At 42.3% G+C, this 144,179-nt stretch overlaps 1 protein-coding gene across 1 annotated transcript; it reads right to left on the bottom strand.

The window, feature by feature from the left end:
- Positions 1–56,936: 56,936 nt before the first annotated feature.
- On the bottom strand, positions 56,937–112,022 carry LOC126234532 (brachyurin-like). The gene is made up of 7 exons (XM_049943228.1): positions 111,916–112,022; positions 90,302–90,395; positions 77,334–77,496; positions 71,487–71,659; positions 67,186–67,278; positions 64,357–64,496; positions 56,937–57,177 (listed from the first exon to the last, which is right to left on the bottom strand). The coding sequence occupies exons 1-7, from the start codon at positions 111,961–111,963 to the stop codon at positions 57,004–57,006; spliced, it is 885 nt and encodes a 294-aa protein (XP_049799185.1). The 5' UTR covers positions 111,964–112,022; the 3' UTR covers positions 56,937–57,003.
- Between the last annotated feature and the right edge of the window lie 32,157 nt (positions 112,023–144,179).

Raw genomic sequence — 144,179 nt, 5'->3', positions numbered from 1 at the left:
ACAATGAATGAAATAAGTTGTGAAAACGATGATATTGCCACCTAGCGACCAGCTGTCAAACTCGAGAGAGCAGCACTGACTCGAGAGGGAGGCAAGGTAACCTTCACCTCCGAATCATGGGGAGATTCGCCAGAAACGAAACTTGGCCCGGATTCCATGTTACAGTGTAGCTCTCCTGTCTCCGGTTGGTTAACTGGTTAGGGACACGTAAGTCACCTAAGTGGCATCCAATTGATTTCAGCCGTTTCAGAACAACTGCATGGCGAAAAAAACATGCGAATCCGAAACCTGTGGTTTTCAGTTCTTTATGCGTAACGTAAAATCTGCTCCAGCATGTGATGCAGCTTTGTTTAGTTTATATGAAGAAAGTTTTTCAGCAGTGCATCAGATGACTCAACTTTCAGCTTTCTGCTTCCCTAGAGTCAAACATGCTTGCGAACACGAATCTTTGTGTGGTGGGGTGAAAGATATTTGTATATTTTATTGTTAAATAAATAATTTTGATTACAAATCTGTTTGCAATGTCGTGTGAGATATCCTATGTCGATATTTTACGGAAATATGACCTTTAAAAACGGAAAACCTCAAGAGATTTATGAAAACTCTCGGGCGGTCGGCCGACCGCCCGCGCGAGCGCTCGCGTGACAATTTCTAGAGCGAGCGCATGAAGGTTAAAATGGTCCAGTGGATAGTTCGTCAAAAACGAATTGCAAGGATAATGACATCGTTGTTGTGTGGTCACGGTGGTGAACTGCAAAGCGGCAGATCCGTGCTCAAATCCCCCTGGTGCCCTTTTCTTTCGCAAAATTATGAACTTTCTGTCAGGTCATTGACGTGTCTGTTCTTCTGTAGTCTTATCAATTGTCATACTATACACTGATTATTGAATATGAGTCATGTGGTAAGAACACACAAGTATTACCGTCACAAGTAAATGTGACGAATAGGGGAGGAGGCGAGAAGCCTCATACACTCTCACAGAAATGAAGACAACGAATAAACGGGTGTGAACTATATTACAACAAAGGAATTCAAGAGTCAAAACCAGTGGCGTAGCTTGCCAAGATGGGCCCTGTATCAAAATTTATCGCGGGGCCCTTTCACGCGACTGTGACGAAGCTCAAATGGATGGTAAAGATTTTTTACAAAAGAAACAAAAACTCATACTTTGAATAAAATAAATAGTTATTGGTTAAGTATAGGTTACATAGGTAATAATTATTTACAATTAATGCTCCTAGGAGCCAAGTTAGTCAAACAATTAAAATATATACTTTTCTCGCCTTTTTTCGGCAACCTTATCACCCATAGTTGAAGACGATTTTAATTTTTCGAGATGTTCTGCCTCTAAAGACAGCACTGACAAGTCTGAAAGCCGTTCTTGGCTCAGAGAATTCCTAAGATAGTTTTTAATCAGTTTTAATCTCGAAAAACTTCTTTCAGCTTTTGCAGTAAGGATTAAAAATAGGAAACATGCTGTTATTACCCCCGGAAAACTGGATGCAAGACTACTGAATTTAATCAGTAATAATTCCGTTAATTCCTTAATGGAATGGATTTTCTGAATTTCAGTTTTATAGCACATTTTCAAAGAAATTAATTGTTCATATAGATGAAATGACATGTCTTTCTGTATTTAGCAGTCAGTTTTTCCACTTCTTCTTTATTATTTCATTTGAAAATAACAGTTTCTCCGGCTGTAACACTTCGAATGTATTACTAAGTTCTAAGCATCACGGGCGAGATTCCTTCAGAACATAGGGGGATCGTTCAAATATGAGTGAAATAGTAGAGTACAGGGCTTAATTTGGGCGGGAACACGCCAGAACGGCGTTTTGGAACGAGTGGACCAAATCCGCACCGGAGATTGAAAGTAGCACACTTATTTTAAAACGTAATGTAAAGTAGAATTCTCCGCTGCGCAGGCATCGGTGAACGTAACAGTGATTGGACTATGTGTAACGAAAGAGTGTTAGCGATTTATTTGCAAAAAACATTCCACACGAATATCAGTTTGCAATAGTTGCAAAACTGCAATGCGTGTCGACTGTCTCTATTTGTGCTCTTCCTATTTGTAATACTCTGTGAGTTTGGTGTATATCGAGAGATATTTCTATTCGTTCATGTTACACTTTTACAGAGTGTTACTTATGTACGTATACTGCAATGTTTCTGTTCTATTTCGATATAAAATGTGCCTTTCTTTTCTTTTGTAAGCTATTTTTTCATACTCTCCATTCGTGGCAGATGAATGTTGTAATAAATACTATGTAAGCATATCGACGTATGATGTTTTCCAAGGCGCATCAAGATTAGAAACAAATATTTGTAGCAGCTCTAAGACGAAATTAATGGTCTTGGGGAATACGTAACCAGCATCGAACATACCAACCTGGGATTCATATCGCTGATTCAGACGTTTTCGTCTAACCTATAATCGATAAATTCATCTATCTTTCTAGAAAAATTTGATTATCGTCTTTAGTTATAACGAATTTTCCATCGGGTCAGTTCTTCCAAGGAACTAGTTTTTTGCTATTGGAGGTATCAGCTCTTACTTGGTTTACATTACGCGAGACCAAGCGCAAATATCTGTAAACCATACTTTTATAATCTTTGGTTCAATGCACCGTACACGCTAATAATCGCGATTGCCGAACTACAATACGTTAGAAACGAGTCAGTAACGGTTAGTTAGCTCTGTAGTTACATTTCATGCATTAATTTCGGAAAAAATTACTGTAGCTTTGGAAGTTTGCGTTCAAATGAAATTTAATGAAGCTTGGGACTGAGAAGGAGTTCGTAATTCGCCTTAAACGAAATTCGTGTTAAACGATAAAATTTACTATTAGAACTGATGTATTCCTGTCAGGACCAAACTTTTTTCGCGTTAACCATGAGTTCGTCATGAGCGATATCGTGCTCACGAGGTTAATCAGTAATTCAATGTTATATTGATTAAAACTTTATTTTATTAAATGTGTACTTAATAAAATCTACATTGACTGATTTTATTTTTCAACATCCTTTCTACACCAGATGTGTTGGCTGGAAGAGATACATTAAATTTGTTTATATCACCGTCTTGTTACTTGTACACAATAAAAACTTTATTTATTTATGCACTCTGCACGAAGCGCGTAAAATTAAACATCCATGTACATACACCTAATGTGGTCAAACTTGTGTACATAAAATTATGGAATGTATTTTCTTATAAAGGTGCGTATTGCATGTGTACAAATCTAGCTAACGCGCTGTTCGCATGTATTTACCTAGTGCAGTTCGTACGATTAGACGATAGACTTAGATGCAATTTTCACACATCGCTGCTCTCGAGCGACATGCATCACATGCGCACCCTTTATCTAACCCTATGGTTTGTGACCTTAATTCAAATAAAATTTTGTATGTTGTACATTTCCGCGACGACGTATAATGATACTTACGAGTCCTACGTTACACAGCGTAGACCGCTGCATAATGTGACCTAAATTATAAACAAGAAGTATTTTTTCCGTGGAGATAGATAAGTGCTTAGTACTTACCATCGCAAAGTAAATCACTCACAGAATCTGATTGGAAGGAATTTTGGACAATTTCTTTATAACTTCCTCCTTCTTCTGTTTATTTCTTCTTTCCGTAGCTTCACTGGGGTAATCTCTCTTTCTTTTACTCATTTCTTTCACAATTAAACATATTAATGAACAAATACCAGATTTACAACGTTTGAACGTCATGAACCGCGTGCACAAATTGAAATAAAAGCGTGTAGATTCTTCTCATTCAACTTGAAAAGGAGAAATACCGTAGTCATTGTTGTCTGCTGACGTGCGCCGCGGGAAATCTGAGACGTTCAGTGTTGTCAACATTTGGCCGCCCGGTTAATTAAGCGCTTAGGGTACTGCCTAAGACTTAAGCGTTCACCTTGCGTCAGATTGTGGAAAACATTTTAGGAATTTTTGCTAATACAGTGTCGGAGCCCTGTAGCTCGGTGGCCCCGTATCATTGATAGGACTGATAACGGCGATAGTTACGCCCCTGGTCAAAACTTCCAAAATGGAACACAAGAGTCATAACATGTGGTATCTATGTAGGAGAAATAGGAGGTATGTATGTGTAAAGGTCTCTTCCTTACACTTCGCTGTTGCACACAGACCTTACACCAAGAGACAGACACAAATTTAAATACAGTGAACAGAAACGTCAGTGACCGATCGGACAGTTCATAATTTCGTGGAAAAAAAAAACGCGTTACGATGGATATTTGAACACGGATCTCCCTTCGCAGTCCGACAGCGTGACCACATAACCATGATGCCATCGGTACTCAGATGTGCTCGATGTCGTACGTCTTGAGCTTAGACTACTCACTGTTTCGATTTTGCTTCTTTTTTTCGCAGTTCAGTACACCTTTCTGTTTTCATGCAGTCTTCAGTTTCTGACGGGCTATCCTCTGTGCAATCATACTGTTCAATCTGCGAAGCTGGGCCGAGTCGCTAGCAAAGGATAAATACATCATAGGTTTCAGATTACGTATAAAGAAAAAGGAGTAGGACGGATAAGTCGTGCTGAAGTCTTCATTGAAAGAAATTAGCGGTTTAAGATTGGAAATTCAAAGAGGTAATTGCAACGTCTAACCAATACCTGGATCTTTGTACTGGTTATACATTAGCGAGACGCTGAATTGCGTAAGGTTACATATACGTACATAATCGAAACGAGTGCTGGAAAGCGTCACTTAGGATCGATACCATCATGGCTTTTACTCACCATTTATGCACGTAATCGTTGATTATTTGCCGCAGTACTCCAGGCAGTAATATATACTGGAGGTATTCACTTCCTGACTTTTCGATCGTGAATTGGCCAGGATTGCTTTGATACATATACCGCTTCACGTTCACTCAGTGCATGAAGTGGCACTTATATTGTTAACATTGTCAGGAGTATCTTATAGACAGATTGCCTGTACGAGTACCACTCTATGTTCACTTGAAATACATGAACTATCCGCCACAGTACACATGGCACTTCACTGGGAAATGGAATTCAGAGCGTTTGCCGAGAAGTCTTGGTAGCTTTGTCAAAATGCAGTCGCAAGTGTTGGGTGTTACTGGATTTGAGGGTTCAGTGCTCCAGTGAGAATACCTGTGGATGAGAAACCAGTTAAGCGTTCTTCAGTAATAGCGCTGTTTGGCTGAGAAGCCGAAACGCTTAACAAATATAGGGATTTTCTCCAAACTTGTTAAGTCGGGGAATCGATCGTCCACCCTCTTCGAGGGAACAGGGCAGGCGTAGAGAGACCTGGACGCAGAGTGCTATCAGCGATTTCGAGTTTTATAGACGGACTACATCATTTTAACGCACGCAGTTCTGATTCTCGAAGTTGAGTGTACAGCGATGTCACCCAAGCTGGCATTGTTAATGAATGGAACTTTTCTACCAGGTCAAGGATCTAGTAGATGGAGGAAGTGCTGTTTGAAGAAATGTACGTGCCAATACTAGCAAGGAAGCACCATCGTCAGATGGTGGTTTAACGGCAATTGTCAGCGTTGTTAATCCGCAGCTCTTCTGCAGGATCTCAGAATTTGCCAGAATGCAATCGCAATGCTGCAGCGATACTAGTATTGTAATAAATCCCATTAGACAGAAAGCCACGGAAGATACTTTTAATGATGTTTTTCAATTATTAATGTGTCTGAAAATGCGTTCTCCCTTAATTCTGAAAGAACACACTATATTTAGTTTTGCACAACAAATAGTCATACCAACAACTGAGGTATCACAGAACAGGAGTCAGTAGGTAAGGTGAAATGCTTCAAATTTTTGTGGGTACATCTTGATGAACACTTGAACTGGAAAAAGCATATTACTGAGCTCCTGAAAGAATTAATTTCAGCTACGTTAACTCTTCGTATATGATACGTTCGTATCGATATTTTGACAAACAGGTGGCGGTGTCTTGACGCCGGGTGTTGGGGTTTCTTTGACATCCCGCCAGAGGATGCGACTTCAGCATTCGCCAATATGAAGACCGTGCTAAATGCGGTGCGGGGGTGGGACGTGAGCAGTACATTAGACAGGCAGTCTGCTAGGAGCGGCGAGCACGTCGAGATTGCCTAGGACAGTGAACGAATACCAACTTCCAAAAGCATCTGGTTTTCCTGTTTGGAGGTAGCTATGTGATATGGAGCCACATACAGAGTCGTCGCTTCCTTCGTGGAATTTACACTGTTGGTTTGGAGCCTTTCCCTGCGCGGAAACCAGGGTTTAATTCAACCACGATAGTACTTCACAGAGTTGTACATGTTACGAGAGCGTTATGGTAATCACTGTCATCATACTTTGGAAGTTAATCCAATCTGCTGTACTACATCTTGCTAGGGCTTTGTCGTATCAAGGGTGAGAGACATATGACCCGCGCGAACCAATGTTGATAGTGCTCGCAAGAGCTTGGCTGCCCTGTCATTGTTTCTGCTCCTGTATCAGGTATCAATCCTCGGGGTGCAAAGTGACAGATTTATGTGTTCTTTTTATTTAAGATTTTAGAGGGAGTACCAGTGACAACTTGTGTGTGTGATTTAAATTTATACGTAAACGTTATACGTTCTTACCGCAAACCACCTTGTGCTGAACTGCCTGAGCTGGCACTTGGTTTCAGTATGTGCGATTCAGCCAAAGGGTCCGTGTACTTAGCTGAGTACTGGAATGTAGATCTGATAAATCTATTTATACTCTGCAATTTTGGGAAAAGCGCTAAACTGATACCTTCTTTTAAATTATGTGTGTTTTAAGACACTCTACTATATGTGGTGATATTGTGCTTTCTTCTGTTTCCAGATTTAAAATCTGATTTATTATTGTACCTGTAGCTGGGGGGTCGAATTGTTCTATGTAAGTATGTTCACAGCAGCTCTGAATGAAGCTTTTCAGGATGAGCTCTTAGGGCTCTTCGTCTGTTACTCGCTTGTTTTTCGGTATCGTAAAGAAATTGTGTGTCATAATCGACATCTTGTTATTCGAACTCTGTCAGTTGTTAAGTTTACTGATTGCTCAGCCGCACCTACAACCATTTGACTGGTTTTCTATTGGCTCTTTTAAGTAAAATTTTGAAATATCTGCACTTTGAAGGCTGCTGACTAATCATTGGTGCTTTTAAGTAATTTTGCTGGATTTACCTTGTTGACACCTTTAAATAACCTTGATATTTGTTATGTTTAAATTAATTATTAGCACTCAAAGACAATTTCTTAACTACTTTACAAGTGCTGAACTGAATAATTAATTATACTCAGATTACCAGCGTATGCCTTATGTAAACTGATTAAGTTAAGTAAAGTTGTGAAATTTTTCTGCTGAGACTGGGTTCAGTTCCTTACCACTCCTGGATCCCCACATCCTCAAACCATTTGAGTATATTTGCTAGTCTTCGAAACAAATGAATTAATCCACTGACATATTTTACGTATTTCGGCTCAATAATGTTTCACGCAAAAATTTTCTGGGGTGACTCATCTCTTAAGTAGTGATGGCACAAAAGCGAGCAGTAAGTTTAATGTGTGGTTTTTTATCTGCAGTCGTCACGTAGCTAACTCTTCAATGTTTGAGGTATATTAACTACACCATCTCAATACATGTATTCGCTAATGAAATTCATCATAAATAATCCATCACAATTTTAGGAAAGCAGTGATATTCATATCTAAAATACTAGATGAAAAATGACCTTTTCACGCATTATTAATCACGTGCCCAATAATATAAAATATCTTATAGGTAGCACAGCATGTTTTAAATCAAATCTAAACTACAATACTTCCTTCTGCACATCGATTCCATGGACGAATTTCTATTTAAAAGCTGGTAGTCTGAAAAAGCTTTGATTCTGAGAGTAATTCCACGAACAAGATTTAAAAATATGTTCATTGATGTTAACACTAGTCACGTATACTTAAAGTCCGTGCGCAATACCATGGCTGGTAGATGCACCGACGGCAGAGGCCGAATGGGGAGAGCAGTAGTGGTGAAGATTGCGGGCAGACGCTGTAGGGGAAATGCAGAGCGCTGGAGGGGAAGTGCCCACATGTTTTTGTAAATATTAAATAATCCACTCCATGTCCATCCTTGCACGGTGTCACCTCCTCATTGGCTAGTATCTTAAAAGAATTCCACTGGAAATGCAGCGATTTCCAGAGAAGCGTGATGAGTGGCGAATTTTGAGTAAAACCTACACAATTCTCTTTTCGCCATGTTAAAGTTGGCTTCTTTTGTCGAAACACAGAGGATCTTTGACAGTGTCACCTTGCTAACATGTTGTGCAGAAGCAATTGCGAGAGGATTCTGAAACAGTGATTCATTAAATTTACTACGTGAGAAACTGAGGGGAAAGTTAAGTCAGTATCATATGAAAATGCACATCCTCCGTAGAAAATCAACGTCTAATGTCTTCACCTATATTGTTCCAAGACCCATGGCATTTCTAATTTCACCAGCTATCGACGGCCCTTAAAAATTACATTCTTTCATCGAAGACGTCTGTAGTTAATGGAACAACGTGGTAGATAATAAAGTGTTGCATGATAACCGAATGGCGAAATATTCTACTATTTGCTTGCTATCATTTGTCAAAATCTTATTTCCATATACCAAACGTCTATGGAATAGGAGTAATGTTACGGACATTTTTGTCTGGCTTTGTCACCGGCGTTGAGCGATAGCTAATGAGTGTGCTACGTCAGATCAGTTTTCTCGAGATTGGTGACAACAGAGAACCATCAAAGTCTAAAGAAAATGTCAATATGTTAGCTACATTTCATTCGCAGCAACCTATTATGTAATATGCACCGAACGCAAACTCATAGCAACCCCTATTTTGCATTGTAAATTTTTTTCAAAATTCAGGCAGTGTCTTTCTTCAATGTAAATATCACAATAACTATGAGCATTAATGAAATCATGGGCACATCATCATGAACCAGGCATATGAAGCTGCAAGTGAAGCAAAAATGATTTTTTTTAGCTAATTGTTTGTGTAAAATCATACAAGACAGATTGAAGGGCATACGCGAAGTTTCTGCCGTCGCCAACCGGCCGTAAAGCCTCCCCTTCTGAGCAAACGAATGAACTCGCCTAGCGCTTGGGACGAAAAATGGTCGCTGTGCATCAGACACTGTATTCTGTGAGGTCTCTGTCTTGTAAACTGACTCGTTCCACACCATTTCGATAAAAGAATGGTTCAAATTACCAATGGAACATGTAACAAACTAACTGCGTGAAAAACAGTTTCACTGTTGTGGCTGTACAAAGAGTTGATCTGAGTCCGTGGATTAGCAGTTCTTCTACTTATAGTGATGTACTTACATGATGGAGTGAACAGTATATGCGCAAAGATCTCGACTGCAGGAACTATGGCACGGACATGTTTGCCCCATTGCATGCAACTAACAAAGAGTAGAATTGTTAAGACGAACATAAAAAAAGGGAATGAAAATAGCTTGTGTTCTCTTGGCTCTGCAATTGCTGACTTTTGAACAAAATTCTATGTGATAGAAAATTTTAACGAGAAATATTGCGAACAGTAATCAAAATGACAAACAAATACTCGTGAAAATCCACCTATGGATGCGACAGACCTTACACCACCTGGTTAATGCCATTTTTTTTTTTTTTTTTTTTTTTTTTTTTGGTTGTCGTGATACATTACCAGGACAAAACCAGAACTGGGCTTACGTTGCAGTGGCAAATTGAATGAAACGGAAATTACCTGAAAATGACCATGACTAAAAAGTTTATTCATGGAACATTACTTTAGCCAGCACAGCAGAGCCACAATGACGAAGGTACTTCCCTTTGGGGTTCAAATATTGGTCCTAACTCTACCGCTTTTGCCGCAAACGACTTTATTCTATTTCCTAATTTTGAAAATTTGATTCATAGAATAAATTTTAAAGTAATGATTAAATGATTGCTTCCATAACCAAATATTTTGAAAGAAAAACTTGGAACACGGTATACCAAGAGTGTATAACTCAAAGAGAAGTAAGAGTCTTCTCAAATATATTCCTTTTTCATCAGACTCTTCAATTTATCTTTCCACGTCGGTATTTTCATAGTTACGCAAGTGAACTACCTTGCACCGATGTTCTTCTTACATTCACGTTGTACTCTGCTTTGACATGCGCAGTTACAGGTCTGTGATGGGCTTTTTCCTTTGCTGCAAACATGATCATCTCTTGTGTTCTCTGAACCTGTGAAAAGAAATTTCGGGTGTTATTACCTCACTAATTTTGAAGTATCTTCTGTTGTACATCTTCATTTCGTAATATACCTTACGGTAGGTGATTGAGGATATACCATACACCTCAGTTATCACTCACCACATTTCCCATTCCACTCACGAATAATGTGCAGGAAGAAAGATTGTTGGTAGGACTTGTGATGTGGCTTAAACTACTGAGAACGTAAACCACGATAGTCTCATGTAAACTTTTAAGTATTATGAAGTAGTAAATACGAAAAATTCATGGTTTTTATCTCGTTTGTATGACAAAAAACAATGTATGTGTATAATGTCGACAACACACACACAATACACTCGAAATTTGAGATACGGTATACCACACGCTTTCTATTTTGGGTCCTCTGTTGTTTCTGATATAGAGAAATGATGTTGAACTTAGGTTGTCAGAAAAAAGCAAATTTTGTTCTTTTTCAGAAGGTACGTGAATAAAGTATAGTACTAACGAACTTACAGGAAAAGCACATAATGATATATTTGTAAACAGGTGGATCAACACAATCTGACAAGTCTTTAAGTTCAGTTCTTCTCCTGAAAATCCATAAATCACTAAAATAGTATACTCTGACAATAAAATGTAAGAAGCTGTTAAGCTTTTGGGGCTACTGGTAGACCACAACCTGTAATGAGACCATGTAAGCAATAGCCATGTTCTGAAATTTCTCCTGTGTAAGTGGTGTTTTTTAATTGGATAGTCAGAATGTTTCAGGTTAGCTGTCGTATAACCGCAATGTAAGTTAGCGCTTTCATTCTGTCAGCAAAAATTTAACTAATTTTCAATTTAGTAACCGCTAGAAGAGGGAATCTCATCGTACAACTTGATCTGATAGCTTGGCTCTTCATAACAAGTACTGAAGGAATGTGGCGTAACGTATTGCAGTGTGAGGGATGAATAGGGCTATGCAGGACGTCGAGGAACCGTGATATGGGAGCTCCTGGAACGCTTTTCCGAATGAATACTCTAGCTGAGACGAAGGCACTGGGCAGTCCATCTACAGATCTGTTATTTCTGCTTACAAGGACCTGTGTTTTCAGCGGTCTTTTTACTGGCTCTGTTTGGTTGTTAGTAATGAGTAGTACTCAACTTAGGCAGGTCTTAACAAATACCGTGAAAGGTAAATTTTCTAGAAGAAAATGTTTTGAACAGACAAGTAAACCAATTCACACAATGAAAAAGGCTCCACATAAAGACGGTAATGTTGGCATTAATTTACCTCTTTTGAGCATTCAGGGTACTCTGGGGGGGGGGGGGGGGGGCATCGTAATACTGGTGCAAGAAAATAAGAAAGTGAGTGCTAGGTTCAGCTGAACATAGTTTGTGTATGACAAGTCTTTCTGAACAGCAAACTCAGTTTCATTTTCATCTCTAGTGGTCATATGTGATACTAAGATCTGTAACGTCTTATTTTCTTTACGAGCACAGTGTTACTAATTAGGCCTGTACTGTGTACGGTCGATAAATCATGCGGTAACTTTGAATACACAGAACAATTTAATGTAACTGTCAATAAGAACTTTTATCATAGGCTTTGGACAATGCATATAAGGAACAGATACATGTCATTGCGTAACTCTGGCATGTGCAAGAATTATGTTGATTTTGATGTGACAAGAAAACGATTCAGACGAAGATCGTTTGGTTTCCAAAGTCATATCTACGCTACCGAAAATAAATTTGATGACAAATTCTAAAAAAAATTGTTACTCATTTAAAAAAAATGGAATTTAGTGGTAAACACTTAATCTGAGCCATGTGCTAGGCCTTTTTTTCTTACTAGACTTGACAAATGTTCGTTGTGTGAAATTAATCATTACGTCTACTTTTGCTCTGAGTCTCTTTCTCCTTCTTCGTCTATTATAATCAGAGTAGAAGGGAACTTAATGCTTAATCGCATACCATCTTGTTTGTAAGTACCTATGCTAAAATAAAATTGTGTCTCAGTCATTAAGTCCAGTGTTACGCCCTGTAAAGAGCCATGATTGTTCCTTCCAGTCTTAACACACTGAAATCCACGGAATGAGTCTCGCTGAGAGTCTGAAAATTTGTTTCAGGCAAAAACTTTCCATTCTTACAGTTTCAGGAACGGGCCCGCGCCCTTCGAAATAAAACCATTAGTAAAAGTCACTGCTTTTATCTTGGATGTGTTCCATTTCTTGAGTCAGACCTCTGGGTCATGTACACACTCACTTGATCGTAAGAAGTAATGTTGCACGATATCTATATGATATTAATCAAGAGTAGTCCTCTTCATGCCGGCTTGATGCGTAATGAAACGATGGGAGAAACCCCATATCAGTGTTGGCTATTAAGCCGAGTGGAGACGATTTCTGGTTTTTCCCTTCTACGACTGTGTCATCGGTATGAACGGAGATTAGGATGCGCTATGACAACACTTATAACACTTGTTTCACAGACATAAAACAAAATACCGTTCCCACAAAATGTACTCCACGTTCGCAACAGACATGTTTTTATGAAACATCATAAAGCTGGAGCAGATTCATCTTCTAAACCAGGCAGTTCACTCATTCTGTGGTAAGAAAATTGTTCTTAAAAATTACTAACAGATTGATACTGTGTGCCGGACTGCGTTTCGGGGATAAATGCTCTACCGACTGAGCTACCCAAGCACACCACAAGATCCTTCCTCGCAGATGAAGTACTGTTAGAAGTGAAGCTACGAGGGTAATGAACACAAATCATTGCTCACATTAGAAATAACAGGCTATTAATTTGATTGCTGCGCTAACCTCAGCACAAAAAATTGAATTCCCTCGTACAAGGAAGCTAACCGTGCTGCACACAACAAACTCTCTCAACAAAACAATGGACTGAAACCACGTATGCACACCAGCTAAATATTATTTTGTCATGAATAGCGGAATCCGAAAGTTCCTAGGGGGACGAAATTAGGAACAGGGACGATATTAGAGCGCCTTACTTTATTTTCAGAAGAAGAAACAGAGCACACCAGGCAAAAAAGTAGTAACCCCAAGAAGATAGAACGCTAGTCCTGTGTAACACCTTCTCTAGCCTTAACAATCACCTTGACACCTCGAGGAAGAGAGTTCAAAAGTTTTTTCTGCGGGGCAATATTCAGCTGAAGCTAATAATTGATATTTAGATCCCACAGAGCTACAAAATTGCGGTGACGTTAATTGCTACGTTTCTGTGATGTAGATCATGTGATTGGGCTGACCAGTATAGATGCGGCAGGATGCTCCAGTGTTTGCACCAGGAATATGTGCGTGTTATCCTGTGGACACTGCTGTTGTTATGTAAGCAAACTGGAATGTCCACTCGAATATTTAGAAGAAAGGGCTACACTTCGGCAGCAACGGTAAAAAAAAGTCACGGTTCATGCTCACAGTACCTTAATGAGACGGCGGAACTTATGGTATGTCTAAATTGTCACAGAAACACTTCCAACCAGAACCACCGAAACATTTGTGTCTGCACCAACATTATACTCTGTTGTCAGAGCTGCTACGGAACGCCGCCTGTCCTACTTTGTAGAGCGGACAACCCCACGACCTACAGGTTATGGGATAAGCCATAGATCAGCAGCAACTTATTGCGTATTCGTCGTTGCACCGTCCTTGGACTACTTTCCATAGATGCTCATGACTGCACAAAGCGTAACAGTTGGCGATCTTCGCCACGTCCGACATGTTCGTTCCTATGCACCGGGATACAACCATCAGCCCTTTGTTAAAGTCACTCATGCAAATGGATTTTCCTATTTACAAGCCGTATCATCATTAGAATGGTTTCCCATTCGTCTGTGCTCCATTTGTATACTTTCCTTATTGCCTCGCTTCCCCGAAACAACACCAAGATGCATTCAGTCCCGTGCTAGCCATCAACCATAATATCTTGTCCCATGACCATAAGTCTGCACGTCTTCAGTGAGCCGAACAACACAGAAACTGGCTGGAGGTGTGTAGTACGTAGTGTACCCCGACGAGTAGCCTCTTGTCATGTAGTGCCCCCTGTGGGGGCAGTTTTATATTCTACAGGACATTATCCTGGCCTTTCATGATTAGATTAGGAAATGAGGCGCTTAAAGTAGTAAAGAAGTTTTGCGATTTGGGCAGAAAAATAACTGATGTTGGTCGAAGTAGAGAGGATATAAAATGTAGACTGGCAATGGCAAGGAAAGCCTTTCTGAAGAAGAGAAATTTGTTAACATCGAGTATAGATTTAACTGACTGGAAGTCGTTTCTGAAAGTATTTGTATGGAGTGTAGCCATGTCTGGAAGTGAAACGTGGACGATAAATAGTTTAGACAAGAAGAGAATAGAGGCTTTCGAAATGCAGTGCTACAGAAGAATGCTGAAGATTGGTTGGGTAGATAACATAACTAATGAGGTATTGAATAGAGTTGGAGAGAAGGGAAATTTGTGGCACAACTTGACTAGAAGAAGAGATCGGTATATCCTGAGGCATCAAGGGATCACCAATTTAGTACTGGAGGTCAGCGTGGAGGGTAAAAATCGTAGAGGGAGACCAAGAGATGAATAAACTAAACAGATTCAGAAGAATATAGGTTGCAGTAAATACTATGAAATGAAGAAGCTTGCACAGGATAGAGTAGCATGGAGAGCTGCATCAAACCAGTCAGAGGATTGAAGACCACAACAACAACATCCGCGGAACGCCAATTTTGTTTCTCCTGATGACGACATCTTGCTGAGTAGTCCCCTCCCGGAGATCTGAAGGAGGGGCTATTTTACCTCTGGGCTATTTTTACCTAAGAGGATGCCATCATCACATAACCACGCAGTAGAGCTTCCCTCGGGAAAATTTATGTCTGTAGGTCTCCTTGGTTTCAGCCGCTCTTATAATGCTACTATTTTGCTCTGTGACTTTGCTAGTAGTAATGCAACTTGTTTCCACAATTCGACAACAGTCTTCAAAAGTCTGATAAAATTTAACAGATATACTTTCTGAAACATTTCTGGAGGGTACAAAAACCTATAGTTTCATCTTTATTTGGCCTAAACGGGCTCGACAATATGATCTAGTAGAAATTATACAAACCGTGGAAAAAATGCAGTGACAATTTTCGCGCTCAATTTAGTAAATATGACGACACGCTTACACATACACCAGTTTAAAACATGTTCATGATCACATGCTAATGTGATCGTGAAGACGTATTTATATGGCTCTGAGCACTATGCGACTTAACTTCTGAGGTCATCAGTCGCCTAGAACTTAGAACTAATTAAACCTAACTAACCTAAGGACATCACACACATCCATGCCCGAGGCAGGATTCGAACCTGCGACCGTAGCGGTCGTTCGGCTCCAGACTGTAGCGCCTAGAACCGCACGGCCACTCCGGCCGGCCGTATTTATATGACTAATAATAATGGAATTTAAAAAATGTGACACAGATACACACGCGCATGTATGTGATAGTTGGGTAGAAGTGAATATAAGAGATGGATGCATTTTGTACAGAATCGTGAACAGTGTTGCTACATTTCATACATCGTAATGGCAAAGACAGTTTGGCGGTGGGTCTTGGTCTCAGTACTTTGGGTCTCTGGAGACATTTGTATATCAGCCAGGATGTTACTGCAGAATCTGATGGACAATCATTATGAGGTAAAATTAAGTGCATACTTGTTTTGTTTTTCAGCAGAGAACTATGAAAATAATGTTTACGGTTTTCTGCGGAGCTACAGAACCAAATTTGTGAAGCAATCGCTTAATGCTTAGTTTGTTTGTGAGCTGTGTCGGTGGTATATCGAGGGATGATGCACAGTTTTTGTTTCTTAAACAAATTTTTGCATGGCATAACAATATAAAATTTCACCAGAGGTCTTATTATTGTTCTACTTTTTCATCATCGACACAGAAAGTCATGTTACATCAAACATAAAAATATTAAGAACTGCTGAGCAGATTTATGCAATTCAAAGGTGTAATGGAATTATGGAATGCTCGAAATGATTAGTTTAAAAATCATATAAGCGAATTATTTCTGCAGATCATCCTCGTCAGAAATTTTACTCAACTTTTTGCAGTAATACACATCTAAAAACTGCTTTTTCCCTTCTTTTTCACTGTGAAAGTAGTTACTGAGCTGAGGTCCTCTCTTGAAAGTCCGCCATGAATATTTAGCTACGAAAGACACGAATATTGAGAATAATATACTGAGGAACAAACGCTGTGTTCCAGGGAAGATCAGCACTGTGTTTCCTGTTGTCGTCCGTCTCTTGGTTGGGAAAAGTGACACGTACGTTGAGACTATGAACTCGCGACCCGGAAGGGCTGCATTTATGACTCACGTTCCCTGTGATTTTCCTAAATAATTGGAGATAAAAACTGTAATGTTTCTTTCAAAACTATGAAGAATGTCTCCTATGTCAAGTACTGGAAAAATTCGTTACCAAAGATATTGCCATCGAAAAATAATCTCAGAATTTTCCTAAGCTGGTACTGCTTCATGCGGTTATGTATAAATCTATGTCTTCTTCGACTTTTCGTATACAATGAACAAAACTCTGTGACACTTTAGCCACAGCTCGAACGATTATACCCTTATCATCATTTATTATTTCGTTTGGCCTCTTCAAGGGCACTTAGGGGCTACTGTTAACTTTAAACTTATTTTTCAAAAACGTACGTCCTCTCACTATGGGTCTGCCCATACCTTCTTATGTTTCAGGCTTCTTTCTGTTAGTTGTTTGGAAGATTTCTTCCAAGAGCCGCTCTTCCCCCTATATATGATTCGTGTATTTGTCAATGGGTCCAGAGCAACTTCCGTTAGATCATTCTTGATGTCGACAGACCATCGTACTTTCGGTTTTCGGATCGTGTTAATAATATGTGGAAGATTTTCTCCATTAATCGTGAGTCGCACATTTATGGTATGTATCAATACAATTTCAGACATATTTTCTGTACATAAAACAAAATCGTTCCGTCAAAGTATGCGGTTCAAATGAACTTTTCCTCATCGAGAAACCGTCTTGTATCTTGGGACCGAAAATTAACAGTAATATCTGTCGTTCCATTTTCTAGATGATGATGATGATGATGATGAATGATGGTCAATGAAGTTGTCTCAAGTGCTTATAGCGTTTCCAGGAGGAAGATGTCTGGTAGAGGCAAATTTTGTCTTTGATGCAATCATATTCCAGCTGATTAAGTAGGCTTACCATATTCCAAATGATTGTGTAAGCTTTCCGCATTATTTACATCCGGGTCTTAAAGCTTTCCGCAATATTTACATCCGGGTCTTATTGGTCACTCTGTCATTACCATTGTTACTGATGTTTTGACCTAAGGACTTGATGTGTGTGTAACTCACTAATGTAGCAATGTCTCGTCGAGAGGAATTCCTCTCTGCTTGCTTGGAGTCAGCGTGCTGTGTTTCACTGTGAGATACTTGTAGGCCAGTTTTGTCTGCGATTTCATGATCATTCTGTAGTAGGTGTCTAGATTCAGTGGTAATCACGGTATTTATTGAAATGTCATCAGCTAAGAGAGACATTTGATGTTGATTCCCTTACTTTTGTTCCCATATTTGTTCCATCAATTTTTTCCATCCACGTTTCAGTAAGCCCTCGAGTATCAACTGAAGGGGAGTGGCATGGTCATACGAGTCATAGGATTCTATTACAATCTACAATCTTGATCACCGTGCGAATCCTTTACTATTGCGGTAATATGTAAATCAGTTCTTAACAAGATCTGCTTTGTCAAAAGCCTTCCTGATATTCACCTGTCTTCCATTTCTTCTGTTGCTGTGACACAGTAAGAGCGGCACTTTGTAGGCGCCTGGCAGAAGATAATTGTCTCGGTGGTTGTATTTTTTTCTGAGCTGGTGAATAACACAATTTTTCCAGTATGCGGGGTTAACTTTGCTCTCCCTTGTATTTACAACCATTGCAGACTTTCCGTCTGTAGCTCAAAGGACTTGGGTGGTGTGTAGTTTGGGCTGTGGCTGATGAAGACATGGGCTTGTTTTATAAAAGCATTTATTAGCAACGTAGGTATACCGCCGGAAAAAGAAATTGTACACCCTTTTAGAGGTTTTAAATTCACTCAAGATTTATTGTTTCAACAGTGCGTACAGAGCACATGGAATGACTACATTTAAAGATTAGTAGCATTCACCGGCAGCAATGCAGGCGCTGACTCTGGCATTCAGTCGATCATATAGATGGTGAATACCGTCCTGCGTTACATTATGCCACGCCTGATGGATCAGTTGGTTGACGAGTCGCACGAGTCGCTTCTCATCCCATAATATCCCGCACTTGCTCGACTGGAGACAAGTCAGGAGATCGTGCTGGCCACGGAAGTCACTGCATGTCTTGCACAGCACGATGAGTTTCACGGACAATGTGTGGACGAGCGTTATCCTGTTGGAACAATACATCAACATCCTGTTGCACCAACAGCTAAAGAGCGGGTGTAACAAAATTCTGCAGCTATTGAGCATTGGATATCGTCCCCTCCGGAAACACCAAAGGTGAACGAGAGTCGCAGCTTATCGCATTCCAGACCATAACTTCTGGGGTGCGGCTGACGTGTCTTGGACGAATGCACTCCACGGGATAGCGCTCAACGGGTCTATGCCGTACACTCAAACGACCATCACTTGCGTGCAGGCGTGAGTGGAAGATGGGCTAGAGGTGTGCGTGTCCATAGCCCTACTGTTAATAATCGGTTGGCAGCAGTTCCTGTTGACACGCCTGGGCTCACAAGCTCTCTCATCTGTGCTGTGGTAGCTGTACGACCTGCCACTGCTGCCCTGTTAGGCGCCTGTCCTGCATGGGTGTGAGAACGTCCACGTGACCACTGGCACCAGCATCCAGCTTGTGTGGCAATTCTCCGAAAGCATCATGCCGCCTCTGAGAGGCCCACTATTCAACCTCTTTCAGACTGGCTCAGTTGGCTGTAGGATGTGCGAGTGCTCCTCTGTGGTATCATTGCCTGCTTGCTTCACACGTTTCCTCCACACTGAGCCTTCTGGCTATGACTATTCATTATTAAAGGGTAGACACCGATGATACTTTGGTAGTTATGCTACTACGATATTTATTTTCGAACGACGTTGAAATCATTGTCAGTACATCTAGTATCCCCCAGGTGACATATGCCATCATCGGATCAAAATCGACATTGTCTTCCCAGGTGTATTATTTTTTCGTGACATTGTATTTTCACACAACCACAGATGCATCAGTAAAATGTTAGAGAGTTAATGATAAATCAACAATATTCTGCTCAGGGATAATGCTTCTGTAAAAATGAAATAAGACAATAATAAAATAATTTGAAAACTTCTCAAGTATATATATATATATATATATATATATATATATATATATATATATATATATATATATATATAAAGGTACGGCCAACTTTCAGGAAACATTCCTCACACACAAGTAAAGAAAAGATGTTCTGTGGACATGTGTTCGGAAACGCTTAATTTCCATGTTAGAGCTCATTTTAGTTTCGTACACCTACGCTCAATGGAGCACGTTATCATGATTTCATACGGGATACTCTACCTGTGCTGCTAGAACATGTGCCTTTACAAGTACGACACAACATGTGGTTCATGCACGATGGAGCTCCTGCACATTTCAGTCGAAATGTTCGTACGCTTCTCAACAACAGATTCGGTGACCGATGGATTGGTAGAGGCGGACCAATTCCATGGCCTCCACGCTCTCCTGACCTCAACCCTCTTGACTTCCATTTGTGGGGGCATTTGAAAGCTCGTGTCTACGCAACCCCGGTACCAAATGTAGAGACTCTTCGTGCTCGTATTGTAGACGGCTGTGATACAATACGCCATTCTCCAGGGCTGCATCAGCACATCAGGGATTCCATGCGACGGAGAGTGGATGCATGTATCCTCGCTAACGGAGGACATTTAGAACATTTCCTGTGACAAAGTGTTTGAAGTCACGCTGGTACGTTCTGTTGCTGTGTGTTTCCATTCCATGATTAATGTGAAGAGAAGTAATAAAATGAGCTCTAACGTGGAAAGTAAGCGTTTTCGGACACATGTTCACATAACATATTTTCTTTCTTTGTGTGTGAGGAATGTTTTCTGAAAGTTTGGCCGTTCCTTTTTGTAACACCATGTATATACAGAGTGAGTCACCTAACGTTACCGCTGGATGTATTTCGTAAACCACATCAAATACTGACGAACCGATTCCACAGATCGAACATGAGGAGAGGGGCTAGTGTAATTGTTTAATACAAACCATACAAAAATGCACGGAAGTATGTTCAAAATGGTTCAAATGGCTCTGAGCACTATGGGACTTAACATCTATGGTCATCAGTCCCCTAGAACTTAGAACTACTTAAACCTAACTAACCTAAGGACATCACACAACACCCAGCCATCACGAGGCAGAGAAAATCCCTGACCCCACCGGGAATCGAACCCGGGAACCCGGGTGTGGGAAGCGAGAACGCTACCGCACGACCACGAGATGCGGGCGGAAGTATGTTTTTTAACACAAACCTAGGTTTTTTTTAAATGGAACCACGCTAGTTTTGTTAGCACATCTGAACATATAAAAAAAACGTAATCAGTGCCGTTTGCTGCATTGTAAAATGTTAATTACATCCGGAGATATTGTAACCTAAAGTTGACGCTTGAAATCTCCGACGTTCAGTTGCGTGTTGTAACAAAGACGGGCCACGGTCGGCGAGCAGCATCTGCAGGGACATGTTTACGATGACGACCGTGTTTACGAGTGTGGCTGTAGTGCACTGTTGTGGTTTGGTCTAGCTGTCGCAGTGTCCGCATGTAGCGCTTGCTGCTATTGTTATTCTGCATTCGTCTCCGCACGCAGACCAACTGTAGTACACCGTGTTACCAGACGTCTGTGATAGAGTAGTGTTGTAGGAACTGTGATCATGGTGTATTCGAACTCTGAAAAGGCGGAGATGATACTCATCTATGGCGAGTGTCGACAAAATGCAGCTGAAGCCTGCAGGGTGTATGCAGAACGGTACCTGGACAGAGAGCATCCAACGTGCCGCACATTTCAAAACATCTACCGCCAACTGTATGCAACAGGTATGGTCGTAGCACGCAAACGGGTCCGTAACAGGCCCGTCACAGGAGAAGCGGGTGCAGTTGGTGTGTTAGCTGCTGTTGCCATGAACCCCCACATGAGTACACGGACATTGCGAGAGCCGGTGGACTGAGTCAAAGTAGTGTCAAGCGCATACTGCATCGTCACCGCTTTCACCCGTTTCATGTGTCGCTACATCAGCAATTACATGGTGATGACTTTAATCATCGAGTGCAATTCTGTTAATGGGCATTAACAGAGAATGCGTTGCAGTTCTACCTGTTTGCCGATGAAGCGGGTTTCACAAACCACGGGGCAGTGAATCTACGGAACATGCATTACTGGTCCGTGGACATTCCTCGCTGGCTCAGACAGGTAGAGCGACAGCGACCGTGGACTGTAAATGTATGGTGCGGAATCATTGGCGACCACCTCATTGGTCCTCACTTCATTGCAGGGGCCCAAACAGCTGCAACATACATCGCGTTTCTGCAGAATGATCTGCCAACGTTGCTCGAAAATGTCCCACTGGAAACGCGTCGACGTATGTGGTATCAGAATGATGGTGCACCTGCACATTTCGCATTTAACACTAGGCTGACCCTTGACAAGATGTTCGACGGGCGTTTCATAGGACGTGGAGGACGCATAAATTGGCCAGCCCATTCTCCTGATCTTACACCTCTGGACTTCTTTCTGTGGGGTACGTTAAAGGAGAATGTGTACCGTGATGTGCCTACAACCCCAGAGGATATGAAACAACGTATTGTGGCAGCCTGCGGCGACATTACACCAGATGTACTGCGGCGTGTACGACACTCATTACGCCAGAGATTGCAATTGTGTGCAGCAAATGATGGCCACCACATTGAACATCTATTGGCCTGACATGTCGGGACACACTCTATTCCACTCCGTAATTGAAAAGGGAAACCACTTGTGTACGTGTACCTCACCCTTCACGGTAATGTACATGTGCGTCAGTGAAAAAGACCAATAAAAAGGTGTTAGCATGTGGACGTAATGTGCTGTTCCAGTCTCTTCTGTACCTAAGGCCCATCACCGTTCTCTTTGGATCCCTACGTAATTCGGTGTTCTCCGATACACACGATCGAACAGCGGAGGAGTGGTACTCAAACGTCAACTTTAGGTTACAATATCTCCGGATGTAATTAACATTTTACAATGCAACAAACGGCACTGATTACGTATTTGTTTATATGTTCAGATGTGCTAACAAAACTAACAGGGTTCCACTTAAAAGACGTAGGTTTGTGTTAAAAAACATACTTCCGTGCATTTTTTATGGTTTGTATTAACCAATTACACTAGCCCCTCTCCTCACGTTCTGTCTGTGGAATCGATTCGTCAGTATTTGATGTGGTTTACGAAATATATCCAGCAGTAATGTTAGGTGACTCACCCTGTATATGCAACTCAGTTGTGTTTCAGCTGCAGTAATACACACTTGGGCACCAACCACAAACAGGAAAGCACAATATTTACATTCCTCGCCCATTGTATACGATTGTATTGTATTGAACTAGGGACCTAGAAACGACAGAGAGGGTTCGTCCCCGCCGTAGCCCTCAGTGGTACTCAACCCCACAACAGGCTACAGCAGTCCACTCACCCACCGCCGCCCCACCCCAAACCCAGTGTTATTGTGCGGTTCGGCCCCCAGTGGACCAACCCGGAAACGTCTTACACCAAACGAGTGTAACCCCAATGTTTTCGTGTTAGAGAAATTATGGTGTACGCATGCGTGGAGACAGTGTTTGCGCAGCAATCGCCGACATAGTGTAACTGAGGCAGAATAAGGGGAACCAGCACGCATTCGCCGAGGCAGATAGAAAACCGCCTTAGCCTACATACAGCAGCAATATAAAAATCAGAAAACTTACAGCTATGTACAATTGTTGAATATACAATCAGAGTGACTGCAACAGAATACAGGTCTCTCTTTTTTCTAGTAGTCCAACACGCCATTACTGTGATCAGGCACAATATAAGAAGCACAATCTAGGATCGCCACAGTCACGCCCATGTAATATCGAAACTTATAAGGAAGATTTCCTGTTCAGAATACACGCATCAGCCACTGGCTGCCTTCACTGTACACAAGACCTGCTGTACAATAACAGTGAGTGAGGTGACGTAGTAGTTAGCACACTGGACTCACATTTGGGAGGACGATGGTTCAAACCCGTGTCCAGCCATCTAGATTTAGGTTTTCCGTACTTTCCCTACACCGCTCCAGGAAAATACCATGATTGTTCCTTTGAAAGGGCATGGCTGATTTCCTTCCCTATCCTTGACACAATCCATCTTGTGCTCCATCTCTTATGACCTCGTTGTCGACAGTACGTTAAATCCAGTCTTCCTTCCTTTTGAAACTTTTTAATTTATTTCTGAAACTGCTGAATGAAATTGAGAGCACGTGAACCTGCTTAAATTGCTGAGTGAAATTAAGCGCAGTGTCTCATTGCTTGTCTTATCATTTCATAACTGATCTACAGAATTATTCCTGATAAATACAACACAAACGCAATCTGACTGCTCAAATAATTAACACAAAAGAATGGCCCTGAATTAAAAACAAATCCTATCAATAACCTATACATTTCATAAGACACTTACCTCACAAAAAATTTTCATTACACGAAGTACAGCGATACAGGAAGCACCAATACAGCCAGATAAATAAAAGAAAGGCATATGGTTAGCAAAGGAAAGATTTTGTTGCAGAGCATCAATGTATGTAGCAAATTTTACCTTAATAATGTGACATCCGGTTCAACAAATTATATAATCGTCCATGACATCCAGTTCCAAAAAAATTATATAATCATCAACAATCTTACATTCCCATGACGGACACACGTCCAGACCGTCCACTCGCGCTGACACTCAAAGCTCTAACCTCCATCACTGCTAACTATTAACTTTCAACCTCCATCACTGCTAGCTGTTCACCTCCAACTGCCATCACTGTTGGCTATTAACTTATAACTTCCATCCCTGCTGGCTGTTCACCTTTAACTGCGAGTCTGACCAGCCACAGAGTCTCATACAGAGGGCGCACAGTGCTCTCAGAGTTATTAATGCATTCTATCGCGCTGCCAACATATAAACAGGCTACTTACACTTCCTTCTGTAAAATAATCTTTCCGACAACTTGTTACCAAACATTGCAAGCCATTAAATCACACTCCTCAGGCCCCATATACCACAACAATAATAAAAACACTGTTCTCCATTTCTGTCTGTGGTCTTCTTTGGCCATTGGGTTAAGACAAGTCTACCCTGTAGGTGGACTATGTCCGCGACAGTTTAGCCACGCCCCATGTTGATCATTGACTGTACGGGCTGCCCAGCTCCTTGGCACATCACGTTCCAGCTGAACTTCCACCTTGTTTGCTGGCCACCAACAAACACTCTGCCATACCTGAAACAAGCTTGCACAGCGTCCCATACCAAGGGCAGCGCCAGACTATCATTTGTCCCCAGCTAATCACCGTAGCTTCCGGCCAGACATCTCTCGGCCCAACATGGTTCCACTGAGAACCTCGGTCATCATCCGAGGCCCGAACATGGCGAAACGCAACAGCCTCAGCTCTAATCTCCAGGAGACATTCACAATTCTAAGTGGTGTAGCTCCCCGGTTTCCATCACGCAGTGTCACCCCAAGTGGAATGGCCCCACTACAGCACAAAATGCCGGCAATTGTGCTTTCTGGCCAAACTATGGGTGCCAGAGTTGTGGTGCCGCAGCCATCTGGGGAGGTAGGAAGAAAAGCTTACCGCAAAATTCAAAATCACGGCACACTCTTCCCTCACGAAACTGGCCACCGCTCTCTACCAGCAGGTGAAGAAAGACAAGTACTGAAAATCTCACAGTGAATACACTACCAAGTCAATCACAACAAACACGACAAGCCATAGCAGTGAAATGCCACAGAAACACACACTTAAAAGACATAGACAATATGATGACAAAAAACTGACACTAGGACTGATTTTCAAGTCGAGGAGATCGTCCTAGCAATACTCGTGCCACCTCCAACTGATAAAAGAATTTTCCACCCATTCAAGAGTCAAACAGCGTTCCACAACAAGATACCAATGCATCATATTATCCTGCAGGGATGACCCAGGCAATAAATCACTATTTACAACTTCCACCCACACTATCCTATTCTGTACTTTACTCAGACAAACATATTTCACATAGAGAACCATGTCCGCGTCCGTTAGCGTATGCCGTTGAATAGCTAGCGCGCCGCCAAGAAGGTAAACATAGAACATGCCATCCGAGCTGTCATGGTATCAGGTGTGAAGGGCAACGATTTCAATGTATTTGTAACATAAAGGTAAAGGAAACGGCGAGTTGAAGTTTTATGATCTTTGTTTATAAATGCTTTATTTGACATACAGGTATTTGCGGATATTCCAGGCGGCACAACACTACGGGTTTCCCGCCTCTTACTCGGACCTGAACGCGTTACTTTTGGCTGTGAAACTGCCAGTTCGATAGGTGTTGCATCGAGGGCAGTACCTGTGCACACTGCGGAGACTGGTTCACCCTGCTTCAGTTTGTCATCAAACGGGGACATTCGTGTCTTTGTAATTGTGTGGAGTGTACTGGAAATGGAGCGCTATTCTTGGAACGAAAGTAAAAATGGCTCTGAGCACTATGGGACTTAACATCTATGGTCATCAGTCCCCTAGAACTTAGAACTACTTAAACCTAACTAACCTAAGGACATCACACAACACCCAGTCATCACGAGGCAGAGAAAATCCCTGACCCCGCCGGGAATCGAACCCAGGAACCCGGGCGCGGGAAGCGAGAACGCTACCGCACGACCACGAGCTGCGGACGGGACGAAAGGACAGGCATGCACTGTGCTTATGGGGATGCGGATGGAAATGGTCATTCTGCCTAACGTTTGTACGTTCGGCGGTTTCCTAATCCTCGACTGCCAGATCCACGAGTATTTACTGCCATTCACAGGTCCCTACCACAGGCAGATTCACTTGAGGCACGTTCTCCACTCGTACGTTCTCGTAATGGCACATGTGCATTGAATGTTTCGAAGCCCGCTGTATTCATTCTGTGTTAGAGACGCGGAGGCCTGACGGACGCGGTCGTCAACGTCAACGTATAGAGCGTACGCCAGGGCTTGAAGAAGAGGTGTTGGTACTGTGGGTAAACACACCCTGAACAATCTGCTGCGTGTTGTACGGGAAATGGGCGTAAGGCCGTCCACAATTTTTGCGTATGTGACATGAAGATGATTTGCACCCTCAACACCTTTCGAAGTTTCACGCCCTTAACCCAGACGATTTTCCACGTCGAATTGAATTCTGCCAGTGGTTTTTGCAAAGATGTGCCATTCAACCGGACTTCGCGAACCGCGTACTTTTACGGATGAGGTATCCTTTACAGAAGAGGGTATGTTCAACAGCCTTACTCAGCACATGTGGGCACGCTGCCCGCACACTGTCCTTGTTCGTGGTCACCAAGATCGCTTCCCTGGTTCAAATGGTTCAAATGGCTCTGAGCACTATGGGACTCAACTGCTGAGGTCATTAGTCCCCTAGAACTTAGAACTAGTTAAACTTAACTAACCTAAGGACATCACAAACATCCATGCCCGAGGCAGGATTCAAACCTGCGACCGTAGCGGTCTTGCGGTTCCAGACTGCAGCGCCTTTAACCGCACGGCCACTTCGGCCGGCTTCGCTTCCCTGTCAACACTTTTGCCGGCTTGGTAGACGGTAGTTTGGTCGGTCCATACATGTTCCCCTGGCGACTGAACGCAAACAGGTAATTAATCTTTTTACGAGAAACTCTGTCAGAGTTGTTGAATGCGTTCCAGTCAACGTGGGACAGCGAATATGATACTACGACGATGGTGTAGCTGGGCACTTCACACATGCTGTGTGAATACATTTGGGTGAAGCCTTTGGTGAGGACTGCATGGATAGCAGTGGGTCGGTGGCATGGACTGTACTTTCATCCTAATTGCCACCCACTGCTTTTTCGTTCTAGGGCCACCTGAAATATGTTGTCTATGGAACACTCAATTAGACTGATGAAAAGCTGATAGTGCGCATGATGGCATCCTCCGAAGTAATTTACACTTTGCCAGGAGTGTTCGAAACTGTGCGACAGTCACTCCAGTGTCGTTGGACGGCGTGCAACCAAGCAGGAGGTCGTAATTTCGAGGCATTTTTGCAACTGTTTTCAAATAAAGCTTATAAAACTTCAGCCCGGCTTCTCATTTACCTTGATGCCACAAAAAAGAAAACATTGCGCTTGAGGTCTGCTACCATGACGGCTCGGATGGGACATTGTCTGCCTGCCCTCTTGCCTTCTTGCCATACGCTAAGGAATGCGAACATAGTTTGCTATGTAACATGACGAACTATTTTCTATATTCAGTTCAGATACACCATAGGTATGTTTATAAAGTCGTGTTTCAGTCCCGATGACACATAAGCGGGAACCAAACACAAACAATAGAAAAGAATGCAAAACACAATATTCACACTTCCCATCTGTACAATCGAGTAATCATATAAATACAATACAATGATTAAATGAACTCACTACAGAGTCTATACTTACTACCAAGGACCTTTACTAGCAACTTACTACTGCTACATACCATAGGGCAGCCAAGGCTACCTTATCTATGGACAACAGCAGCAACATAAGATTCAGAAAACTAATAGCTATATACAGTGGCTGAACATGCCTTCAGTGTGATTACAATAGAAAACAGAATCTCTTGTACAACAGCGATGAGATAAGACACGATACAAAAAGTACACTCTTGGGCCCCCTCAACCATGTCTTGTAACATTGGAACTGGTAACACGTACTTTGTATTCAAAACATGTACAGCAGCCACTGGCCGTCTTCACTGTACATGATACCTGCTGTACAATAATCTCAGTCCGATAACTTGTGAGCCACACACTAAGCACTGTGAACATCCAAAGACCACTCTAGTGCTCTGTATATTACAACAATAACAAAATCACTCTTCTCTGTATTTGGCTGTGGCTGGTTACCGAGTAAAGACATGTCCGCTCTCCATATAGACAATATTGAAAACAGCTTCGCACATTCCGGATTGACCATTGACTGCACAATGTGCCCAGGCTCCTCAGCGCACCACATTCCAGATGAGCTGTTGTCTCGGTTGCTGGCCATCAACAACCTCCCTCTGTCTCCTCCAACTGCTGCCTGCAACCATAACGTGGGCTTGCAACACCACACCCAAAATAAGTGCACACAGTAGCCCATACAAGGGCTCGTGCCATCTAATCACTTACCCATCGCTAGCCACACCGGTACTGGCTGTAGTTGCCTCAGCTCTATGCCCTGCTCATTGGCCTGCCATCGCTCAAGGCCTGAACAGAGGCGATGCGTTGCAGGATGGGAGGCCTCTCCACTGCTGCCTGCTGCTTGGCACTGCCCTCCAGAAGATTCTGACAACTCCAAGCAGTGCAGCTCCATGGTTTAGGTTGTGCCTTGCCACCCCAGGTAGACACGGAACGCCGGTGCTGCTGAACAAAACACCGCCAACTGTGCTCTCCGGTCACACTGACAGTGCCAGAGTAGCCCCATCGTGGGCGAGCAGGAAGAACAACATGCCGCGATTTTCAAATTCATGCCCCTCCCCCCCCTCCTCCCTTCGTATCTTGAGAATCACAGCAATTATACCATATTACCACAATATTTTGTTGTTTTTGCTGTGCAGTATGATTCTACTTGTCACATTGTGTGTTGATGGAACTGAGTCTTTGTGTGGAGTGGATCTGTCGACTTGTAATTTTTCTCAAGGAAATTCACAGTTGTGTATCTTCTGGAAAAATGCACCATGATTTCACGATTACGTTCTGAGTCTGTCCGAATGTTCAACGTGGATAACGAAAACAAATAATCGGTGGCAGAGATGGCCCTAGCCTATACGTGTCAGGGGTGCGAGCACTACGTTGACACTCCTAGCTTCGTAGCTAAATCAGCCCGATTTTCTTTTAGGAGTTACACAAACAAATATTGTGCAGAATTTAGAAGTTGCGAAATGGCCGCGGATTAATCAGTAGTCCAGGAAGTGCAGAATGAATTTCTTTCATTTCCGCCAGTGATCACAAGACTTTTGGTCTTTAGGTTACCGGTTATCTAAAGACCAAAATTTTGCGATCAGTGGCGGAACTAAAAGAAATGCATTTGTTATCCCTCATACAATACTAAAATATTATTGATTATTAAGTCTATAAGAAAAAAAAATACGGGAAATCTATATATTTAACTTTAGGACTCGTAAAATCCTTGACAACTGTGATTAATTTCAGGTCAGCTTAAAGAAAGGCCCAGTTAAACATGTGAGTCACCACTCTTTGGAAGATTTAAACGTAAATAAAATGGATGAGTTTCCCGGTTTATACGTAAAATAAAGTTAGTAACACAGTAGCTGCGGAGACAAGGCACTAATAATCTTACTGATAGATCCTGCCATTAAACTTCGGAGCCCACCTGGGAGAAGTGCACCAGATGAAACCCCTACTGAGGTCGCCTCTGCTTCGTTAGTACTTACCTAAAATTTCTGTAGAAATTGGAATGTTATTCTCTCTGAAGACACTATTGATTTCCTTCAATCTGTTTAAGTTATTTTTGGTTACTTCTTCTGTTTCGGATTTTTTTCTGCATTTCTAAAAAGTACTACCAATTATTTGGACTTTTGTGGTTATTCCACATTTCCCCAGCTTCGTATATTTTGGTTTGTGAGAAATTGTGCTCTAACTCCCACATATTCGTACTCATTCATTCATAATTTACGGAGATAATTATGTATTGCTTGGTACATGGTCGATCTGATGATCCCCAGGTGGCCGTTTTCCGTGGCTTTTTCTGAAAGTGTATGGACGTTTGCAGCAGACTGGCAATCATACATGCATTTGAGAAGTGCTGACCATTGGCGTTTGTCTTCTGGTTTGTTGAACAAATTCCAGAAAATGTGTCAGTGTTCTCTTTCTCTGATGATTTGTGGATTAAAATCTCTAGGTAGAACCTTAGCATGTCGATGAAGGAACAAGCAGAGTGTTCTAATTGTGACTAGGACGTCTCTACTTTGCTGTAGTCATTGATTGCATTGTTATATACCTGAGCATCAAAACTGAAGACGCCAAAGGAACTGAGACACGTGGGCTGTTTTCGACACTATACACTGAGATGGCAGAAGTCACGGAATAGCAATACGCACGTATAAAGATGGCAATAGTATCGCGTACACAAGGTATAAAAAGGCAGTGCACTAACGGAGCTGTCGTTCATATGAAAAGGCTTCCGACGTGATTATGGCCGCAAGGCGGGAGTTAACAGACTCCGAACGCGGAATGGTTGTTGGGGCTAGATGCATGGCCAATTCCACTTCGGATATCGTTAAGGAATTCAGTATTTGGAGAGCCATAGTGTCAAGAGCGTTCAGAGAATGTCAGATTTCAGGCATTATCTCTCTCATCATGGACGATGTAATGGCCGACGGCCTTCACTTAACGACCGAGAGCAGCAGCGTTTAAGTAGAGTAGTCAGTGCTAAAACACAAGCAACACTGCTTGAAATAATCACAGAAATCAATGTGGGAATATGCGACAAACGTATTCTTTGGGACAAATTTGGCGTTAGTGAACTATGGTACCAGACGACCAACATGAGTGCCTTTGCTAACAGCCGATGTCGCCTGCATTGTCTCCTGGGCTCGAAATCAAATCGGCTGGATACTCGATTGGAAAACCGTTGCTTGGTCAGCTGAGTCCCGATTTGAGACGGTAAAGGACTGAGTGTGGGCAGACACCACGAAGCCATGGACGCAGGTTGTCAACAAGCTATTGTGCAAGCTGGTGCTGCCTCTAAATGGTGCTAACTTTGTTTAAATGGAATAGACTCGGTCCTCTGGTAAAACTGAACCGATCATTAATTCGAAACGCTTGTGTTCGGCTACTCTGAGATCATTTTCAGCCATTCACAGACTTCATGTTCCCATGACAATGCGCCGTGTCACTGCATTACAGTTGCTTGCGACTGGTTTGAGGAACATTGTGGACAATTCTAGCGAATGGTTTGGCCTCCCAGATCACGCACCATGAATTACTCGAAAGATTTATGGGACATAATCGAGGGCTCAGTTCGTGCGAAAAATCCTGCACCGACAACACTTTCCCATATGGGCAGCATTGCTCAGTAAATCGTCAGGGGACTTCCAACGCATGTTGCGTCCATGCTACGTCGATTTGCATTAGGCCGGGCAAAAGTAGGTCCGCCACAATATTGGGAGCTACCCCGTGACATTTCTAATCTCAGTGTATGTGCCTTTAAGATTAAACCTAGAACTTACAGCCTTAATGATGAGGCAAAGAGATATACCTCAAGGCACAATTAAAAGTGAGAAAAATTATGCTATCTGTGATACAGTGAATGAAACACTGAGGAGTAACTGTAACGTTGATTCACGCTTAAATATAAGTTTATCGAAAGAAAATTAAAGTCTGCAAAAATTACATTATTTTTTTTGTGCATTACTTTCTCCAACGTATAATTTTCTTATAACTAACAGACAGCTACGGTTCTTTCCTCCTTTCCTTTCTTCTTTTTTTCATTTTTCTTCACTCTTTCTTTCAGTTTTCTTTCTGCTTAACGTATGGAATAAAGCCGGAAGATTTTATCACCACAAAACGATAGGAAGTCACGAGCAGGGGAACAAGGGTGGCATTCTAGAGCCGTTCTTCGGTATGAATTACTTAACGGTAATACGGGATGACAGGACATCAGTATGAAGAAAAAAACGAACATTTTATTTCTCGGCGGTGACAGTCTGCTTGTAATAAATTGTCACAGTACAGTTCAAGTCATCTTAGAGAAGTTCTCTGCGTAGTGTAGATGAAATAACAAAGAAAAGCTGTAGCAAAGAGAACCTGTATTTTGCTCTCATTCATACAGCCTCACCATTTTATGGTCCATTTTCTTATATAGTAGCAAGAAGCGATGATTAAAACGGACCCCATCCATTCAGATTTAGGCTTATGGTCATTTTTCCAAATTACATCAGGCGAAAGCCGGTATGATTCCTTTGAACGGGCCACGGTCAGTTTCTTTTTCCATCCTTGTCTAAGTAAGATAATGCCCTATCTGTAATGCCACTGATTTTGACAGACTGTTAAACTCCGAACATCCGTCTTTACTTCCCTCACAAATAATCAACTCGATTTCTACAGAGGGAATCAGCCCCCTCTTCTTCTTAGCGAATTAATGCAGGCAAAGAATTCCAAGTTTTGTGTTCTTCTGTTTTTAAGTAACGAATCGAGGAAACCGTTCCTCAAGAATTCTTTTGAATTAATCTCATCTGTAATGAAGGCCGATGGGCTTCTAGACGACTGCAAACTTAAGAAAGTTTGCTCTAGTTAGAAACTGTTGGAGTAGCGATCATATTGAACATTTTTGATCCTCTTTTCAGTAAAACTCTTTCTTTGGATAGACTCATAGGTCTGGAAATGAATTTCATTAGCGAATTGTGCTGGAAATTTATGGAATGTATACCTTCACTCACCAAAAACTTCATTACGATTCGCTGTCCAACCAGAAGTATTATCTTTTGCCCATTTGATTTTGTGAAAGTCAGACCAGGGATGAGAAGGGGAAGGGTATACGATATTTGTACGTTCCCACTATTCAGTCATACAATCAGCAACTCCGTCGTCAATTAAAAAAGTGATTCAGTTTCAAATTGAAAAATATTTCGAAATCACGTCAGCAGGCACTCAAAAGTGAATAAATATCACCTGTTATACAACAAAAAGATTGAATCTGAAAGTTTTGTTCTTATCTGATTTGTTTGGAGAGAGTCACGTCGCTAATAGAAAGCTTTAGATAGCAAATAATTGAACTCAGATATTAGTGACATTACAGAGATGTAAAAAATCTTAAGTGATAATTCTTGATCAATGACACTTATAAATTTAATCACAAAGTCTCTCACACGTACGTTGCTTTTCTACTTAATGAGTGTTTGATCTACTGGACACAAACAGCAAAGAACTGAGAGATATTATTAAATTAGCGATGTGTAAATACTTTATTAATGTTGTGCACCATACATTAACACTGTACATAGCTACAGAAAACATATTATGAAGCAAGTCTGATTCGAAGGAGGGTTAGCATACACATTAGACTGCTTAGTGATCGTGCACCAGCTTAGCTGAATAAACCGGGGCAGATGAGGAAATCTGTCGAGGCCGACTGAAGAGTCCATGCAGAAATCCACATCAAGTGATTTACGGAAAATATTGAGATCTTGTATGTCGATGGTTGCTCGAAGATACTTCGGAATGTGTTTCACCACCAATTTGTCCTAGACAGACTGAAGTGTTGAGGGTTGAAGCTTGTACACAACAGTGAGGATTCAGATAACGTTGTGGACGACACGCCAGTTCAAGGCTGCGTGTCATGTCACAAAATTTAAAACTTACAAAGACAGAACAATTTACAGTACAGTAGTTAGCTTAGTGACCACTTTTAATAAACAACAGCACAGTTTATAGTTAACGTGGCTGATCAGTAGCAGACATAATAATTTAATTCATACGAAATTGAGGCCACTTGTTGACGTATTGCCTATTGGTTTTCGTTTTTGGGTATTTGGCTGACGTCTCTTTATCGATTTTTTCTAGCGTTTCGCGAGCGTAAGTGGCTGGCATTGTCAAGGATTCATTTTCCACTACTGGGGCGGGCTAGACTCGAGCCCGCGAACGGAGTTTGTGTGTACCTGCCGAGCCAACGTCTGGGGACAATCTCTGGTCATTACCGACGTGGTTCTCTCCTGTTATCTGCAACAGCCATTCTCTGCAGCACAGGAATCCAGGATCCGTTCACCCTAAGTACTTCTCATTTCTTGTTAAAACTACTGTCATGCTTATGTATTTCAATGGATCCCCAAAATAAACTGGCGCGATAATTCTCCACAGAGAGAACCTGCACGGCGAATTCGCTCTCTCACAGCGCGTGTTCTACCACGGCCGTCTTCTTCGCCTGTCCCATCCTATGATACTGTTTACAAACCAAACCGGTAATGACCAAGGAAAGGCTCCAAAAAAGACTATCAGGAAAGGCCTTTAGTAATAGCTGCTTAGCCATTTTGATCTTCCTGTCAATTCCAGTTTAGGTCCAAGACATTGACTGTTGCCAATCAGAGACCTTCTCACTAACAACTGGGTGGAAATAAATGATGGTATAGATAAGTCTAGCCTGATACAGCAAACAGTTGGAGTGTTGCAAGGTGATCCTCTGAGCCCCTTACTCTTCATCTTAGCTATGGCAGACATCATTGAGACAATAAAACCCGACAACGTAAAACTACTCATGTATGCAGACGACATGGTATTAACCTCAGTTTCTGACGATAATCTGCAGAAAACCTTCAACCAGGTAGTGTACTGGGAACGAAAAAACGACCTATCCTTGAATGGAGAGAAGATAGTCTTCATGACCTTCAGAAGAGGAGGAAGACCGGCACTTTCTACGTTAGAGAGACACCACTGAAGTCAGTCACTAGTACCCAGGAGTTACCCTTCAGTCACAGGGAACAGTATTGACACGCAACATAAACTGCAGAGCCAGAGCAGAAACGAGAGCTATGAATGATATCAAGTCGATAGGCAAACTCTCCCTGGAAACAGCCCTACGACTGTTTGAACTCAAAGTTGAAACTGTTGCAATTTACGGATTGGAAGACACATGGATTCATCTGAAGAAAACAGATCTCGAAAAAATAGAGAAGCTGAAGGGCACTCACTTAAAAAGGGTGCTATGTCTCTCCAAATACACACTCTCGCGGCTTGCGTATGAATTGGCCAGAGAGCCCTTCTTCATAGAAGAACTGCGACTGAAGCGACAGCCTACCAGGACTCATTGGCGGAACTACATGAGAAGAAACGCAAGATATGGAAGGATATGTTACAGACGCCATGACAAACTGTGAATTGACGCAGGGAGGATACGAACTCCGCCACATAGTGACAAGACTGTCCGTGCATGGATTTCAGCGCAAACTGTGCAACACCCAGAGGTGCGGTGACCAGTGTGGGGGACATCATGTGTTAATCTCTAGGATGAGAACAGAATCTCTGGTGAAATTCTATAGTGAGGGTTGGGGTGTTTGGGGAAGGAGACCAGACAGCGAGGTCATCGGTCTCATCGGATTAGGGAAGGATGGGGAAGGAAGTCGGCCGTGCCCTTTCAGAGGAACCATCCCGGCATTTGCCTGGAGTGATTTAGGGAAATCACGGAAAACCTAAATCAGGATGGCCGGGCGCGGGATTGAACCGTCGTCCTCCCGAATGCGAGTCCAGTGTCTAACCACTGCGCCACCTCGCTCGGTCTTCTATAGTGACTAAGGATAATAATAGTGAATAGAGAATAACTCCTGCACTTCACGCACTAAATGGCCAGTTTTTCTGCAGTAAATCTATCATTATAATTGCAGTTTTTACACGTTCTATTTCCTTTCGACTACTTCACTTTTATGTTTTCTCCTTTCATCAAATAAACTTTTCTGCGTTATCCATTAATTCCTTCCCCCAGTTCAAGTCAGCAGTTGCATAACGCAGTCTTGCAAACGCTCGACAACCTCTTGTTCTTTCTACTTCTGAAGGTCTCATGTCCTTAGTTTCTTACCTTCATCTAATTTATTCAGTTTTTGTGTCCAATTTATGACGAATAAATCATGATCAGGATTCACATCACAAGGTGGAAATGTTTTTCAAGTTAAAATCAGTTTCTCTATCTCTTATTATTATATAATATATCTGCAACCCTACGATGACTCAACGATTCTTCCACATATAGAACATTTTTTTCATCTTTCTTAAACCAAATGTTAGCAACGACACTGTGGGTTTATCGATATTGACTCCGAGCGGGCGTTGATTTAAATCAATGGGGGAAAATCGAATATTTTTACTGAACCAAGATTCGAACCCAGGTCTTCTGCTTACTAGGCAAATACCCTGACCGCTCCGCCAACTTCATGGACTATCCTAACCCGCCTCTCATCTCTCCCACATTCTCAATTTACCCACACACTACTAATGTAGTGCCCCTGGCCCATTATCTTCAATACTCACGGCCTTTCGCCGATTCCCGTTGAAATTTATGCCAGACCAGAATTAGAATCGCTTTCTCCTCTTTACTAGACAGCTGCGCTGAGCACTGCGGCATGCTCTGGCGACTTGTCCTTCTGCCAGCCCATATCCTCATACTATTTTCCTTCTCTTTCTGTTCCTGCTATCGAATTTCAGTTCCAAATGCAATTAAGATTTCGTATCCCTTAACCATCTGAACAATTTATTTTACCTCATCATACGAGTGTGGTCTTTCAAACTCTTTATTAGCTTCCCTGCTAATAGGCATATAAACTGTTCTTACTACTGTGGGTGTGGCCTTCATCTCTATCTTGTCTACGACAGTTCGTTCACTATACTCGTACTGATCATAACAACTTACTCTCACTCAGAAATTTTCTTATTCAGTTTCAGGCCTACTTCTGTGTTTCCTCTTTGATTTTGTATTTATAATCCTGTACTCAGCTAACCAGAAAATTCCGTTCTTTCTCCTACGGCGCTTCATTAATATATATACACTCCTGGAAATTGAAATAAGAACACCGTGAATTCATTGTCCCAGGAAGGGGAAACTTTATTGACACATTCCTGGGGTCAGATACATCACATGATCACACTGACAGAACCACAGGCACATAGACACAAGCAACAGAGCATGCACAATGTCGGCACTAGTACAGAGTATATCCACCTTTCGCAGCAATGCAGGCTGCTATTCTCCCATGGAGACGATCGTAGAGATGCTGGATGTAGTCCTGTGGAACGGCTTGCCATGCCATTTCCACCTGGCGCCTCAGTTGGACCAGCGTTCGTGCTGGACGTGCAGACCGCGTGAGACGACGCTTCATCCAGTCCCAAACATGCTCAATGGGGGACAGATCCGGAGATCTTGCTGGCCAGGGTAGTTGACTTACACCTTCTAGAGCACGTTGGGTGGCACGGGATACATGCGGACGTGCATTGTCCTGTTGGAACAGCAAGTCCCCTTGCCGGTCTAGGAATGGTAGAACGATGGGTTCGATGACGGTTTGGATGTACCGTGCACTATTCAGTGTCCCCTCGACGATCACCAGTGGTGTACGGCCAGTGTAGGAGATTGCTCCCCACACCATGATGCCGGGTGTTGGCCCTGTGTGCCTCGGTCGTATGCAGTCCTGATTGTGGCGCTCACCTGCACGGCGCCAAACACGCATACGACCATCATTGGCACCAAGGCAGAAGCGACTCTCATCGCTGAAGACGACACGTCTCCATTCGTCCCTCCATTCACGCCTGTCGCGACACCACTGGATGCGGGCTGCACGATGTTGAGGCGTGAGCGGAAGACGGCCTAACGGTGTGCGGGACCGTAGCCCAGCTTCATGGAGACGGTTGCGAATGGTCCTCGCCGATACCCCAGGAGCAACAGTGTCCCTAATTTGCTGGGAAGTGGCGGTGCGGTCCCCTACGGCTCTGCGTAGGATCCTACGGTCTTGGCGTGCATCCGTGCGTCGCTGCGGTCCGGTCCCAGGTCGACGGGCACGTGCACCTTCCGCCGACCACTGGCGACAACATCGATGTACTGTGGAGACCTCACGCCCCACGTGTTGAGCAATTCGGCGGTACGTCCACCCGGCCTCCCGCATGCCCACTATACGCCCTCGCTCAAAGTCCGTCAACTGCACATACGGTTCACGTCCACGCTGTCGCGGCATGCTACCAGTGTTAAAGACTGCGATGGAGCTCCGTATGCCACGGCAAACTGGCTGACACTGACGGCGGCGGTGCACAAATGCTGCGCAGCTAGCGCCATTCGACGGCCAACACCGCGGTTCCTGGTGTGTCCGCTGTGCCGTGCGTGTGATCATTGCTTGTACAGCCCTCTCGCAGTGTCGGGAGCAAGTATGGTGGGTCTGACACACCGGTGTCAATGTGTTCTTTTTTCCATTTCCAGGAGTGTATAACATTAATCTCTCTATTTCCCTTTTTAAATTCTCTAATCTGGCTACACGATTAAGGGATGTAATATACCCCGCTCTGACCCGTAGATGGCCAATTTAGTTTTTCTGATGACAACACCCTCCTGTGCATTCCCTGCTGGGACATGAGCTACTGTTTAACCTCCGGAATATTTCACTTCAGGCCATCATCATCAAACCATAAGGTATAGCCAAATATCTCGAGGAAATTTTACGGTTGTAATTTCCCCCTGCTTTTAGGTGTTAGCAGCGTCAACATGGCAAAGTCGTGTTGGCAAATGTTACGAGCATGTCAGTCAATAGTCCAGACTTTTGTAAATGTTGCCCTCTTCAGGTACCGCACGTTAATTTGTCCTCTCTACGAACACTTTCCGACATGGTTTCACCTACGGTACTACACTACCTCTATCTTTGAGGCACACAAACCACTCCATCTACATAACATACATTGTCATGGAGGAATTAACTTCTATGCTCTGGAACCAATACAGAAGGGCACATAAGTAGTCTTTAGATTCTCCAGTAAGCTTCAAATTTTGTGAGTGTGGTTTACTAAGCGGTGTGTGTTTCTACTATCATTTGTGACTAATTGTTGAATATGTAAGGCAAAACGGGTTAGGGACGCCTTTCCTCCACATAACAATTTTGTTTAAATTGGCTCTGAGCACCATGGGACTCAACTGCTGTGGTCATCAGTCCCCTAGAACTTAGAACTACTTAAACCTAACTAACCTAAGGACATCACACACATCCATGCCCGAGGCAGGATTCGAACCTGCGACCGTAGCAGTCGCACGGTTCCGGACTGCGCGCCTAGAACCGCGAGACCACCGCGGCCGGCCAGTTTTGTTTAAACGCTGGGGTTGTTTTGTTAAATAATGTCATCTGATGATGAGTTTCAACGTTTTAAACGCAAAGGCCACAGACTTGGAAAAATACACCGAAAGATGTAAGAAAATATTGGCCGAAACTTTGCGTGGAGTGATAGAAATAGCTGTGCAAAATCATGACAGTTCTGCGCAACACGTTTTAAAAGCTGATGATTCTCCCTATAAAGAATATATTTGTAAGCAAGTTTGCGAAAAGAGCATTGGTAATCCATACGTTCAATGTACCGAGGGCAGCAGGCGTTGCCAATTCCATGGTAGGCACTGATTCTCTTCACATTTTTTCTTGTAGTATTAGACCCTTTTACCGACGCTGCCACCAGAAGTCTTGTGTGGTTTTGTTGAGTAAGAATGTGCATTTTATTTAAGTACATTACAATGAAATCAAGTAACACGAAGCATGTAATTAAATATATTACTACGATGAATTTTTATGAAGATGCTCTTCAATGGAGTAGGAGGGGTCGCCTAAAAATTACTTACCTTTTTTGTAAATTGCACTACATTACTCACAAAACATTTAACATCGTCTGTCAAGTTGCTGAGTACATCTGTAGACATGTACCTGATTGTTTTATAATACTAATATTTGCCCTTCAGAAGTTGTTTTTGTCCATAATGTTGTGTTTATGTTCACCCTTTTTTTGAGAAAACATACAAAGAGCTTTATTCAATAATGCGTTGTGAACAGTTGACAATATATCTAGTTTTTGAAGGTTTCATCAAGATGCTTTAGAACTGGCAGCAAACATACATACTATGGTAAATGTCTGCTTTTTGAAATTATTATTACTGTATGCTGATTTTTCCATAACTTATTAGTGAAATGAAATATTTGGAATTAAGTTGTTTCTTTACTTTTAATTCCTATTTTGCAGGCAGCAATGATGCACACAGAACATACAGGGGAACGAAGGTGATTTATTAATTCTACGATGTGGGTTGGCCCCCCCCCCCCCCCCCCATGAACCATGGACCTTGCCGTTGGTGGGGAGGCTTGCGTGCCTCAGCGATACAGATAGCCGTACCGTAGGTACAACCACAACGGAGGGGTATCTGTTGAGAGGCCAGACAAACGTGTGGTTCCTGAAGAGGGGCAGCAGCCTTTTCAGTAGTTGCAAGGGCAACAGTCTGGATGATTGACTGATCTGGCCTTGTAACAATAACCAAAACAGCCTTGCTGTGCTGGTACTGCGAACGGCTGAAAGCAAGGGGAAACTACGGCCGTAATTTTTCCCGAGGGCATGCAGCTTTACTGTATGATTAAATGTAGGTTTTCTCATTAAGGTTATGGTCTTGCTGTAGTTCTAAAACTTTTTAACCTCTCCTTCGCGTTGTACAGTTTTTAATGTTGTAATGAGAAAGGGCAGGTTACAGTTGACTGATGGGGAGGGCGGAAAATCGGTATAACTGGTGGTAGTCAGTTTATCGTTAATAAGGTGATGCATGACCGTGAGACGACAATTAAGAGCGTGGAATGTCAGGTCCCTTAATCGAGCAGGTAGGTTAGAAAATTTAAAAAGGGAAATGGATAGGTTAAAGTTAGATATAGTGGGAATTAGTGAAGTTCGGTGGCAGGAGGAACAAGACTTCTGGTCAGGTGACTACAGGGTTATAAACACAAAGTCAAATAGGGGTAATGCAGGAGTAGGTTTAATAATGAATAGGAAAATAGGAAGGCGGGTAAGCTACTACAAACAGCTTAGTGAACACATTATTGTGGCCAAGATAGATACGAAGCCCACACCTACTACAGTAGTACAAGTTTATATGCCAACTAGCTCTGCAGATGACGAAGAAATTGAAGAAATGTATGATGAAATAAAAGAAATTATTCAGATAGTGAAGGGAGACGAAAATTTATTAGTCATGGGTGACTGGAATTCGAGTGTAGGAAAAGGGAGAGAAGGAAACGTAGTAGGTGAATATGGATTGGGGCTAAGAAATGAAAGAGGAAGCCGCCTGGTAGAATTTTGCACAGAGCACAACTTAATCATAGCTAACACTTGGTTTAAGAATCATGATAGAAGGTTGTATACATGGAAGAACCCAGGAGATACTAAAAGGTATCAGATAGATTATACAGGGTGATTCAAACAGAATACCACAACTTTAGGAATTTAAAACTCTGCAACGACAAAAGGCACAGCTAAGCACTATCTGTTGGCGAAGTAAGGGAGCTATAAAGTTTCATTTAGTTGTACATTTGTTCGCTTGAGGCGCTGTTGACTAGGCGTCAGCGTCAGTTGATGCTAAGATGGCGACCGCTCAACAGAAAGCTTTTTGTGTTATTGAGTACGGCAGAAGTGAATCGACGACAGTTGTTCAGCGTGCATTTCGAACGAAGTATGGTGTTAAACCTCCTGATAGGTGGTGTATTAAACGTTGGTATAAACAGTTTACAGAGGATGGGTGTTTGTGCAAAGGGAAAAGTTCTGGACGGCCGAGAACGAGTGATGAAAATGTAGCACGCCTCCAAGAAGCCCTGATCTTACCCCCTGCGATTTTTTTCTTAAGGGGGTATGTTAAGGATATGGTGTTTCGGCCACCTCTCCCAGCCACCATTGATGATTTGAAACGAGAAATAACAGCAGCTATCCAAACTGTTACGCCTGATATGCTACAGAGAGTGTGGAACGAGTTGGAGTATCGGGTTGATATTGCTCGAGTGTCTGGAGGGGGCCGTATTGAACATCTCTGAACTTGTTTTTGAGTGAAAAAAAAACCTTTTTAAATACTCTTTGTAATGAGGTATAACAGAAGGTTATATTATGTTTCTTTCATTAAATACACATTTTTAAAGTTGTGGTATTCTTTTTGAATCACCCTGTATAATGGTAAGACAGAGATTTAGGAACCAGGTTTTAAATTGTAAGACATTTCCAGGGGCAGATGTGAACTCTGACCACAATCTATTGGTTATGATCTGTTGATTAAAACTGAAGAAACTGCAAAAAGGTGGGAATTTAAGGAGATGGGACCTGGATAAACTGAAAGAACCAGAGGTTGTACAGAGTTTCAGGGAGAGCATAAGGGAACAATTGACAGGAATGGGGGAAAGAACTACAGTAGAAGAAGAATGGGTAGCTTTGAGGGATGAAGTAGTGAAGGCAGCAGAGGATCAAGTAGGTAAAAAGACGAGGGCTAGTAGAAATCCTTGGGTAACAGAAGAAATATTGAATTTAATTGATGAAAGGAGTAAATATAAAAATGCAGTAAATGAAGCAGGCAAAAAGGAATACAAACGTCTCAAAAATGAGATCGACAGGAAGTGCAAAATGGCTAATCAGGGATGGCTAGAGGACAAATGTAAGGATGTAGAGGCTTATCTCACTAGGGGTAAGATAGATACTGCCTACAGGAAAATTAAAGAGACCTTTGGAGATAAGAGAACCACTTGTATGAACATCAAGAGCTCAGATGGAAACCCAGTTCTAAGCAAAGAAGGGAAAACAGAAAGGTGGAAGGAGTATACAGAGGGTCTATACAAGGGCGATGTACTTGAGGACAATATTATGGAAATGGAAGAGTATGTAGATGAAGATGAAATGGGAGATACGATACTGCGTGAAGAGTTTGACAGAGCACTGAAAGACCTGAGTCGAAACAAGGCCCCCGGAGTAGACAACATTCCATTGGAACTACTGACGGCCTTGGGAGAGCCAGTCCTAACAAAACTCTACCATCTGGTGAGCAAGATGTTTGAAACAGGCGAAATACCCTCAGACTTCAAGAAGAATATAATAATTCCAATCCCAAAGAAAGCAGGTGTTGACAGATGTGAGAATTACCGAACAATCAGTTTAATAAGCCACAGCTGCAAAATACTAACACGAATTCTTTACAGACGAATGGAAAAACTAGTAGATGCCGACCTCGGGGAAGATCAGTTTGGATTCCGTAGAAATACTGGAACACGTGAGGCAATACTGACCTTACGACTTATCTTAGAAGAAAGATTAAGGAAAGGCAAACCTACGTTTCTAGCATTTGTAGATTTAGAGAAATCTTTTGACAATGTTAACTGGAATACTCTCTTTCAAATTCTAAAGGTGGCTGGGGTAAAATACAGGGAGCGAAAGGCTATTTACAATTTGTACAGAAACCAGATGGGAGTTATAAGAGTCGAGGGGCACGAAAGGGAAGCAGTGGTTGGGAAGGGAGTAAGACAGGGTTGTAGCCTCTCCCCGATGTTAGTCAATCTGTATATTGAGCAAGCAGTAAAGGAAACAAAAGAAAAATTCGGAATAGGTGTTAAAATCCATGGAGAAGAAATAAAAACCTTGAGGTTCGCCGATGACATTGTAATTCTGTCAGAGACAGCAAAGGACTTGGAAGAGCAGTTGAACGGAATGGATGGTGTCTTGAAGGGAGGATATAAGATGAACATCAACAAAAGCAAAACGAGGATAATGGAATGTAGTCGAATTAAGTCGGGTGATGTTGAGGGTATTAGATTAGGAAATGAGACACTTAAAGTAGTAAAGGAGTTTTGCTATTTGGGGAGCAAAATAACTGATGATGGTAGAAGTAGAGAGGATATAAAATGTAGACTGGCAATGGCAAGGAAAGCGTTTCTGAAGAAGAGAAATTTGTTAACATCGAGTATTGATTTAAGTGTCAGGAAGTCATTTCTGAAAGTATTTGTACGAAGTGTAGCCATGTATGGAAGTGAAACATGGACGGTAAATAGTTTGGACAAGAAGAGAATAGAAGCTTTCGAAATGTGGTGCTACAGAAGAATGCTGAAGATTAGATGGGTAGATCACATAACCAATGAGGAGGTACTGAATAGGATTGGGGAGAAGAGGAGTTTGTGGCACAACTTGACCAGAAGGGATCGGTTGGTAGGACATGTTCTGAGGCATCAAGGGATCACGAATTTAGTATTTGAGGGTAGCGTGGAGGGTAAAAATCGTAGGGGGAGACCAAGAGATGAATACACTAAGCAGATTCAGAAGGATGTAGGTTGCAGTAGGTACTGGGAGATGAAGAAGCTTGCACAGGATAGAGTAGCATGGAGAGCTGCATCAAACCAGTCTCAGGACTGAAGACCACAACAGCAAACAACATGTAGGTTTTTTCATTAAGGTTATGGTCTTGCTGTAGTTCTAAAACTTTTTAACCTCTCCTTCGCGTTGTACAGTTTTGAATGTTGTAATGAGAAAGGGCAGGTTACAGTTGACTGATGGGGAGGGCGGAAAATCGGTATAACTGGTGGTAGTCAGTTTATCGTTAATAAGGTGATGCATGACCGTGAGACGACAATTAAGAATTTCAGTGCGACTACTTGCTTTATAGAAAAAATGATCCTTCAAAGTAATATCTAACTTCATAATGACAACATAAAGTGAAGGCACAAGTTGCAATGCGCAATTAAATCTGCTATAATGGCGGCTGATCAGTGTCATCACCGTATTAAGACGACATACTTGCGCTCTCCAACGATCTTCGCTGTAAAAATATTTATAAAACAAGTCAGAACAAGTAAATGTTTAAGCAATAAGTAATGAGCAGATGTTCCTCATTAAACTTACAATTATCATAAAATATATAACGAGGAATGAAATCACCTCCCGCCTAACGAGCTGTCCGGAGGAGACGCAAGAAGAAAAAGGACAGAAGCAGATGCTGTACCACTAGAATTTTTTCTCTAATTAAAATAAAAACCAAAAGTTGAGACAGAATAGTTTTAAGCTACGTATATATTCAATCTTATCTTCTTTGGGTTGAGAAGCTGTCAGTATTACTCGGAAATATAGTAATAATATTATAATATTATAATAATTAATATGTATTAATTAATGATATATATTTCAATAACATTGTTATATTATTATAACTTGAGGTCTGTTTCATGTGTTCCACTGACTAAACAACCTTTTTTAAAGTATGTTAGTACCTTAAATATGTTATTATATTGCATGTAGTGAGTCTTGCCAATATATGATAACAAATCACTTGCCTTAGGACAATACGTTAAGGTTTTCAAATATTTGTCTAGGTGGGAGTTTTCGATATGAGAACGCAGTACAATTATTTTTCAAAGAGGTCACCTCATTTAGCTAGTGGGCCTACATATGATGCGGCGAAAACACTCTCAGAAAACTACACTGAAGCGCCAAAGAAACTGGTATAAGCATGAGTATTCAAGCCGCGCAGGATTAGCCGAGCGTTCTGGGGCGCTACAGTCATGGACTGAGCGGCTGATACCGGTGGAGGTTCGAGTCCTCCCTCGGGCATGGATGTGTGTCTTTGTTCTTAGGATAATTTAGGTTAAGTAGAGTGTAAGCTTAGGGACTGATGACCTTAGCAGTTAAGTCCCATAAGACTTCACACACACACACATACACACACACATGAGTATTCAAATACAAAGACATGTAAACAAGCAGAATACGTCGTTGCGGTCGGCAACGCCTACATAAGACAAGTGTCGGTCGCAGTTGTTAGATAGGTTACTGCTGCTGCAATTGCGAGTTATCAAGATTTAAGTGAGTTTGAACATTGTGTTATAGTCGGTCCGCGAGCGACAGGACACAGCATCTCCGAGGTAGCGATGAAGTGGGGATTTTCCCATACCACAATTTCACGAGTGTACCGTGAATATCGGGAATACCAGAAAATTTCTGACCTCGCTGCAGCCGTAAAAAGATTTTGCAAGAACGGGACTAACGACAACCGAAGAGAACCGGTCAACTTGACAGAAGTGCAATCCTTCCGCAAATTGCTGCAGATTTCAATGCTGGGCCATCGACAAGTGTCACCGTGCAAATCATTCAACGAAACATCTTCGATATGGGCTTTCGGAGCCGCAGGCTCACTCATGTACGCTTGATGACCGCACGACACAAAGCTTTACGTCTCGCCTGGGCCCGTCCACATCGAAATTGGACTGTTGATGACTGGAAACATGTTGCCTGATCAGGTGAGTTGGTTTCAAATTGTATTGAGCGGATGGACGAGTACAGGTATAGACACAACCTCATGAGTCCATGGATCCCGCATGTCAGCAGGGGACTGTTAAAACTGGTGGAGGCGCTGTAATGGTGTGGGTCGTGTGCATCTGAAGTGATATGGGACCGCTGCCACGTCTAGATACTACTCTGATAGGTGACACGCACGTAAGCATCCGGTCTGATCACCTGCATGCGTTCATGTTCACTGTGCGTTCCGACGGACTTGGGCAATTCCAGCAGGACAACACGACACCCCACAAGTCTGGAATTGGTACAGAGTGGCTCCAGGAACATTCTTCTGAGTTTAAACACTTCCGCTGGCCACAAAATTCCCCAGACATGAACATTATTGAGCATATCTGGGATGCTTTGCAACGCACTGTTTAGAAGAGATCTCCACCACCTCGTATTCTTACTGATTTATAGACAGCCCTGCTGGATTCATGGTGTCAGTTCCTTACAGTATTACTTCAGACATTAGTCGAGTCTATGCCATGTCGTGTTGCGGCAATTCTGCGCGCTCGCAGCGGATCTACACGGTATTAGGCTGGTGTACAAGTTTCTTTGTCTCTTCAGTGTATCATACAACGTTAGATAGTTTAGAACGATCTCCAATAGAGTCAGCTTCCTATGGTTTTTCTTGACTGAGTTACATTGTTGATTTTCCTGGAGCAGTGAGCGGATTTATAGATTTTGCTGATGTAAGTGAGCACAGGTACAGGAAACACTGAGCAAAACCTCGCTGCAGCAACGTGTTCACTTCATAACAAAAATTAACGGAGTACTGCCTATGGCCGCTGCTTTGCTCACTAGCTTTGACACTCGCATCGCCTTCGATTTCATCAGTGTCCAGTCCAGTTCATTGCAGTTGATGCGATGCGCAGCTTCTTATAACAGCACTTGGGTTTGCCGTTCGCCCTCAAGTGTAGTATAAAGTTACTGGATATCATTGTAGAACAATGATTTGAGCAAATACTTCTTGACTGGCAGAACCCATTCAAAGCCCAGACCCCTATCCGGTCATTTATGCGTAGCGGGCAGTGTGAGGAACCCTTGTCGCTGCCCTGGAAAACGTCGAAGTGCCTGCGACGTCTTTTTTTGACCTGTTAGACGTTCCAAGCGCGTCTGCATAACTGCAACGAGTCCTTTTGCTGTGTACGATAACGTTGCGTTTACATAGTTTCGCATAGATGTGGAATGCTGAAAAGGGATTAGCTCCTCTCGAGCAGAACGAATGCAGCTCACATGCTTATCTGTCTTATCCGTCGCCCCGTTCTTCAAAAGCAGTCTCATGGAGAGTGGTTTGAAATTTAATTCAAAAGTTGGCACACCCTTTCTTATCCTCCTCCCCGGCAAGTACTGAGAATGAATATTGCCGCAGTAGAAGCTGAGTAGCACCGTGGGGTACTGGTTATGACACTGAACTATTGCATGTAGGGTCATGAGTTCAAAACTCACCTGGACTGTAGGATTTTAATTTCTATATTCGTTTCGAGTACATTCTAGAAGTATCCACAATTGTCAAGAATCATTGTACTGGAATGTTCTGTAGCTGTACGGCATATATATTGTATGTGTTCTGGCTCGCGCCCTTGAATGAACAAGTGCTGAATAAACCTTCGTTAAGTGAAGTTAGTCATTCATCTAATTACACCTTCTTCTACGTGAAGTTATTCTGGTAGAGACGCTGGGTATTGGAAATTGTGATAGCGCACATTACAGATGACACAGTGACTCCCATCAGGCCACGACAGAGCCGCCGTTTACGTGTGCGGAAACCCGATTTCGAGCCATATTCAACAGATCGCAATCTATCGGAGACAGAAGAAGAAGAGGACGTTACGATGACAGCAACTGTGAGCCACCACATGAGACATCCTTCCGGGTTCTTCGATGACGCTGACCAAGATCCAAACAAGTGGCTGAAGGTATATGAGCGTAAAGCCAAATTTAACAAATGGGATGACACCGTGTGTTTGGCTAACGTATTTTTCTACTTGGAGGGCACAATGAGGAGAAGTTCACAAGCTGGGAAGTAATCCAGGCGGAACTGCGCAAGTGTTTTGGCGACACACAACGACAGAAGTGCAAGGCTGAAGATAAATTAAAGTGCATGGCACAGCGTCCAGGAGAAACTACAGCATCCTACATTCAAGACGTCTTGGAGCTGTGTAAAATAGTGGATCCTAGAATGAAGGAGGAAGATACGGTTGCACATCTCATGAAGAGTGTTGCTGAGGACATGTATCCTGAAGGAGGTTTCGACAGCAGGTGACTTCATAAAAATGGTGCCAGTATATCGAGACAATGCATCAAGAAAGAATTACACACAAGATGTTTGAACGGCTTCCAAACGTCGTATCGATGTCTGTGATGGAGGAAGCAACTGATTTCACAAGTGTTCTTCGTCAGTTACTGAGAGAGGAAGTTCAGAAGGCACTTGGATTACACGGCGAACAAAAAACCGAGACGCTTCAAGAGGTCATAAGGGAGCAAGTGGAACAGACATTGAACCCAATCTCTCGTCCTTCATTTCCCTTTAAAACGGTTAAAAAGTCGAGAACGAAGCAGAGTTACGTTCCTACAGTGCCACATGAGGAACTTGTTTGGGCACCAAGGAAGACTGACGTCTGGAGGACCCAGGAAAACCAACCAGTATGTTTCCACTGTGGACGACCGGGACATGTGGTGCACTATTGTCGAGAAAGGCGGTCGATATTTGATGACGCCCGCGCCAGAAGACAGCAGACCGATCTTAGCCGACGTCAACTCCGGGACGACGAAGATAAACAAGAAGATGTGGGTGCAGGACGACGTAGGTCACCATCGCCACAAGCTAGTCGCTGGAGAGGACGCTCCCCAACACGCCGATCAAGGTCTCCATCGCCGTTTAGAAGCTCCAGCCGATCACCTAGCCATCCCAGCCCGGAAAACTAAAGGGTGCGACCTTTCTTGGAGGTGAGGCCGCCGAAGAGAAGAATCCTCCGCCGCCGATCACTACAAAAATGATAGGAAACTACGTCGATATCTTCATGGATGGCGAACCAGCCCAAGCTCTTGTGCACTCTGGAGCATCATATTCAGTCATTTCGGAGGAGTACCGTCGCCAGTTGCAGAAAACCGTATCTGTCGACAACGAAACATCTCTGCTGAAGGTGGCTAGTGGGAAATATGTAAAACCTACAGGAGGATGTACCATTAGTGTGGGTATATTCGTAGTCTTACATGAGTGTAGTCATGACATCATTCTAGGATGGAACTTTTTGAAACCTTCTGAGGCAATTATAGATTAAGGTCGCTCAAAGATTATGCTAGACGAGATGAGATACTGTGGACAGGAAGATGTGCATCCGAGTGTGTGGAGAGTATGTGTGCTAGATGAAGTGATCATTCCTGCAGTCAGCGCTAGAATGGTAACTGTCACATGCCATGCATCAACCCATCGATTTTCTAGTGGATGTAAGAGAAGCATACCACCGAAGAATAACTTGGTCATCCCAGCCTCGTTTAAGAACGGATTCGGTGAATTGTGGATAGTTAACTGTCGCCGAGAACCTCAGATCCTTCCAAGACGCATGTGCGTAGCAAACGCTGAGCCGTTAATTGAAGAACAGCTGAACGTCATAGAAACCTCCCGTGCCGAGTCTGTGGGCGAAATTAGTGCCACCACTACGAGACAAGATCTTCTAGCTCGACTATCACCAGATCTCACTAAGGAACAACAGAAGAAGCTACTTGCCATTCTTACAGAGTTCTCTGAATACTTCAGTCCACAGGTGAAGAGCAAATTAGTCAAATCGACGGTGAAGCACTGGATTAGCACTGGAGACCATCAACCAATAAGCCAGAGAGCATACCCTGTGTCAGCAACAGAACGTCGAATAATTCGCGACGAGGTAGAGAAAATAATGAAGAATGACATCATTCAGCCTTTGCAGAGCCCATGGTCGTCACCATAGCTCCTCATCAGGAAGAAGGATGGTAGTTGGCGCATTTGTGTTGATCACAGAAAGCTTAATAAGATAACTAAAAAGGACGTTTACCCTCTTCCACGAATTGACGATACACTAGATTGTCTAAGGGGGGCTAAGTTTTTCTCAGCTATGGACATGTATTCGGGATACTGGCAAATCGAAGTAGATGAGGCTGATCGTGAGAAAACTGCATTCATCGCCGCTGAGGGCCTGTATGAGTTTAAGGTAATGCCGTTTGGTTTGGGTAATGCACCAGAAACTTCTGAACGAATATTCTAAGGTGCCTGAAGTAACGATGTGTCTTTGTCATTTAGATGGCATTATAATGTTCTCAAAGACATTTGATGAACATATAAAAAGACTGAGGGCCGTTCTTAAGTGTCTCCAATAAGGCGGCCTGAAACGTAATCTAAGAAAGTATCTCTTTGGAGCAAAAGAAATCAAAATACTTGGACACCTTATGTCGAACGAAGGTGTGCGGCCAGACCCAGAGAAGGTGAGATCCATAAAGGAATTCCCTATTCCTAAAAGTATTATACATGTGAGAAGCTTACTCGGATTATGTTCTTGTTACCGTCGTTTTATCAAAGACTTTTGTATCAAAGCCAGGCCACTCCAAGAGCTGTTATAAGCTGATGCTAAATTTATCTGGGGTGGTACTCAACAAGTTTCTTTCGATGTACTGCGGGAAGCTCTGGCGACTGACCCTGTAACTGGTCTGTATGATGAGAGAGCGCCTACAGAACTACACACAGACAGATGCCAGCGGGTATGGGATCGGTGTTGCTCTGGTGCAAATTTCGGATGGAAAAGAGAAGGTTATAGCCTATGCTTGGAGGACACTTACAAAAGCCGAGAGAAACTATCCAACTACAGAAAGAGAATGTCTTGATGTGATCTGGGCCATGTGCAAAGTTCGACAGTATCTTTATGGAGGGCCATTCACAGTTGTTACAGACCATCATTCACTTCATTGGTTGACAGGTCTTAAGGATCCAACAGGACGACTCGTCAGGTGGGCACTACGTCTTCAAGAGTATTATATTACCATAGTGTACAAAAGCGGAAGAAAACACCAAGATGCCGACTGTTTCTCAAGAAACCCTGTGCAAGAGCATCAAGGTTTTGATGAATATAGTGACTATCTCGCTGCACCCCAGTATCTCTCTGCTGAGCAGAAGGAGGACGCCAAGATATCTCAGGTTATGCTTGCCTTAAATCGGTCAGAGGATGTGAAAGGACAATTTAAGGTAGTTAATGGATTACTTTGCAAGAAAAACTTCGATCCGTTTGGAAAGAAGTGGCTACCAGTGATTCCTAAACACATGCGCTTAGATGTTCTACAGAAATTCCATGACACACCTGAGGACAGACATTTAGGTTTTATTAAGACATACGATAGAATCCGCAAGAGATTTTTCTGGCCAGTTTTATTTACGAGCGTCCGTCACTATGTGTCGCATTGTTTAGAGTGCCAGAGGAGAAAGGCGGTTCCTCAGAAGCCACCTGGCCGACTCATACCAATTCCACCAGCCCAACGCCTTTCCAGCGTGTTGGGATTGACCTCCTCGGACGATTTCCAACGTCTGCTAGTGGCAATAGATGGATTATTGTTTGCACTGATTATCTGCTATTACAAAAGCCGTGAAAACAGCCGACGTGTCCGAGGTAGCCAAATTAACCGTGGAAGACATTGTATTAAAACACGGTGCCCCAAGGTCGTTAATTAAGGATCGAGGGAATGTTTTCCAATCGAATCTTGTGACAGAGATAAACCGTTGGTGCAACATTGTTCATCACGTGACGATTGCCTACCACCCGCAAACTATCGGGCTTACAGGACGCCTTAATAAGACCTTGGCCGACGTGCTTTCAATGTTCGTCAATTTTGAGTAGAACAACTGGGATGAGGTGCTACCTTTCGTGACGTTTGCCTACAACACCACCAAACAAGACACCACAGGACTTACACCATTTCTCCTGGTGCATGGGCGTGAGGCGACTACGACGTTGGACACTGTGTTTCCGTTACATCCTGATGACGTGGACGACGACTACATCGTCCAGGTGTTAACCAGAGCTGAGGAAGCTTGGCAGTTAGCTCGACTCCCCACGCTGCAGGCTCAAGGAAACGATCGCCGAAGGTATGACGCGAGCCACCCCACTGGTGTCTACCAGCCTGGTGACCTCGTCTGGATCTTCACTCCTGTTCGGAAGATTTGTCTCTCTGAGAAGATCCTCAGGAGCTGTTTGGACCTTACAAGGTTGTAGGACAGTTGTCTGATGTTACTTATGAAGTTGAAGATTTCGATCCCGACACAAGACGAAGAAAGATCAGAGATACGGTGTACATCCTTCGAATGAAGCCCTATAAGGATCCTGCAACCCAGGGTAAATTCGAAGATCCAGGGACAGGCAACAAGCGGAAAGGTGACGAAGAGCGTAACGGCAAAAGAAGTTCTAAGAAGATTACCACCAGGGCGAGAATCAGTCATCAGGTGTCGGAGTATGCAGGACCGATGATTCGTTCCCGGACTAGGACGACGTAACACCGAGACGCTGTTCACTTAAGCAGCGAGCAATGTGGCAGCAGAAGCTGAGTAGCACCGTGGTGTAGTGGTTATGATACTAAACTGTAGGATGGAGGGACTTGATTTCAAAACTCACCTGGACTGTACAATTTTAATTTCTATGTTCGTTTCGAGTACATTCTAGAAGTATCCAGAGGTATCCACAAATGTCAAGAATCATTGTACTGGAATGTTCTGTAGCTGTATATGTACTGTATGTGTTCTGGCCGGAGGCAGTTCACTCCTCGCTCTTGTATGTTTAAGTGCTGAATAAACCTTCATTAAGTGAAGTTAGTCATTCATCTAATTATACCTTCTTCTACGTGACAATATTCTTCCAATACCAGGATCCAAAATGCCTCATTTGTTATGAAAAACTACTACACTAACATCAGTTAGCGACATGATTTATAAAGACGGGAGACCTTTGTAATTCATTAAAAAAAGAGAAAGATTAATTGTGTCTTGAGGAGTAGGAAGAACGCTTAATGTAGGGTGACGAACCCTCCCGTATTCGATTGCAGAATGACGGTTCATTATTAAATACGTATAGATAGCGACATTTTCTCCCCGCTTTATTGAAACATTACTGCACTCATCAAACCAGACAAAATGTCTGGTGAGAAACATGTGCAGTGATGGATAAAAACGATTCGCACATAAAATCAGTCGAACAGAAAGCTTGTAACAGACTGGGACAATTGTAAGAACTTTAAAACAGGTTAGTAGGAATCTGTAGCAGAATCTAAATGAAGCCAGTCTAATTACTTGATTTTCGCGTAAGCTCACAAAATTATAGAAATCCATAAAGTTAAGCAAATGTCCCTTGTTTTACTGTAGACATACTGAATAAGGTTTTCTTCTCAAAAATGATTTCAGGTGTAACATTTGCAGCTGATATTCAGTATAGTGTATAAAAATGGTTCAAATGGCTCTGAGCACTATGGGACAACATCGGAGGTCATCAGTCCCCTAGAACTTAGAACTACTTAACTAACCTAAGGACATCACACACATCCATGCCCGAGGCAGGATTCGAACCTGCGACCGTAGCAGTCACGCGGCTCCGTACTGAAGCGCCTAGAACCGCTCGGCCAGTATAGTGTATAGAATGAGTAACAGATAATCGATCGCACGTTGAATGATACAGACTCATAATTGCCGCTTGCGGCATTCATTACTGAAGAAATAGAAGGGGTATGGATAGAGTTTTCGGTTCCTTCGATTTGAAAGTAATCGTAAAATGGAGTACTAATTCATATTCGAAGAGTTCGAGGAAGAAATACGTGGCGGATCTTTTTAAGAAACCGACTCAGCGTTCGCTTAAAGTCATTCAGAAAAATGAGGGAGTAGTAGTGAAGATTGTGGACATGAAAACTAAGCTAGCCTGGAAGGACTGTTTTAACTGCTGCTCTACATCATGCGATGCATTCTTGAATGACACAGAAAATAGAGCAGGTAACAGCCATACTATTATCCGCCATGAATGACTTGTGTGTCACGAATATGGATGTATGAGGACGTGCTGAAAAGTAATTCTTCGGAATTTTTTATGTGAAAACTCCAAAGACCCTTTAAATCAAACAAACTTTATTAACATTCATGTCTACATATTTATTTCTCAGCATAGTCACCCTGCGACAAACACATTTCTCCCAAAGAGAGATCAATTTGTTGATACCGTCACTGTAGAATGTTTGTTGACAGAGTGAGAATCTCCTCTCTGTTATCACTGCTTTTAATTTTTCTGCGGTTAGAAACTCGATTGCAGTACTCTGTTTCTCACGCACCGACATACACAATTCCTCTAACGGCAGAGGAAAGTCGACCGAGTGAATTACATGATACTTCATACCACAACCGATATTGAGAACAGAATAAAAAAATCGGAGGCATCACTTTTCAGCGCGAGGCCCATGCGGAATTTTCTGTGATACTTAGCCGAGATAGGTTTCTTCACTGCACTCTCGAGCTACTCGTCTCGTGATAAAAATGTATAGCGCCGGTCGTTCTCATAACTAGAGGCATGTTTACGTTGGAGCAACAACAAACGACAAGAAAATGGTTCAAATGGCTCTGAGCACTATGGGACTCAACATCTTAGGTCATAAGTCCCCTAGAACTTAGAACTACTTAAACCTAACTAACCGAAGGACATCACACACACCCATGCCCGAGGCAGGATTCGAACCTGCGACCGTAGCAGCCCCGCAGTTCCGGAGTGCAGCGCCAGAACCGCACGGCCACCGCGGCCGGCCAAACGACAAGAGCGATACTAGAAGTAGCGTAGCAGCGAAAATCGTACATGGCATTGCCGTAGCAGTGTTTATGTTGGAGCAGCGCTCTGGACTACGTTTAGAAGCTGAACAGTCGTAAGACCATCGATAACTACTGCTTTAAGTTTTTTCGCTAGTGCCGAAAATCTATGCCGGAAGTTTTACTGCTGATGTGTCTGAGAGGCTTGCATCGCAGGAACGGAAAGGGTATAACCATCACAATTATATTCGTTGTAGATAAGTATTGAACGGAAGTAACAGTTTAACTGAAAGCAACATGTATGCGAAAAAGTTTTCCTTTTCACAATAATAACTGTAATAAATAACATTAGACTGCGGCAAAGATAAGTTCCGAAGAGGTCGCAAACATTTACAGCCTGTTAATTTGGCAAAAGAAATGTATTCTTAGTTACGAATACATTGAGACTACAGTTGTACAAGTTATTGCCGACATATGAAAATTTGTGAAATTCCTGAGCGGTCGCCTTACCACTTCAGCTATCTGATCGTGCTTCCAGAATCGACCCAAACCTCTATATGTCACCCTGTGTCCACATTATGCACTTCCACAATCATTGGATTCCCGCACAGGAGGGGAGTTACTTATTATTGTGGTAGCCTTTGCCGAGGACCGAGCGAGGTGGCGCAGTGGTTAGACACTGGACTCGCATTCGGGAGGACGACGGTTCAATCCCACGTTCGAGCATCCTGATTTAGGTTTTCCGTGATTTCCCTAAATCACTCCAGGCAAATGCCGGGATGGTTCCTCTGAAAGGGCACGGCCGACTTCCTTCCCCATCCTTCCCTAATCCGATGAGACCGATGACCACGCTGTCTGGTCTCCTTCCCCAAAACCAACCAACCAACCTTTGCCGAGGCGCGTAAATACTATTTTCAGTGTCTAACCGTCTACTAAACAATGTCCTCCAACTGGTTTCCCAGTTGAAAGTAGAATGAGAGATACGTTTACTAGTTTGAAGTTGTTTTCACTGTAGTACAATGTTCCACATTTTCTCCACCACATATTAAATTCTGCAGTGAGCAAGGTTATTTCACTGTGTCGTCAGTCACATCTAAATATTTTTTTTCTCTTTTGACCAATATTATTCATACAACACGTTATGGCAAACACAAATTCATCAAATCTTCTTGATCATGACATCCTAATTTGAAATTTTTTTGTCGTACGTAACTGATGCCTTCCGTTAATTAATTTATTATTTATCTAATTACATTTGGCATCAACCATTTCCAGTAACACAATCGAACATTATGTCTGTAGGATCTGAACATAGAGCCATAACGGGAAGGGCAAATAATTCTAACTTGTTTTCCGTCTACATTTCCCAAGCAATGTGGAAAATTTCAGTGCAGCAGTTATCTGTTACTTTTCTGGAACCGTCGACGCCTAAATGTTCACTTTTGACAATCTGACGACCTTCCCATTTATCTCTTTTGTAATACAGTGTGGAATAGGTGGATAAGGTTACGTGAGAAATTTAGGACTACCTTGGCTTCTAGTCCCAAGGCAGAACAAACGCACTGGTCAACACTCGACTCGATGCTGTCGCTCGATGCTGTCGCTGAAACTCCGTTATGAATGCCTTATATAAAGCCGACAACCACACTTTGTTTGAGTCGCTGCTCTCATGGACGCTCTTACCTTTATTACAGCTCGAACATACCCGAACACTAGGAAGGCTCGACAAAGGACGAGGTTAAATGAAATGGCAACTATGAACTTCTTTTACCAGCGTTGTTTATTGTCTTGGTGTACAAAGTGGATCTACTTGCTCATCTGCAGCGAGCTCAGCGCCCACCGTGGACTGAGTTCTCGTTGATCCAGTCGATGTAGGTGGTGACGCGCGCGTAGGCTCCTGGGTACCCAAGTGAACAGCCGTAGTCAGACCCAAAAGACACCACGCCCACTTGCGTGATTTCGCCGTCTTCCTCTAGTACTACCAGAGGGCCGCCGCTGTCGCCCTAAGACACACAGAAAACATTATGTCGCCTGCCTTACACAAATACAGATGTTACATAAACGCCACAAGTAGTGGGACTGTGAAAAGATCATGTTCACAAATGAAGTATCCTAGCTCGAATGGGTAATACCAAATAAAAGTTATTTTAAAATGCGGAAACGTGACTGATGAGCAACTCGTTAAGACAATTTACATTTAAAGCTCTGAATTTGTGTACGATAGATGCTTGAATTTCAACGAATGTAAATATTGCAGTATGATGGCTCGAACTCTGATTGGAAAGGATAAATCTGACAGAAGTCGACTTCATGAGAACTCTGAGACGTGCAGAACATAGATAAATGTCAGTGGATAGAGCACCTCTCAAGTTTCTACTCACATTATAGGTGCTCGAATGGGCACTGCTTATGACGCAGCAAACGTCAATACGTGAGCGTTACTCAGTCGCAGTTGCTGTTGACGCCGCCCGGGAAGGGTAAAATACTACAGACTACTTTGGAAATCTGTTCACTGATTTGCCTGCCTCCAGTCGCAAACTAATGCAATGCGGCAATACCAGCGTGGTAACTTTTCTATATTAGCGGTCGCACCTGCGCTCTACAACTACATCACTACGCCTAGTACAAAACACCACCTGAACAGATGCTCTATCCACTGATATGTGTCCGTTTCCTTATGTCTCGCATTTTTCAGGCAGTCATCTGAAACCTCAGAGGTCCTTATAAATAACCCTGCATACTTTTAGAACGAACATGCGAGGAATTTTGCTCATTGGTAGAAGTATGTCAAGAGTTCTGCGTGGCAGTATGTCCAAGGCATGTAAGCACAGTGCTACATTCCCCAGATTAGTTTTTCGTGTTACAATTGCGGATGTGACAGCGAGAAATGTTATATCTACATCTATATCTTCATAGGTACTCCGCAGGCCACCGTACGGTGCGTGGCGTACCCTTGTACCACTACTTGTCATTTCCTTTCCTGTTCCGCACGCAAATAGAGCGAGGGGAAAACGACTGTCTACATGCCTCAGTATGAGTCCTAATTCCTCGTATCTTCTTTTCGTGGTCCTCATGTGCAATGTATATTGGCGGCAGTAGAATCGTTCGGCAGTCAGCTTCAAATGCCAGTTCTCTAAATTTTCTCTATAGAGTTCTGCGAAAAAAATGTCTTCCCTCCAGGGATTCCCATTTGAGTTCCTGAAGCATTACGGTACCACTTACCGGTAAGAAATCTAGCAGTCCGCCTCTGAATTGCTTCGGTGTCTTCCTTCAATCCGACCTGGTACGGATCCCTAACACTCGGGATTCTCTCCGGACCTGCTTTAAAATATTTCGGTTGTGTCCCTACGCCAGGTATGCTTATTACTATGTCGTCCATACGGGAGTCTGTCCTATGGTCAAATGGCGGTATGTGTGTACGATACGCCTGTGTGAACGATTTCTTGAACATGAAATGTAAAACTTCGGCTTTCGTTTTGCTATCTTCAACTGCTACACCAGACTAGTTAACAAGGAATTGAATGGAAGCCTTAGACCCGCTTAGCGATTTTACGTAAGACCAGAATTTTCTGGCGTTCTCTGTCAGAACTTTTTGCAGCGTGTGACTGCGGTAGATGTTGTATGCTTGGCGCATAGATCTTTTCACAGACACACGAATCTCTACTAACCTTCACCTGTCGCCATTTCTGCGCTCCCCACTGATACGTCATATTTCATGAACTGTGTTTCTATAGTCTACAGAAGCATCTAATATAATAAGCAAAGGATCAAAATTGAGTGAAACAAGAAGACATAAGCAAGGTCGTTGCAAAACGATTCACTACTGTAACTGAAGATCTTAACACAGATACAGTAAGGAGACTGGGTAGCTATATTTACTGACAACGGCTGCAGCACTAGAATTTTGTTCAAACTGCTTTAAGATATGCATTCACCATGAACAATACAATGTAGTTTGATCGATGACTTGAACGAAGACGAAGAGTGACAGCATATGCATTCCAAGGCTTGTTACAAAATAGTTGATGTAATTTCGTTTAATCCACCTTATAATCATGAAGGAAATGCCATAATATCTGTCATACTGCTTCTCACATTTGTTTGTCTCCAAATGATGAAATGCCTTAGAGGTTCCGACGTCAAGAGAATACAGAGGAAGTCCCACGCCGGGGTAGTTTAGTGACACATTCAGAACAAGGGTACATAGGCTCAGTTGAGCACTGTCGTCTGTATCCTAGTATGTCAGGTTATATAGCATCTGTAACGGTAACTTTACGGTACATTGCAGCACATTAAAACTGTGTGCTGGAGCGCTAGATGAACCGGCCTCACTCTCCTTGTGTATCTGTGTTAAGATCTTCTGTCACGGTGCTTACTTTTTGGTAGTGAATCTCACGCCAACGGTCTCGCTTTTGTTTCTTTCTTTTACAGTCAACTTTGATGCTTTTCTTATGATATTTGATGTTGCCGCACAGTCCAAGCAATAGGGCATAATTATCTCATGTCTCACTACGTCACCCACAGTTTTTAACATCGATCAACCAATACAAGTCTTAAATAATAAGATATCGCACAGTTGATATTTTATGTTTCAAAGACGTTTGATTGTGTAGAGCATATTACTCTCTTAGAAAGGTCGAGTTTTAAGGAACTGATAGCTTTACAGCCGAATTAGAACTTTTTTGCAAACGATACTTGTGTTATAATTAAATTCTTCCAGAGACATTTAAGTCTCATCTTTATCTGCCATAATGACAGAAGCTGAAGAAATGAATTAAAACTTCAGCCGGGGCCGTGGCTCGAATTCGCGTCTTTTGCTTATTAGGCAGAAATGCTGACCCTTAAGACTACCGCAACTCTTTGGTTAACAGTCCTGCACAAACTACCCACGTGTAATGCCCTACCCAACACTCACTTCAATTTATACCTTCAGCTTATTTTCTCCCTAAATTGTCACTATTGCCAGGGCTCTCCGGCATTGGAATAGCATCGCAGCGTCGAGCGTACCTGCACTACAGGTGATCTTATACAGGACTTCCCCATTACGTCCAACGCTGGAGTGTTATTCCAATGCCGGGTAGCCCTGGCAAAAGTGACGATTGAGAGGAAAAATAGGCTGAAGATATGAACTGAATTTTGTGTTGGGGAGGGCGTTCTACTGGGGGTAGTTCGTGCAGCACTATTGACCATCTAGTTACTATGGCGCAACGGTCACCGATGGTGTAATGGTCAGCATTTCTGTGAACTAAGCATGGAGGTACAGGTTCGAGTCCTGGCCGTGACACAAATTTTAATTCATTTGTCTTCAGCTTATATCATTATCGTAGATACTAGCGTTGCTTAAACAAATTTCGCATTGCAGCCACTCGCCGTACAATGCATTCCACGATATTTCAGCTGGGTGCCAGGTGAGCCATCGAAGACTGATGAAGAAGTCCTCCCTCCCGCAATATACAGTATAGAACACCGTGAGTTTTCGCAAATGTGCCAAAATCATGTTGACGGACTACATAACCCGGCGGGAGCGCCCTCTCTGGTGGAACCACGGAACTCAGCAGTCCTCTCCATTGCCACTCTGTCATTGCAGACTTTGTGGGATCAGTGAAGAACGATTTGTTATTGCGGAAGGCTTGAATCAACAAAATATCAATGTGGTATGTCTTACGTACGCTAGACCACATGCACCGTGAAAGAACGCTCCGCTGAACATCAACGCTGCAGTCGCTGTTTGTAACCAAGCAAGTCCGCTTTGCTGAACATCGTATTTCCATTGGACATCCAGTGGAGTAAAAATAGTGATGCTGACCACTGTAACATCTTTTTGGGACTCCATTATTAAAATACCCGTGGAAATTCGCCCGAAGGAAAAGCTGATGAACCGTGATAGCGGCTGCCAATTGGACAGCGCATGGAACCCTGTCATCTGCAAGATCTGCTCTAATCCAAGACGACAGAGTGTGGCGACGGTCGCGGCGCTCGTTTGTCTGTCAGTTTGATTTGACGCATGCGCGGAATACTCACAGTGCGCTATACTGAACGAGGGCGTGCTGAAAAGTAATGCTTCCGAATTTTTTATGTGGGAACCCTTAAAGCTTTTTAAATAAAACTAACTTAATTAACATTCTACGTCTCTATTTTTCTTGTCTACGTATATAATTCTGAGTACAGCCACTCCGCTGACGAACAAAATTTCTCCAGCGAGAGACCTGCTTGTTGATACTGTAGGATGTTTGACTTTGTTGATGGAGTCACAACCTCACCTCTGCTTGCATCAGTTGATCACTATCAAAGTGAAGTCCTCGAAGGTGTTCTTTAAGCTTTGGAACCAAATGGAAATCAGATGCGGTCAGGTCTGGACTGTATGGAGGATGGTCGATGACAGTGAACACAAGGCACGGGATTGTTGCAGTGCTCATGTGTGGTCTTCATTGTAATGCTGAAGGAGAGAGTGTTCCATGTCTGAACGAACTCTTCGAATTCGAAACTTGATAACAGCATGCTGTTTCTCACACGCCGACATAGTTACGTCACACACCGCCGCGTTGCACGCTAAGATTCGGAACCCTCTACCGTCAGAGGGTTGAAACTTGCGTCAGTGAAGAGGTAAGTCGAGCTACTAATTAATGTGAGTGAAATGTAATAGCTCAAACGATTTTGAGAACAGAATAAAAACTTCGGAGGTATTAGTTTTCAGCACGCCCTCGTACGTTGGTGGACGAAGGACGTCTTCGCTAGTCTTCGATGGCTCACCTGAAGATGACTGGTAGGTGCGCAGTGGAAATATCGTGGAATATATTTTACGACGACCTGTTGAAATTCACAATATTTGTTTGATCTTTTAATTCTCCGGCAAAATTTTAAAATTCACATCGATATTAGCCTTAAAAATAGTCCCATTAGCGAGAAAGCGACAGAAGAAATTTTAAATGATGTTTTGAAAAGAATGATTAAATGTTTCTCAGAAAACGGACTCTCCTCATGTTTGGAAAAGACACGCTTTATTCAGTTCTGTACAACAAATAGAGCCATACCAACAACTCACGTAGCACATGAGCAGGAGTCAATAAGTGGGTAAAATGCTTCAAATATTGAGTGCACATATTGATGAAAACTTGAAATAAAAGAAGCATGTTACTGAGCTTCGCAAAGTGCAGCTACTTTCGCTCTTTGTATAATTGCTGATCTTGGACACAAACGAGTTAACCTGTGATATATTTTGCATACAGCCACTCAATAATGTCTTAAGAAATAATTATCTGGGGTAACTCACCACTTGGAAAGGAAATACTGACAGCATAAAAGCGAGCAGTAAGAATAATGTGGTCTTCAGCCCCGGCCGTCATGTATGTGCCTCTTCAATTCAAGGGGCTAGGCGTTACCTGTGCCGTTACTATAAATATATTCTCTAATGAAATTCCCCATAAATAACCCATCACAATTTCAGAACAGTAACCTACAGCATTAGAGGGAAAATGATGTTTATTACCCATTATTAAAGCTGTTAGTTGCTCAGAAATTAGTTCAATATGCAGCAACGAAAACCTTTGATCATTTGTCGAATAACATAAAAGGTATCTCTGTTAGGCACTACTTCTCTTCTGCGTCCCAAATAATACAGGCGCTTTCCTGCTTGCCTTGTCGGACTGTCCGTCCATGAAGAAAGCGTACTGTAGAGAAAAGGCTTAGCCGAAGTCTATTGGATTAGTTCCACAATGAATCTTTCATTCTCTAGCAGAGTGCATGCTGTTTGGCAAATTGAAACTTTGTGCGACGATTCCTTCCGGTGGTTGTGATAAGTTCCTGTGGAACCAAATTTCTGACGTCATTGGTCCCTAGGCTTACACACTACTTAATCTAACCCAAACTAACTTACGCAAAGGACAACAAACACATCCGTGCCCGAGAGAGGACTCGAACCTTCGACGGGGAAAGCCGTGCGAACCGTGGCAAGGCGCCTCCTTCCGGGACACCCTGTATACACAGCAACCTCCCGATTATTCAGGTGAGGGGTATTTGTGCATAGTTAGGCAATTTTTGAAAAGGTAAGAAAACGTAGGCTGTCGTTTTCTGTTATAACTAGAATGAAGATTTTCTTTCAGGCTGCACCATTAGGCATGAGATTCACGTTTTACCACTGCAAGATATGCGGACCTATCGCCGGTCATCCTTGAAATGTTTTACCGTTGTTTCCCGTATGTCAGACAAAACACGAAGACTCTACTGTTGCCACACTCCAGTGACCGATTTGCCTACCTTATTCCCTAGGAGCTAAGGTTCGATAACTTCCAACCGATTGTCTTCTGCTAATAATGCAAGCAGTGCAATGGGCTTTCATATATGATATGTAGCATGTTTTATAAATAATGATAAACGTCAGATTTTGATCCGATGTGTATTTTGGGTGATCTGTGCTCGGTTGCAGTGCTCATATCCTTGTATGTTTCTCCGATCACTATGTACTCCACTTTAAACGAAGCTATCGTTTTGATGCTTGTGGGCAGTCTGTGGTACAATTCTAGTACCTATGAACAGAGAGCATCGCCAGAGGTTTGTATCAAACTTTGAAGGTCACATGAAGAAGTGCTCAGTCGAAATGAGTTTGTTCGAGGGTCATTCAAGTATAGGTTAGTTAGAATGTACTTCGATTCAGAACTTATATTAAAAAGATAACTACCACTCAAAATGGTTCAAATGGCTCTGAGCACTATGGGACTTAACATCTGAGGTCATGAGTTCCCTAGAACTTAGAACTACTTAAACCTAAGTAACCTAAGGACATCACACATATCCGTGCCCGAGGCAGGATTGGAGCCTGCGACCGTAGCGGTCGCACGGTTCCAGCCTGAAGCGCCTAGAACCGCTCAGCCACAGCGGCCGACTAACTACCACTTATTCCATTTCCTCTGGGGCAGACCTGTGAGGCGCGCTAGTGAGGGTCAGTCGTGTTGGCACTGCCTCAGTTCTCTCAGTTTGACTCCTAGCCCGACACAGATACGAACAACACGAGAGTAAAAGAATTTTATCATCAAACATTTTCTGTCTTTAAGTGTGTATTGTGCGAGGCGAGTACGATGGTGCAACGTACTAGCTACGTGTGATTGTGCGGAAAGGGGATATAATCAGGAAAATGAGGTGTTACTATGCCTGCATTATGTTGCGTCTTCCATAGAGACGATACTTACATTACAAGGACTTTCATTTGTGGCACCCCTTGTGCAAATGTGGTCGATGCTGATGGCTCCTGGAAAGGCCTCTTCACAGTCTTCATTGGGGATGACGACCAGGTCTACGTACAGCAGCGTAGGGCTCACGGTTTGTGACTCTGAAACATCGTTCGTAGAACGTTTTAACGTCTTTTGCAAGACGTGAATTACAACTAGTTTGTAATTCAGCAAACTTTCTTTGGTGCGTTTTCTTAACTTATCAATTTAACTTTGCAAGGAATGTATTCGTATTTGCGAATAAGACCAGACTCCAGCTGGGCAATCTACTGAGGGCAATGAAAATTTGTGCCGGACCGGGACTCGAATCCGGATTTGCCGCATAACGCGATCGGTCGCCGTAGCCGCCTCTGCCATCCGAGCACACTTCCCGGACTGACCCAAAACTTCCATATGTTGCCGTGTGTCTTCGTCCAATATTCGCACAATTGCTGTGATTCCCACACAGGGATGGACTTAACGATTGTTGTCGCTGCCTTGTCTTGGCATGAAATACTTATATCACAGTGCCTTTTTTACGATGTACTCCGCAATGTCCTTCAGAGATGCATGTCCACATTTCAAAAAAAAGTTTTGCATCACCCCAGTTAAAAGAACTTCTGGAGATAGACATTGAGTGTGGATATTGTATCACAGAGACAGTCCCTTTGTTCAGGGATGTCACTAAACCCGTCGAAAGATGTAAACAACCAAGCACGAACAGAGCCTAATAGACGGAGCGGATCCGACAGCCGATCAGTTCAAGTCCTTCCACCAGGAAGGACGTTTACACCTCGTGTTGTCTGTAGTTCAACCATGCCTAGACGATAAATACCGCAGTTCGATCGTGTCCGCATTGTTACTTTGTGTCAGGAAGGGCTCTCAACAAGGGAACTGTCCAGGCGTCTCGGGGTGAACCAAAGCGATGTTGTTCGGACATGGAGGAGATACAGACAGGAACTGTCGATGACATGCCTCGCTCAGGCCGCCCAAGGGCTACTACTGCAGTGGATGACTTCTACCTACGGACTATGGGTCGGAGGAACCCTGACAGCAAGGCAACCATGTTGAATAATGCTTTTCGTGCAGCCACAGGACGTCGTGTTACGACTCAAACTGTGCGCAATAGGCTGCATGATGCGGAACTTCACTCCCGACGTCTATGGCGATCTTTGCAACCACGGCACCATGCAGCGCGGTACAGGACACCATGCAGCGCGGTATAGATGGGCCCAACAACAGCCGAATGGACCGCTCGGGATTGGCATCACGTTCTCTTCACCGATGAGTGTCGCATATGCCTTCAACCAGACAATCGTCGGAGACATGTTTGGAGGCAACCCGGTCAGGCTGAACGCCTTAAACACACTGTCCAGCGAGTGCAGCAAGGTGGAGGTTCCCTGCTGTTTTGGGGTGGCATTATGTGGGGCCGACGTACGCCGCTGCTGGTCATGGAAGGCGCCGTAACCACTGTACGATACGTGAATGCCACCCTCCGACCGATAGTGCAACCATATCGGCAGCATATTGGCGAGGCATTCGTCTTCATGGACGACAATTCGCGACCCCATCGTGCACATCTTGTGAATGACTTCTTTCGGAATAACGACATCACTCGACTAGAGTGACCTGCATATTCTCCAGACATGAACCCTGTCGAACATGCCTGCGATAGACTGAAAGGGCCATTTATGAACGACGTGACCCACCAACCACTCTGAACGATCTGTTCCGAATCGCCGTGGAGGAGTGGGACAATCTGGTCCAACAGTGCCTTCATGACCTTGTGGATGGTATGCCACGACGAATACAGGCATGCATCAATGCAAGAGGACGTGATACTGGGTATTAGAGGTACCGGTGTGTACAGCAGTCTGGACCACCACCTCTGAATGTATCGCTGTATAGTGGTACAACATGCAATGTGTTGTTGTCATGAGCAATAAAAAGGGCGGAAATGATGTTTATGTTGATCTCTGTTCCAATTTTCTGTACAGGTTCCGGGCGAAACCGAGGTGATGCAAAACTGTTTTTGATGTGTGCATTTCCTGTATTTCATACAATTGTCTACCGCAGCAGGGGCTCTTCCTTCGGACGTGCATGCATGTCTGAAGCACATTGCAAAATAAATCGTAAAAACTCAGGCACTGCAATCTAATATAGTAATTGTAGGTTTCACCTTTCAGTGAATCACAGCTTTAACCTAAGACTGTCCAATCACAACCATGCGCTTTTACCCCAAGTCTTGCAAATATCTATATTTGTGATTTGAAAGCAATGTCCATTGAATTACTGTAAACCACTGTTCATTTATTCCAGCAATAATCATTTCGGCTTTATGGGCATTCTGAAGTGGATGTCGAAATGCTAAACTATATATGACCGACGTTTGATGTTATAGTCGAAGAAACATATTTATGATCTCATAAAACAGTTATCATGTTACAGGATATGAGTTTCTAACAGCTGGTTTATAACACGTCAACTTGTTTCTAAGACCAGAAATATGTTTTTTCCACGCTGACATATCACGTAGACAGGTCAGATTTATTGTAACATTTCAGCATCTCCATGAGAAAGGCTCTAAATGCGAAAACATAATTGTGTGAAATAAATTAGCAGTAATTTACAGTTACATGACGGAACTTTTTTTAAGGAGATACGGAAAGAGAGAGAGAGAGAGAGAGAGAGAAAATTTCATGTTCGTTGTCCGTAGTACTTTAATTCAGCGATACATTTAGGGCAGTATTATGGTTGACAAAAGACTTTTTGGAGGCGCCGCACACGACGCGACGCCCCCTCACTTCTTACCGTCAGACACCTTGCCCCAGCCGCTAAGGGTTGCTGTCCAGTCATTGTAAGTCTTGTCCACCTGCGACGCCAGCCTCACAGTCTTGATTGTGTCTGCGAACAAACAACGGAAGGTGTCGAGTTCGTAACATAGAGTGAGAACGTTCACATGCTCATGACTGATGCGACAGGCTCTACGCATGCTGTTACGTTCACCTGTAGCTAGAAATTAGAACTGCACTACGCGTCGTACTGTCAGCAGCAAATCTAAATAAGAAAAGACAGTAAAAAATATCCTCTAGTGTACAGGGGTTACTTGTAATTGAAGAACCTTTTTGAGAAACCATATCGATTAAATTAACCAAAATTTTATGAACATAATAAGTTGAAAACACCAATAATTATTTGAATGACACCGTCTTCCCAGTTACTTCGTAGCTGCACAAATATTTTGAGCATTAATCAACACATCCACACTCAGACCTGTCATAGAATGAGTATGCTCTAATGAAAACCACTTTTAGAACATTACAAATGAAGTCAGAAACACAATTCTAGTACTGAACACATAAGTCAAAATGTAGAGAATTAATCATTTTTACTCACAGATATAACGGTGGAAGCCTTTCTTAATTGTCGTTCAGTGAAAACTGAAGGGATGCTCAAGTTAACTTTACAATAAACATGAAAGTGCCTAAAATGAAATGTAAATAAGAATACTGTTAATATTTGCAACCAGTTTCTTCAGTTGCTATCTTCAGTTACGTTTCATCACTGTAGATAATAAAAATTCAGTATTTTGCAAGTGAATTTATTTGCCCGTATGGAACATGTTTCGCCTGTACATGCAAGGCATCTTCAGTGGTCTATAACACACAGAAAAGTATATAATTAACCTGTTTTGATGTGAAATGTATAGTGATTCTTTGGCAGCTTATTTCCATCTAGCTTTTTCTGTTTACATCTTTATGAATACGTTTTTTATTTACATTCATTTTTTGTTCTTTTTATGCAGCCGTTTGATTCTCTATATGTGATAAATGAATAATGATATAGTTGCAAATAGAATTAGCTCAATTTAAATATGCTGCCAAAGAATCACTACGAATCTCCTGTCAAAACAAGTATAGCAATATAATTTTCTTTGTATTGTAGAGCACTGAAGATGTATAGCACGTATAGGCAAAGCATGTCTCGTACAAAAACATAAATTCTGTTGCAAAAGAGGATATTTTTATTATCTATGTTGATAAAACGTAATTAAATAAGAATAGCTATGTATGAGTCGCAGACCAGCGAAAAAATCGGTTCAGTGAAGATTTCAGTAACAAGTTTGAATGCCATCTGTAACAGGCATCTTTCATGAAATTATTATTTGTAATGATTAACGGTGCTTAAACTGATTCAGCAGGTTGCTTTTCTGCCTTTTGCGTATCATATGGCCATGTCTTGGAGAAGGATTGCGCGGAGAACCAAGTATATTGTTTTTATTTCCTTTCTTTTGCGTATCAGCATCGCGTATTGCTCATAACCTCAGTTAGTTATGTGATTTATGTATGTGTGTTTGATTGGGAACGGATGTGTGACTGTAAGACCAGTCTAGCTTTCTTGGTTTTCGTCGTAGAACATCTATTGAATTAAATGAAACTGCATGGTTTCAAAGATCTTTTTGAGTCTCAGACGTCTATGATACACATATACAGACTGTAAGTAGGCTGTTTAGATTTTTATGTTGGTAACACCACGTAGCGCTCTATATGAAAATCACTGACTGTGCTGTGTGAAGTCTGTGGCTGGTTTGCATTGTTGGAACATTTGATGACTTTTGAACATTATTAAGGTAAATACATTTTTTGTCCTCTATAAAAATCTTTCATTTGCTAACTATGCCTATCAGTAGTTACTGCCTTCAGTAGTTAGAATCTTTTATTTAGCTGGCAGTATTGGCGCTCTCTGTATTGCGGTAGTTCGAGTAACGAAGATTTTTGTGAAGTAAGTGATTCATGAAAGGTGTAGGTAATTGTTAGTCAGGGCCATTCTTTTGTAGGGATTGTTGAAAGCCAGATTGTGTTGCGCTAAAAATATTGTGTGTCAGTTTAGTGTTGATCAAAATAAGTAAAGAGAGAAATGTCTAAGTACGTTCAGTTCTGCCCAGCTGTTTGAAAATCAAATAACCTAAGAGGTTTATCAGCACAGTAATTCATTAATTTTTCTAAGGGGACGTTTCAAGACTAAAGTGACGAATGAAAATTTGTACCGAGGCCAGGATTCGCAGCCGGGCCTCCTGCTCGCTTAGCAGAGGCGCCGAGTCTGGCACGGCTTTGCACAATTGCACGGACTACCTAGCACGCCACCCTACCCATTCCAAATTTCCATTCACGCCGCTTCTGACTTGGTATTCCTCCTAAAGTAGATCAGCACTGCAAAGACTCTCCAACTGTATTGGCGTAGCACCTCAGCATCGAAGGAAGCGGAGTATCCTGCCTGAAATGCAGGCGTAGTCAAATGAAACAGTATTGTTATAGAGACCTTTTCAAGTCTCAGACATCTATGATGCAGATTGAAATGACGAATGGAAGTTGTACCAAGGCTGGGATTCTAACCCCTGTCTCCTGCTCACTAGGCAGGTGCGCCAACCACTACGCCACACTGGCACAGTGGCTTTGCACAACTGCACGGACTACCTTAGCATGTCTCCCTCCTCAATCCAAACTCCCATTCACGCCTCAGCCCACTTGGTATTAAAGCACTTGGTGTTAACGTAACAAAACTCAATCCCTGAACAGTCATTCTGAAGTAGCTATAGTCGGATTGCAGTGCGCATTGCAGGTTAATCAATGCTACAAATTCGTTTAAATTCTCTTAATGGCTTAAGATGAGATTGCACTGAGTGGAACCTGTGAATAGAGAGGCACTGCCTGCTCAAGATAAGAAGCACGTCGACTTCATCAAGTCCATACGATATGGCAAAAAGAAGGACTGGTACTTCAAGGAAATTCAGTTACAGAATCAGTCAGTAATCAAGCAGTAGGTAACATCATTACATTATGTAAATAAAAAAATACAAGCAACTGGAATCTTTTAAGTTACATCTGTTCCACTTAAAAATTAGTAAAATGCTACACTACTGGCCATTAAAGTTGCTACACCACGAAGATGACGTGCTACAGACTCGAAATTTAACCAACAGGAATAAGATGCTGTGATACGCAAATGATTAGCTTTTCAGAGCATTCACACAAGGTTGGCGCCCGTGGCGACACTTACAACGTGCTGACATGAGAAAAGTTTCCAACTGATTTTTCGTACACAAACAGCAGTTGACCGGCGTTGCCTGGTGAAACGTTGTCGTGATGCCTCGTGTACCATCACGTTTCCGACTTTGATAAAGGTCGGATTGTAGCCTATCGCGATTGCGGTTTATAGTATCGCGACATTGCTGCTCGCGTTGGTCGAGATCAAATGACTGTTAGCAGAATATGGAATCGGTGGGTTCAGGAGGGTAATACGGAACGCCGTGCTGGATCCCAACGGCCTCGTATTACTAGCAGTCGAGATGACAGGCATCTTATCATGGCTGTAACGGATCGTGCAGCCACGTCTCGATCCCTGAGTCAACAGATGGGGACGTTTGCAAGACAACAACCATCTGAACGAACAGTTCGACGTTTGCAGCAGCATGGACTATCAGCTCGGAGACCATGGCTGCGGTTACCCTCGACGCTGCACCACAGACAGGAGCGCCTGCGATGGTGTACTCAACGACGAACCTGGGTGCACGAATGGCAAAACGTCATTTTTTCGGATGAATCCAGGTTCTGTTTACAGCATCATGATGGTCGCATGCGTGTTTTCGCGACATCGCGGTGAACGCACATTGGAAGCGTTTATTCTTCATCGCCATACTGGCGTATCACCCGGCGTGACGGTATGGGGTGCCATTGGTTACACGTCTCGGTCACCTCTTGTTCGCATTGACGGCACTTTGAACAGTGGACGGTAGATTTGAGATGTGTTACGACCCGTGGCTCTATCCTTCATTCGATCCCTGCGAAACCCTAAATTTGAGCAGGATAATGCACGACCGCATGTTGCAGGTCCTGTACGGGCCTTTCTGGATACAGAAAATGTTCGACTGCTGCCGTGGCCAACTGAAAACGTCTGGTCAATGGTGGCCGAGCAACTGGCTCGTCACAATAGGCCAGTCACTATTTTTGATGAACAGTGGTATCGTGTTGAAGCTGCATGGGCAGCTGTATCTGTACACGCCATCCAAGCTCTGTTTGACTCAATTCTTTGTAATTGACGACGTTTTGTCTTACCAGTAAGCGTAACCATTTCCGAGAGGTGAACGACCGCGACGTCGTTGTCCGTGGTGCTGCCGTCCGTCCAGTAGTCCTGGTGGACGACTGCGTCCGTCGACGTCTGCGTCAGCGCCCCCTCCGGGTTTTCAGCGGACGACAATGTGCCCAGGCTTATCGTGAACGACGTTGTCCTATAGGCAGGAAACAATTACCGAAGAGCATTTCATACAGCGGAATAAAAAGAGAAGTTTTTCTTCTGTTTCTTGTTTTACATCAGTTACACAGCTCTAACGAAGTTCGCTTTCGGGAATGAACAGGTCTAATAGAGGAGTTCTGAAAATGAGATGTAGATCAATTGCCATGACCAACTGAATAATATAATGAAGGTAATGGGTAATATTAGTCTACAAAAGGTATAGAGGTACTTGTAATGAAGACGAAGGCAAGTTTCTTTAAAAGCACACACAGGAAGATGAATTAAAGAAACTAAAAGGCATTACCACAAAACGGAAAACGACCTACGCTTTGATGGATAACACTTCTTTGGCCATTGTGCTGAAGGGTGTAGACTACTGTGCAGATTTCGTTTTCGATAGGCAAATAATATAATTGAGAAATTTCGGTGATAAACCGTATTATCCAAGTTGAAATGCTGTTTTGTAACATTTTACTTTTGTACTGTAGAGGGGTTCCTCACAGTAGTTCATTCCCTTCCGCTACAGCGCAGTATTTATTATGTATACTACTGTATACTGCTGCTATTGTACATATATTTGTGTTAATTTAAGTTTCTTAAAAACTTAGTAGCCCTTTTCTTAATTTTAAGTTTTAACATTATGTATTGACTCGTTCCATGACCACTTTGCTTGGACTCGCCTAATCTTTCGGAACCTGATGAATAAAAATTAAAGTAAACTACTTTAGATGTAGAATAAGGAATGAATTGAGGAGCACAAAACTGTGCAGCTTGTGCAGTCTTAATCAATTCTGTTAATACCTTTTCAGCTTTAATGGCATGATGTGCGAGTCTAGTGACTACCTTGTCAGACGAATACTGGTTAGCGAAATAAATTAATACTGTATAACATCCACAATTTTGTGTCTATCACTCATAATTGAATCAGTGAGCTGGAATAACTGTCATATCTCAGAAAACAAATTTTTCAGGAGACAAAAAACTGTTTTACTACACAATGGGTTTAAGTATGGTATCGTGGAGTTGCTATGTAGCAATAGGCTCCAGGATGACACAACACACCGTACTTAAGCTATCGACTGTGGTCAGTTATCCAGTTTGAACGTACTGGAATGAAGCTTTTTCGAAAATGATAATTACTGACGCAACAAGTGTTCTGTCTGCAGCAGAAGAATTGTGTTACGCAATTTTATATTATTCATATTTGTTGTAGCAATAAAAGAGTGTGTTATCAGCGCTTAGGTCTATTCATAATGTATGAAAAAAAAAAACCACAATCAAAATGTGGCAAAGTATGCAATGGGTGGTATCCTTCGATCATCTTTATCCTGTCCATCTTTCGGTGGCCTCTGGCAGATGCTGTTATAAAATAGTTTCCGCTCGTCAAGCATGTAGTGTACGATTTTCTTTATATCATCTCGTTTTCTCTCTTTTTTTATTGGAACGGATCCAATCTATGCTTGTTAATATGGAAGACGTGCCTGACATCCTCCTTTGAGCCGTGGAAACTGGAAAGCAGTGAGTCCATAAATGAAGTGGCTGTACGTAAATATCTGAAACTTCAGTTTGTTTTGCAGTCATAAGAGCGCATGGAAATAACATCGATTTTGTACTGGTTAGGCCACCAGGCCTTAAGTCCAGACTATCGTCCGTTTCCACGTTTACGATGTGAAAGTTCTGGTTCTGAGGAGACGAACATATCAATGTTTCACACTCCTCACGATTCATCTCCAGACATAGCCCCTTCTCTGACCCAATACCAATCCAGCGACCACTTATGTTGATCGGACATGACCCCTTCTTACACGAAACGACGCATACAGATATAAAGGTCAGTTATCTGTGGATAACACAGTTTGAAGAAAAGTGGACATGCCCCTTTTGGGTTTGGACATGCCTCTTTTTTCATGTCACCGATTCAGTTATGAAGTTGTTCACCAAGAAGTGACTGAACATTCACCTAATATAAAACTGTATAAGTGCGATGAAGGAATAAAAACACATGTAACAAGAACAAACCAAAGTTTTTATATGAGAGAGAAAATGTTCTCTGCTCTCATGGAGAAGTAGCTGAAGAAAACATTTGTATGGTGGAGTGTAAAGTACATGGTGGTCTTCTCTCTTCAGAGAAGTGAAGGGCAGTTTTCAGGTGTTTCATCGTATAAAATAGACTTTCACGTCCGGTATTGGCGTATGAGTTTTGTTTTATAGGCGTCACAGAGTGCTCCAAGACGTATTTCTGTGACAACGTTTCCGTCTCCTAGTTTGTGAACTAAGTGAAAAAAATTAACTGAAACACAATGCTGAAGTACATTATGAAAGTTGCGTGACATGAAGTGCAATTTCTGACTGGAAATGTCCACAACAATAAAATAATGTTCTACTCGAAACGCTTCATCGTCAATCAGTCTGCTTGCTTAGCACAACACCTGATAATTCTGGCTACGAACTGTTTCCTCATAAAAATGCAAAGTGTGGTCTGCCCTGAAATAAAAGTAACTTATCGCATGCTCAGCATGTTGTTAGGAAGAACTCCGCTTACAGTTGGTAAAATCGTTGTTTATTGAAACACAACCGGTTTCGCGACTTAAAGCCGCATCATCAGGTGCAACCTACACGGTAGGAAGTAAAGTACAGTCTCACCACAGTTTGTGGATATTAAAATTAATAATGGAACGACTAAAATATACTCACAACGTTAAAAGATCATAGGCATATCCATCACTCCTAGTCAAAATTTACTGTTCAGAGAATATCGTCAATACTAAGTCGAGCGTAAGGTATAGACGAGCTCCATTCTTTAAAATTTGCCAGCATCTAAAAAGAAAAAAAGAAAATATTTTATAGCGAGCGGACGCTATGCAAATAGTGCTGCGACAAATCTTGTTAGCAGTGACAATTTTTTTATCAGTGTTCCTTTTCTCGTCGAGTCTACGGAGAACCTCCTCATTCCTTACCTTACAAGTCCACCTGATTTTCAACTTTCTTCTGTAGCACTACACTTCGAATACTTCGATTCTCTGCTGTTCCTATTTTCCCACAGTCCATGTGTAACACTATACAATGCTGTGCTCCAAACGTACACTCTCAGAAATTTCTTATTCAAATTAAGACCTATGTTTGATATTAGTAGACTTCTCCTGGCCAGGATTTCCTTTTTTGCCAGTGGTAGTGTGCTTTTTAAGTCCTCTTTGCACCGTCGGTCATGGGGTTTTATGCTGCCTAGATAGCAGAATTCCTTAACTTTGTAATCACCAATTACGATGTTAAGTTTGTCGCTGTTCTCATTTCTGCTACTTCTCATTACTTTCGTGTTACTTCCATTTACTCTCAATCCACATTCTGTACTCATTAGACTATTCATTCCATTTAACTGATCCTGTAATTCTACTTCACTTTCACTGAAGATAGCAATATCATCAGGAAATGTTAACATTGATATCCCTTCACCTTGAATTTTAACCTCTCTCTTGAACCCAACGTCGGAACAGGTAGCTACGCTTTCTAAAAGCAAAGAGCTTTCTATCCTTAGTATGGTCCTGTCCGTCCCTTGTCATGTTGGTATAGGAAGCTGCCTCTCTGGTCACTTCCGTTTTGTATACGGAAGCACCCTTGGTAGGAGCTCAGGTCAGTCTGTCCGCGGCGAGCGTCTGAAGTGGTAAGATCTCCGGCTAAGCGCGTGTCTGCTAAGTCCGTAGGACAATGGATTTCTTAAGTTCAGCCTAACTGAAAATTTAATCACCTTTATTTCAGGTTTAGCTCTAAAATATCTAATGTTATCTTAAATTGCAACGCAGTGTAATTCGCGTGTGAAGTTTAGAATATCTTCCGGTAGTTGCTTTGTCACTACTTTGTGAGTAAAGTGGAACCACGTGTTGATCAGTAACTCTAACTAAGATCATCAATCTTAAATGCGAATGCTCGTGTGATTATAACATCTCGTCTTGACAATATTTTTCAATATAGCAACTTTTCTTTATGTTCAAACCACGTGGGATGTACTTTGTGAGACCAGTACCACGTGCTTATACAACTGTTTGACCCATCTGGTTAATAGTAAGACGATAGTAACCAGTTCGAGGTTTTTCTTTAGTAAATTGCGTTTCGATGTAATTTATTTTAACTATCAAAATTATTGTGGAGTTACACTCTTTGTGTAAACCAAGTTGACCACGTGAAGCATGTGGTGAAAGGATCAAAGTAGCCCTCAGCTATTCTTTTCGGGAAGATTTCACAGAGAGTTAGTATGAATTTAGTATACCAGTGTGTGGTAATTTCATGACGGACAGGATTGCACTACGAACGTAACTTCTTTGGGTGAAAATTGAATCGGTTGGTTGTGGTTAATTTCCTCTTGCATATGTTTCAACGTTCTTTGTGTGTTATTTTATGAATGCAGTGTTGTATGCAGTCTCCCAATCTTGGCTCCATATTTGATGTGTTCTGTAAGATTACAAACTCACATTTTCACAGTCCTAAATAAGGCACCAGTTTAGTTATGAATCAAGTTTAATATGCTGAAATTTCAATGATCAATGTTAAAATAAATTTCCAAATATAAACTGATTTATTCCTTTTTATTTAAATTGTCTTATATATATATCACCGGTTGTCGTATGACTATTAAAAGATTATAATTAATGTTACTCTGGTTGGGAATTAGGTAAGCTAGACTGGATACACAGGTGAAACAGTTGCGCAGTAATGCAAGGTTAACTTCCCCAGACAGCTCACAGCTTTTAACCCGCTTTTATTGAATATCAGCACCGTAATCAGAACAAATTAAAGCAACAACATTACAATCGGACCCCTCATATGTCTAGATACGACTCTGACAGGTGGCACTTATGTAAGCGTCCTGTCTGATCACCCGCATCCATTAATGTCCGTTGTGCATTGCGACTGACTTGGGCAATTCCAGCAGGACAATGCGACGCCCTACACATCCAGAACTGCTACGCATGGCTCCAGAAACACTCTTCCGTGTTTAAATACTTCCGCTGGTCACCAAACTCCCCAGGCATGAACAATATTGAGCATATTTGGGATGCTTTGCAACGTGCTGTTCAGAAGAGATCCCCACCCCCTCGCACTCTTACGGATTCATGGACAGCCCTGCAGGTTTCATGTTGTCAATTCCCTCCAACGCTACTGTAGACATTAGTGAAGTCCATACCACGTCGTGTTGCTGCACTTCTGCGTGCTCGCGGGGGCCCTACACGATATTAGGCACGTGTACCAGTATCTTTGGCTCTGTGTAGTTTGCAGGTAGCGAGCGAGAGAATAAGAAAACTTGCACGTGGTTTTTGAAGATGTTGCGTGCTGCATTAAAGCCGTAGGTAAGCAGTGTTGAAGCAACCTGTATACTCAGGAGGTCGTAGTCTTTATAAGATTGGTGTACATTTTTGTATTAAATTTTCCGATGTAATTTCATGTACCAACTCGTTCCACGACCAAGGAGATTCTTCAGTTGGTTCTCCTGGACAATACGTGCAAATAAAATAGAAGAGTATGAAACAGAGAAGAGACGAAGGAAAGGAAGGAGGTTGGGTTTAGTGAGGTCTCTGTACGACCAGATGCAACAGCAGTCTTTTGTCTTGGGCGAGTGCAGACGTTGATCCTACTAACTGTGCTACGAGAGAGTGGTGCGGCGCAGTCGGCAGACCTACCCGTAGGCGCAGTGGGCCGCGGTGAGGACGCAGTTCTCCGTGATGAGCGAGCCGCCGCAGAAGGCGGAGCCGTCCAGCCGCACCGCCGCCTGCCACGGGAACTGGCCCAGGCTCGCCTCGACGCCGCCGATGATGCGTCCCCCTCCGGACGGCTTCGTGTCATCTGAAACGCGAAAATTTTCTGTTACGAATCTGCCGGCAAGAACAGTTAACTGTGTCAATATGGTGAATGCTTACACAAAAACATCTGTTCGAATGTCCGCACCAGGTGGAATGAATGATTAGCAACGAGACAACGAATGTTTAAGAGTAAAGAACTGTACAATATACCTAAGAGTCCTGCATGACGTTATGCTTCTAAGTGCTGCAGTCATCTAGCTTTAACCCTCGAAATATCTCAGGGGAGGGTGAGGGGATTACTTTATGCCCACCTTTTGAAAATATTTTAATCTAGTTAGTTACTTCTTTAAAATACTGAAAAAAATTGTTTTTGCTTTTAATAAACTCTTCTAACTGATTACAATGAAACTTCCTGGCACATTAAAACTGTGTGCCGTACCGAGACTCGAACTCATGACCTTTGCCTTTCGCAGGCAAGTGCTCTTCCATGTCAGCTACCCAAGCACGACTCAGGCCCTGTTCTCACAGCCTTGCTTCTGCCAGTACCTCGTCTCCTACCTTCCAAACTTTACAGAAGCTCTCCTGCGAACCTTGCAGTACTAGCACTCCTTAAAGAAAGGATATTGCGTAGACATGGCTTAGCCACAGCTTGCGGGATGTTTCTAGAATGAGATTTTCACTCTGTAGCGGAGTGTGCGCTGATATGAAACTGATTACAATGTTTCAAATTTTTCAGTTAAAATTAATCGAAATATTTAAGTTTTAGTAGTAGGTACCACTTTCCACAGTGTTTGTCATATTCAGTATTTTCAGGTTCCAGAGTCTATTTACGCATCAATATCTCCTTAAAAAGTATGCTGTGAGTATAAGTCAACAACAATTAACGAAAATTCCATTTCGAATTTTTTTTTGGTGAGCATGAAATATCCCCCGCCCCCTTTGTAGTACTCGTTACTAAAAGTACGTTGATTATGGTAGGAGCGTGCTACAATATATTTTCACGTTCTAGACCATACTAATACATCAGTACCTCTTTAAAAATATTTTGTTAATTTGAATCAACAATAAATAGCGAATTTTGATTTTTAAAATGTTTTAGGGTGGGCGTAATACCCCCTGCCTTTTAATGGGCGTATGAATGTTACGGAAAAAGTCTTGTTATTGCTAGGGTTAAATGTTGTGAGGAGTCTGCACCAGCAAACGCAAAGGTATCTGGAGATGCGGAATAGGCTGAGGCAGTTTGCCAAACGACACTGCAGGCGCCTTCTGGAAACTGATCGTAAGACGGCTGTTCGCAAAGTAAGAAACTATTGGTCGCGAACTTGAAACCACAGTAAAAATCAAAACTGTTTTATTTACAGCAATTAGCTACACCTTCCAGCTACTTTCGTACGTAGTCGCCGCTCCGACTTAGACACCTGTCGTCTCGTTACACCAACTGTCCAGTACCCTCGTCATAGAAAGCAGCCACCTGTGCTTACCGCCAATTTTCTACGCTGGACTGCGACCTGTTGTCTGTGCAAAAATGTAGTCTTTGTAGCCAGCAATTCATTTGAGCAGAGATGAATATCAAAGTGAGACACGTACAGGCTGTGTAGTGGATGATGAAACACTAGTCGTCGAAAAAGCTACAGGAGCGTTCTGATTCAGTGTGCAGCCGAGAACTGTCTTGAAGAAGGAAATGCATGACAGTTACGTTATGTGGGGTTGCACGAAATCACGCGAAATCTTTCGCCACGTAGCCATACTTGGCGGGACGCAGAATTTTCTAGACTCTTTGCCCTGTGGTCATGACTAAGAAGAGCGACGTGATGCTATCTGCGGGCGTACTAGAGACACTGCCCAACACATCTGTGCAAAGCTTCATCGGATTTTCACTGCAGTTTCCATTTTGCGACAGATTGATCCTTGCTTTCCGAATAGTCCTCGTAGTTAAGAGTGTAGAGCACACGGCCAAAAGCTTATTATAACCCAGTACAACAATAATGAAACGGGGGACAAAGTCAACGGAACCTGACACGATCGATGACTCAACAGAGCATACAGAATTTGAAGACATTACTCAAGTAAACAGTAATCAAAAATGTATTGCGTTTAGAAATAATCACAAACGCGAATGTGTATTTCCTTTATTGTGGGAAAGTAAAGCTTTACACAATAGCAGCAAAATTTGTTAACGAATAATTTGACTGACGAGAAGAACAATATGAGTTGGTCAGTGAGGTGTAAGGACACATCCTTAAAAAATTTTGCAGGACACCAGTGGAGAACGGAGACGGAGTGCTACTCGTACTGTGGGAGCACTGCTGAGCCAAAAGCGACGTATGTCAGTTTCTGATGGGAGGTCACTGGCGTAAGAAATTACAGTAATTTGCAGTCATAGCCAGCAACCACCTCGTCCAGCCCAGGCTGCCACACCAGTAGCCTAATTTTCAGCTGCAACTGCAGCTACCACCCACATATTCCGCCGCTGTAACAAGTTTGAGTTGCAGTTTTGTCATATGATGACATGGTTGGAGACCGTGGCTGTTACTTGAAGACAAATGTTGATGGTGTTGAGACAGCAACCAGCCACAAATTTATTTTCAGTTCCTTTATTCAAAGGGTACCGTTACCGGTTTCGAATCGTTATGATTCATCTTCAGACGTTTTTCATGCTTTCATTGCAACGTTTTTTTTACAGAGTAATTGTCCTAAAATATAAATAATACATAATTGTAAGCACGCCACACAGATGGCTGAGTTACAGATTTTCGTTGGATGTGACTTACGTGAAATGTCGGTTTAGGGTGTTTGTTTTCATTACATTCGTCCAACAGATGTGAATACATTCTGTGTGAGTTGCTTGACGCTTCAAACTGTCACAGATTTCCTGCTAGTGAAATTCACTACAACATCAAAGTAAAAAATACAGCCGACTACGTTCTGTTTGTCTCGGAGTAACAACAGCACACAGAAATAACACCCAACAATTCAATGGTCTTATTAATTTATTTCTATCCTTAGTGGGTGATGGAATAGGTTTCGTAAAAGCTGCAGTCGTTCTGATACAGTCCTGCGTAAGATAAGGCGAATTATGGTATACTTTCATTAAAGTCCTATAAGTGGGCACCACATCTTTTTCAGGATGATTATACTTAAATCTCACATTCGAAAGACAATTATTAGGGCCAATGAATGTAATTAATACAAAGTAACTTCTCGATCTGAGTAGTATGATAAATCCACCAACACCTACTGTGGGCCTAACAAAACTAATACATGCAAATGCTAAGAACTAAATTGCACCCTACAATGTCATGGCATCGAAACAAAGAGGCTCTCGATATGTTTCTCCAGAATAAGCCTCTATATTCAAGAAAGGCAGTAGGAGTAATCCTCTAAATTACAGGCCCATATCATTGACGTCTATATGCAGCAGGATATTGGAAGATACGATGTGTTCTAACATTATGAATTACTTCGAAGAAAACGGTCTATTAACACACAGTCAACACGGATTTAGAAAACATCGTTCTTGAAACAAAACTAGCTCTTTACTCGCATGAAGTGTTGAGTGCTATTGACGAGGTTTTTCAAATTGATTCCATATTACTGGATTTCCGGAAGGCTGTTGACACCGTGCCACACAAGCGGCTTGTAGTGAAATTGCGTGCTTATGGAATATTGTCTGAGTTATGTGACTGGATTCGTGATTTTTGTCAAAGAGTAAAAAACAAGTGATTTTTAGCGGTCCCCAAAGCGGTGTTACAGGTCTTTCGCTGTTCCTTATCAATGTAAACGATTTGGGAGACAATCTGAGCAGCCGTCTTAGGTTGTTTGCAGATGACGCTATCGTTTATCGAGTAGTAAAGTCATCAGAGGATCAAAACAAATTGCAAAACGATTGAGAAAAGGTATCTATATGTTGCGAAAATTGGCAATTGACCCTAAATAACGAAAATTGTGAGTCATCCGCATGAGTGCTAAAAGGAATCCGTTAAATTCGGTTACACGTTGAATCAGTCAAATCCAATGGCCGTAAATTCAACTAAATACCTGGAAATTACAATTGTGAACGACTTAAATTGAAAGGAACACACAGAAAATGTTGTGGGGAAGGCTAACGAAAGACTGCATTTTATTGGCAGAACACTTAGAAAATGTAACAGATCTACTAACGAGACCGCCTACACTACGCTTGTCCGTCCTCTTTTAGGATACTGCTGTGTGGTGTTGGATCCTTACCAGATAGGACTGACGGAGTACATGAAAAAGTTCAAAGAAGGGCAGCACGATTTGTATTATCGCGAAAGGCGAAAATCCCCATTCATGTATGAGTACACAATAAATGATCAGTCTTTGGAAGCCGTAATATCAGTCAAGTATCTGGGTGTGACTATTCGAGATGATCTCAAATGGAATGATCAGATTACACAAGTAACGGGTAAGGCGAACTCTAGATTGCAGTTTATTGGTAGAATCCTGAAGCGATGCAGTCCTTCAACAAAGGAAATAGATTACAATACGTTAGTTCGTCCAGTCTTGGATATTATTCGTCTGTATGGGACCCTTACCAGTTGGGTCTGATTCAAGAGATTGAGAAGGTCCTAAGAAGAGCGGCAAAATTCGTGACTGGTACATTTAGCCATCGCGAGAGCGTTACAAATCTCATAGAAAGTTTGAAGTGGGACACACTTGCAGGTAGACGACGTGCTAAAGGGGCTGCTCACTAAATTCCGAAATCCAATCTTCACCGAGGATGTAGAGCATATATTATTACCACCAACTTGCAAATCGCGTAATGATCATCATTCAAAGATAAAAAGATAAAGGAAATAAGAGTTCGTACTGAGGCGTTCAGACAGTCGTTTTTGCCTCGCGCGATCCGCGAGTGGAACAGGGGGGGGGGGGGGGGAGGGGGGTGTATGACTTTGGCGCGAATTGGCCCTCCGCCACACACCACTTGGTGGCTAGCGGAGTATATATGTAGATGCAGATGTAGAAACAGGAGAAAGAGTGTCACTGAAATGATACAGGATTTGGGATGGACGTAAGTAAAACAAAAGCGTTTTTCGTTGCAGGGGAATCTTCTCACTAAATCCCAGTCACCAGCTTTCTCCTCAGAATGCGAAAATATTTTGTTGGCACCGACCTACATAGAGAGAAACCATCACTGTGATAAAATAATGGAAATCAGAGCTCGTACGGAAAGATATGGGTATACGTTGTTTCCGCGCTATACGAGATTGGCATAATAGAGAATTGTGAAGGCGGTTCGATTAACCCTCTGCCAGGAACTTAAGTGCGATTTGCAGAGTATCCATGTAGATGTAGATTGGACTAGCTATTTCCCAGATTGTTCTGGACAAAACATTTATACAATATAGTCCCAAATATTACACTTGAGATTTCCCCAGTGTATCATTCAGCACAGCGAGGTGATAGTCTGCGATTACCATTGTAGTGTCTACCATGGTTCATCGGTGCCCCCGGCGATGGCAACGTAGTTGCTTGCCGAAATGTTGTGCCCGTTGGACGCAGACATATAGTGAAGTTAGTATAGGCTTCCAGTGTGAGAAGAGTATTAAAAGTGGTTCAAAAATATTTATCGGAAGCTTTTACAGGCCGCTGTCTCAGGACCAGTAGTGGAAAAAAAAAAAAAAGAGATCTCCATACCGATTAGCGTAGACCAGGGAGTCGGTGGTCTTACAGCCGTTACAGCATCACTGAATACGGCTGTAAATAAGAGTATAAAGAAAGACAGGAAGATATTTTAGCTTAGCAAGAGTGACAGGAACCGCATTTTAGATTACTTGAGCGATCAACATGAATATTTCACCCCCAGGATGACAATATTTGGCATCGGTGGACCAAGTTCAAGAATATGGCATTGTAGAATACGCATTATACAGGTGCATGCTGAGCAAAATTGTGGAGGTTGGAAAGACTCACTGTGACTCGACTATCATGTTAGGAAGCTGCCATAATAGCAAAGGGAGCTTCACTGCAAATCGAAACATAGCCAAAGCCTCAAAGACAAACAAACATTGAAAGAATCCTTAATTGGCCTAAGGAGAGTCATGCGTAATGAGTTCAGTGAATTTAAAAATAAAATTATATCTACTGACTTGACAAAGAACCCTAAGAAGCATTAGTCACACGCTAAATCAGTAAACCGATATATGTCAAATGTTCACACCTTCTGTGACCATAATCACATCGAAACAGAGGAAGACACGAAGAGGGCCAGAACACCAATCCTCTTTTTTCAACAACTATTTCACTTAGGATGACTGACGTTCGTTTCTGAAGTCGTCGCACGCACTTTAAAAGGCAGGTATCGAAATAAGTAACCATGGAATAGAAAACAACTGCAATCACTGGACAATGGAAAGGCTGCTGGTCTTGCCGGGATAATAGTACATTTCTAAATAAATTATTCCATAGAACTTGGTACTCTTCTTGCAGCAGTGTATCGAGGTCGCTGGAGGAGCGAAACGTTCGTAATGATTAGAGAAAAAGCGTAAGTTATTCCCGTGTCGAATAGATGTCGCGGGACAGACAACAAAACTGTAGGAATTTATCGCTGACGTCAGTATGCTACAAAATTTTGGAATGTATTTTATGCTCGCATATTATGACATTTTTTGGAGATCGAAAATCTCCTATGTAAAAATCAACAGGAGTCCCGAAATAACGATCGTGTGAAACGCTGCTCGCTCTGCTCGTCCACGAGGCCCATGAAGCAGTAGATACAGGCGCCAAGGTTGATATCATGTTCCCTGGCCTCCAGAAGGCGCTGTACTCAGTTCCACACTGTCGCCTAATGAACAAAATACATGAGTGTGGAATATCACACATGCTGTTTGAGTTGAAGAGTTAGTAGCATACAGAAAAAAGCATGTCATTCTCAACGGAGAAAAATCTTCAGACATAAAAGTAACTTCGGGCTTGCTACTAGTGTTAGAGGACCAAGACGTTCGGTTTATAATGGAAGAAGACTGAGGAAAAATGAGACACGTTCATAAGATTTGTCGCCTGGAGAAAGCGTTCGACAATGTAAAATGGTGCAAGATGTTCGAAATTCTGAGATGAATAGGAGTAAGCTGAAGGGAAAGACTGGTAACATATGATACGTACAAGAACCACGAGGGAACAATAAGATTGGTAGACCAAGAACGAAGCGCTCGGATTGTAAAAGGATGTAACGCAGGGCTGTAGTCTTTCGCCGCCACTGTTCAGTCTACGTATCGAAGAAGCAATGGCGGAAATAAAAGAAAGGATCAAGAGAGGAATTAAAATTCAAGGTGGCCTGGGAAAAACCACTAAATTACCTGTCACGGGGCCGGCCGGAGTGGCCGTGCGGTTCTAGGCTCTGCAGTCTGGAGCCGAGCGAACGCTACGGTCGCAGGTTCGAGTCCTGCCTCGGGCATGGATGTGTGTGATGTCCTTAGGTTGGTTAGGTTTAATTAGTTCTAAGTTCTAGGCGACTGATGACCTCGAACTTAAGTCGCATAGTGCTGAGAGCCATTTTACCTGTCACGGTGCGCTCGCTTACTGGCGACTGCGTGGCTTACTGTGATGGCCAAGAAGCCTCCCGTAGCCTTGGCCTCACAATTCCAGGAGGGGAAACTCTTATCAGGTAGATGGCTCGCCAGCATGTGCGTTATGTTACACATCTTATTTTCTTTCTGAGCCGAACATCTCAGTAGCAGAGACCATGGTTACATTTGGGAAGTAGGGTTAGTTTGTTGAACATCGTTCGTCACCGATGCACCAGCAATTTTGATACTAGTAATTTTGGTATTAATTTCTTGTTTTGCTAGAATGTACTAATGTGTAAGTTTTTCCAGGTGCACTCGGTAGTGATATAGGGTCTCGCCTGGTGAAGGAAGTCGGCTGCCTGATGAACGATTAAGTCGAGTACGATTTGCGCATTCGTGGCCAGTCGACGAATGGAGACGTCGGGGAGCTGTGTTCACACCGTTTTGTGGATTTTCCTCAGTTTCCAAGGCAAATTTTACTCACCGACAAAGAGCATTTCAACAGGAAAGGTGTTTTGAAACGCTCGAAATAGCTACATTTGGTACCAAGAAAACCCCAAAGCCACGTGTACACGGAGATTTCAGCACCCCTTCGCCGGCCGCGGTGGCCGTGCGGTTCTAGGCGCTTCAGTCCGGAACCGCGGGACTGCTACGGTCGCAGGTTCGAATCCTGCCTTGGGCATGGATGTGTGTGATGTCCTTAGGTTAGTTAGGTTTAAGTAGTTCTAAGTTCTAGGGGACTTATGACCTAAGATGTTGAGCCCCATAGTGCTCAGAGCCATTTTTCAGCACCCCTTCGACATCAATGTCTGGGCAGGTATCTGCGATGGTCATGTGATTGAGCTGTGCATACTTCCTCCCCACCTAATGAGTGCCCTTCAGCAAGTTCCAGTGGAGTTTTTGGAAGGCGTGTCATTTGACATTCTGGCGAATTGCGGTTCCAGCATGATAGCACGGCAGTATGTTTCGCAGTTCACATCCGAAACCACCTGAACGTAGTCTACAGGGACAGGTGAATCGGTCGCGGTGGACCGCATGCTTGACCACCAACATCCCTCTTAAACCCTCTGGAATCATACTTGTGGGCCGCTGCCGAAGGCACGAAGTAGCGCTATGTGGCGGCCGTGACGTCACGGCTGAGGGTCGGTGGGTGGCTGGGGGTCGTTGGCAAGTAATCAGTTATGGAAATTTCTTCGTTTGCATTCAAAATGAGGCCACGAGCAGGTATATAAACGGAGTCGTTGGATATTCTGGTTAGTTCTACTTAGTTAATGATGGGTTATGGAGTCCGTGGGAAGTTTAAAAAGTATACCACTCGTGATGAACAGAAACAATTACCTTGGTCAGCAATACGATAGAGTAATTGTAAACGTGCCGCAAAACGTAAGAGACGTATTTTAGATGAATCTTTAGAGGTAACTACTGAAGACAAAGATTTTTTTGATGCTTTAGAAGATCTTCATTTTGTTCACGAGGCCCCGGTCCTGTCGTAGGAAGCTCTGGTTGCACTGATCATGCCTTTGGCAGAAGTGATTGTCCATACACCAATCTAGTTGGACAGAGTTTATGCCAACTTATTGCGCAGATATATTGTGTGCACCGAACTTGGTGGTCGTCATATCGAACAGCTGTTGCAATATCACAGCCTAAACAGACTGAAATCTGTTCATCTTCTTTCCTTTTAACATGTAAACGATCCATTTTCGGACATGGGTTCCTATATAAAACTTGATCCGCTAAGTCTCCCCTACAACGTCTAGAGGTGTGTAACATGACATGTAAAAAGCCCTGTAGCTATGACGTAGTAATAAGCACTTAATCCTTGTTGCTGATGATTGTATCAGTCATAAGAAGCAACGATGTGGCCATAGAAATTGCTTCGAAAATAAAGCAAACTGGAAAAAGTTGTTGAACAACAAAGACAATTGCAATTTTATGAATGAATATCCAACAGTCGCATATTTATCTTCAATAATAATCGTTTGACTACTCCTCTACATAACTTATTTAACGAACGGTCCCATAGCCTAGAAGCCACATCATTAGGTTAAACTGTATACCAGTCAGATTCCTCTCAGAGTATGCTGATAAAATAGCTCCATATTTAGCAATAATATACAACCACACGCTCACAGAAAGATACGTACCGAAATACTGGAAAATTACTCAAGTCACACCAATACCCAAAAAGGGAAGTAGGAGTAATCCGCTGAATTACAGGCCTATATCACTAACGTCGATTTGCAGTAGGGTTTTAGAACATATACTGTATTCGAACATAATGACGTACCTCGAAGAAAACGATTTATTGACATTAGTCAGCATGGATTCAGAAAATATCGTTCTTGTGAAACACAACTAGCTCTTTATACCCATGAAGTAACAAGTGCTATCGACAGGGAATGTCAAATTGATTCCATATTTTTAGATTTCCAGAAGGCTTTCGACACCGTTCCTCACAAGCGTCTTCTAATCAAACTGCTTGCCTATGGTGTATCGCCTCAGTTGTGCGACTGGATTCGTGATTTCCTGACAGGAAGGTCACAGTTCGTAGTAATAGACGGAAAGTCATCGAGTAAAACAGAAATAATATCCGGCGTTCCCCAAGGAAGTGTTATAGGCCCTCTATTGTTCCTGATCTATATTAACGACATAGGAGACAATCTGAGTAGCCGTCTTAGATTGTTTGCAGATGATGCTGTCATTTACCGTCTTGTAAAGTTATCAGATGATCAAAACGACTAGCAAAATGATTTAGATAAGATATCTGTATGGTGCGAAAAGTGGCAATTGACCCTGAATAAAGAAAGGTGCGTAGTTATTAACATGAGTACTAAAAAAAATCAGCTAAATTTCGACTACGCGATAAGTCACACAAATCTGAGGGCTGTAAATTCAACTAAATACTTAGGGATTACAATTACAAATAACCAAAATTGGAACGATCACATAAATAATATTGTGGTTAGATCAAACCAAAGACTGCGATTCATTGGCAGAACACTTAGAAGGTCCAACAGGTCTATCAAAGAGACTGCTTGAACTACGCTTGTCCGCCCTATTCTGGAGTACTGCTGTGCGGTGTGGGATCCTCATCAGGTGGGACTGACGGATGACATCGAAAAAGTACAAAGAAGGGCAGCTCGTTTTGTATTATCGCGAAATAGGGGAGATAGTGTCACAGACATGATACGTGAATTGGAGTGGCAATCATTATAACAAAGGCGTTTTTCGTTGCGACGGGATCTTCTCATGAAATTTCAATCATCAGTTTTCTCCTCCGATTGCGAAAACATTCTATTGGCACCCACCTACATAGGGAGAATTGATCATCACGATGAAATAAGAGAAATCAGGGCTTGCACGGAAAAATTTAAGTGCTCGTTTTTCCCGCGTGCCGTTCGATAGTGGAACGGTAGAAAGACAGTATGAAGGTGGTTCATTGAACCCTGTGCCAAGTACTTTATAGTGAATAGCTGAGTAATCACGTAGATGTTGATGTAGAAGTAGATGGTGGGTCATGACATTAAGGTTGCAACATGTACAGGACTGAATATTCCTTGTCTATGAACAAATGACGCAATTAGCGGATCGTCAGGTAAGCGGAATGTATGGGTCCACGGTTCGTCAAGGGTGCCATGAATCCAGATGAATGACAGTAGAGCTAGCGTATTCATCACTGTATTATAAATGCTATAGCCTGACGTTACAAGCATTGTTTTTTTTTCCTCTCCTTAATTTCTACCCTGTTTTAAGAAATTCCCGTTTTTATGACGTGAGATTGTTTTTGTTAGATACCCGTTTAACTGTCATACCTGTGTAGGTTTTCTCAAACTGTAGCCAACAGACGAAGCCCGCGGACATTATCAGCAGATATGAAATAATGAGCTGCAGTCCCTCAACTGCACCAAAAGAACTTTATTCCTCTACCGGTTTCGGTTCATAAAACCATAATCACTACTACAAAAATTATAATGGAATGCCATTGTACCGGTATGTATGCGTAAATCACCAACCTGACGCTCATTATTTCCGTATTTCAAGTTTGTGATCGTCATCTTCTGACATAAGTTGCTGCAATGATTAGCAAATGTTATGTGAACCAAGATAGAAGCCAGTTATAGTGAATTGCCTTGTACCGATATGTATGTGTAAATCACCGATATCCGACTTTCCCTCCAGTGATGATGGTTTTATGAACCGAAGCCGGCAGAGGAAGAAAGTTGGAAGTTTGGAAATTTGAGGTAAGTTACTATGGGACTAAATGGCTGATGGCATCGGTCCCTAGGCTTACACACTACTTAAGGGGTTAGGACGTCAAACGGGCCGACTTGGAGCAGGAGATGCATCACCATTTTAATCACCAGTGTCTGTACTTTTACAAATAAATTCACAAAACTTTGTCAGCATCACCAAGGAGGATTCAGGATTCACACTCATTGCAGTGGAAGTTCGAAAACAAAACAAAATAAATTTTTTTACGTGTCGAATTTCATCATCTTTTTCACTTACTAATGGCAGCATTTGTTGCTATAGGTACACTTTTCTCCATAAGTTAGAGAGTTTCTTCGATGAATTTTGTGCAGCATACATACCATACTTACAGGTGTATGAAATGCTAGAATTTATTTCATTTATGAAAAAACGAATGAGCTGTTATATTTTAAACTTCATGTTTCGAAAGAAACACAAATTTTATAGTTAATTACCTCAATTTTTACCACGGTTTTTAATAGATTTTGAAAATTCTAGAGTTTCATACACCTTTAAGTATGGTTTGTATGCTGTGCAAAATTCATCGAAGAATCTCTCTTACTTATGAATAAAAGTGTACCTACAGCAACAAATGCAGCCATTAGTAAGTGAAAAAAATGATGAAGTTTCACATATAAAAAAATTATTTCGTTTTGTTTTCGAACTTCCACTGCTATGAGTGTGAATTCTGAATCCTTTCTGGTACTGCTGACAAAGTTTTATGAATTCATTTGTAAAAGTATAGACAGTGGAAATTAAAATGTCCTGTGGTGCCTCTCCTGCTCCAAGTCTGCCCGTTTGACGTCCTACCCCCATTAATCTAACTTACACTAAGGACAACACACACAGCCATGCCCGAGGGAGGATTGGAATCTTGGAACCTCCGACGGGGGCGGGGAGTCGCGCGAACCGTGGCAAGGCGCCCTAGGCCACGCGGCCACTAAGGTCGGCAGGAATAACATTGTGTCGGTACAGCTGGTGGTTTGCCGTGCTTTATTTTAAGTACTTGACAGCTGTAGACTGTTGCTTCGAGAAAAGTATTAGCAGAGGCTGTAGGCGTGGACTCACCTTGGTGACTGCCTGACGGTCTGAGCACCACTGTGTCCATAGGCCTCTTCGCCCTGCCCGAGGGGAAGCGACGCACATAGCGCTGGGGGTCTCCCTGCAAACAACGGAAACGTACGATATTCAGCTACTCTGTGCATTGCGAAACTTATTCACTGCATGAAGCTCAAGTTAACATTCAGGGTGTATTCATGGGTCCGATTAATATCCGTTACTGAGGCCTAACAGCAGTATTACATTTTTTAAATGTCAATATTATGTGGCTTGCTGAGTGGCCAGGTGTCAAACCACAAATATATAGGTCCATGCTTTGATTTTGTCTTACTTAAATGTGATTTTCATCGCTGTCAGTGCCTGTTGTTTGGGAAACAAGTCAAATTATCAACGATTTGAATGTCACATAAAAGTGATGGATGAGTCGCGTCTCACATCGGAGAAAGCCAAAGATGTCCCAGCTCTTATTATATCACGACTAAATAACGAATCACTTCTCTACAACACGCATTTTCCCAGGAATGTTAGTACAGAGAGATATGCAGAAGAGCTCCTAATGAGCATGGAAATCAGGACATAGGGTCCTGGAAAGTGAAAGCTATCACACCTGTTTGCTCACTTGCTCAGAACATTGCCCGTGGGAGGCAAGCTTCCATTTCAAAGTTCCATTCCATTTCAAATATTTAATCTGTCAGAAGCTTACGGAAGAACACATACTTCCACTAAAGACTGAAAAATTCACTTTGTATTGGAGAGAATTATTGTTCTCTTTCGTTATTGAAATCATGTTAATACTATTTATAAAACAGGCACTGTTGCAGCTGAAAGTCACATTTGATCCGAACATTTCACTGTTACATACCCACTCACGTTGCTATTGTATGTGTTTTCTGAATCTTAATTTGTGTATGCTTTGCCAGAGATACCTTTATTACTTATTTTGTAGTATCATTGCCACAGATACTACTACAGCGCCGCGCCAACACAAGATTGCCGGCCCGTCGTCTGCCGAGCACAGCGCTCTCTAGCGGGCTGTGCAGTTCGACGGAACTGGAGTGTGCCTCGTTCACTCCTTACAAGGAAACCCCCCCATCGCACCCCCCTCAGATTTAGTTATAAGTTGGCACAGTGGATAGGCCTTGAAAAACTGAACACAGATCAATCGAGAAAACAGGAAGAAGTTGTGTGGAACTATGAAAAAAATTAGTAAAATATACAAACTGAGTAGTCCATGCGAGGATAGGCAACATCAAGGACAGTGGGAGGCTAAGAGCGCCGTGGTCCCGTGGTTAGCAAGAGAATCTACGGAACGAGAGAGCCTGGGTTCAGGTCTTCCCTCGAATGAAAATTTTAATTTTTTGTTTTCAGTGTATGTGAAAAACTCTTATGTTTTCATCACTTTTTTGGGAGTGATTATCACATCCACAAGAAAACCTCAATCGGGCAAGGTAGAAGAATCTTTTTACCCATTCGCTAAGTGTACAAGTTAGGTGGGTTGACAACATATTCCTGTCATGTGACGCACACATGCCTTCACCAGTGTCGTATAGAATATATGAGACGTGTTTTCCTCTGGAGGAATCGCTTGACCTATGACTTTGGGATCAAATGTTTTCGGTTCCCATTGGAGAGGCACGTCCTTTCGTCTACTAATCGCACGGTTTTGCGGTGCGCTCGCAAAACACACTTATTGCAGTGAACAGAGACGTCAATGAACGAACGGACAGATCAAAACTTTGCGAAAATAAAGAAAGTAAAATTTTCAGTCGAGGGAATACTTGAACCAAGGACCTCTTCTTCCACAGCTACTCATGCTAACCACGGGACCACGACGCTCCTGAGGTCGCATTCTCCGTGATGTTGCCTATGTTTCACATGGACTACTCAATTTGTATATTTTACTAAGTTTTTCATAGTTCCACACAACTTCTTCATGTTTTCTCGATTGATCTGTGTTCAGTTTTTCAAGGCCTATCCACTGTGCCAACTTACAACTAAATCTGAGGGGGGTGCGATGGGGAGGTTCCCTTGTTAGCTAGATTTCAACCTAGGCAAACGCACTTCCATAATCGGCCCTCAGCCACTTCTGTAATGTTGGCATTGATTCTCTGAGGAGGGCCCATCAGTCTTAGTCCCTGAGAATATGTTGTATTAGTTCATGGTATTCCATGTTTCGAGATTTAGTTATAGCCGCAGCTGCAGTCCTACAAACTACTGAACATAAGTAATTTTCATTGTACTATGTGTTTCTTAATAATAATCCTCCTCTCTAACAGTGTGCTGTACCGCATTTTATTGCAACCTGGACTCCTTTAGCTCCTATCAACTCGGCCTCGTACTTATGTGCATTTAGTAACGAGCTGAAAACACCCAAGCGTTTTGTGCCTCTAAAGAGTGAGACACAGTATATTTAATGTTTAGTTTCTAGTTTCCTGAAACAACTAGTTTACAGTTTCGACATATTTTGTAGATTCTTCTCCGAACTGTTTCACTTACTTGTAGAAATGGGAGTATGTTTATGCTCTCTCTCTCTCTCTCGATCTCTCTCTCTCTCTCTCTCTCTCTCTCTCTCTCTCTCTCTCGGTACTCCGATATGACAAAAGTCATGAGATAGAGATCTGCACATATACAGATGGCGGTAAGATCGCGTACACAAAGTATAAAAGGGCAGTGCATCGGCGGAGCCCTCATTTCTACTCAGGTGATTCATATGGAAAGGTTTCCGACATGATTATGACAGCTCGACGGGAATCAATAGACTTTGAACGCGGAATGGTAGTTGGAGCGAGACGGACGGAGCATTTCATTTTGTAAATCGTTATGGTTCTCAATATTCTGAGATTCACAATGGCAAAAGTGTTCCGAGAATACCATATCTCAGGTATTACCACTCACTGCAGACAACACGGTGGCCGATGGTATTCACTTAACGACCGATAGCAGCGGCGTTTGCATAGAGTGACAAGAATCTCTGCGCAAAATAACCGCAGAAATCAATGTGGGAGGTACGACGAACGTATCCGTTAGGACAATGCGATGAAATTTGGCGTTAATGGGGTATGAAAGCTGACGACCGACACGAGTGCCTTTGCTAACAGAGCGACGCCGCCTACTGCAGCGCATCTCCTGGGTTCACTTGGAACCTAGACGACTGAAAAACCGTGGCCTGGTCGGATGAGTACCGATTTCAGTTGCTAAGAGCTGATGGTATCGTTCGAGTGTGGTGCAAATCCCACGAAGTCATCCCCAAGTTGTCAACAAGGCACTTTGCAAGCTGGAGGTGGCTCCATAATGGTGTGGGCTGTGTTTACGTGGAATGGACTGGGTCCCTGTTACGTTTCACTACTTGGGGTCATTTGCAGCCATTCCTGGACTTCACGTTCACAAACAAAGATGGAATTTTTTGGATTACAATGCGCAATATAACCATGCCACAAACGTCCACGATTGGTTTGAAGAACATTCTGGGCAATTACAGCGAATTTTTTGGCCAACCAGATCGCCCGACATGAATCCCAACGAACGCTAATGGGAAGTAATCGACAGATCAGATCGTGCACAAAATTTGCATCGACAAGACCTTCGCAGTTATAGACAGCTATATAGGCCGCGTTGTCATAGTCATTTACGAGCAACACGTATTATGATATTGTTTTATACGCAGCACTTTTACTGTGAAATTAATGTTACGTTATCGTCTCAATACTTCCATGCCTTCACTTTTTGATATTAACTTATAATTGCGTTGCTGTGGATGCGTTGTAAGCGCTGAGTTTCTGTGCCTTTCTACAAAAATCGAAACATTTGAATTATTTTTCCTTCACACTATCCGTCGAGTCTATAACGTTTTAATTAGTAAATACCTAATTTTGCTGTACGTTTGCATCGTTAGTAATGATCTATTAATTTCGTAGCTTATATTTACGTTTATCCTTTGAGAATAGCTGTATCCTTGTGTGAGACTGCTTTTGTATATTGTGTTTCAGTTTGTTTCTTCTTTTCTTCTTTTCATACCGTATGAGTGATTTAGTACTGTTTCTTGCTTTTATGTTATGCTGTATTGCTATCGAACGTGAACACACTTTTGCTTACGCGTTTATTCCCTTCTTAGTTATAGTTTCCAACATAGATTTTTGCTACACTCATCTTTTGCTTATCTGCGTTGTAGTGGTCAGTTATACGTGATTGATAGTTTTCTGTGTTAATGTCATCTTCATGAGTGTGCGGATTGTGTATTTGAGTGACGCTTGTTTTGCGAGTATGAATTACTAATGTTTAGATGATTGTTTCCTTTATTCTGAGTTCATGGTAAACTTCGAATGTACGATGAATGGTTTGATATTGAGGATTACCTATCTGGTTTCTCCTGTCTTTACGTTGCAGCGCGTGCTGAAAAACTACTTCTGGACCTACTGGACTCCATGAAAACAGAGTCCTCTCGATAAGAATGTCGGAATTGGAAAATGCTACATTTTTCCTTAGGAAGGAAGTTATTTACACACTGATAAAAGAGAAATAGTGACAGTAGTAGTTATATTTCTAGTATTCTTTATTAGTGACATGTTGTTACGATGGCGATAAAAAAGGAAGTGTATTGACGTAACGAATAACGGCTTCCCAAATCGCTGTAATCGTGGATTTGTTTCTTATCTTCGGAATACATCGATTCCTCGCCAGAGAATCACGCAAATGATAAAGTGGCAGGCAATAAATTCTCCTCTTCCAAGAACTGCCGCCGCGAGAGCAGTATTTAACCGTTTCTGAAGTCAGTTTCTTATCTAAAGTTGTTTGGGTGCGGCCTGTCATCCCTCAAAGTTTGTTGTAGCACATTTTTTTCCAGATGGCGACTGTGTGGCTGACATGCAGTCACTGTGTATGCCTGGGCCTGTTTCCTGGAGCAGCGGAAGGAATCTTATGTCGCGCATGGAGAGGACGGCCTGCTGATTCTCTAATCCTCCTGAATTGGTTGTGGCTGGACCTGACTAGGCTGCTTCCGGAGCTTATGATTTCCGAAGATTACCGGTGTTTTCCGAAGCCCCGCTCTAAAGAAACTGGTGAAAGTCATGGCAGTTGGCAGCACCTGTCGAAGCTCTGCTAGCGGGAAAAGGAAATGGCCTATGAAACTGCTACTTTTTGCTCCTAATCGTGATCGGCGTCAAGGACTCATTGTGAAATTACTTCGTAGGTCAGATTTGGATTTCACGAAATCAAAGGCCAGCTGGAAACCTTCTCGACTGTAGGATGAGAGTCGTGGACTCTGTGGGGCGCAGTTGAGGCTTTAAATGTATTGCGCGAACGAAGATTCCTGCTACGGAAAACTGAGGAAGTTAGCAAGTGAATTTACGGCGCACGTGATCCGACTGAAGAGCGGAGCAGGTTTTAGGTTTTTGGGAGCAAGGGAGCGACTCTGTGGGCGAGGACTTGGTCTTTGGTCAGGGGCCTTACATCAGAACGTGGAGGCATCAGCTAGCTGGAGGTCGTGTTTGATAACAACTTGGCGGTCTTGGCGAGTTCTTACATAATTCAATAAATTCCAGTTGGTGCATTGGAGACTTGGAGTACGGTGTTTCTGCGTGTGTCCTTCTTTTGATGTTACAATGTTATGTAGGAGACGCTAGAACGCAGGTGTAGACAGGGTGCTTGTTTCCAATATGGTAGTCGGATATGAGAGGCTGTTGAAAGTATTTGCACTGGAAAGAGGTACTGATTAGTTGTATAGACGTAGTGACTATTTTAACCTTGTCTTGCTGGCTAAAGCGAGGCTCGTGACACTTACTTAGTCTGGTACAGGGCGTTCCACATAAAAACGGTACGCCTCGCGCCCGAGATTCCAGTAACAGTGAACTAACTAAAAAGGAATAGATAATAGTAAGGTTAAAAAATATGTAGTTGCCGTTTCATGAGAGATACTGAAAGTGGTGGCCATGGGAGTCCAGGCAACGCCGGCCGGGGTGACCGAGTGGTTCTAGGCGCTATAGTCTGGAACCGCGCGACCGCTACGGTCGCAGGTTCGAATCCTGCCTCGGGCATAGATGTGTGTGATGTCCTTAGGTTAGTTGGGTTTAAGTAGTTCTAAGTTCTAGGGGACTGATGACCTTAGAAGAAGTCCCACAGTGCTCAGAGCCATTTGAACCATTTTGAATCCAGGCAACGCTGACTTCGTATGACGACGTTACCAGCACCGCTCTGTAATTCTGCAGACAGGATGTTGTTGATGTCTCTAGTAATGTTTCGGTTAAGATCGAGTGTTGTGCGAGGAGTGAAAGCATACACTTTACTTTTTAATGCGTTCCATAACTAAACGTCACACGATGTTAAATCCGAGTACCTTGGGGGCCAGAGGGCTTCACTGACAAGTCTGTGTTTAAGGAAGACTGGCGATGTGGAACATGCTTTGGTTGGATGTGTCAGCGGCTGCCTGGAACACTGCATACAGCTTCCCTGCATCTGTTAACTGTGCATAGAAAGAGTCAAAGATCTCTAGATATGTGGTACTGTTTAAGGTGTAACTGAAAATTATGAGCCCAACACTGCGCACGTACCAACGCACAGCAAACACCTATCCTCTTTGAGTGGAGAGGTTCTTCATGCAGAATATGTAGGTTGTCGTGCGACCAGTATCTGAAATTCTGAGAGTTTACATAACGTGACAATGAAACCAGGTGTCATCTGACGTGACGCAAAGCGTGGAGTCCAAATAAACGTTAGTAATTGACGTTGACAGCCAGTTGCAACAAGTCACCAGAACTAAAGCCATCAAAGCCAGAATGGAGGTATCAACGAATGAAACAAAAAGTGCAGACTCTGCAAGGAAGCTGAGGAAAGAATTGATCATATCTTGAGCTGTTCCGAAAAGATCGCTCAAAATAATTACAAATGGAGGCACAATGATATGGCACAAGTCATCAACTGAAACCCGTGCTAAAATCACCACCTGCCACTGTCAAGGTACTCATGACACCAAAATCCAGAGAATGTTCTCGAAAACGAGCAATTCAGACTACTGAGGCACTTCAGACAGATCGCAATCAGGAATACAGTACCATCAGACGACACTATTGTCGATAAAATGAAAGTGTGGATCATTAAGATTGCCGTCCCAGGTGATAGCAGAATCGACGACAAACAACTTGAAAAACTAGGCAGATACGACGACTTGAAAATTGAGCTTCAGCGACTCTGATGCAAACCACTGAAAGTGTCCCTGAGGTTTTCGGTGCACTGTTAGCAGCGCAATGGGTTCTGAGTGAAGAAACATTTGGAAACCACTGCCATTGTTAAAATATTTACCTTCCAACTACAAAAATCCACTTTATTTGAGTCTGAAAGAATCATCCACTGATACGTCAAGAAGTCCTAGATGCTTGGGAAGTGTCCGACTAGTGATAAAATACGAAATGCAACATAGTGAACTAATTTTGTAAACGAGATGTATTACTCTGAGTGGCAAACTGGTAAGAGAAGTTAGTTGTATTAGTACTACTACAATTAACTTCTCTTACCCGTTTGCTACTCAGAGTAATGAAGAAAATGACTGTCAACCACTTGCACAAATAACCTTGCTCAACGAACCTCTGTCTCATACGCAATACGTGTCCTACGTCAGTCCCATACAGAAGTTATTTATCTCAACCGTCTAAGTGTATCACTTCCGTATATCTAATAACGAAGCAGGTGTCGCCATTCTGCGGTATCAGCTCATACAGATGAAGGGTAACTGTAACCTTTGTTTCAGTCGTTCATTTTAATCTCAAACTTTCCATCGTGCCTTTATCTCGCCCAACCTATCAGCGCTTGGTATACATTGCGCACTACTCACTGATATGTAGGAGATGAACACTTGTCTAGAGCTGTTCCCGTCTGGTTTATGAAGAAAACGCAGTTTACATCAGTTTATTTGTTAAATTGTAATTATAGGTTCGGGCAAACCAGGTCATTTCCAGTTGTACACCAGCAGCAGCCGGTGGTGGCAATCTTTATCGTGCTATTTGCTTGTAAAGTTACATTAAATAGAAACATTCTGCGACACAGTGCCAACCCTCTGTGAATTTTCTTAGATCACACGTTGCCACTGTTTCTTTGGCTCCACGAAATTCTAACGCTTTTTAAAGATTCAGGAGAACGACGCTGGGTATGTTCATCTAAAATGTGTGCGAATAATTAATTTAATTATCTACATAACTATTAATTTATGTATCCGTTGCTAGTCAAAAATGAGTAAAATGAGCAACGATTCTCTCTGTATGCTTTTCAGTTATCGGGGCAGATGTGCGTTAATTACTAATTAAGTTCTTGCAATATTGTTGTTGCCTATCTTTCTCTTATTTAGATAGCCATTTTACACTGCCAGTGGAAGATATAAGTAAAGTTGTTTGCGCACATTTTACAGCACCTTCTCAGATAAGAATGTATAATAATAAAGCCATACGTCTTAGCGATGGTTAATGGATGCAACCAGATTGGAGTATAAGACGTGCAGTTGCGCAGCTTCGCGAATAGCCTTCGAATGAGGTAAACTGGATGTAGTGAATTCGCACTGCAGAATTAAAGTCTGCTGCCCTCTAAGTTAAATGTGTGGCGGTCCCACTAGGACTGACTAATAATATCGTATTTATCCCAGTCACTGAGGTGAAATAGAGAAATAGAGATTCTACTACCGCCTACGCCTTGCTATACCGGTGCAGAAGAAAGAATATTGTGAGTAGAGGAGTGAGGCATGTTGTGCAGTGTGATAGACCAACTATTCCTGAGTCGGTAGCTTACTGCACTTTGTTTGGTTAAATGGACTACGACACTGACGTAAGGAACACAGCTGGTTCCACAACCTTTTCTGTAGGGTCAACGAATTGTACAGTATTGGGATCTAAAGACAGATTGTGGTGGAGAAGGAGTAGATCATAAAATACGTTGCAGTAGAATTATAAGAAGTCCACCAACAAAAGAAAATAAAATAAAATTAAAACCAGGACATATGAGGGCGTTTAAGGAGACAAAACAGAAAATTATGTTTTCGTGCGATATGATGACAGTGACAAACAACAGGGAAGAAACTGTAAAATCGGTTCAAGATTGCTATGAAACTGTATATTTCAGTAGACGTATCAATAATACAGATATTTAATACTGAAAATAATGACTTCACGTTGTGACGCCAGATGAGGTGTGTAAAGTCAGTCGAAGAATGAGAAAACGAAAGGCACCAGGATATGATGTTTCGATACACATGGCTAAATCTGGAGACAACGTAATACAAAAGTAACAAAAAAATTATTTACATTATTTCTGGGGAGGAAGATAATTTTTCAGAACTGCAACAATGGTGCAAATATTCTATTTCGCCTTAATGGAGAAAGACATGATATAAAAAACTGTACACCTGTCAACCCCCTCTCCATTGTGTACCAGATACTCACTAAAACATCTTTTATTCACGTAATGAAACAAGCTGGATTTTTGCCACGAATGCAGCACAAATGGAGGATTTTCAAATCGTGCAAGATAACTGTGAAAGAGCTTTCGAATCAGTTGTAACAAAGTTTGCACAGAAAGACACTCGATACACTGGGCAAACTTTCAAAATATCTCTACACTGAAGAATTCACTATCTCATCGACAGTATATGGACACCTCTTAGTGGACATTAGTATGGGGCGTGTCCGCTCTTCGCCTTTATGACGGCTTGAACTCTGCTGGGGAGACTATCAGCGAGGTGTCATTGATTGACTGCTACGGTCGCAGGTTCGAATCCTGCCTCGGGCATGGATGTGTGTGATGTCCTTAGGTTAGTTAGGTTTAAGTAGTTCTAAGTTCTAGGGGACTGATAACCACAGCAGTTGAGTCCCATAGTGCTCAGAGCCATTTGAACCATTTTTTTGTCATTGATTGTTTGTGGAGGAAAGGCAGACTATTTTTTCTCAAGCGTGGAAAGAGGAAGTAGTGATGTTAGTCGCCATTATAATTCATCCCAAAGGTGTTCCACTCGATTTGAGTCGGGGCTATAGGCAAGCGAGTTCATTTCAAGAATCTCAGTGTCCACAAACCATTGCTCCACAGAGATTGCTTTATGAGTATCGTCCCCGAACCGTAACACTGTCTCCTCAGTACTTCAGTTTTGGTACTGCAGGTAACGTTCTCCAGGCATTCACCGTATCCACACCCTTCCCTCCGATTTCCGCGGAGTATAGCGTGAATCGTCCCTTCAAAGCACTCGTTTCCAGTCATCCACCGTCCGTAGCGTCGCTCTTTACACCGTCTCAAACAGCACTTCACACTGAGTATATTAATGTGTGACTTGGAGGAGTTACTCGACTATTGTACCCCATGCCTTTCAACTCGGTGCGAACAGTCATTACGCTACCTGCACTGCTGGTAACTTCGGAACTCACGCGTGATTTTCTCCGATGGTTTCATGTGAGTTTTTTACAACTCACCTTCGCAATGCTCGACCGTACCTGTCTGTCGGTATCTGAGGTCTTCTTGTCTGTGGTTGTTCCTTCGCGTTTCCACTTCACAAACACACCGCAAAGGGTGTAGTTGTGCGGCATTAGAACAGCTGAAACTTTCTTGATGGAATTGTTACTCAGGTAACATCCAATGACTAGCTCGAATTTGAAGTCACTAATCTCTCCAGACCGTCGAATTTTGCAGTTACTGTTTCTCTACTGACAACACCATACTCTGCATACCATTTTATACATGCGCGTCTGTCTTCGTGAGATCTGGTGGTCAGTTCCGCATTACAAGTGTTGTCATACTTTTCTCATTAGATAGTGTATATTCCTCACTGCAACAGCTCCAATTAGACTTCCTCAGAATAATGATACATTCCAGATAAGGTGTTAGAAAAGGAAATTCTTGCACTGAAGCGCCAAAGAAATTGGCCGTAAACAGACAGAATACGGCGCCATGGTCGGCAACGCCTTTATAAGAGAACAAGTTTCTGGAGCAGTTGTTAGATCATTTACTGCTGCTATAATGGCAGGTTATCAAGATATAAGTGAGTTTGAACGTGGTGTTGTAGTCGCCGCACAAGCGATTGGTCTCAGCTTCTCCGAGATAGCGATGAAGTGGGGATTTTCCCATACGAGCATTTCAAGAGTGTACCGTGACTATCAACAATCCGGTAAAACATCAAATCTCCGACATCAATGATGCCGGAAAAAGATCCTGCAATATCAAGACCAACGACGACGACTGAAGGGAAGCGTTCAACGTGACAGAAGTGCAACCCTTCCGCAAGCTGTTGCAGATTTCAGTGCTGGGCCATCAACAACTGTCAGCGTGCGAACCATTCAACGAAACATGATCGATAGGAATCTTTTGTTTTTACATCCTTTTGGCAGGAGATCTCTGGGACGACGGCTGTTTACTATCGTGACAAAATAAAACACATACAGCCGTCCTTATGATTTTATTTTATTTTGTTGCTACCAGTTTCAGCGCTTCAGTGCGTCATCTTCAGGCTGTTTTAGATGCGGTGCAGGTTGATATGAGCCCCATACATAACACACCAGTTTCCAGCATTACTGGATACGCAGATCATGTGTCAGCACTCCAACCATCAACTGCCAACTGAAGCGTTGAAACTGGTAGCAACAAAATAAAATAAAATCATAAGGAAGGCTGCAGGTGTTTTATTTTGTCACGATCATTGATATGAGCGTTCGGAGGCGAAGAACCAGTTGTGTACCCTTGATGATTGCACGAGACAAAGCATTACGCCTCGACTGAGCCTGTTAACACCATTGGACTGTTGATGACTGGAAACATGTAGCCTGGTCGGACGAGTCTCGTTTCAAATTGTATCGAGCGGATCGACGTGTACGGGTACGGAGACAACCTCATGAGTCCATGAACCCTGCATGTCAGCAGGGGACTGTTCAAGCTGGTGGAGACAATGTAATGGTGTGGGGCGTGTGCAGTTGGAGTGATATGGGACCGCTGACACGTCTAGATACAACTCTGATAGGTGACACGTTCGTAAGCATCCTGTGTGATCGCCTGCATCTATTCATGTCCACTGTGATTTCCGAGGGACTTGTGCAATTCCAGCAGAGAAATGCGACACCCCACACGTCCAGAATTGCTACATAGTGGCTCCAGGAACACTCTTCTAAGTTTAAACATTTCCGTTGACTACCAAACTCCCTAGACATGAACATTATTAAGCGTATCTTGGATTCCTTGGAACGTGCTGTTCAGAAGAGATCTCCACCTCCTCGTACTCTTTCGGATTTATGAACAGCCCTGCGGGATTCATGGTGTCTATTCCCTCCAGCACTACTTCAGACATTAGTCGAGTCCATGCCACGTCGTGTTGCTGCACTTCTGCGTGCTCGCGGGAGCCGTACACAATATTAGGCAGGTGTATCAGCTTCTTTGGGTCTTGAGTGTATATCGAAGAAGGTATCGGATCACTGGATTTTCTGTAACTCACCTTCGAGTTACTTTTGTGATCTTTGCTCTCAGTGCAGAACAGAGGATGAACAAAGAAAGTTTGTAACTAGGTCTGAAATACATTATAACAACACTGAAATAGTGTATCAAATGAATTTTGTGTTTAAGATAGCTGAAACGATGTGTGAATGGACAGGAAAGAAACAGAAGAATAAAAGTGCTTGTGATGAATAAAATAGGTTAAAAAACCTGGAACCTAGCTTTTGCAATCCCGTAAGGGGAAAACTTACTCTCTGTTTGCATTACCATTTTTTCTTTATGGTAATTATTATAATTACAATAGTTTTGTGTAATCAACCTTCCTGCTGATTCGATACTGTTCTTCAGTAATTTCTTTCCTTGCTGACATCTTCACCTCAGAGTAGCACTTGCATCCAACGTCCTCCATTATTTGTTGTGTATATTGCAGTCTCTGTCTTCCACTACAATTTTTGCTCTCCGCAAATGCATCAGGTACTGTGGCCCTATGTTTGATACTAAGAGACTTCTTTTGGCCACGAATGCTATCTTGTTGAGTGTTATCTACTCTTTATGTCCTCTCTGCTTCGCCTATCATAATGACTTATTTTGAAAAACATATCAAAACGTCAGGGGGCTGGGGAATGCATATTGTGTATTAGGGTACTACTGGGAGGGACTAGGTAACATGTTAATCAGTGAACAGACTGAAGTGAAAGGCATAATTACGACTTACACGAAAAGTGGCAGTCACACAAAAACGAGCACAACAGACAAAACTTCTTAAGTGCAAGAAAATTAATGAAGAAGACACTCAAAAGAATCAACAAAGCCGAAGAAGACCAACTTCTCTTTCAGATCCAGAAGAAAAACACAAGTAACTTTTATAAGTTTAAACGAAAAATAACCAGATACAGCCCACCGGCCCTACAACTCCAAGACAAAAACGGAAATATTCCCCACAACAACAGGGATAATAGTAATGCATCTGACGAGCGGGATAATAGTAATGCATCTGAAGAATCCCCCCATGAACCATGGACCTTGCCGTTGGTGGGGAGGCTTGCGTGCCTCAGCGATACAGATGACCGTACCGTAGGTGCAACCACAACGGAGGGGTATCTGTTGTGAGGCCAGACAAACATGTGGTTCCTGAAGAGGGGCAGCAGCCTTTTCAGTAGTTGCAGGGCAACAGTCTGGATGATTGACTGATCTGGCCTTGTAACATTAACCAAAACGGCCTTGCTGTGCTGGTACTGCGAACGGCTGAAAGCAAGGGGAAACTACAGCCGTAATTTTTCCCGAGGACATGCAGCTTTACTGTATGATTAAATGATGATGGCGTCCTCTTGGGTAAAATATTCCTGAGGTAAAATAGTCCCCCATTCGGATCTCCGGGCGGGGACCACTCAAGAGGACGTCGTTATCAGGAGAAAGAAAACTGGCATTCTACGGATCGGAGCGTGGAATGTCAGATCCCTTAATCGGGCAGGTAGGTTAGAAAATTTAAAAAGGGAAATGGATAGGTTGAAGTTAGATATAGTGGGAATTAGTGAAGTTCGGTGGCAGGAGGAACAAGACTTTTGGTCAGGTGATTACAGGGTTATAAATACAAAATCAAATAGGGGTAATGCAGGAGTAGGTTTAATAATGAATAAACAAATAGGAGTGCGGGTTAGCTACTACAAACAGCATAGTGATCGCATTATTGTGGCCAAGATAGACACAAAGCCCATGCCTACTACAGTAGTACAAGTTTATATGCCAACTAGCTCTGCAGATGATGAAGAAATTGATGAAATGTATGACGAGATAAAAGAAATTATTCAGGTAGTGAAGGGAGACGAAAATTTAATAGTCATGGGTGACTGGAATTCGTCAGTAGGAAAAGGGAGAGAAGGAAACATAGTAGGTGAATATGGATTGGGGGGAAGAAATGAAAGAGGAAGCCGCCTTGTAGAATTTTGCACAGAGCATAACTTAATCATAGCTAACACTTGGTTCAAGAATCATAAAAGAAGGTTGTATACCTGGAAGAATCCTGGAGATACTAAAAGGTATCAGATTATATAATGGTAAGACAGAGATTTAGGAACCAGGTTTTAAATTGTAAGACATTTCCAGGTGCAGATGTGGATTCTGACCACAATCTATTGGTTATGAACTGCAGATTGAAACTGAAGAAACTGCAAAAAGGTGGGAATTTAAGGAGATGGGACCTGGATAAACTGAAAGAACCAGAGGATGAAGTAGGTAAAAAGACGAGGGCTAATAGAAATCCTTGGGTAACAGAAGAAATATTGAATTTAATTGATGAAAGGAGAAAATATAAAAATGCAGTAAATGAAGCAGGCAAAAAGGAATACAAACGTCTCAAAAAGGAGATCGACAGGAAGTGCAAAATGGCTAAGCACGGATGGCTAGAGGACAAATGTAAGGTTGTAGAGGCTTGTCTCACTAGGGGTAAGATAGATACTGCCTACAGGAAAATTAAAGAGACCTTTGGAGAGAAGAGAACCACTTGCATGAATATCAAGAGCTCAGATGGAAACCCAGTTCTAAGCAAAGAAGGGAAGGCAGAAAGGTGGAAGGAGTATATAGAGGGTTTATACAAGGGTGATGTACTTGAGGACAATATTATGGAAATGGAAGAGGATGTAAATGAAGATGAAATGGGAGATAAGATACTGCGTGAAGAGTTTGACAGAGCACTGAAAGACCTGAGTCGAAACAAGGCCCCGGGAGTAGACAACATTCCATTAGAAGTACTGATGGCCTTGGGAGAGCCAGTCATGACAAAACTCTACCATCTGGTGAGCAAGATGTATGAGACAGGCGAAATACCCACAGACTTCAAGAAGAATATAATAATTCCAATCTCAAAGAAAGCAGGTGTTGACAGATGTTAAAATTACCGAACTATCAGTTTAATAAGTCACAGCTGCAAAATACTAACGCGAATTCTTTACAGACGAATGGAAAAACTGGTAGAAGCGGACCTCGGGGAAGATCAGTTTGGATTCCGTAGAAATGTTGGAACACGTGAGGCAATACTAACCTTACGACTTATCTTAGAAGAGAGATTAAGAAAAGGCAAACCTACGTTTCTAGCATTTGTAGACTTAGAGGAAGCTTTTGACAACGTTAACTGGAATACTCTCTTTCAAATTCTGAAGGTGGCAGGGGTAAAATACAGGGAGCGAAAGGCTATTTACAATTTGTACAGAAACCAGATGGCAGTTATAAGAGTCGAGGGGCATGAAAGGGAAGCAGTGGTTGGGAAAGGAGTGAGACAGGGTTGTAGCCTCTGCCCGATGTTATTCAATCTGTATATTGAGCAAGCAGTAAAGGAAACAAATGAAAAATTCGGAGTAGGTATTAAAATTCATGGAGAAGAAGTAAAAACTTTGAGGTTCGCCGATGACATTGTAATTCTGTCAGAGACAGCAAAAGACTTGGAAGAGCAGTTTAGCGGAATGGACAGTGTCTTGAAAGGAGGATATAAGATGAACATCAACAAAAGCAAAACGAGGATAATGGAATGTAGTCAAATTAAATCGGGTGATGCTGAGGGGATTAGATTAGGAAATGAGACACTTAAAGTAGTAAAGGAGTTTTGTTATTTAGGGAGCAAAATAACTGATGATGGTCGAAGTAGAGAGGATATAAAATGTAGACTGGCAATGGCAAGGAAATCGTTTCTGAAGAAGAGAAATTTGTTATCATCGAGTATAGATTTAAGTGTCAGGAAGTCGTTTCTGAAAGTATTTGTATGGAGTGTAGCCATGTATGGATGTGAAACATGGACGATAACCAGTTTGGACAAGAAGAGAATAGAAGCTTTCGAAATGTGGTGCTACAGAAGAATGCTGAAGATAAGGTGGGCACAACTTGACTAGAAGAAGGGATTGGTTGGTAGGACATGTTTTGAGGCATCAAGGGATCACAAATTTAGCATTGGAGGGCAGCGTGGAGGGTAAAAATCGTAGAGGGAGACCAAGAGATCAATACACTAAGCAGATTCAGAAGGATGTAGGTAGCAGTAGGTACTGGGAGATGAAGAAGCTTGCACAGGATAGAGTAGCATGGAGAGCTGCATCAAACCAGTCTCAGGACTGAAGACCACAACAACAACAACAACAACAACATCATCTGAAGAATATTTCAGAGACTTCTCAACTATGAAGACCTTGTAGAAAAACTGTACGTAAGTACCTTAAAATTAACCAATCCAAACTTAGAGCCACACATCGTCGAGGAATAACGAACAATTACAACGAATCTCAAAAACTAAGACCTCGGGAGAAAACCATGTCACAGCTAAACTTGGGAAAAATGTCGACCAAAATTCCATGGAGTCCCACCAAAACATCTTTGAAGAAATTCGGATAAATGAAAGAATTCCAAGTGATTGAAAGAAGGCCCTCATCTACCTACTTCATAATAAAGGGTCCAAAACAGACCCCAGCAACTACAGAGAGACTTCTTTCTTAGACGTAACATACGAGATATTCTCTGGAGTCCTACTAAACAAAGCAGAACCGCAACTCAACCATCACCTTGGAGAATACCAAGCGGGTTTCAGGAAAGTAAGATACTGTCCAGAACCTCCAAAAACCTCATGGTTTATCAAAAATCAAAATCACTTGGTATTACTTTCATTGACTTCCAAGAAACATACGACTCAACAGAATTGGATTCCCTCACCTCTATAATAAAGGTAGAAACAAAGTCACGAACCGAATCGGCGAAAACCTTTCCAACATATAATTCAAAGTTAACGGGGGAACTGTCCGACCCTTTAGACATAACAGTGGAGTATGAAAAAAGAACTAACTTCCTCTCTCCTATTTAACTGAGTCCTAGAAGAAATAGTCAGCGATTGGAACACAAAGATCCATAGTTTAATCCGACAAGAAACAAGATACAAAGGCCTTTGCAGAAGATGTGGCCCTTCTAACCGAGACCTGAAAAGATGCCAAAGAACAGGCCATCAGTTAAAAAGGCTAAAAGAAAACATATGTCTCAAAATATCCTTCTAAAAGACTAAAATAACGACAAACATAAAAAAACACACAGAAACTTCCTAAAATGGGAGAACTTAAACAGGTATCGTTAAAGAATTCAAGCGGCGCGGTGTGGTCGCGCGGTTAGAGTCGCCATGTCCCGGATTGCGCGGCCCGTCCCGCTGGAGGTTCGAGTCCTACCTCGGGCACGGGTGCGTGTGTTGTTCTTAGCCTAAGTTACTTTAAGCAGCGTAAGTCTAGGGACCGATGACCTCATCAGATTGGTCGCTTAGGAATTCACACACATTTGAACATTTTTGAAAGAATTCAAATACCTTGAAGAATGTATCAGGTGGAATGTCGTCGAGAAAAAACCGACGGATTCTGATAAAATGAACTAGCTTTCCAACACATCAAAAACACATATAACAAGACGTCCCACTTATGGAATACAACAAAAACTCCCTATAAAACGATAATCAATCAGAAGTCGCATAAGCAGCCGAATCACCATCTATCATCTGCCAGGGCCCAATTGAAACATTCGAGGTGAAAGAAATCAAGATAACGACAGAAATCCTAGGTCCAAAATTCCGTAACAACAAATCAATCCAAATCAAAAACGAAACCCTTTACCAAAAAGCCGAAATCTCTCACACACAATAACTAAATAAAGTATTGATTGTTATGGACAGATCCTTGAAGTGAACTCAACAGACAACCAGAAATTTGTTCACTAATTCGAAAAAAAAGTTTAAGGGAACAGAGGAGGGTAAAAATACTCAAAGATAAAACTGAAATAAAACCAGAGGCAAGAAGGATGGTTACAACTAAAAAATCAGAAAGAACGAAACAGTACTGGGCTGAAAGTAAGGCTCAGAACATTAAAAAGTGCTTAGTTTAACGTATTCCGAAGGCCGGTGAAACAATAGAAGAAGAAAATGAAATGTAGGCAAAAGTGAAATAGATGATCCAAGGAAATTCGTTGGCGGATCCCAAGAAGCCCTCGTGTTGTCTATTGTCGGCCCGTAATTGCAACATCATCCAATTTGACAAATTATTTCACTTTGTGTAATGATATGACCTATTGTCTAAAGGGATTTCATTCTATTTTCATGCAGTTTTTGCTTTGACCACTGCCGCCTAATCTTTTTGCAGGGGCGTTGATGTGGAACATCTTGTCCTCTGCTAGAGATCTCACCGTATTTGTTCGACCACAGATGGAGACAAAGGAGACTTGCAGGTTCCGTCATATTTGTCTTCAGCCACGGTTTATCACAACCCTTTCTATTTCGCAACAGCTTAATTCACGTCATCGCCATTCTTTGTGTAAGAAGTCGTTTGTATGATTATTCTGTACCGACAGCATCTTGCGTATGCATTGTAATGTCACCTTCCATTCACGTTATGTCGGGTTTCCTTCCTGACAGTAGAGAGTTAGTCCACAGCTCTGGTTGAACAATGAGCATAAAGAGTTGTCCAACAGAGTTGAACATAACGGAGTTCTGGATGCCAAATGGAGTGAAATTTTGCTGCGGTGAAAGTCGTCTGTCCAGTCATGACTTTCCAGCCTCTAAGGGATGCAATATAACCCACAGCAAATCTCCATGTGTGGAAGTAGAAAAAAGCCAGTAAAACCAGCTGTGTCGTGGGTGCTGAAACACACACTTCATCTGTGTAACACCTTCTGTCCCACAACACTGTTACAGGTGCGACATTCCATGCCTCTCTGTGCACCATTATATCCAGCATTGTGGATTGTGGATTGATTTTATACGAGGTTCGTCAGAAACAGTTTGAAAAGCTTGTAAGGGTGTTGCAGGGTAGGCTGTACTGAGAAAAAACTGTCAAGAAAAAAATTCGATACGTTGTACCGTTTCCGAGTTAATAAGCATTGAAGTTAGGTAATCAGGCTGCTGCGCACAGAGACGGTGTCGCAAAATGTGTTTTCCTCTTGGATTCCTAAGTCCGAACAAAATTACAATAAAAAGATTGGACATGGGACGGTTGTCAAGGATCGAACCCGAGCCAAAGGATCACTATGAGAACAGCTGACACTAGTTGTATCTGGCGGGCCGCTTGAATTTGCCTGACTGGCTAACTTGGATGTTAATTAATTTGGAAAAGTCTCAACCAATAAAATTCTTTTCTTAACACATATTTCTCATCACAGCATACATTGCAACACCCTTACAAGCTTTTCAGACTGTTTGAGACCACCCTCTATTCTACTCTAAAAAAAAAAATGGTTCAAATGGCTCTGAGCACTATGGGACTTAACAGCTATGGTCATCAGTCCCCTAGAACTTAGAACTACTTAAACCTAACCAACCTAAGGACATCACACAACACCCAGTCATCACGAGGCAGAGAAAATCCCTGACCCCGCCGGGAATCGAACCCGGGAACCCGGGCGCGGGAAGCGACAACGCTACCGCACCTATTCTACTCTGCTCAAGATACCTAGAACTCGCAAGAAATGGTGAGACAATAGGGAAACTGTAGTTTTTCATACATTCCACTTCTAATTAGATTATAGTTTTAGCGTAATGCATGTGACAATAATATGGAATGAAAACGACATCCATGCGCACAACACCTACTTTCAATAAAAAACAACTTTTAGTGAAATAATAGTGTGTGGCACTATCTTGTTTCCTGCTTCACATCATTTATGGAGCGGAATTCCAAACGCCAATATTCGTCCACAGATTAGCGGTAATGTTCAGGCCTTTTCCTCCAGACGGTAGAAACACCTTCTGCATTGTAACTGATTATCTACTTACTGTGTTTTTTATTTTATTTTTATTATTTGGCGTGTTTTTTTATCGTGCTGCAGCAGCTTTGGACAACTACAGAAACCAAATACGACGACTCTCTGAAAAGCAAAGTCTCCGATTTTCATTGTGTGAAAACTCTTAAAACTTTTTATATAAAACAAACGTTGTTAACATTCTGCATCTTTACTTTTCACGTCAACACATTCGCAACCCTCTGCCGCTAGAGGGCCCCGAATTGTTGGTGTAATAATGCGATGTGTAATGTAACAATTTCGGTCAGTGAGAAACGGCATGCTGCAATCGATTTTATAACTGCAGAAAACGTGCCTCCAATACTGATCCTTAGAAAAAGCAATGCTATATACGGTGATGATTGTATCGACGTCAATAATGTACGATGTTGGGTTATTCGTGCTCACTGCCATCTATCTTACTCTATACAGTCCCGACTTGGCCTTATCCGATTTTCACCTGTTTCAAAACATAAAGGACACCTTCGAGGCCTTCATTTTGGTAGAGATGAAGCGGTGCAAGGAGAGCTGCAATTGTGGCTCCGTCAACAATGTCAGACATTCTACAGTGACTGCATCAACAAACTGGTCTCTCGTTTAGAGAAATTTGTTCCACACCAGGGGGACTACGATGTGGAATAAATATGTAGACACGAAGAATAATGATGTTGAATGTCAATAAAGTCTGTATCATTTAAAAGGCTTTAACAGTGTTACATAAAAATTATTTTTCAGCACGCTTTCGTTTACAGAGAAATCATAATATGAAAAGTTTGAGCAGTATATCCACATAGGTACGATACTAGTGGGTAAACAACCTTTTTGGTTCTGTACTAGGACCTCTAGAGTTCCTTATCAGATTGAGTGGAGGCTTCACCAAATAGTATTTTTGGTATGTAATGGTATGAAATGTTGTTCTGTTAGATTGGTTTCTATTTATCACTGCAATTTACTTATGGACCAAATCAGAATTATTACTGATTACTGTTATATGGTAGGTTGCAGAGAAAGTGTGTGTGTGTGTGTATGGTGGGTATGCGAGCGGAATAGTGTGTGTAATGAAAGAGAGGTGATTGTTTACATGTCAAATTATTTTCAACATGTTACACAACTGTAAGTCGGCTAGGAAAATTTTCTCTTATTTATGTTAAAGAGTTTACGAGAGATGGCACTTCACTTTGGTTTTTGTGAGGCCGTGGAAAACTTCAGACATATTCTTTGTTAGGGAAATGAGTCCTATATTAGCCTGGGAAACGGAGAGGGTTATATCAGAGTTTATATAACCCCCACGATAACAATAACACGATTTTTACGCGTGTCCTGATTACAAATATATCAGTTCGCTGATGTATCACGTCGGTGCGTGTATTCTGTATAACACTTCGTGAATCAGTAATAGACTTCCCACTCACCTGCGCCACCGCCACTGACAGGAGAACGCACGCCAACAGGAGTTTCATGTCTAGTCAATGAATGGAGCAACGATGGAGTCGATCAATTTATACACCTTCTGAAGAGCACCAACACAGTGGTTTTTGAATGTAGCTCGATAAGATTATTGCCACATTTATGAGGCGCAGATAAGAGTTTGTCGTCCCTGACTGGTGAAATACTGTGTTAAAGTGCTTAAAAGCACTTATTTTGAAATCTCAGTTTCGAGCTCGCTCAGAGCATGAGGCTGTCATACATTTTCTATCCTGATTGTGCAAGTGGAAATTTTCATGGAAACTAGGTGAGGTGAACAATTTCTGCTGCGCTACGATCTGCAGCTGGTGATAGATTGTAACCTGTTTCAAGTGTAAAGTAGCATCAATATGGAGTAACCACCAGTCAAAAAAAAAAAAAATGGCTCTAAGGACTATGGGACTTAACATCTGAGGTCATCAGTCCCCTAGATTTAGAACTAATTAAACCTTACTAACCTAAGGACATCACACACAGCCATGCCCGAGGCAGGATTCGAACCTGCGACCGTAGCAGCAGCGCGATTCCGGACTGAAGCGCCTAGAACCGCTCGGCCACCACGGCCGGCTAACCACCAGTCATTTGTTACTGAGGGGACCTAGGAATTCTGGTCGGTATAAAACAGAAAGGAAGATTAGTGTATAACGTGTCGTTGACTATGACGAAATTGGAAGACATTCAAGTTTTGGACACGGTTGGGGAAGGAAACATTCTGTCTTCAAAGAAACAGTCCAGGCATTTGTCTTCTTAGAAACCTAGGAAGAGCTAGTCCTGGATGACTGGAGGAGGATTCGAAATCTGATCCTCCTGCGTACGGGAGCTCTGTAAGATACCCGCAGCGCCGCCTCGGTTACCTTCTCGCCCTGAAGCCTGACAGAGCTAATCACAATACTCGTTAGTCTCGAAACCCACTTCCGCCGTCGGAGTTACACGGACAACGGTTAGTGTCCAGAACGTATGGCAGATTAGAGTATTCTCATGTGGTGTACAAGAATATTTCGAAAGCTAAATATAATCAATTTACACAGTAAATAATATGCATCGCAAAGGAGTGTATTACTAGTTTCTTTCATCGGGCGAGAGCATCTTAAGGTATTCACTGTCCTGATGGCAGTATGCTGAAGATGCACATCGAACCCACACCACTTTGTATTCGCGATGGTGTCGAGTGGAGCTTTAAAACTTTAACATGTTGCTACCAGGGCATGGAACACTTGAAGATCCTCTTGACTTGTAATGAACCAGTCTGCAAGACAGAAATATTACTACGCTGTGTCACCTCGAGGTCTACTCGTGAATGTCGCGCACTGTAGGCGCAAAGTCGCGAGTTCCAGTCCATTCCCTTCTTTATTTTTTCATCAGCGTTTCGACTGTCTTCTAAAGGTATCAATCCGGTGGAGTCTCAAAGATAATCCTATTCACTTTCTAACCCACCAGTAATAGCGAAAACTTCCAGAAATAATTCTGCAGAACAGCTCGCGGCTGCGTGAAGACCAGATCAGTTTATGCTCTACAGTTCCATAGCCCTACAGCGGCTACGCGCCACCGGCCACCTGATGTCGGGCAGCGTCCGACCAGGAGACCGCGGCAGGGCGATATCAAGGCGTTTATCAATTGTTATCTTCTTATTTGAAGTTCGGTATTTATCTTGTGTTACATAATAGGTTTTGCATACTTCAAACTTATGAACGTTGTGTAAGCGATGTAAAGTTGAGTCGCAAATGGAAAAATGTCTAATACTTACAGTATATTTGCTTTGGGTGTGATAGAGGGAAATGTTTTCCAGAAAGAACGTTCTGGCATGAATGATTTTCCAGATTCAGGAAGTTTCGATAACTAACCTATGTGATGAACTGCAACACTTTAACCTTGGTGCTACAGATAGATTTGTGTCTGGAGAGGGTCCACCTTGCGCAAATCATAATTTTCTTTTTCTTTTTCGGACATGTTTCACTGAAGTCTCAACATCGTCAGTTGGTTTTTGTTATCGTCTATAAAAGAGGAAAAATTTATTTTACTACATATACACATATAGATTTGAGTTTTTATGACAATATTTACAAATTAAAAGAAACAGATAAACTCTGCATATATAACGTGTTACTAAGAGCTGCGTATTTCCTGGAATTTATTTTATTTAATGCAGTCGTTTTATTTCACAGTTTGTGATCTGCAACCATGTAGCACTTAATATGGAGCGTTCTTTACTTCGGAAATTTACGACTGTATGCCTACTGTTATGCATACCATTAACTAATACAATGTGGCATATTGTGTGTCTGTGTTTGTAATATGTTTCAGTTGCTTTTGTTGATTTCTTCATGATCTTCACTGTGAAGACCTAAGTAACAAACTGTAAAACCGAACAGCTCCATTAAATGACATAAAATCCAGGAAATCCACAGCATGTGGAAAGAAGGTAAATGTACAAGATTTGTCTTTTTTCAAATACGGAAATACTGTCTTAAAATCTCAAATTTATATGTGTACAAACAGTTGTTGTTGTTGTTGTGGTCTTCAGTCCTGAGACTGGTTTGATGCAGCTCTCCATGCTACTCTATCCTGTGCAAGCTTCTTCATCTCCCAGTACCCACTGCAGCCTACATCCTTCTGTATCTGCTTAGTGTATTCACCTCTTGGTCTCCCTCTACGATTTTTACCCTCCACACTGCCCTCCAATACTAAACTGGTGATCCGTTGATGCCTCAGAACATGTCCTACCAACCGATCCCTTCTTCTAGTCAAGTTGTGCCACATGTAGTACATCATTATTCACCAAAGGTTCGACGATACATAACGAGTTCACTGGCAGGTCTGTACCAACATGAATCCAGACTATCTTTCCTGTACCTTTTGGTATACGATGCCGCTAATTGACCTTAAGGGCCTTGTGCGCAGTTTAATTAGCTTCCCCTGGCCATGGGTCGGATCTTGCGGCAGTGAAGGTATTCCGGCTGCAGAGCATAACTGAAATAAAGTTACATCCAACTCTATTGTATGCTTTTCCAGATCAATTAAGGCGCGATGAGCAACCAGGAAATCAATTCCGAGAATCACATCGTACCTGCTACTAACCACTGTAAGAATTTCTGCATCCACTTGGAAGTTAACCATCACCATTCGGAACCTCAACACTCAAACACCCGGAGAATTCACAAGCTCTCCACCTACTCCACTTAACGTCCAGTGTGATGCATTTAACCTATTTGCCACAAATACTCGTTTACTTGCAACCGATACCTGAAAAACTGTATCCAGCATGTTAAATAATTTATCCCCCACATAGACGGTCAGAAAAAAGTCTGCCACTAGGTTCTTACATGCGCTAACTCTTATTGGGAGCGTGGCAAGTTGTACCCTGCGCCTTGCGCCAGTTAACTGCTGCCCGCGTGATCTACCTTACGATTGAAACTTCCGTTGTTACTGATTTCTGTTATTGCATTGTCGATCCAGCTGACAAAAGTTCCTACAATGCCTGCAACGTTGGTGTCTGCAACGACGGCCATTTCGTCTACACCGAAAACATTTTATGCCCATACTAAACACTGTCCAACATTCACGCGACTTAGCCAATGACTCAATTTCATCTAATGATAAAGCAATATCCATTGCTTCACTCAAATACTTAGGAAACTTCAAACGAATCTTTCTCGGCGTTTCGGTCGTAACCCCCTCAAAAATGTGTCAAGAGTTTCCCGCAAAATTACCGAGTTAACTCCTAGCATCATCTGTGAGTTCATCGTACCTACACTTATTTTACAAACATCAAAAAACTAAAAACCCGCCTCGATTGCTATAAAAGCACCTAGTGTTAACCCAGGTTTCGGCGTAGATAACTACACCTTCTTCAGAACAACAATAAAACCCACAAGTGCCTAAGAAGACCTTTGTCAATGATTAAAAGAACACCATAGCTATACATTTATAAACGACAAAGAAAAGTAAAACACACAAAGTACACATGTACAAAGTCTAAACAACTACTCAACCTAATGGTGTAACCTCCACCTCACACCGGCCTATGTTCGATGGGCCATGACCCGCCATAAACTGCAGCTACAAATGGTTGCGGGCTTGTAAGTGAGCGACCATTTGTAGCTGCAGTTTATGGCGGGTCATGGCCCATCGAACATAGGCCGGTGTGAGGTGGAGCCTACACTATTAAGTTAAGTATTAGTTTTGGCTTTGTACATATGTACTGTTTGTGTTTTACTTTTCTTTGTCGTTTATAAATGTATAGCTATGGTGTTCTTTTATTCATTGACAAAGGTCTTCTTAGGCACTTGTGGGTTTTATTGTTGTTCTGAAGAAGGTGTAGTTATCTACGCCGAAACCTAGGTTAACACTAGGTGCTTTTATAGCAATCGAGGCGGGTTTTTAGTTTTTTACTATATTAACCAACGATTGCTGACGCGCTGCGATGTTGAAGGTTCTTAAATTTTACAAATAAGGTCGCCGAGCACTTTTAGTCGATTTATACTGCTTACGAAAAACCCTAATAAGTCGTTCCTGATAGTATTATGTCATCATGTTCTTCCGATATCTCTGTTAATCCTTTCTGAAAATCCTCAAATGTCGTAGCTTCTCTCAGATTCTCATTACACATAATATGTCCTCCGATTGACTAGGAACACGCAATAAATGCTCCTTGCTCCATTCCCTCCAGTTTGGCGGCTGTAGCCAAATTATGAAGAAAGATAAAAATATCTTTCCCCTGTTTCCCTAAAAATGGGGTAACCAATCCCGCAGCAGTGCCATCCAGATTAGGCGGGCTGGACTGTAACTGCTCCCCCTCCACCACTCTGAGCTTATTTAACTCTATCTGTAATTTATCTACCTGTTTCCCAAGTTGCTCGATAACCTCAGTATACTGAAAGAATAAAAAAAAAAATGATCCAGGCAAAAGGCAGGAAAAGCGACAATGCTTGAGCAAAGTTCCTGACACAAGTGAAATTGGACTATGTTAACAGGCATAGGACTCCACAGTCCATCACCAGATTCGATAGCTGCCCTGCCGTAACTGGAATCTGCTGCCTCGACGGTGGTGCTATGGCCTTGGTGGGTCTTACTACGGTGGCTGCGGGCCTCTGTTATGGTGACGGCTGGGGGACGGTGGCACTACGATAGGCCAGTGCCCTGTCTCACCGACCACCCTCAGCTGCAGCTGTCTGGCGTCGGCAGGTCAGAGTCTCTGGTTCCGGCCCCGGTCACGGCGTTTGTGGAGGCAGCGTCCCAGGACGATGTCAACAGTACGCTACGACAACAGGCGGCTGCCTGTTGGCGGCGTCCGACGATAGCTACGGCGGTGGTGTCACTCCGGCTCCTCCTAGACGACGACCTACATTATGGCGTTGACTATTGCTATGACTGTGATGAGACGACTCTGACATCGTCGCGGCACTAAGTGACACAGGCTCTGCGTCACTCCATCACCTCACGATGGTCGGTGATAACGAGCTGGCTGCCGGTCCTTAAATACAGCTTTCTGCTGCTGATATCTAGGATTCCTCTTCCCCAGTAGATCGGTGGAATACTCTGGTGTTGCGTGGCTGGCGTATCTGACCCAGTTACCACCCTCGCTGTTGACAACCTGGCGCGCCTCGAGCTGCTTCTTATCACTTCGTCTACTGGCCGGTGACAAAGCGTTCTCCTTCGTGTTGCTTACCTCAGTGCATTGCCGACCCACTTACGTCACAGTATCATACCACTGAACTGCGCAACAGAACGTAACACACATACGCCTTCTGGCTCTCAGTGATCCTTGACGTTTTAATTAACTTCATTACTGCAAAATTCTTACCTTTAAATAACTTAATAGCTCTCATCATTCGACCCTTTACAACTAGTAGAGACGATGTGATCAAGAACAGCATCGTTCAACAGCGGGTTATAAAGAGTTGGACCACAATGGATGGAGTGGTAGGAGAGAGAAGTATCAAGCACGACCATTGAGGACTGACGAGAGGAGCGAGGATGGAAAGTAGACGAATTCCCAGTTTGCCACAGATAATTAGGGCAAGATACGTAAGGTACTGGACGAAGATAATGAGAGCAAATTTGTCGTTGTATATTGCTACAGGTACGTCTGCTCGCGTTGCTGAGTAGTCAGCGTGATGAATGCCATGAGAGCGGAATGGGTTAGATACCCGGCTGGGTTGGAGACTTTGTCCAGTTGGGGGCAGGTCGACGATGTGGCGTCAAACAACAAGAATTCCATCAGGTGCCCGAACTCCCCGAAAGGGGACTTCTGGCCAAAATATGTGGCCATGGATACGCTGGAATACGTTAATTCATACTGTTTTCCGATGTAAATCTAAGTAAAAGCATACAGGTGGATTTTTGTTATGTTTCAGAGAATTATTTGTACACAGTTAATGGATGAAATAGTGTTATAATTTGCAAATGAACGTGCCAGATTCTATATTGAGATATACTGAGGTCGTTTCTGAGCTGTTTCACAGACGAGCCTTTAAAGAATTACGTTTTAGACATGTAGAGACTCTGAAATGTAGGTGTATGATAAATTTTGAGTAGTTTATGGGGACCACACTTGAGGCGCCAGCTATCGAATCTGGCGATTCACCTTCCCACTATCAATGGATTCTAGTTGGCGTCTCACCAGGTGGCGCGTGTTACCCCCTTATGCGATTGTCTCTGCCCCGGCTAGGCTTCAAAAGCAGCCGCTAGAACGGCGACGAGGGGAGGCCTTCGAAAGGCGCACTGCGGGTAGTTTACGTGTAGTCTTCGCGAATTGTGAAACTGGGGCCAGCGGCAATTCTTCAAACAACGGACACGCGGTGTGGACCGGGAAGACGTCTTTTCCATGTCGTCGTTCACCCTTCTTTGCCTGGACTGGGTAGAAGGCAAAATGTTTCGTTCACCTGTGTTGTGCGTATCTGGTTGTTCAGTTCTATGCACTGATTTCCCGCTCCCCAAGCTGCTTGAGCAGATGTTTCGCGTTTGTATTCACTGAGTCGCCATGCATACCTTTGTTATTTGTCTCTATGTCATTCTGGGACAAATTTATTACCCTACCTCGTCTACCTGATTTTTGAAGTGACTTGTGTTAAAATGCTGGCCTGGGTTCTCTCGAAGAATTTGCGTGATTAATTATTGTTGCGAAGACACGTTAATGTAATATGGATCTATCAAATTCGGCCTGGCCTTAGGCTGTAGGGTTTATGCCCCGATTTGTATTAGGCGAGCACGCTTGCTCAAAGTTCCTTTGTGGCGTTGAAATTTGGTGCCTTGTGTTACATTTGGTTGTTATGGGCGACTTGGGTTACTGTATAATGTGCCCAGTTTTCAAACATTATTATATCAGAGGCCTATGAATCATCTAGTATTTTTTTTAATTTTGCCTTAAGTTTTTAAATTGTTTTATGTGAGAGAACAAACTGTTGCTCGATTTTGTTTTCACGAAGTTTTAGAAGCTAGCCTGCTCTCTGGTATTATTACTATCCAGCCCCTTAAGTTTTCTGTGTTATGGCCTCCAAGTAATGGTAAGACCTTAGTGAGTTATTATTTATATTCCTTCCTGGAAGAATTTACACCTCCCTTTGAGTGATTTTCTTTTACACCTTACATTTTTAGCGAGGCTTATTTCCTAGGCGTATGGCCTTATTAGAAAGGTTCTGCGAGGGTCACGCGAAAAGAAATGCACACTATTTTTGTAAAAATACAGTTTTTATTCTGCATGTGTGGAAGTTTTACAGTGTGTAGATACATCCTTCCCGCTTGTTTTCAAACTTAGTTCAACCTGTTCCCGTGAGTGCCGCCGTCACAACATGTCTTCAAGATGGCTGCTACAATTCACGTTCGTCAGATGCAACGTGCTGTCATAGAATTCCTGCGCTGCGAAAACGAGACAGTGGGAAATATCCACAAGAGGTTGAAAAAGATGTATGGAGATGCTGCTGTCGATCGCAGTACAGTTAGTCGGTGGGCAAGCAGGTTACGTGATGAAAGTGGGCACAGCAATATTTACGATTGTCTTCGCAGCAGCAGGCCTCGTACTGCACACACTCCAGACAATGTACAGAGAGTTAACGAATTGGTGACTGCTGACAAACGCTCACAGTGAACGAATTGTCACGCTACGTTGGAATAGGGGAAGGAAGTGTTTGCAGAATATTGAAAGTGTTGGCGTTAAAAAAGGTTTGTGCCAGGTGGGTTCCCAGGATTTTGACAGTGGCTCACAAAGAAACAAGAAAAACGGTATGCAGCGAACGCTTGGAACAGTACAAGAATGGTGGAGATGAATTTCTTGGAGGAATTGTGACAGGTGATGAAACATGGTTCCATAATTATTGACCAGAGACGAAGAAGTAGTCAGTGGAGTGGCATCATGCAAATTCACCCAAGAAAAAAATATTCAAAACCACACCTTCTATTGGAAAAGTTATGGCTACGGTGTTTTTCGATTCCGAAGGACTTGCTTGCGGACATTATGCCAAGTGGAATCACCATAAATTCTGATGCATATGTGACGACACTGAAGAAACTTCAAGCTCGACTGAGTCGTGTTCGACCACATGGGCAAAAGCAGAATGTTTTGCTGTTGCACGACAATGCACAGGCACATGTCAGTCAAAAAACCATGGAAGCGGTCACAAAATTCGGATGGACAACACTGAAACACCCGCCTTACAGTCCTGACCTGGCTCCATGTGACCATCATCTCTTTGGGAAACCGAAAGACTCTCTTCGTGGAACAAGGTTTGAAGATGATGACTCCCTTGTGCACGCTGCCAAACAGTGGCTCCAACAGTTTGGCCCAGAATTTTACCGTGCGGGTATACGGGCGCTGGTTCCAAGATGGCGTAAGGCAGTTGAGAGGGATGGAAATTATGTGGGGAAACGAAAATATTGTTCCTAAAGGATGTATCTACACACTATAAAACTTTCAAACATGTAGAATAAAAGACGGATTTAAAAAAAAATAGTGTGCCTTTCTTTTGGAGTGACCCTCGTATAAGAGCAATCGTGGTTAAACAATAACTTTCAGTAATAACTGAGTAATGCATTAGTATTCGGTGTTTGTTGACAGAACCAACTAAGTTTCCTGGAGTGCGTTCTGAGTCGAGGCTTCTTACTGGATGGGCCTGGCTTTCTTGTGGCCGTGTGGGCGCCTCTCGAGCATTTCCTAGCGCCACTTGATATTTGTTTGCATTCACATGTCGTGACTGGCTGTGGTCAAGTTGTTATCTGATTGTATGACACTGTAAATGAAATTTTGCTGTCGGTTAAGAGGCCTTTATGTGATTAATTAGCTTTGCACAGGGAATTTTCCCTTTAATATTATTTTTTTAAATATACGTTGTAACCTTGTTCCAAATTTTATTTTAAATTATTTGATGTAAACCCTTTGCGTAAGCCGTAAAGGCGAACTGTTATGTCCTCAAATGGTTCAAATAGCTCTAAGCACTATGGGACTTAACATCTGAGGTCATCAGTCCCCTAGACTTGGAACTACGTAAACCAAACTAACCTAAGGACATCACTCACGTCCATGCCCGAGGCAGGATTCGAACCTGCGATCGTAGCAGCATCGCGGTTCCGGATTGAAGCGCCTGGAACCGCTCGGCCACAGAGGCCGGCCTGTTATGTTTTGTTATTTAGTTAATATGTATCTTTTGGGAGTCTGCCTAATGTATTGATCTTGAGCTCGCTTTCAGAAATTTATCTAGAGTTCAGTTTTAATTATTGTACCGGTTTGTTTAAATTTTTTAATGGCCAGTATAGTTCTAGTCTTTTCTTCTTGCATCTTGTTTAAGGCCATTAAAAGGGTATTATTGTAATTCAGCAACTGTGCTTTTACCATTTTGAACGCTGTACAAGTATGTAAATTTAACGTGGCAAAGTAACTTGAAATTTTCCTACACTTTTCTCTTAAAGGGTACCTGTTGTTTCTTTGCAAAACAGATGTTTGTTGTCAAAAGGGGCTTAGTCCTTTCATGTCATTTTCCTGGCCCTGGTAATTCCTGATTAACTGAAGAGCTGTCGATGTTAACGGAATTACCATTTTCAGTACAGCGAAAAACCAGTCCAAAGTTTCAAATTTTAATTTTTTTATTCACTCTATGACTAGTTTCAGGCCGCGACCCATTTTCAGATCATCGTAAAATTGTCTAAAAAGGCATTTCCGAAGATTTGGAAACCTTGTCAGAAACGACAGCAACGAACAGTTGCAGCGTATACAGATAACTGTATAGGCCTTATTATTATGCAGACAATAGCACCGTTTGTGGCAGGTATATGTCCATAAACGGCGAAAATATACGTACGGAACGCGAGTGGAACAGTGATTAGTCATTTTTAGGAACTACCGTTTCTTCAACACCATCACAAAGAACAAAAAATTCAATATCTGGTGTCGTACGGTCTGTCTATAGGTTCACACACAGCTAGACAACAGATATTGTGTTCGGGGGTGATAGATTAGCGAACAAGATGTACATATCCAGAGTGAGATTTTCACTCTGCAGGCTGTGGCTAAGCCATGTCTCCGCAATATCCTTTCTTCCATTAGTGCTAGTTCTGCAGGTTCGCAGAAGAGCTTCTATGAAGTTTGGAAGGTAGGAAACGAGATACTGGCAGAAGTTAAGCTGTGAGGACGAGGCGTGAGTCATGCTCGGGTAGCTCAGATGGTAGAGCACTTTCCCGCGAAAGGCAAAGGGCCCGAGTTCGAGCCTTGGTCCGGCACACAGTTTTAATCTACCAGGAAGTTACAAGATATACATATGCTTGCAGGAAACAGTACGACGTATTGTCAGCATGTATCAAAAAAACAAATAGTAATGTGTACATGGAACATCAGTGCGAGGTAAAGTAAGGTCTGCGTAACTGCCATGTCATACTCTGCCGATGGCATCATCCAATACGGTATAGAGGGCCATGTGTTCACCACACCACTCTTCCGCTTGTTATTCTGTTTCTTGACTTTAAAACCGCTACTAATCAGTGGAGTAGCTCATCAGTTGACATTACGAGACTGAGTACACCCCTCACGCGTCCTCCCACCAACACCAATGAAAAAATTAAGAAAAACTGTCAGTACTGCGAATCGAACCCAGGTGCCTCACATATCAGTCAACCACTCTGAGCTCTCAGATACAGAGGTGGACTATCAGTTCGAGTAAAAAAAAAACATCAAAAGCTGGTGAACATGTTGGCCAGAGTGGTCTGTTAGTTTGCAGTCATTGGTCACGACACAAAAGCTACTGTCTGACTGAAGAATATTTTCCAAACAAGGGCGTTTACATTAAAATTACTGCCACCAAAGACAACCTAAAGCTGTTAAGCTCTTGAATGGTTATTTTTCCCCAAAGTTCATATTCTCTATCAGACGTGTGATTGATTTTACATCTTGCAAACCAAAAAATGGTAGGCCACGTCTTGCAATCAATATCTTATCATGCATCTCCACTCTGTTATTTACAAACAACTTTCTTCATTGAGATACGTGCTATGTTAACACACATGTACCAAAGATCTTTTTATGAACATGATATTCCCGTTATGTCATTGATATCTACCGAGATTTTCTATTATCTGTTTAGGGATTTTGACTGTGAAAATTACAGAATCCTTTTGGAGAAAATTTATGATTTATAGGATGCAGTGAATAAGTGGTTCCATTTATATTTAACTGATAGGAAGCAAAGGGTTGTGTTAGTCATGCAGCTGTCATGATCAGTCTTCTGAGTAGGAGAAAATATTTACTGGCGTTCCACAAGGTTTAGTTCCGTGACTGCTCCTGTTTGGGAAGGTCTAGTGACATCTGTTGTGTAGCTCTGTGATGACAACACATCAGATGTTGATTTTTCGACTATGCATGGTCGTGCTTAAGAAAATGATACATCTGAGCCGTGCGCGGCTCGTGTTCATCCCGTTTATTGCTTGCCACCTTGTCTTTACGGTACTATTGCCTCCTTCTTATTCGATTTACTGGCGTCACCAAGTTGCTGGTTTGCTTGCCCGTGAGTGGCAGCAGCAGCGCTTATCGATACAGGCACTGTCGTACTATCTCTGGAGCGACCGTTAGTATTTGCGGGTCGTCGTCTGTTTGGAGTCCATTCGCTGATGGAGCGCCAGTGACCCATGGACAGCCAGTACTTGCCGACCGCTGGCCACACACATAAACTGTCCGACGGTAGGAGATTGGAGCGGGAACGACCGCCGGTTGGTCGTTCGGTTGGTCGTCTTATTGGGCGACGTGTATTTGGTCTTTTGACCGTTTCTGGGCCTCGTCAGTTGGTCGTCTTGCCGGACGTGGGTCGGTTCCTTCCTCGTGCAGAGATGTCGTCGCCGATGGGCAAGAGTTACCTCTGCATGGGAGGGTCCGAGCCGGTGAGCCCGGGTCGCCGTGTCTCCGAGTTCTGAACAAACATCGAGTTAAGTCAGTTTGGAGCTTCAGTGAGCTGTGGACAGCCAAGACTCGCGCGACCTTGGCCGACACATATAACTGGAGTAGGGACGACTTTGGTTGGTCGTTCGGTCGGTCGTCTCATTGGACGACGTATATTTGGTCGCCGACCGCTTATGGAAACTGTGTGTGTGTGACTAGTCATTTCTCCTTGTTGTTCCACGGTGATTAGTTTTAGAATTGTTGGAGTTCTTGGTTCAAGTGTTTATGTGGAAATGTGTGTAGCTTCTGTGATTTTCGCTGAGCAGATGAATGCTGTATGTGTACTAAAGCAGCCAGTCGGTCGGTTGCGACAGAGCAGCGAGGAAGTCTCCGCAGGGTGAGGTCAGGCTGGGGCTGCTGGCAGCGTGCACGCATGGTCGGAGTCGCGAGGCTCTATCAAGAGCTGCAGAGTCCGTTGCTCACCAGACCTGGATACTGGAGTTGAGTAATCAGTTAACCTGTTATGAAACCTCAATTGCTGTGACATCTCTTCATTCACTGCTGGTTTTTGTTTTCTGGGCCGTTCCTGCAAGCAGCAACATGTGGTGTGCTGGAGTTGGCAAATTTTGCAGGTGTTTTTCTGTATGGTGTTTAGCTAGTGAAATGATAGTAACTTATTAGTGAAGTGTGCCAGCGGCATCTTCTGCCTTGTGGCCGTTAACGTTCCAGTTACCTGCCCTGCTCGTTAGCTTAGTTTTCCGGCAGTGTGTTTTCCTCACTGCGTTGATGCTGTCCAGCACGGCATGTAGTTCGACAGCTTTGGTGTTTTTCCTTTTTTGTCTTTGAGTGGTTATTGTGCCTTGACTGTCTTTAGACACCAATTGACAAGACGTAATGCTGCGGAATCTTCGTCCTCGGATATTTTCGGTTGTCGTGCTGTTGGTCGCGTGGAACGGAATTGATTAGTTTGTTGGTTGGTTCATTAGCTGCCCGTAGGTCTTGCTGCCACCCAATTATTTAGTGTTTTGCTTGGCTGCCTGCCTCACCTAAACTGTTGTTACAGTTTCCTCCCCAGGCCGACCCTTGGAACATTTCTGAGCGCCACTGTTCTGCTGTTTGTGATTGTGATTTTCTTTTGTCGCAAGTACTGTGCCAGACCTTCAGCTGTGTATTAATTTTGTCTGTTATATTTTCAGTATATGTCCTTCAGCCGAGTTTTATTTAAAATTCTTGTTTGCTCTGTATTTAGGCCTTCAACCGCCTTTGATTTAAAGTCTGTGGCTTTCAGCCGTAATGTGTTAATTCCTGTCTGTAAGGTTTCCCTTTAATTATCTTGAATTCTTAAAATGGCCTACAGCTGTGCTGTGTAAATGCTTATCTTAAGGTTTGTCTTTAATTATTTTGATAATTGTTTGGACCTTCACCTGTCAAGATATTTCAAGTTCTTAACATGGTATTCTGTTGTACTGTGTAAATGTTTGTCTTTAAAGGTTGCCTTTTACTATGTTGTCCAGCCCGATAGCTGAGTGGTCATCACGGCTGTCTGTCATGCCAAGGGGCCTGGGTTTGATTCCTGGTTGGGTCGGAGATTTTCTCCACTCAGGGACTGCGTGTTGTGTTGTCCTCATTATCATTTCATCCTCATCAGTGGAAGGCAACGGGAAACCACCACTGGCATTACTTCACTAGACACTCATGCGGTGGACTTCTCTGACGGGGCTTCCCCCATGAGAAGACCTGCCGTACGGCAGAACACAAAGTTAATTATGTTGAAATATTATTGGGCTTTCAGCTGAGGAATTAATTTAAATGTTCCTTAATATGGCTTTTAGCTGAAATTTGTAAATGCTTGCCTTTTAAAGAATTTTCTTTGCTGATCTGATATATTATTTGGGCCTTTAGCCATGAAGACATTTTAATTTTACTTAAGTAACGCCTTCAGCCGTTTGTAAAAATTATTATGCCTTAGAAGGAATTATTTAAAGATATTTTACTTTACTTAAGTAACGCCTTCAGCCGTTTGTCTAAATGCTTGTAGGAATTATTTGTTATTGAGAAGTTGCTTGGGCACTCAGCCATGAATTGATCTTTGTTGTTGTAAAGGGAAAACTGTGCATTGGTTTTCGAGGAATAAAGTTGCAACAGAAGGAGTAATAAACAAAATATTCAATAGGATTATTGTTTGATTTTTGGTAAAAGACCTAACGTTTAACTGCGAAAAAACACAAATCATCTACTTCTGTACAAGGGCGAATGTATAGCAATAACAGTATAGTCCGATGGAGGAAGTAATGTTGTAACCTCCCCAAAAAATTTCTTTCTCCAGTGTAACCTCCCCTCAAAATAATTTACCGTAACCTCCCAACAGAAATTCGTTCCCATTTAACCTCCACACAAAATTCTTTCTGATTTAATCCACCCACAAAATTAATTCACATTTAGTGTAACCTCAAAACAGAAAATTCATTGACATTTAACCTCCCCACAAAATTCATTCACATTTAATCTAAGCTCAAAAACAGAAAAATTCCTAAATCTCTCAACAATAAAAAATTATAATTATGTCTTTCACATTCAGTGTAACGTCCCAACAAAAAAAAATAAATTCATTAACCTGGTAACGAACCTCTCAATTAAATTGTCGCTCACTTATAATTTTTCAATAATTGACTGTGAATTTAACCTGGTAAATTTTGGACGTCAGCAGTGCTGCGTCATGGCCCTGAAAGATCATTCTGAATAAAAAAAAAAGAAAAATTCTTACCTCAATGAAGTCACCGGATAACGCATATATATCTGCTCTAAAAATAATATTTTCTGGCACAGCCCTGTGCAATGCTGGCCGATAGATTTGTCATTTATGAAAGGGAAACAACTGATTTTTCTTTTGCAACAATCGGGATGATCATGGATGGGAGAAATTAGTAAATTCTTTAAATTGAAATGAATGGTTGTTAAAAGTTACCTTTTATGAGAGAGATTATTATTACGAGATTTTTAAAACATTTACATGGGACTTGAGATGACATTACTACATATGCGCGAGGCTGTTTTTTACCTTATACAATAATACTCAGGCTCCGACATCACTGCACCGCGACCGGCGCAGCCAACACGATACACCAGACCAGACCAGAGCAGACTGCAGACTAGCAACAACTTACTGCTACAGCTACACAGTTCCTACTGCAGTCAACACTGCTCTCTGGTCAGAGATTCTCATATACCTTGCATATCGCAGACAGCGCATGAGCAATACATCGAAATTACTCTGCTCGGACCTCTTACGTAACCCTCCACTGGGGGGGCAAAAATTTGGCAGCGATGGTGAGTCAATTGGACTTGCCATGAGCAACAAATTTTTCTATAATCTACTTAATTAACTAAGTTTACAGTCACAGAGTATATACATATATATAAGTGCAGTTAACAAATGACATAAAGTGCACACGCACTGTATATACTTTTACCATTTTACAAGAACTAGGAAAGGAAAGGGAAGGATTGCATCATGGTTGTACCACAGTAGGTTGCACGTAGCTGCACTGAAAGTCCATATCTTTCTACAGAAGCACAACACCAAGTGAGACAATCTGAAGTTCTATTCCCTGAAGTATTAATCAGTGTAGCCAAGACACTGAAATGTTGTATTAATGTTCAATGTTATCATTTTGGTAGTACATTAGGTGCACCAAACGGTAGGACCATAATAACATCTTCATCATTCAAGGTGGTAGACAGCATGATGTGTCAACACCACATCCTTGCAGAATCAATACTCTTTCACCAACGTAGAATTAGTGCAAAAACCAAATATAGTGCTCCATGATCATGAGGATGGACAGGACAAACGGACATTGCAGTAATTTCTGGTAATTAGGTCAGAAGGTGAAGTACATTAAGTCTTATGCTAGTCATCATTGAGAATTACACTAGTCTATCAACCGATTTGAGTAATTGTTGGCACTCATTCCTAAGTTACTAAACATTTCTGTACTATGTATGGTGTATTACAGAACATTATTCATAAGTCATGTGATTAAAGTAAATATTGGCACTCATTGGCCAGTTACAAACCATTTTTTTGCATTATTCAGAAGTGATCATTCAAAGCAAGAGTTAATTAATGGCATAGCATTTACATAATTCATCTAATTATAGTAATCATTGGCATTCATTGGCCAGTTACAAACCATTTTTATGCATAATTCAGAAGTCATCATTCAAAACAGGAGCTAATGAGTGTAGCATCAGGCTACTGGTATTCATAGACAAATTTAAAATATAAGAAGCAGTGGCATTCATTGGCCAGTTACTAAACATGTAGCAAGTATTGAATATTACAGAACATTTTTCATAACTCATCTGATTGCGGTAATTATTGGCACTCATTGGCCAGTTACAAACCATTTTTATGCATTATTCAGAAGTCATCATTCAAAACAAGAGGTAATTAATGGCACAGCATTTACATAATTCATCTAATTATAGTAATCATTGGCACACATTGGCCAGTTACAAACCATTTTTATGCATAACTCAGAAGTCATCATTCAAAACAGGAGCTAATGAGTGTAGCATCAAGCTACTGGTATTCATACATGATATCATGTAAGTGACATAAGACAAATTTAAAATATAAGAAACAGTGGCATTCATTGGCCAGTTACTAAACATATAGCAAGTATTGAATATTACAAAACACTTTTCATAACTCATCTGATTGTGGTAATTATTGGCACTCATTGGCCAGTTACAAAGTATTCATATAGTTTTATAAAACATTATTCAGTATTATTCAGAAGTCATCATTTAAAATGAGAGTTAATTATTGGCATAGCATTTATAGAGTATAACAAAAATATTATTTACAGAAATTATTGGTATAGCATTTATACATTATTACAAAACATCATTCAGTATTACTCAGAACTCATCATTCAAGTGACATAGAACATATTTAAAATGTAACACACTGTAACTATTACTCAAGGTCTGTGGTCCAATAATACATATCATATAATGGATTCAATACATCTGAGAAATTTGCATTATATTTGGAACTAGAAACATCTCTTAAACTGGTAACATTATTTGGGACTGGTAATACATTTTTTTGTGCTAGCAGTGCATTGCGTTGAGATCGATAATTAATTGCTGGGGCACGAAAATATTTGCTTTTGACTTATTGCTGGAAATAAGGATTAATAACGTCATTCGTCATGAGTCAGCTGTAGCAAGGTTATGAAACAAGTGAATATGTGATCACATTCATGAATGACACACACAAATGGGTAAAAGAATGCAAGTACTAGAACAGGTTTAATGACTAACTGCTTATAGCACATTAATTTCATGAATAGCTTCTCCTGGAAAAAATACAAAATGGATTATTGAGCTGAAAGAAGAAACGCATATTATGCTGAAAAGTAGTGAACTTCGAATTAACAGGTAATGAAACGTGTACTCAATATGTGTGTAATCTAGCTGTCCTTTCCAAAACATTCAGTCATTATACCATGAAACATAAGACATACTGTCAAAATGAACTGCAACAAATACTTAAATAACTACATAGCATCTCATAACCAATAGTAAATATATAAACTTCATCATTATTCTCATCTGCAAGGAAAAACTTCATTATTCATATTACCATAACTTCATTACTATCATCACCTGCAAAGAAAAACCTCATTATTCATATTAGCATATTCTCCATATAACTATTCGTCATCATTCATTATCATCTGCAAGAAAGACACTTCATTATTCACATTCATATTACCATTTACTTCGTACAACTATTCATAGTATAGAATTTCTTATTTCTAGCATATTTCATCACTAAAATTAACATCTGTAGTTCTATCTGACAGCCTGCACCAATCGCCTCGTATTCTTAAAGGAAAATAATTAGTTAAGACTACTATCATACGATGTGTATAGTATATTCTTGTTAATTCTGATCCACTTACTCTTCATGACATGGTATTGCATTTTCTTTCGTTCATTCCGAAAGTGAAATTCCCATTTCATAGTAATGCACTGTGGTTTGTTAAGTTATTTCTTTTACATGTTATTGCTTTCTGAAAATGATGAATAAGGATTAATATCTTGCATTTCAATCATATACTCATTAAATAAAAATTTGTTTCTAGTGATATAATTAAGCATACAGCATAGCATGACAGAAAACGTATTAGGTCAAAAATATAGACAGTTTTCAAGTGCAAAAAATGTACAGAGTATCATAATGTAGTAGCAAAAAAAAAAAAAAAATGTAAAATAGTCACGATGTTGAGATATCATAAGGCAAAATGTCAAAGTCAACTGGTGTTTGTTATATCTTAAAGACTTCGTAGTGCATACAAACAAAACAGGAAAACAATCATACATACACGAAAAATGGAAAATGTGCACGGTCTGATATATAACGACAAGAAAAGCGACCTGCTAATCTTACCTTGCCGGGCACTTGCCAAGAAAAGATATGATAATCATCAGTAAGTGTTCATATAAATATAATTGCATAAGTGGTCATATAAAAATCGGGAAATGGCATTACAGTGTGATTAATCATAAAGTATGTTCATTCAATAAAGGGTTTAATATTGGAGATATGGTGATTGCCCTTGCTTTTTCTGGTTCTCAAAGTTTCGACGTGTACTACATTGGGGTGAGGAATGCTGCGAATTCGATATGGACCTGCGTATAGAAGCTCAAATTTACTGCATCTACTCTTTCCTCTGTTGGATAAATAGTGTGTACGTACTAATATTTTCTGTCCAATGTGAAAGTCACGGCGTGTACAAACCTGTTTTTGCTGTCATATGGCGCTCTGCGGCACGTTTGATGTTTTTGAGTGCAATGTCAATTATTTCATGGTGGCGTAGTCGACGAGATGTAGGAAAAGATACTAGTTCTTTAATTTTGTTGGGTGGTTCAACATTTTTCAGTATAACAGTCGGAGATAGCATAGTAGATTCATTTGGTATCGAGTTAATTACATCCTGGAATGACAGTATGTGTGTATCCCAATCAATATGTTTTTTATGGCAGTATATTCTACATAGTTTACCAATTTCTTTCATTAGACGTTCACAAGGGTTCGAAGAAGCGTGATACCTGGACATATAGATCGGAGAAATGTTTCTAGCTCGTAACATACGTGTCCATAACGCAGATCGAAACTGTGGTCCATTGTCGGAAATTACTTTCAATACATGCCCTACATGAAATAAAAAAATGTTTTACAAATGCATTCCAAACAGATTTAGCAGTAGCTTTGCGTAACGGAGTGATGGTAACAAATTTCGAAGTGAGTTCAACAGCGACAAAGATGTAACAAAAACATCTATTAGATCTGGGAATCGGACCAAAAATGTCTACAGCGGCCATGTGTCTCAATTTAACAGGTACAATGGGATGTAACGGAGGAATATGTGAAGTCGTGCCTGATTTAGGTTTCTGGCAGATTTTACATGACGCTAAACCTCGTCGTATACGTTTCTCCATGTTGGCAAAATAACAGTTCTGTCTCAGTATAAGAAAACATTTTCTGGCTCCGTAATGTGCGTAACTTCAATGAGTAAACCAAATTAATTTGTTAACAAGTTCGTCAGGAATACATAGTAACCAATTGCTGTCAGGGTGAGAGCGGCGAAACAGAATGTTATTGCGTACAGCGTAATGGTTTCTGATGGTAACATTATTCCTATCTTGCCAAAGGCGTTTATTTCTTTCCACACGTTGTCTTTGCTCTGCTCCTGTGCTATATCTCGTAATGACGACGAAATGAAATTTTCAAATGCAACTTGTTGAATATACATGACGCTAAAATTTGCTTGGCAGAAGTTGGTTGCGATGTCTTGCTGATTGTTGCTGAGAGAACGGGATAGTGCGTCTGCTACAATATTTTGTGTACCGGGAATGTGCACAATTGTAAAATTAAATTCCTGTAAATAAAGTTCCCGTCTGCTTAATCTGTCGTGTGTAAATTTTGCTGAAAGTAAAAACTGAATGGCTCTATGATCTGTGTAAACGGTAGTATGTCTTCCATAAAGAAAATGCCTAAATCTGGTAAATGCCCATACAACACATAATGTTTCAAGTTCTGCAACAGAATAATTGCGTTCAGCAGGTGACAGAATGCGACTCGCAAAGGCGATGTTTTTAATTACTGTAGAACCATCTTCTTCAATTTCCTGAAAAATGTGTACGCCTAAAGCGGTGTTAGAACTGTCGGTGGCAATGGAAAAATTTCTAGTAAGATCTGGATGTGATAAAAGTGGTGCATTCAACAAAGCTTGTTTCAGATTGACAAATTCAGACAGCGCTTGGCTATCCCAGGACCAAATAGTTTTTTTACCTGTCAATTGACATAATCTAGGGGTGTCTAAAGCAGAGTAATGAATAAATTTACGGAAAAAGTTAATTAAACCCAAAAAGCTGCGTAGTTGTTTCTTCGTCGTAGGCACAGTAATGTCACGTAAAGCTTGAAGTTTTTCCGCGTCAGGCGCAATACCTTCTGCTGAAATTACATGTCCAAGAAATTTTATAGAAGTTTTCCTAAAGTGTGATTTGCTAAGATTAACTGTGAGTCCTTGTGCATGAAGTTTGCAACACTTGTTCAAGAATCAGATTGTGTTCAGGCCAGTTAGCTTCTGTAATAAGAATGTCGTCTACGTACGTAGTGATTCTGTCTTTAAGTTCTGTCGGAAGTATAGTATTCAAACTGCGAATAAACGCTGCTGAAGAAATTGTTAAACCGAACGGTAATTTACAAAATTGATAACAGTCACCAAAACAGAGAAATGCTGTGTACTCTCTGCAGTTCGGATGGAGCTGAATTTGCCAAAATCCCGATTTCAAATCTAACGTGGAATAAATAGCAGTACCATGAAATTTCTTTAGAAGTTCTTCTAGTGTCTGTGGGCGATCTGTTTCATTAATAATAATGTCATTGATGTGACGTGAATCAAGTACGAGGCGAAGTGAACCATCCTTTTTCTTAACAATATGGAGCGGGTTTATGTACGGACTAACTGTCAGTTCAATAATTCCTTGGTCAAGCATAGCTTGCAATTCTTTCTTAACTTGTTCTCTGTGGATATAAGGAATGGGATAATGTTTAGCTTTAAATGTGTCGTGCTGTTTAACATGAAATTCATACATAAAACCGGACATAGTACCAGGGATGTTGTCAAAAACTGGAGCTTGCTGTAAAAGAATATTGCGTAGTTGAGTACGTTCGACGTCTGTATTTGCACTGCTTTGTTTTACTTTATCACAAATCATCTGCATAACGTCATAGTCAGCTTCGTCTGGTGTGTTATAATTGTGAACATACGTATCTGTGAACAATGTGGAATGACAGTCTATGTTACGCGATGTATGACCTCCGTTCGATTAATTGCTTGTTCTTCTGCAGATAAAGAGTGCTGAAATTCTAATGCCAGTTGTACATTTTCATCCTTTAACATTAAATAGGAATTTTGAAAGTCAATAACTGCGTCGTGTTGTACCAAAAACTCGTACCTAAAATAACGTCTGTTGTCAATAAGGGAACAATCCAAAAATTTGAGTGAAACGTATGACCTGCAATACAAAATGATAAGTGCGTCTGTAACTTTACATCTACTCCTTTACCAGATACTGCTCCTTTTACTTAGTTTTGCCTAATGGTAACGTAGGATGACCTGCAATACAAAATGATAAGTGCGTCTGTAACTTTACATCTACTCCTTTACCAGATACTGCTCCTTTTACTTTAGTTTTGCCTAATGGTAACGTAGGATAGATATTCTCTTTGTTACATTCGTTGAAAGTTTCCTCATTTATAACTGACATAGGTGATCCAGAATCGATTACTGCTGAAAATTTGGATGATCCAATCTTTACTTCAATGACAGGGTGTGAAATGGTGTTTGAATAACTGGTTTTTCCTGCAAAAGAGTGTCTCGGATGTCGTCAAAAGTAATAACATTTTCGTGAACAAGATTCTCTGTGTCAAAAGTATTGCTTGCGTTGCTGGAAGATTCATTCTGCACTGTATCTATTCAAATTCTTTCTGACGTGCTGTTATTTTCGGGAGGATGCTGTGGCATTTCAACTATTTATACTGTTCTGTTATTTCTTCCTGATGTATTACGTTCGGGATGATACCGACTGTCTGGTTCATTCATGATAATCTTTTGTTGCGGATGATTCTGCTGCTGGTAAGACCGACTGTTATTAAACGTACGCTGAAAATTATGCTCATTACTTTTACGTCTGTCATGATAGTCATTTCTATACGGTGCATTGCGATATGAGTTGAAATGGTGTGTTTTCTGTACGTACTGATTTCCTTGCTGCTGTGCGTTACTACACTCCTGGAAATGGAAAAAAGAACACATTGACACCGGTGTGTCAGACCCACCATACTTGCTCCGGACACTGCGAGAGGGCTGTACAAGCAATGATCACACGCACGACACAGCGGACACACCAGGAACCGCGGTGTTGGCCGTCGAATGGCGCTAGCTGCGCAGCATTTGTGCACCGCCGCCGTCAGTGTCAGCCAGTTTGCCGTGGCATACGGAGCTCCATCGCAGTCTTTAACACTGGTAGCATGCCGCGACAGCGTGGACGTGAACCGTATGTGCAGTTGACGGACTTTGAGCGAGGGCGTATAGTGGGCATGCGGGAGGCCGGGTGGATGTACCGCCGAATTGCTCAACACGTGGGGCTTGAGGTCTCCACAGTACATCGATGTTGTCGCCAGTGGTCGGCGGAAGGTGCACGTGCCCGTCGACCTGGGACCGGACCGCAGCGACGCACGGATGCACGCCAAGACCGTAGGATCCTACGCAGTGCCGTAGGGGACCGCACCGCCACTTCCCAGCAAATTAGGGACACTGTTGCTCCTGGGGTATCGGCGAGGACCATTCGCAACCGTCTCCATGAAGCTGGGCTACGGTCCCGCACACCGTTAGGCCGTCTTCCGCTCACGCCCCAACATCGTGCAGCCCGCCTCCAGTGGTGTCGCGACAGGCGTGAATGGAGGGACTAATGGAGACGTGTCGTCTTCAGCGATGAGAGTCGCTTCTGCCTTGGTGCCAATGATGGTCGTATGCGTGTTTGGCGCCGTGCAGGTGAGCGCCACAATCAGGACTGCATACGACCGAGGCACACAGGGCCAACACCCGGCATCATGGTGTTGGGAGCGATCTCCTACACTGGCCGTACACCACTGGTGATCGTCGAGGGGACACTGAATAGTGCACGGTACATCCAAACCGTCATCGAACCCATCGTTCTACCATTCCTAGACCGGCAAGGGAACTTGCTGTTCCAACAGGACAATGCACGTCCGCATGTATCCCGTGCCACCCAACGTGCTCTAGAAGGTGTAAGTCAACTACCCTGGCCAGCAAGACCTCCGGATCTGTCCCCCATTGAGCATGTTTGGGACTGGATGAAGCGTCGTCTCACGCGGTCTGCACGTCCAGCACGAACGCTGGTCCAACTGAGGCGCCAGGTGGAAATGGCATGGCAAGCCGTTCCACAGGACTACATCCAGCATCTCTACGATCGTCTCCATGGGAGAATAGCAGCCTGCATTGCTGCGAAAGGTGGATATACACTGTACTAGTGCCGACATTGTGCATGCTCTGTTGCCTGTGTCTATGTGCCTGTGGTTCTGTCAGTGTGATCATGTGATGTATCTGACCCCAGGAATGTGTCAATAAAGTTTCCCCTTCCTGGGACAATGAATTCACGGTGTTCTTATTTCAATTTCCAGGAGTGTATTTGGTGGAGCCGACGCTATACGTGTAGGCGGCGAAACATTAAAGCTTGGTTGACCTTGCACACTATATTGTTGGTTAGGTATGCTAACCGGCTGGTTTTGTTGCTATTATTTGGAAAAACCTCTATTATTGCCAAAAATGCGTCTGCGATAGCTGAAATTTTGTACATACTGATGATTAAAATTTTGCCTGTTATTAAAATTACGTTCGTAGTTCTGGAGTGTATAATGAAAATTGTCACTTTCGGTAAAACTTGTCATATCAGGTTTTCTTTACACATTCTTAATCCTAAATAGATCGATAGCTGAAGAGCTGTTCTGATAGATATAAAGATAGTAAAAGAGAAGGCAGCAGTGCAGAAAACTAAAGATGAAATAGCACTACTACGGCTCGGGGCCCTGTGCACGCTACGGCACATATTCATCGAAGTGTAATAAATCCCCTGAGGTCAATTACGCGCTGCAAATAAATTTTAGTTTCTGCGTTACAGGCAATGCCCGTGAAAATTCAGAAACAAGTTGTTGTATCCAATCCAATTCTAGTTTCTGCATTACAGGCCAAGCTGGTAAAAATACAAAAGCAAATTGTCGTATCCAGTCGATAGGGTGAATCTATGTTCTGTCATTATTAAATACCTTAAATTTTCTCACTGATAGAAAGTGTTTGTAATAAAAATTATCGTCTCTGTATGTCTGAACTGATTCAGGATTGTATGATAATCCGTTTGTCTGCGTCTGTTCGGAATCCAAGTCACGTACTCTCTGTAAATTACTTAAGTTATACTGGCTGTGTGAGTGTGACAAATGTTCGGAATGTGGCGATGCTGTGTCGTGTTAGAGACTGAACCATTTTTTATTTCTGTCACTTGAAAACGTTCGTCCATTTGGCTGATCTGTTGTTCAAATCTCTTATCTACTTTCGCATCCAGCGTGTGTGAAAGTTCTGCTGACATTAATTTAAACTCGTCGCGTAACTGTGTTGCGTTTTCTGAATATTGTTCAGTGACTGCAGTAATTTCATCTCTAAGTAATTTCGTTGTGGCTACACGTGTACTACTTAATTCTTGTGCAACAGATCTAATTTCTTCACTACTGTTCCCAGCACAAGTCTTAGTATCCTCACGTAATCGTTCTTTAGTATCATGACATTGCACGGCAACGGCTGTAATCTGTTCACTAAGTTGTTTGTTCTGTTCGTTAAGGTTGTCGTGTTTTTCATTCGACTGTTTGAAACTTTCATTAAGTTGTTTACACGATTCAGTAAGTTGTTTGAAATGGTTGTCGAGTAGTTAATTAAGTTGTTGTTTGAGATTTTCATTATTTTGTATGTTTAATTCATTGAGTCGTTTGTAATTGTCGTCTTGTTCTTTCTTCGACTGTTTGAAATTGTTGTCTATTTTTTCATTAAGTTGTAGCAATACTGCCATAACTCGATCCATGCCAAAATTAGCTGCTGTATTTTCTGTGCTGTGTGATGACGTATCTGCAATTGTCACGTTTTGTGTAACCATTTGGTCATTCTCTGATTCTCGAAAAAGTTTGCCAAACGGACGTGCACAGTTGGTCACTACATCGGAATCAAATAAATCTGACATATTTTGAGTACATTGTCCACCTTCGTTGGAAACAATTATCTGTTCGTTGCGTAAATTTTGCAAATCGGGTGTGTCAAGCTGGGCAGCGTTCGTTGTTACGGAACGTGCCGCTCATCAATTGTTACATTTACTCTGGACATAATTGCATTTCTTTGCTCATCATTAGAATTAAAATCATTACTAGTGATCGGTATTCGCTGATTATCTGTAACTAGACGATTATCACTATTACACTGAGTGTCGCAAGAATTATCGGTCAAATTATTCGAGTCGGCTATTTCACTCATTGCACATCGCGATGTACTGTTAACAGTTTTTCGCGGCATTTTCTCAAATCAAAATTAAGCACAAATTCAAACAAAGACAAAGCAAAATTGGAACAAATACAATTACAACAAAGAGCAATAAATTGCCGATGATCTGTGAAAGAAAGAGTGACAAATTAGTAAATGCGTTGCGCCAGATGCAAACTACATTTAAGTAAATAAGAGCAGATATATGACTACTTCTCAGAAATTCACAAAGAAATACGATCCTGGCCGGTTGTCGCTAAGTGTAACCTCCCCACAAAATTTCTTTCTCCAGTGTAACCTCCCCAAAAAATAATTTACCGTAACCTCCCAACAGAAATTCGTTCCCATTTAACCTCCACACAAAATTCTTTCTCTTTTAATCTACCCACAAAATTAATTCACATTTAGCGTAACCTCAAAACAGAAAATTCATTGACATTTAACCTCCCCACAAAATTCATTCACATTTAATCTAAGCTCAAAACAGAAAAATTCCTAAATCTCTCAACAATAAAAAATTATAATTATGTCTTTCACATTCAGTGTAACGTCCCAACAAAAAAATAAATTCATTAACCTGGTAATAATACAATGTAACGAACCTCTCAATTAAATTGTCGCTCACTTATAATTTTTCAATAATTGACTGTGAATTTAACCTGGTAAAATTTGGACGTCAGCAGTGCTGCGTCATGGCCCTGAAAGATCATTCTGAATAAAAAAAAAGAAAAATTCTTACCTCAATGAAGTCACCGGATAACGCATATATATCTGCTCTAAAAATAATATTTTCTGGCACAGCCCTGTGCAATGCTGGCCGATAGATTTGTCATTTATGAAAGGGAAACAACTGATTTTACTTTTGCAACAATCGGGATGATCATGGATGGGAGAAATTAGTAAATTCTTTAAATTGAAATGAATGGTTGTTAAAAGTTACCTTTTATGAGAGAGATTATTATTACGAGATTTTTAAAACATTTACATGGGACTTGAGATGACATTACTACATATGCGCGAGGCTGTTTTTTACCTTATACAATAATACTCAGGCTCCGACATCGCTGCACCGCGACCGGCGCAGCCAACACGATACACCAGACCAGACCAGAGCAGACTGCAGACTAGCAACAACTTACTGCTACAGCTACACAGTTCCTATTGCAGTCAACACTGCTCTCTGGTCAGAGATTCTCTTATACCTTGCATATCGCAGGCAGCGCATGAGCAATACATCGATATTACATCTGTTCGGACCTCTTACAATGTGTGTAACTGATTTTTCGAAACTTCAGGGTTTGCATACTGATCAGATAGATCTCCTCAAGCATTTTACTCAAGTAACATTTTCTCTACGTGTAACTGCTAATTTTGATGATTAACTCTATCTGAACAAACCTTGGAAGGCTCAACAGTACCGACCGAACGCTATGCCATCCTCAGCCGATGGGTGTCTCTAGATGCAGATATGGATGGGCATGCAGTCAGCACACCACTTTCGCAGCCGTTGTCAGTTTCCGTGACTGGAGCTGCTACTTCTCAATCAAGTAGCTCCTCAATAGGCTTCACAAGGGCTGAATGCACTCTGCTTGCCTACAATGCTTGGCAGATCTGGACAGTCACCCGTCCAAGTGCTAACACAGCCTGACAGTGCTTAACTTCAGTGATCTGACGGGAACCGATGTTACCACTGCGACAAGGCCCTTGGCTTCTGTGATTAAAGCTTTAGAAAATACACTCCTGGAAATGGAAAAAAGAACACATTGACACCGGTGTGTCAGACCCACCATACTTGCTCCGGACACTGCGAGAGGGCTGTACAAGCAATGATCACACGCACGACACAGCGGACACACCATGAACCGCGGTGTTGGCCGTCGAATGGCGCTAGCTGCGCAGCATTTGTGCACCGCCGCCGTCAGTGTCAGCCAGTTTGCCGTGGCATACGGAGCTCCATCGCAGTCTTTAACACTGGTAGCATGCCGCGACAGCGTGGACGTGAACCGTATGTGCAGTTGACGGACTTTGAGCAAGGGCGTATAGTGGGCATGCGGGAGGCCGGGTGGACGTACCGCCGAATTGCTCAACACGTGGGGCTTGAGGTCTCCACAGTACATCGATGTTGTCGCCAGTGGTCGGCGGAAGGTGCACGTGCCCGTCGACCTGGGACCGGACCGCAGCGACGCACGGATGCACGCCAAGACCGTAGGATCCTACGCAGTGCCGTAGGGGACCGCACCGCCACTTCCCAGCAAATTAGGGACACTGTTGCTCCTGGGGTATCGGCGAGGACCATTCGCAACCGTCTCCATGAAGCTGGGCTACGGTCCCGCACACCGTTAGGCCGTCTTCCGCTCACGCCCCAACATCGTGCAGCCCGCCTCCAGTGGTGTCGCGACAGGCGTGAATGGAGGGACGAATGGAGACGTGTCGTCTTCAGCGATGAGAGTCGCTTCTGCCTTGGTGCCAATGATGGTTGTATGCGTGTTTGGCGCCGTGCAGGTGAGCGCCACAATCAGGACTGCATACGACCGAGGCACACAGGGCCAACACCCGGCATCATGGTGTGGGGAGCGATCTCCTACACTGGCCGTACACCACTGGTGATCGTCGAGGGGACACTGAATAGTGCACGGTACATCCAAACCGTCATCGAACCCATCGTTCTACCATTCCTAGACCGGCAAGGGAACTTGCTGTTCCAACAGGACAATGCACGTCCGCATGTATCCCGTGCCACCCAACGTGCTCTAGAAGGTGTAAGTCAACTACCCTGGCCAGCAAGATCTCCGGATCTGTCCCCCATTGAGCATGTTTGGGACTGGATGAAGCGTCGTCTCACGCGGTCTGCACGTCCAGCACGAACGCTGGTCCAACTGAGGCGCCAAGTGGAAATGGCATGGCAAGCCGTTCCACAGGACTACATCCAGCATCTCTACGATCGTCTCCATGGGAGAATAGCAGCCTGCATTGCTGCGAAAGGTGGATATACACTGTACTAGTGCCGACATTGTGCATGCTCTGTTGCCTGTGTCTATGTGCCTGTGGTTCTGTCAGTGTGATCATGTGATGTATCTGACCCCAGGAATGTGTCAATAAAGTTTCCCCTTCCTGGGACAATGAATTCACGGTGTTCTTATTTCAATATCCAGGAGTGTAGCTTACTTTGCATACTCCCATTCACTGATGTCGTACAGAGTACTTTCCTTGGGCAATTTCAAGCACAGACATAAATTGTTCATTGCATAGATACAAGATGTAAGGATAAAATCTGGTATCGGTTCTCAGATTTCTATAGGCTATTATTTAAAAAAAATATGGTGTACCAACAAAGTTTGTTGTAAAGAATCAGGTGTTATTTGCAGATAATAGTGCCGTTAACAAATGTAACATTAAGGACCAAAATAGCATTCCCGATGTACAACTTAATCTTATCTAGGACAGAAAGAATGCAGCCATAACAATATTTGATCACCTCCTCATGAACTGAAGGTGGTGGTAGACAGAAAGTTTTAGAAACAAATTGGAATCATTTATACATGACCTGTTTCAAGTTAAATTTGTGAGTGGGAAGCATGTGTGAAGTTGATTTGCATTATCTTTGTTTGTAGAAGATAAAAAAGTCAGTTATATTAATGGCCAGCTCGTAGCAATGTTTTGACAGCGAAAATGTATTTTATCTTAAACAAAGACACTTTCCAGATCATGGTGAGTTGTCATGAATGTTATGCGCTGGTCATTTTTACCTGCAGAGTTGCGCTTGTGAGTATGGGGCTGAAGGAGGAGGGGGCGGAATCTGTGGAATGGGTTGTCCACTACTGCAGCGAGTGTAGAATCAAAGACACTTAGTCACCAGGAATATTAGTGACTGTTTAATGCCTTCTGTACAGTATTTCAACAGTAGCTGACTATATGCCAGTTTGCACCTAGTGGGCAGCGAGTGTCGTCCCCAGTGGTATACCGAGACAGTGACGGCTGTTAGTGGGTAGTGACCACGTCGACCAAGTCAGTCAGCAGTCGAGTACCTCCATTGCTGTGTGATGCTGCTGGGAACTATGCAAGTCCACATTGAACCTGGGATCCTCAGAGACTGGCTGGTGTGTCAGACGATATCTCTCATTGAGCAGCCTCGCTTCAATGGATCCAGTTTGAAGCCCAGAACCGTAAGGACCAGCTCATGACTTGCACGCAGGGGATTTTGGCTAGTTGGTGACGCTTCTAGATTGGACTGGAGTAGCTTAGCTACATATTCACCCAGAGACTCATCGATAAAATGCATTACACTGAAGAAATGATGCTATTTGCTCAACCGAGAACATTTATACTCCGCCTGGGTGTGCTATGGCATGTGGTGGCTCTCGTCGTGTGAAAGCACTATGTCAACCAATGGCGGCAACCTGCCACACTGCAAACTGCTGTGCCAACACTATTGCAGTGTTCATATGCAGAATTACATTATAGGCCTGAATCTCAGGCCACAACATGAATATGACACATGGAACAACCAGAAAAATAAAATAAGCCAGCTACACTAAAGCGACCACTGCAGTTCTTAATACTGGACTCCTGGATTGCAGAGACACTGGAAATAGTGTTGTACACTCCCCTTGTCAAGTGTATGTACGCTTTCATTTGTTACGTCACAGCTTGTGCTGAGACAGTCACTCAACCTGTTTTGTAACGTAAAATGCACATCCCAGTAGTCTATATAGTCTATTCTTTACTGCTGCATGAAAACTTCAGACAATATTCACTACTGAAAACGATTGCACAGCTAGTCATATTTCCTTATCTTTTGTTGTGGTGAGGAGGACCTGTTATTTTCTGGGCGTTGGGAGCTTTCTTTAGCTGGCTCTTGACATGGATGTTAACATAGGTCAGAGTATCATAAACCTTTTTGGCAGTGAAAGCAGTGTCGAGCAGGTAAAGAACAGCCAAAAGTCATATTGTACCAACTCCTCATAGCAGATGTTGGAGGGTAGCCTGAATACCCCAGAATTGCTTTGTGCAAGATTTTAGAATGATAGAAGGAATGTTTTTTGCAATATAAATATCTCCAAGCGAGGTGAAGGGCTAAGAACTTGAAATCATGGGACTGGCCATTATTTGCGGCAACACTATGAAGGAAACATCCATGAAATTTGAGCAAGAAAGACTCAGTTGTGGGATTCGCCATTGCTCATGGTCGCACCACGAAGAGAACTGCATTTCAATCGATCAAGAAGGACTGATTGGCTCACAGTAATTCTTTAGGTAGAAGACTCATTTTCCTGCGTGTGTCTGCACGCGAAGATTTTCGTTGGCTGGGGTTGGAAACTTGTCATGTACTGGAAGAGATTGTCTGCCTTCCATCCCACATCATACCATTAAAATTTGTCCTTGCACGAATTGGTAAAACTTGTTTATAAAATTATTACTGGCCAGAACTCACAAGGCCTGCTGCAATTGGCTGGCGAGGTTCCTACACTGGCATTACCAGCTACGTGTTGGAAAGTAAAGTCAGAACACACTTACTGCCGCTCACGAGTACACTTGCTTTATGGGCACCTTTGAGAAAGCACTTCACTTTAGGCAGCGGCAAAGACATCTGCCCCTGACTTAGAGGAGAGTACAGAGGTCGAGTTGGACTCAGAATTTCGAGCAGCCACTGCAGTTGTTTTCTACAAGTGTTACGCCTGAAAGTAGTAAGTATGAGCCATCGATGCTGTCACTGAGCTGAGGAGGACGCGAAGCTATTTAACGTACATCAGGTTTAATTGTGAAGCTAAGAAAATATGCACCCAGTTAGTTGCACCTGTCATGTATTTTGGTGTATCTATTGATGGTTTTTCTGGGATCTTTCTTCAAATCACTAATCATTTTCATTGGGCTTATCTGTCACGTAGCTTCACAGTATGCTTTCTTGTATTTACTCACCAGTGCCAAAGATATAGTTCATGGTTACAGCCATGTGACAATTTGATAAGTGTTTCTATGGTTGCTTCAGTGGGTAGATAATTTTCTTTGATGTCTTGTGATAACAGGTCAAATTGCTGTAGTGATCGTAGTTTCCTTTGGAGGTTAGATAAATCCCTTCATTAATGTAAGATGCTACCTGTACTTTTATGCCTAACTGGACAACCCCTAGAAGCCTTCATTCAACAAGACGTTATCCATTGTGTCACATCGTTTCTCTTATATT

This window comes from Schistocerca nitens, chromosome 2 (genome assembly GCF_023898315.1).
Source record: "Schistocerca nitens isolate TAMUIC-IGC-003100 chromosome 2, iqSchNite1.1, whole genome shotgun sequence".
In the NCBI taxonomy this organism is placed as follows: Eukaryota; Metazoa; Arthropoda; class Insecta; order Orthoptera; family Acrididae; genus Schistocerca; species Schistocerca nitens.
Note: the sequence above shows the minus strand (reverse complement) of the source record. Positions and strands in the feature narration are given on the sequence as shown.

What these genes read in the sequence shown, in the direction of transcription:
- LOC126234532 (XM_049943228.1), bottom strand. Translation starts at nt 111,963, where the DNA reads ATGAAACTCCTGTTGGCGTGCGTTCTCCTGTCAGTGGCGGTGGCGCAG. An exon ending in TGTCAGTGGCGGTGGCGCAG is followed by an intron (nt 90,396 to 111,915) that starts GTGAGTGGGAAG and finishes CGTTGTTTGCAG; the next exon opens with GGAGACCCCCAGCGCTATGT. An exon ending in CTGGGGCAAGGTGTCTGACG is followed by an intron (nt 64,497 to 67,185) that starts GTAAGAAGTGAG and finishes ACGATGTTTCAG; the next exon opens with AGTCACAAACCGTGAGCCCT.